Raw genomic sequence first — 144,179 nt, 5'->3', positions numbered from 1 at the left:
AAGAGCCATAAAGTTCCTTTCCCACTGCAGCTCTTAAACGGTAAATTGCCGTTTAAATACCGTTTTTGTCACATTCACATTGTACCCGTTTAAACCACAAAGCAACACGTTTAAACATGGACTGTCATATACTGTAGAATGGATTTTTCTTGCCCACAGGCCAATCATGTTCTTAACCTTTATTATTATTGCTAAATACCGTTTAAGAGCCTTTCCCACTGGCTCTTAAATGGGTAAAACACTTCTTTTTACCCGTTTAACAAATACCAGCAACCTGGAGCTTTACCCTTTCCCAGGGGTATTAGGCTAAGCTTTGAATACCAAATCAATCTCTTATGCTGCTTTCCCACTGCCTACACGGGTAAAGACCCGTTTTTTTTAAACGGGTCTTTAAATGGGTAAGAGCCATAAAGACCCTTTGCCACTGCAGCTTTTAAACAGTAAATTACCGTAAATTACCCCTAGTCATTTTGTCCCCCGTATTTTGGGAACCAGCCCCGGACCTGAAGCCTGGGGCTGGTTTAAAAAAATCAGCGAAGCCCTATTTGTCGGGTTTCCTGATTTTTTTAATACCAGCCCCGGCTCTTTCAGCCTGGTGCTGGTTACGGCAGTGGGGGGGACCCCATGCAGTTTTTTTTTAATGGGTAAAAGGGGTACCCCTTTCCCACTGCAGAAAAAATGGCTTTTAAACGGGTAAAACTCTGCTTTTTACCCGTTTAAAAAAAAAACGGTATTTTCAAGCCACCTGGAGCTTTCCCACTGCAGCTCTACCCATTTAAAAAGCCTAAAAAAACGGCAAATTACCGTTTAAGAGCTGCAGTGGGAAAGGGGTATTAAATTGTTATCACAAAATGACATATTTATAAATACATTCCTGTCTTTTTGTATGACATACTCAGGGCCGGCGCCACCACTAGGCAGCCTTAGGCATTTGCCTAGGGCGCTGGCCACTGGAGGGCGGTAGTGAGCAGTGGCAAAGCTCCGGCTGAGAAGACGAGCAGTAAGAAGGAGCAGGGAGCAGGTAAGTGAGCCGCCCCCTCGCCCCCCATGGAGCATCCCCCCCATGCTTGTCATTGTCTGCATCCCTCTGCGGCAGGGGTAGCGCCCGCACAGACCCTCCTGGAGCCTACTCAGTGGTGCGGCCTATGCCGCATCTCAAACACCCACCCTCCCGCGCTGCATCTCCCGCCGCCAACTTGATCCCCCCCCAGCAGAGCAGTGGTGGCGGCCGCATCCCCCCTCCCGTGCGAAGCGGCGGCCACACACCCCCCATGGAGCAGGTGAGCGCACCGGAGCCCCCCCCCGCCTGGGGCACTCCGATGCCATGCACCGGCACTGGACATACTGTTGTACTGTGATGATGTGATCCATTTGAGAGTTATTTAAATCTACCTAAAAATGAAGCTATGAAGCAGCCCCTTTGGGCATATGTTGTCTCAGAGCCGTTGATCAGCTCATTGGCAGATGAATGAGAACATAATATTTTCGGTACTTGTTTCCTATCTGGGCGCCCAGGTTTTCTACGTACGGCACCGTACTGAAATCGGATCGCATCGCATCGTATACATACACGATATTGAACGATGCGATGCGATGCGATGCGATGCGATCCGATTTCCCATAGGAAACAATGTTAAATGGCTCAATTTAGCCAAATTATCATAGGAACAATAGTAAATGGGCCAAAAACACCCCTGAACATTGAAATGTCCCCCCAAAAGTAGTTGACGCCACCCCGCCATCAACGTGAACCCGAAGCGTGGCGAGCGCAGCGAGCCCGCGAGGGGCGGCGGTACGCGTCCTCCGACCTTTTCATGCCCTACTATCCACTAGGGCGTGGAGTGAGAATAGAATAGTGTGGCGAGCGCAGCGAGCCACCGAGCCCGAAGCGTGGCGAGCGCAGCGAGCCCCGCGAGGGGACGCGGATACCTTCACAGTTATACGCGTCCCCTCGCGGGCTTCCCAGGTGTCCATGGCGACGCGGACACCTGGGAGCCCGCAAAGGGACGCGTTTACCTGTGAAGGTATCCGCGTCCCCTCGCGGGGCTCGCTGCGCTCGCCACGCTTCGGGCTCGGTGGCTCGCTGCGCTCGCCACACTATTCTATTCTCACTCCACGCCCTAGTGGATAGTAGGGCATGAAAAGGTCGGAGGACGCGTACCGCCGCCCCTCGCGGGCTCGCTGCGCTCGCCACGCTTCGGGTTCACGTTGATGGTGGGGTGGCGTCAACTACTTTTGGGGGGACATTTCAATGTTCAGGGGTGTTTTTGGCCCATTTACTATTGTTCCTATGATAATTTGGCTAAATTGAGCCATTTAACATTGTTTCCTATGGGAAATCGAATCGGATCGCATCGCATCGCATCGCATCGTTCAATATCGTGTATGTGTACGATGCGATGCGATCAGATTTCACTACGGAGAATAGCATGGTGCTCAATTAACTTAGTGGGCGCCCAGATAGGAAACAAGTACCATATTTTCTATTAACTCTAGCCACACAACTCTAGTACACAAAGCACAATTTTAAACAGTACAACCTGCATTTAAACTCCTGGCTGAATCACAGGGGACCGAATAAAAATGCATTTATAGAAGTGATAATTGATTCTCAAATAGTGTTGCCGTGTCACTGCAGAATGCACAATTGTACTGTATTTATTTTCCTGTATGTTGTTTATTAACTGTATAAAGATTGTGGTTACATATAAATGTCGCCAGAGGTGGATTGGGAAATTAAAAAGGTCCTGGAAAGGGGGGACCTCTAAACAATACAGATAGGAGATCAATATACAGTAAGAGAAGCATCTGATAGACCAATATACAATATAAGGATCATTCCATAAAACACCAATACTCCAATACAGAGAGCATAGGTGCAGCATCCATCTGAACAATGCTGGACTGAGCACTAGTACATTCTAGCGCTGTGCCACAGTATACTGGGCATGCACAAAATGCAAGGAAAATATCCACAGTGCCATTTAACTTATATTTTTGAGACACTGCTGTTGTTGTAACAGGACTCTGTTAGGGTTAGTATTGAAAAAATGGATGCATCATGTGCACCCATTATAGATATGCCATCGAACGAGCTTATGACAGACCAGCATGCAATACAGACAGCATTCCAGAGACTTCTTAATAATACATGCAGCATCCCAGTGACCACTGTACAAAACTGGGATCATCCCTTTGACCGCAATACATTACATTACCGGAGGGTTGGAAGGGGCAGGCTGTTGGGCTGGGCTGCAGTAACATGCTGCAGTAACACGTCTGAAGAGAACTGAGGGGCTAGAGATTAAAAACTGTATGGGTGTAGATTGCGCTAAATTGATGGCAGAACAAGGTATTTAAAAATAATCACAATTTAATAAGTACATATAGCACGCTAAAATTTGATACAATTACAATGAAAAAAGTTGTAAAAAATAGGATATCAGGTGGATTGAAAGGCTGCATCCAGTTATTATAACAATATCACCTTAGTCCACGATTGGGTGGGGAGAAGGGAGAATGTATTTCCCTTGTATTGCTTCCTTCAATGCAAATTGTGGTGGTGGCAGATGTGTGGCAGGTGGTCAGTCACGGTCTGGTTCTCCACTATTGTTCCCTGCTGGAAATTACTCCAGGGTGGTTGGGTGATATCTGGAGCAGCAGCAAATGGTGGTGGTGGTGGGGGTTTTGGCTGGATGCCTGTGCCAACGCGTTTCGCTGCTGGGTGCAGCTTTTCAAGGTAGCTGGGGCTAGAGATTAGTCTCAATTTGCAGTATTTCTGGCCCATTGTCAGTTGCCTGCTTTGAAGCAATTTCTTTTTTAAACTTCTTACCAGACTACAGATAAGATGGGACACATATGACATTCTGGTGGTCAGAAAGCTGGTGGTCAAAATAAAGACCCAGGCATCCCAATATGAAGGATCCCAACAGGAGCTCTGCAAGGGATCTAACCCTCTCCCCCTACCACCCCTAACCCTACCACTACCTTGTAGCAACCTAACCCAATCCTCCCCTGCAGCTTGACCCTAAAGTTCCCAATAGTGCCTAACCCTAACCCACTGCACCTACCCTCTAAACCTAACCCACCAATGTAAGTGCCTAAACCTACCCCCCTCCCCGCAGCCTATTCTTAACCCCCCCCCCCCCCCAGCCTAAATCTTATTCCCTCCATTAGGGGCCCCATAAAGATATTCTGGTTGCCTAAAACATTCACAGAGGAGCATTGCACAACTACTGTGTGGCATCATGACATCACATGGACCTGCCCACACTCTCAAAGTCCCTTTGATGTACCTTTATAGGATAAAAATGTCTGGAGACACCGAATGTGACACAGGTCTACTTCCAAAGGATCTCGGGCATTATTCAGATTTTTTCACACAGCTGAGCATTTTTGGGTAGACTCTGCATGCGCCAAGCAACTCTATCAATATAGTGCTATGGTTTGTTTGAGGGGGAAGGGCCCCAAACCGATACCTTGCCTAGGACCCCATGAGGTCTAAATCCACCTCTGCCTCCATCCCTGACTGCATGCTACCGCTCCCCACATACTCACCGATTGTGAGTTTGTCTTTATGGTTTCCAGTGTCAGCATCCTGAGCCTTTTGAGGTTCCGGCATCGGTCTTTTGAAGGTAGTTGGGATGCAGGTGCCAATATATTGAACGCTGTCATCCTGACCGCATCCCAATGATATATAAGACCAAGGTTTGCATAACTTAGAGCAGTGGTTCTCAAACTCAGTCCCAAGGACCCCACACAGTTCAGGTTATCCTACAAGTGCACTTATTACTGACTGACACATTTTAAAAGATGCACAGGTGGAGCTAATTATTTCACTTGATTCTGTGATAAAACCTTCAAAAATATGCACTGTGTGAGGACCGACTTTGAGAACCTGTGACTTAGGGGACTAATAAACTATATATTATTTCTTAATGTGTTTTATCCAATATCTTGATTTCAAGGAGAATCACCTGAGCCTACTGCTGCATACAAACGTTCATATCTGCAGGAAAAATAGTGCAAGCAATCAGATGTCTGCATTCCTAATATACCATATATTAAACCGACACACACTAACTGCAGATTGATGCTGCAGTTTTAGCTCAGCATGTCATCTATGAGCAATGTTTGTAAATAGCTCTGTAGATCTATACACACTTATTGATAGCAGTACTACTGTATTTGACTTTAGCTTCCTAATTCTAGAGGGACAATGCCATTAGTTGGAGGTCGGGGCATCAAATTTGGCTCTAAATGCCATGCCTCAGGTGGATTACATATAATTGCCAATTGTACATGTTGAAAATAAAGGTAAAATCTGCTTAAACACAATACAACAGCATGAATAAAATGTCATGTACAGTATAATGCGGATTGCAATACTGTATTCAATTTTCTGGCATTAGACATTAGCTGTTACTCAGCTGAGCTTACTGACATTTGTAGCAGTGACCATGTCAGCTTCAAAGCAGCTGATTATTAGACATTATTTTGAATACTGAAAAGCTGAAACAATTTTAAGGCAACACTAAACCAATAATCCTATGTACAGGAAATGACTCATTCCACCCACCAGCTCTATCCCGATCCCTTTCAAGGTTTAATCACGCTTTAAAAAAATACTCATTGATTTTAGCATCCTAAATGTTGAAGAGATCAGGTTTTTTTTTTCAAGAGTGAATAATATTATTTTAGATCTGATGCACTTAAATGTGGCTGAGTGGCGATTACTACTGCAACTTGTATACGTTTCCACTAACAGATTTGGCACAGACACCGTTTTCTAATCAGAGTTTTTGAAAGATATTAAAGTATTTGGATACATATGAGCTGTACACTGGGTAAACTCATCATATCCTTCAAAACTCATCACACATACCGTGTTGGGACCAGAGGCATATTGTAGAGATATGGCATCCGGAGCAAGCTCATGTCATGGCCTCTGACCTTTTCATACCCCCACTATCCACGTCGGTGTGGAATTGATTTTAAATAGTGTCCGAAGCGTGACTCGCAAGGGGAATGCGGAATACATGTGAAGTAATCCGCTGCGCTCGCCACGCTTCGGGCTCGGTGGCTCGCTGCCCTCGCCACACTATATAAGATCAACCCCCCGCCAACGTGGATTGTGGGGTTATGAAAAGGTCAGAGGACGCGTACCGCCGCCAGTCGCGGGCTCGCTGTGCTCGCCACGCTTCCGGTTGGTGTTGATAGTGGGGTGGCATTAACAATGGGGGGGTGGGGGCATTTAACATAGTCATTACCCATGAAGGTGGGTGTACAATTAAAAATCGGGTCTGGGGGGGGGCATTTAACATAGGAATCAGGCATCTGGGTGCCTATACAATTAAAAATCGGGTCCAATTGCGTCGCATCACATCGCATGCGATATGATCGCATGCAATGCGATGCAACCGATTTTTGGTTGTACAACGCCCTAAGATGAAAAAATCGGGCGCCCAGATAATACACAAGTACCGAAATCATCCAGTTTTACAAGTGGCAATCATTTACACTGCAAAATCAAACTGGTTTTGCAGTGTAAATGATTGCCACTTTAAAAAAAACCTGGAGATTTCTTACCAAATCTCTCACTTTCTGAATTCCTCATCCTATTAAATTCACCCCCATTGTACCTGAAGGGGGGGGGATCATTGATCCACACAAGAAAAAAAATGCACAATAGCCCCCACAAAGGAAACACACACACACACTCTCACCTGGTTGTGACCAGGGCCAGATTAAGGGCCTCATAAGACTGGAGTTGAATATGTTCAAGGGCCTATTATGCATACTTTCTGTAGTGAGCCATGTGAGGAGACACGGTGCACTTTTTTAGTGTCCATGTCGACTGTGTCGACATTTGGGACAATTTTTTTTAAACCAACGTTGACCTTTTGACTGTCGGCCTTCCCCATGTCGACCTAATGACCCTGTCAACCTAACCCCATGTCGACCTAGTGGTGTCGACCTAATGGGTGTTGACCTAGTTGTTGTCTATCCAATGATCCATACCCCCCAGGCAGATGGTGTTAGGCCCATCTTGCTCTTCTGCTTGAGCTGTGCTCTGTTCATCTGCCATCGGAGGGCATAACATATAACTGAAACAGAACTTCATCCCACTATGATGATACCAAAGGCCATTCATGTGGTCATTTAAGGAAAAGCAGCATTCCTGGATGATATTTTATTACATTCATGTCTATTGAGAATGCACCTTTAGTTGCCATATAACTAACACTTCTAATCAACATAGGGATCCAAGTTCATTTTTAGTTTAAGCTATAGTTTATTTTGCTCAATGGCGTTCTTCCAGACATGTCTACATTTATAAGCACCATAATCTGTAGTAAATAAAAATAGCTTGAGGTGAATCAGAGCCATCTTAACGTATGGGCTAAATGGGGGCCCTTAATTCTAGAGCCTTCAAGGTGGGGCAGATTGGGTTGTGGGCATCTGCCTCCTGATCTTTTTAGGAGGCCGTGGAGAATGCAGCCTGGTCACCCTGATTGTGAACCACAGAGAGCAACCAAGCAGTATTATCTTCTGGCTTCCCAGCCCGCAGTCACCAATCACAGTGCTTATTATCATTCCCTGTATGGAAGCAATTGGAGGGATGGTGTGGGACCACAGGAGGGGCAAGTTATGATTTTTACTTGTTTACAGATGGGTGTGAGTGGTCCCCAAATGCATTGCTTTGCCCGGGCCTACAATGTTGTCTCCCTGGCCCTGAGGAGAATATATATTTAAACATACATAGCTGTTGTCATATTTATAGATATTGTGCCCAATGACATACTTTAAAAAAAGAGTGTAACATGGCTGATTATTTGTAGGCCGTAAGGTTCTTATGCAAATATCAAAAGTACACACATACTGTACTTATGACAAAGTCCTTTATCTGGTAGCACCCCAATCACTGCTCCTATACCCCTTTCACACTTGCAAAAATATCCAGAGTTTTTGCACATGAACGCGCATTAACCCGTGATTTAGCACAGTGTGAAAGGGTTTTGAAAGAAAATCCTGGGTGGATTCCGGAATCGACCCGGGATGCGGTCAGTGTGAATGGTCCCCTACCTGGGATTGGGTACACGGGACTTTAAAAAAGCTGCTGATTGGAGCTTCCTTGGGCTCACAAATGCTGATGTCATCTTTCAGAGCCCATGAGTCCATTTCTAATGACATGCATATGTATTTGCAGAGATTTCCCGGGATAAGTGTGAATGGGGCTGTCCCGGGTCGATCCCAGGTCTGAGGGCAGTGTGAAAGGGTACATTCCCGGGTAGAGTCCCGGGAACACATTCCCGGGTATGACCCAGCTCTGCGAGTGTGAAAGGGGTACTACAGAACCAATCAATTTGAAAGCTTATTGAGTGTTAAATAATCACACTCAATTTTATCATGTGACAGAGATGTGCTGGCATGTCATATAACGTGTGATTCCAATACCAGCATACACATATTAAGCCAACAGTATGAGAAAGAGCAGACAGACCTAGAATTATCACGTCACCGTATCCCATCGTATTATCTACACAAGTTAAAGGATTTGTCACTAGCGGGGGAAAATAGCTGCACAGTATCTGGTGCAAAATGATCTTTCCGCACGATACTTCTCCATAACTCTCCTTAGAGATGAGCAGCACTCAGGCTGGGAGAGATCCCAGAACATGTGTATGCAATTAGGACACCAAACTTCTAAACTGCTGGATTTTAAAAGAAGAAATTCCGTACTCAGCAAATCTGTACAGCAGGCAGCAAGTCCTTGAGAAAATAAACCCAACAATTGTTTGTGTACTTTTCATAGATTGCTTGTTACTTCTCCATGAGCAAATGTGGATGTACAGCGATCATTTGTTGTCATTTTAATGCAGGATGAATGGCGCCCTGTTCTAAATTCACAGTGACAAATGTGTTCAGGGAGAGAATAACCAACCAGCCATTTCTGGAAATACTTTACTGCAAGATAAATGTAATGTCTGAGCCATACAGCACTTCAGAGATTGTACAAGGGCTTTTAAGGTAACATTGTGGAAAAGGGGAATATAAAAGAACCCACATGGGTAATTGAGTTAGTCATCAGCTTTTAAATACTCATTGAAGAGCAAGTAGAAAGATTAGGAATTACAATCCATATTAATATGTATAATGTAGCTAAGACAAAGTCTGAAAAATGTAAAATAGGTGCGAATTGCAGCTGGAGCTTCTAGGGATGCAGCCGGTAGAGATGAAGTGGCAAAACCAGGCCAGTTATATATTAATTATTCTCTGGAAGTGAAACAAATAAAATGCCACTGGACCAGATCAATGTTATGTGAAAGGGGAACACGGGGCTTAATTCAGGGCTGATTGCAGGACAAATTTGTTCTCAAAATGGGCAAAACCATATGCTTCCTAGCTGTAGCATTGTGGTGGTGCTTGCCAACTTCAATGACAGCCTCCGCTTTCTCCTACCTGCAGCTCCGGCTGCCCGGTCCCACCAGGAACAGCAGAGATTGTGGCTTTAGTGCTGCACTGTCTCCCAAATGTGCACCTCATGCGTCACCTCTTCCAGGCTGCAGCCCAGCATTCTGGTAGAAGCAGTGTGAGAGAGAGGTGCCCTGTGTTAGAAAGCAGCGCTCCACGTCTGTCTCCATATCACTGGTTAGTGAGCAGCCTACAGACTGCCTTGTCCCTCTGCAGCCACTGTAGTTAGAGTGTCACCCTGAGTGACAGCTTGCGAAGCGAATAGCAGGGCAGAGTCCCCTGACCCTGCTGGCAGCGCGTTTTCCTCTCAGTCAGGAAGTGATAGTGTGTGCCTTTAGCGCGTGTGTCCTATCCTCCATGCCGGTTCACCGCTCCACGTGCATCGGAGCGTGTAATAGCAAGCCCCGCTGTATTCCTTGTTACCAGCGCGTCACTCACACAGGGAGATCCATCCTGTGTAGCAGCAGCATTACTGGGAGAGATACCGCCAGCGTAAACCGGTCATTGCCATTAACCCTGCACAAGCTGAACGGATCAGATAAGTAACACCTGTGACTGTGATTCCTGCATCAGTTATATTGCATGTGAAGTTAACCACTGAAGTACCGTTGTACACTGCAAGCTTATCACTTGAAAAAATCTAAAGCTGGTTATATCTTCTGAGTGTGTCGTCTAACAACCACACAGCACGATTATACAAATACTCTGCCAATAGGTTATGGGCCCAGCACGTCACGTGCGCAAAGATTAACCCCCTAAAGACCAAGTGCTAGCGCAGTACATAAAAGAACACAAAGAAATATTTCTGAATTGACATTTGTGAAAGAGTTAACGAGAATGCACAGCACAGGGCATAGCATGAACTTTCCTAAACTCAAAGGCTCAGAGAATTACACTACATGGAAGTTTGCTATGGAAATGCAGCTAAAAAGGGAGAAGCTATGGAAGGTCACAATAGCCCCAGGAGATAGTCCAAACCCAGAAGAGGTAGACAGAGCTATCGGCACGATAGGCCTGGCTGTGGAGCAGCATGTTTACTCTACAATCTGTGGGAAAGAGTCCGCTAAGGACATGTGGACAACTCTACAAGGTGCTTATGAGAATAAAGGCCTGATGAGAAGGATAAGCCTGAGACGCACACTATATGGAACAAAGTTGAATGCATGCAAGGACATGAACGATTACATCGATAAAATACTATCGATAGCTCAGCAATTGGCATGTGTAGGAGCAAGAGTGGATGAGGAAGAAGTGGCGATGGTAATGCTGCAGAACTTGACAGAAGAATTTGACTTCCTAGTTGTCGCACTATAGTCAAATGAAACCAAGCTTACAACAGAAGTTGTGAGGGCTAAGCTACTTCAGTTCCAAGAAAGAATTCACAAGGACGCCATAGCTGAGGGTTCTGCTTTAGTAGCAAAGGGTGCAAAACCCAAGAAATGCACGTTCAAATGTTATGTGTGCCACAAAGTAGGGCACAAGGCTTCAGAATGCAGGATGAAGAACACTAGTGGTACACACAAGCGACATGACAAGAAGAACGAGTCAGCACTGAATGTAGCAGACAAGCCAAGGAGGGATTGCTGGTATATGGACTCGGGAGCCTCTAGACACTTCAGCTGCAACAAGAAGTGGTTCAATTCTTTAACACAGTGTACACCCACAACAGTTACAGGGATTGGTGAAAAGGTCCTTACTGCATCAAGTGTTCGGACAATCACGGTGAGACTAAGAATTGAGGGACAGACAGTAGTCACAGATATCCAAGACGTCCTGTATGTACCAAAATTGGGAAGTAACCTCATCGCTATCAGCGTACTTGAGGCAAAAGGCTACAGAGTCCAGTTTGCAAAGGGCAGGTGTATGGTGCATAATGAAAGAGGGACTGTAATTGCTTCAGCAACCCGATGCAACCAACTATACGTCCTAGACACAGATGAATGTGTAGCTTTGGCAGCCTCTGGTGAAAATGAGTCGATGGAACTCTGGCACAGACGTTTGGGACACTTAGGATATGACAATGTCCAGAAATTAGCTGATGGGATGGCAACAGGGATCACAGTGAAAGACACCGAAAGACCTGTGTGCGAGAGTTGCATAAAAGGCAAGCAGACCCACAACCCATTTCCCAAGTCAGCAGGCAGAGCAGAATCACAGTTAGCACTGGTGCACACAGATGTATGCGGACCGATGGAAGAGGAGTCAACCAGTGGTTACAAGTACTTCATGACTCTCATCGATGATGCCACAAGGATGACACATGTATACTTCATGAAGAAGAAAAGTGAAGTAGTCAAGAAAATTGTGGAGTACAAGAACCTAGTGGAAACTCAGACGGGCCTAAAGCTAAAAGCCCTGAGATCCGACAATGGGGGAGAGTACGAAAATGAAGCACTAACCGATTTTCTCAAAAGAAATGGCATAAAGCATCAGCTGACGATGGCCTATACGCCTGAACAGAATGGCGTAAGTGAAAGGGCGAACCGAACAATCGTTGAAAGAGCACGAGCAATGGTAAACGATGCTGGCCTGGAGAAGAGTTTTTGGGCAGAAGCTGTATCTACTGCAGTATACCTGAAAAACAGAACACCTACAGTGGCCGTGAAGGGAAAGACCCCCTTAGAGGCCTGGTCTGGGAAGAAGCCAGACATCAGTCACCTCCGTGTCTTTGGGAGCAGAGCTTATGCGCATATACCAAAGGAGAAGAGAAAGAAACTCGACCCAAAATCAAAACAGTGCATACTGCTAGGCTATTGTGAGGAGAGCAAAGGGTACAGGCTCTGGGATGCAGAGAACAGACGTCTTCTGAAATCAAGAGATGTGATATTTCAAGAAACAGCACCACTCACAAAAGCAGAAGAGCAAGAAAAGCAAGCACTAGTAGAGGTGTGCGAGATAGAAAGCATGCCTGAAAAGGAAAATACAGAGGAGGGAAGCGAACCAACAAACAGGGCTTCCGTAAGAAGCAACAAGGGCATACCAGCTAGAAGGTATGATGAAGAGTATGCGAACATTGTTTTCAGTGAACCTCAGAGTATTCGAGAAGCAAAAGCGTGCAGTGATTGGGCAAAATGGAAATCTGCAATAGACACAGAGCTATCAGCACTGAAAGAGAAAAACACTTGGACCATAGTAGATAGGCCAAGCAACCGCAAGACAGTCAAGAACAAGTGGGTCTTCTGCAAGAAGTTAAATTCGGACGGAGAAGGTGCCCGTTACAAAGCCCGTCTTGTTGCTAAGGGATACACACAGAGATCCGGAATTGACTATGGGGAGATATACTCACCAGTTGCAAGGTATAACACTCTTAGATTAGTAATTGCAGTCGCCACCTTACATAACTTACTGCTATACCAACTAGACTTCGATTCAGCATTCCTAAATGGAGAACTGGCTGAAGAAATCTATATGGAATCGCCAGATCATTACAATGAGGATGAGCTTCAGACAGAGAAGGTGTGTCTTCTGAAGAAATCCATATACGGCCTAAAACAGAGTGGTCGTTGCTGGTACATAAAATTGGATGCAGCACTACTTGAAATGAATTTTATTAGATCAGAGACTGACCACTGCCTATATCACAAAACTCTGGGAGAAAAGTTGTTCATCATAGCAGTCTATGTGGATGATATACTTATAGCAGGTCACGAAGATCACATCGCAGGTGTGAAGGATCAACTGAAACAAAGATTCAAGTTGAAAGACCTAGGCCCAGCCAATCATTTATTGGGAATGAGAATTGTTCAAGACTTACAAAAGGGAACAGTCACAGTCGACCAACAAATGTACATCGAGGCAACAATTTTGAAGTATGGGATGGCAGAATCCAAGTCAGTAAATACACCAATTGACAAAAGTATCAAGATGACAAAAGGTATGTCACCAACCACACAAGAAGAGGTAGAGGAAATGCAAGATGTTCCTTACAAAAATATGGTTGGAAGTCTTATGTATGCAAGTATTGCAACCCGTCCAGACATCACTCATGCAGTCAGTTGGGTGAGCCAATTTGCAAAAGCATTTGCGAAGCGAATAGCAGGGCAGAGTCCCCTGACCCTGCTGGCAGCGCGTTTTCCTCTCAGTCAGGAAGTGATAGTGTGTGCCTTTAGCGCGTGTGTCCTATCCTCCATGCCGGTTCACCGCTCCACGTGCATCGGAGCGTGTAATAGCAAGCCCCGCTGTATTCCTTGTTACCAGCGCGTCACTCACACAGGGAGATCCATCCTCTGTAGCAGCAGCGTTACTGGGAGAGATACCGCCAGCGTAAACCGGTCATTGCCATTAACCCTGCACAAGCTGAACGGATCAGATAAGTAACACCTGTGACTGTGATTCCTGCATCAGTTATATTGCATGTGAAGTTAACCACTGAAGTACCGTTGTATACTGCAAGCTTATCACTTGAATAAATCTAAAGCTGGTTATATCTTCTAAGTGTGTCGTCTAACAACCACACAGCACGATTATACAAATACTCTGCCAATACCCTGCACCTTGGCATCCAGCGTCTCCTTCTCAAACGCAGGCACGTCCTGGCATTAGACACAACACAACAGTGCTTTAGAATACAACAGTGTAATTTGAAAGCAATCTGAATCATGAAGGGGAATACAGTGGTATGGGCTCATGTTTAGAGGCTTGGCTGACCATCAGCAGGCACATGGTCTGGGCCCCTTGATAAATATATATATTTGAAATACTGTAAGTGAATGAATGATAATATACAAGATTAATAACAGCAATGCAGTGTAGTTAATTCACCATATTATTTCTATGCAGTATAATGCACAGAAGGGAGCCATACAAAGAGAGGTGGGTGGCAATGCTGCTGTTCAGGTGTCACACAGGAAGTGTTTGGGTACACAAGTTTTTGTAATTACAGGAAGTACTGCTGCTGCCATTGTTCAGTAGGACTCACAGCTAGTAAAGTCACAATTCTGCTGTTCTCCAGAGTCCTTTGAAGATTTTCAGACAGACCACTTTACATGGAGTCAGCTGTCTAGCTTTGATGCCACACGGTCTCCGATGCATAGATCATCTGGTTTTCGCCATCATGGACGTGTGGTTTAAAATGAAAAAGCAATGGCACATATATAGCTCAAAATGTGCAGGCATACAATATATCCTACTCAACCTAGCTGGGGCTGTCGACAAAGCAAACATGTTTAATAGTGAAACATATTATAATGGATAGACATTATTTTAACAATGCTTTGACGGTATCTAGTCATATGCTGTTAGATTGAAAATACTAGCAAAAAAAAATAAAAAAATAGTTTTTGGTGCATTCGCAAGTGAGCTGCAGGTGACAAATGAAGCCCTAATTTATTCCAGGCTTCTTAGCTATCCCCGTCCCAATGCACTGTGGGGGGTAATGGTCTTAAGGTGACTGCCAGATGGCTGTGCCAATGTAACTTACAGCACCAGCCGAGCAGCCTAAAGCCAAAGTCTCCTTCACACACCACAAGCATTAGATCCTACAAGCCAGTTGTATAACCTTTGTTACATGCATATGGGCAGTATGAATGGCGAGTCCATGAGCGCCCATACACATGTGTTTAGCAGCATTACAAGGGGAGCTGCATATGTATTAGCCTAGCCTGCAACTTTTAATCAGGCCCCAGTCAGGGTTGAAAGGGTGAAATATTTACCACCATAATGGATAAGGAGACAAATAATGCTAATGTAGTAAAAACTGACACTGGCTCAAAGTTTAACGTCATGTCGTATGAGCTGTTCCAGCACACAAACTCCAAAATACCTAATGACTGCTCTAACATTGTGTATCTAATTGCTTATGGTGGCCAGGTAATCAAGGCCATGGGCGTGGCCATGCTGATATTCACAAAATGTACTGCTGCAGCTTAATATAGTGTACAGCAGAGGATCCCAAATGTGGTCCTTAGGCACCCCAACGATCCAGGTTTTAGGTATATCCATACGTAGCCATAGGTGACTCAATTAGTACCGCAGTCAGATTTAACCGTCTTTGCTGAGCCACAGAAATACTTAAAACCTATACTGTTGGGGTGCCTTGAGGACTGCATTTGGGAACCTCTGGTGTACAGTAATATACCGCTCCTAGGTGCCAGACAGAGTAAGTCAGGGGTTAATGATAAGTGCTAATGTGCTTGTCATTCAACAGGATGCCCCAGAGTTATAATACTTTTTAATCTGTTTACTTGTAATACCATTCGTAAACTCCAAGTCACCCATGATGTGTTTTTAGATGAGACCACGGGTGACATTCTATGGGATGAGATAAATGCGCATTTTTTTTTATCGCACTACTTCGCCCTTTTTAAAATCGCAAGATTGGCCCGTTTTTCGCATATTTAATGAGATGCGAAAAACGGGCCAAATAGTGCGAATAGGTGCGAGGTGGTGCGATGTCTTTAGTCCTGAAAATGTGCGATTTTCATGTCTGAAAATCGCATGTTTGCAGGAAAGCGCAAATTAAAATAAAAAAAACCAGTGCGGGGTCCCCCGCCAGAGCATAACCAGCCCCGGGCTCATTGAGCCGGTGCTGGTGACATAAAATCAGGGTCCCCGACAAATAGGGGTCCCCTTGATTTAATGAAACCAGCACCAGGCTCAAGGTCCGGCGCTGGTTCCCAAAATACGGGGGACAAAATGACTAGGGGTCCCCCGTATTTTAAGAACCAGCACCAGACCCAACCAGCCAGCAGGGTAATGCCACAGCCGGGGGACACTTATTATATAAGGTCCCGCGGCCAAAGCATTAACCCCCTGGCTGGTCAGCATGGGCAGGGGTCCTGGGGAAGTGGGGACCCCCACAAAGAAGGGGTCCCCCCCTCCAGGACTTACCAGCCCATGCTGAAAGTCCGGGGCTGTCCCCGATGCCCCTGGGCGGTGGGCATCGGGCTGATGTAAAGTGTAAAAAAAAGAATATAAACTATTGTTTTCTACTGTAGAACTATGAGTCCCAGCAAGCCTACCCCGCATGCTGGGACTTGGAGAACCACAAGTCCCAGCATGCGGGGCATTAAAGGGCCCGCTGGCATTTGTAGTTCTACAGTACAAAAAATAGTTAAATAAAACACACTGACACCCTGAAAAATAAAAGTTTAATACACACATAACACACACACTGATACTTACCTACCTTGAGCCCGTAGGTCGGTCCCTGGATCCTGGGCCCGGGCTCCGGGGCTCCAGGGCAGAAGAGTCCGGTTCTGGGGCCTTGGTCCTGGTTCCGGGGCTGGTCCGGGGTTCCGGGGTCCAGGATCCGAAGTAGTCCACAGGGGTACCTGAGGAAGGAAATCCTACTCACCTGGTCCCCGGCGACGACATCGGCATCCTCTCCGGAAGACGCGCTGCTCCCGGCTGGTACCCGCTCTCGGACTGAAGAGGCGCAGAGATTTTCATCTTCCGCGCCTTTCCTCCGGATGATTATATTGGCCGCCTAGCGGCCAATCAGGAGCCGACTTTCTCGGCTCCTGATTGGCCGCTAGGCGGCCAATGGAATCATTCTGAGAAGAGGCGCGGAAGATGAAAATCTCTGCGCCTCTTCAGTCCGAGATTCTCCAGCCCCCGAATTCTTCAGCCCAGGAGCCCCGGACCAGCCCCGGAACCAGGACCAAGGCCCCGGAACCGGACTCTTCTGCCCTGGAGCCCCGGAGCCAGGATCCAGGGACTGACCTACGGGCTCAAGATAGGTAAGTATCAGTGTGAGTGTTATGTGTGTATTAAACTTTTATTTTTCAGGGTGTCAGTGTGTTTTATTTAACTATTTTTTGTACTGTAGAACTACAAGTGCCAGCGGGCCCTTTAATGCCCCGCATGCTGGGACTTGTGGTTCTCCAAGTCCCAGCATGCGGGGTAGGCTTGCTGGGACTCATAGTTATACAGTAGAAAACAATAGTTTATATTCTTTTTTTTACACTTTACATCAGCCCGATGCCCACCGCCCAGGGGCATCGGGGACAGCCCCGGACTTTCAGCATGGGCTGGTAAGTCCTGGAGGGGGGGACCCCTTCTTTGTGGGGGTCCCCACTTCCCCAGGACCCCTGCCCATGCTGACCAGCCAGGGGGTTAATGCTTTGGCCGTGGGACCTTATATAATAAGTGTCCCCCGGCTGTGGCATTACCCTGCTGGCTGGTTGGGTCTGGTGCTGGTTCTTAAAATACGGGGGACCCCTAATCATTTTGTCCCCCATATTTTGGGAACCAGCGCCGGACCTTGAGCCTGGTGCTGGTTTCATTAAATCAAGGGGACCCCTATTTGTCGGGGACCGTGATTTTATGTCACCAGCACTGGCTCAATGAGCCCGGGGCTGGTTATGCTCTGGCGGGGGACCCCGCGCTGTTTTTTTTTTTTAACTGTTTAATTTTTTTTTTACACCAGAACGATGCACAGAACATTGCGATCTGTGCAGGGTTCTGGCTAATTCGCCCATCAGAACCTGGTCTGATTTTTGGGCGAATTATAGACACACTTTATACAAATCGCATACCATTAAATATGCGATTTGTATACTTTTTCATGTGAAAACATCTGGATGCGATGTGCTGCGAAAAGCAGCCATCGCATTTCCAGTGTGTTCAACTTGTTGGCAAAAATCGCACTTTTTTCACATTTTCGCAGCTCATTAAATATGCGAAAATGGAAAAAAATGCGATTTCGGCCGTTTTTGCGAAAAAAATCGCAAAAGTCTATTTATCTCATCCCATAGAATGTCACCCCTTTTCTCCTATAATATATGCTTCCAGACATGTTCCTCTGGCTATGAAGGACAGTGATAGTGGAGATATATCGAATTATAGCCACTATATGACACCTGTAGGCAGGTAAACCATCCTTCGAATGCCCTATGGATATGAATTAGTAGTGAAATATTCCAATGTTGAATATACAGTAGCATCTCTTTTTGACGGGAACCCTTATGAGTTTGTTGTAGATGACCTTGTAATTTGGGCCCCACCATGGAATGATATGCACAACCGCAAAAACTTTCAAAGAATTTGTGAATTCAACATGCAGTTAAAGTCTGAAAAGGGTTGTTTGTAGTATATAAGATACTGTATGTTGGCTATCCACTAATTTGAGAGGGTGTTAAGCTAGACCTTGCCAAGACACAGGCTATCAAACACTGCCCTACCCCCACAGATAAGTTAAATATGCAGTGTTTTTTTAGGGAGGACCAACAACCGTAGAGATTGAATGGCCTCTCATCCAGACAGATGGAGATGCTCCATGATGCCACACTCAGTAATGACCCATGTCAATGTGTTTGTAACTCATACACTTGAAGGCTTCTATGCTCAGCAGATCCATCAGAGGCAAACTTAGTTTAAGGCTACCATATGGCAAGTTAAGAAGGCACTCTATGGCTGCTGAGATTATCCAATTGTTAAGCGCAACGGAATATGCTGCGCTATATAAGAAACTGTAAATAAATAAATAATGGGTTGTCTCTATCTGTGCCCCCTATAATACTTTATGGGCCCATCTTGCCAATGAACAACTCACTCTCCATGAGATTCCTTACCGTCCTTGGTCCATAATTTCTGCAGATTTCTTTGGCTGGAAGGGGAAATAGCACCTTGTTTTAGTTGATTTATACTCCAGTTGGTTCCAGATGGACTGTGGCCCAATTTAGACCTATTTGCTCATCTGCAAATTTGCAGATATCTGCCAATAGTTTGCTGCTGCCAAGAGTAAAAAGAAACCACTGTCCAAATCTGCAAAATGAATTGCTAAAATTTAGCAATTTGCTATCCTATCCGTCATCAATATGAAATTTACACACCATTGAATGATCTCCCCTTTCTGTGAAAATGTGAGAAAGTTCGACCCTTCCACAACTCTGTAACAAAGACACTTTTTTATGAGATCATATTGATAAGCTTGTATGATTCTAAAACATTGACAGTTTAATTATATTTACAATTGAAAATTGCAATTCATCCAGGTAAAATATACTGTGCATTCAATGGACATTTAAATGAGAGTAGTATTCTCTATGTACAGTGCTTGGGTGATATTGGGGCAGATGTATTAAGCCTTAACAAGAGATAACGTATATTTCTTCCTCCATGTTCATATGGTATTTCATTATGTCTGGTAATAAATATAACTCTGCAAAGCCTCCTAATGCCCAGAGGGACAGGCAGTCCATCAGCCATGGGTCCCCAGAGGTTTCCCCCACAGGGGGTTTTGCCTCTCCTGAGTGCTGAAAGATGATTCTTTGTGAGTCCTGAGGCTACCACCAGCTTGGTCCTCTTATAGGATAAGCTTGTATTAAGGACTGACCAATCTTGGTCAAATATTTCCTAATTTATAATGCAGAGTAAAAAAAAAAAAAACGTAATTTATTTAAAAACTCAATAAAGTTATTTTACTTTAAATTTCGATTTTGCTTCATTGTGTCTTTGTTTTATGAATGTATACTATCAGAAGTTGAGGGGGCTGTGAGGCCTATCAAGGTCAGTGAGACCAGAATGGGTAATGGGAAATAATACAGTAGTTCGGGAGCTGAGAAATCTGCACTATATTTACTATAGAGCATGGGGAAAGGCGTACAGTGTGCTGATAATAAAAATGAGCATGTTAATGGGAAAATGATGACAATGGATGGATGCTGCCGATAGGTGGTCAAGAATTAGGTAGAAAAATATTTTATTAGTATGTAATAAGGAGATACAGTACATAAAAGACAATAATAATTATATCATAACTGGGGGATAAATACTTAAGTATATCTGCTGCTACATCATCATGAAGAGGATTCCGTGACATTTTGCAAATAAAGAAAGATAAACAAGAGAGAACAAAATGAAAGAAAAAAACAAAATCAAACCAGAAAATAAGAACAAAATGAAATACTGTAAAACCAAAAATATTATATTAATTCCTAAATACCTATTTCAATTGTTTATATTGGTTGTACTTGGGAATTTATTACTCTACCTATTAGTGTCCCTGTTTTAAATGTATTATGTTTTACTTAGAAACATAGAATATGGTGGAAGATGATAACCATTTGGCCCATCTATTCTGCCCTAACCACATGTACATGCCCACACTTACACACTAGGGTTAATTTGTATCAATAGCGGATTAATCTCCCTCTATTTTATTCTTGGGAGAGGAAACCGTTTTACCCAGTGGAAAGCCATGCAAGCATGGGGAGAATATACAAACCCCACAAAGTTAGGGCCATGTTGGGAATTGAACCCTTGACATTATTGATGTACAGTATCTATCAGGTTGGGTACATCCCAATGGTCAAAATTCCCCATGCCCTCACCCTACCTTATGTATCTATTTATATTTTCATCTATATATATTTAACTTATAAAGTTCAGTGTAATAATATAAGAATAATCACCAGGAAAAAACAAAATAATCTTTAATGCTCTAGAGATGCAGATTCTGGATGCTGGACATCATGGGTGCTTAGTTACCAATAACGGTACTTGTGTATTATCACAGCGCCCAGTTTTGCTACGTATGGCAATGTAGGGAAATCGCATCGCATCGCATGGGCCATTTAAGGGTCATGCGATGCGTTTTTTTTTTTTATTCAATAATTTTTATTGATTTTTTGAATAAACAAGAAAACAAACATGAAAGCGCAGATGGGTTGAATAGGGATTTACAGGCATTATAGATTTGTATAAGCGGCAGAGGCATAGTATCTCGTATTAGCATATACGACTTGTCATAGAGTCAAATCCCGGATATTAGAACATATCACTGCCAGAGTATATACCCGAAGGCGCCATTCGGGCAAGCTAAATCAAAAATAATCTGGGGTGAGGTATAGGATCTGCCCCTTATTTATAGGATATACATTATATCTATATATAGGAAATGTATGATTTACAACTCAAAAAAAAAAAGAAAAAAAGATAATCGAACCATAATGTGCCATAAATAAATGCCCAAAGTTAACCATCCCCAGTACCCCCCACCCTGTATAGCCTATGCCCAACATAGGTATACTTGGATCCCTAAACAATTACCCCTAACCCTCTAGTCCTATCCCCATTAACTAATCTAAATAACAAATACCACCCACCCACAAGGAGGAACAATAAACTAATGACCCAGGACCAGGAGGACACTGGCTCTACCGCCATAACATATATAATAGGCCCAGTATATGTAAATTATTTGGAAGCAGATAACAGAATTATAGGCCTAGAGTAACAATGGTCATCGACATTCAAACAAAAAAGAATAGGAGAAATAAAAAATAAAATAAAAATAATAATAAGTATAACTTTTTCGGCAATTAGCTACAGTATAGCTGCAGTCCGGTCAGCTAGCAATTTTTACAAACAGGACTGCTTCATCAATCAGATGTAAAGTAGCCTCAATCTGGCCAATGTGGAACATCTCGAAAGGGTGCGAGCGTATGACGAGGCTTGTGACATAGCGGTTCAGGAGAATTAACAATAGGCCCTGTGTACATTGATTTTCGGAGTATTCCAACATCCAACAGTAGTAATATAGATGTTATTGGGAGCGAAGAATCCAGGCCGAAGAATTGAAGCAAATAGTAGACAGCAGGTTGCAGGTTGTAAATAGCCAGAAAGCGTATCAGGCCCATAAAATAATCAGTCATATAGTCAATATAAATGGCGGGAGTAGCAAGGGTATTAGGATTCACACAAAGGAGTGTAGTATCCATGTTGCCAGCATCGGATATCTCTTGAGTATCGAATGAGGAAGACGTAAACATTTGAGGGACCGTGGAGTGTACTGGTATATAATCCCGCCAATGCTTCGAAGCGTTCCCAGTCCCTGCCATATTCGTCGCATGAGTGCATGGATAGGGAGATGCAGCCGCCTGCATGTTACCTGTATATTCAATAGTAGCATAGTTATAGTATATAGGCGAAGTAACTTTAACTCCTTCATCTCCATTTGCAGGAGGAAAGGGAACAGAGGTTAAATCAGCATGAAGTTAATTTTATGGAGGAGCCTGTGGCTTGAATCCTGAATGCATTGAAGTATATGTGAGATATCCATTGTAGAGCAAATGATTTATAAAATGCTGGGTCACAATGTAGAAGTCAAAATTAGTCAATTTGATGATGACTAACAGAATATTAAAAGCAAGAACCAACTCACTATACAAACGTGGTCACCGGTATCAGTAGGGAGCCCACTTTGTCAGGCTGTGAGCCGTATAAAGGAAGAAGAGGCAGATGCCTGCAGCAAGTCACCACGCGGCGGTTCCCAGTCAGGATGGTCCAAGATGGCCGCGGGACATCTACAGACAGTGTCAGGGGGATCAGAAGGCAGCCGGAGGAGAGCAGATCCGCATGCACTGCCGCGCAGTCCAGAGAGGATGTCAGCAGCTCCACCAGACGATCACTGTGAGAACACAGCCACCAAACACAGCGCTCACCAGGGAGACAGCGCAGCCCGGAGCATCATGCCGGCGGGCCCCACCGGAGAGAGTGTCAGACGACGGGCACAAAGCAGCCGGTGAGGAACTGTACCTGGTCACTGTGGGAGGTTGAGGAGGTATTCCCCAGATTTTGTATGCCTGTGAAAGGGGGGTGGTGTGGCCCTATAAGGATATTTATGAGGATTTCGGGTGGGAGAGCCAGCAAACACGTCCTTCACCTAGTCAGTCAGGCCACGCCCCTCGCAATGTGATTTTTTAGTGTAATTTATTCACTGCTCTGTCAGCCCAGGGCCATCGCATGTCCTGCAAAATCGCTTGCGATCGCATGCGATTTTATAGGGTGTGCAATGCCATTACATTAGCTATACAATATGATTGTATGCCCCCAAAATAGGTTTAACGCACCCCCCACTATCCACGCCACCCAGAAGCGAGGCAATCGGCGGCGGAATGCGTCCTCCGACCTTTTCATTCCCCCACTATCCACGTCGGCGTGGAGTTGATCTTACATAGTGCGCGAACCGTGGCGAGCGCAGCGAGACCCGCGAGGGGCCGAAGATTACTTTACATCTATTCCGTGTCCCCTTGCGGGGCTCGCCACACTTCGGGGGTGGCCCAGCTCCTCTTCGTCCTCCCACCAACGCAGCCAGCTCTATTCATGCTGCAGCGGCTTTCTCAGTCTCCTCAACCCCGCTATTAGGCCCGGATCCCCTCCTTCCTACTGTTGCTGCCTTAGCCCAGGCTTTGTTAATACTGCAGTCCGCGGTTGTATCCCCTTCGCCAGGTGGTGTATTGCTCCTCCCTCCGTCGCAGCTGGCTGTAATGATCTGAGGTCGGCAGCTGTATTCCCTTCTGGCTCTTCTCCCTCCTCCCACCGCAGCCAGTCCCTCCTACTGCTGCTGCCTTAGCCCGGGCTCTCTTTATGCAGCAGTTGGTGGCTGTTTCCTCTCCGCCAGGTGACCTGCCTCTACTCCCGCTGCAGGCCTGCACATGTTACATCCACCCCACCTGCAGTGCACATGGTTTTGTCCAGCTAAGAAGGAATTTGCCTCTAAGAGTGAACTAGAATAAGGCCCTTAGTCTCTTCATATATACAAGCCAGATTTGTGTGTGTGTGTGTGTGTGTAGATATGTGTGAACCCTGTGTATAACGCTGTGTATAACGCTGGGCGGTGTTCACTCTATGACTCCGCCCAGCATTATACACACACACTCACAGATTGACAATTCTGAGATATATATATATAGATATATATATATATAGAACGATGTGTGGGCGGCACTCGGAAGAAACAAATCACACTCGAAGCGGGTGTATCATCAACGTTTCGAGACTCTTTATTTAATGTCTCGTCATCAGGATATATAAAACAGAATGAAAACACATACATTTATATACATACCCCCACCAGTGATACATCGCGGTGATGGCGGGAAATCAGGTTCGCGCTGCCCAATGACGTCACACGCGTCCCCGTGGCCATGACTACAAGCACGGCATCACGGATCTGTGGATACGTTAAGGCGCCGCTCACCACGCTCACGCATCTCCATGACAACAGAAAACACACAGAAAAAATATACAACAACAGTGTAGCAAAGGTACATGCAGTAGGGCAATAAGATACAAATAATAACAGTATTAATGCAATGAATTCAAGCTACACGGAACATAAGAAACAGTTACACGATGCATATATTCAAAGAAAGCAATGTAGCCCTGGTGCCTCATTCAGGCCACCAGGTGCCAGCATCCCCAAACGCTGAATCCAACTGGCCTCTTTTCTCAGCAGTTTGAGTGCACGGTCCCCGCCCCGTATAGAGACGGGTACGTGGTCAATAATGATACATTTAAGGGATGCCACCGTATGCCTAGCCTGGAGAAAATGGCGAGCGACCGGCTGGTCACTACTCACCAGCCGGTCGCTCGCCATTTTCTCCAGGCTAGGCATACGGTGGCATCCCTTAAATGTATCATTATTGACCACGTACCCGTCTCTATACGGGGCGGGGACCGTGCACTCAAACTGCTGAGAAAAGAGGCCAGTTGGATTCAGCGTTTGGGGACGCTGGCACCTGGTGGCCTGAATGAGGCACCAGGGCTACATTGCTTTCTTTGAATATATGCATCGTGTAACTGTTTCTTATGTTCCGTGTAGCTTGAATTCATTGCATTAATACTGTTATTATTTGTATCTTATTGCCCTACTGCATGTACCTTTGCTACACTGTTGTTGTATATTTTTTCTGTGTGTTTTCTGTTGTCATGGAGATGCGTGAGCGTGGTGAGCGGCGCCTTGACGTATCCACAGATCCGTGATGCCGTGCTTGTAGTCATGGCCACGGGGACGCGTGTGACGTCATTGGGCAGCGCGAACCTGATTTCCCGCCATCACCGCGATGTATCACTGGTGGGGGTATGTATATAAATGTATGTGTTTTCATTCTGTTTTATATATCCTGATGACGAGACATTAAATAAAGAGTCTCGAAACGTTGATGATACACCCGCTTCGAGTGTGATTTGTTTCTTCCGAGTGCCGCCCACACATCGTTCTATATTTGGACTCCACGCCAGGAGTATCCAGGGAAGGCACCGGGCAAGCTGACTGGTGAGAGGAGTGCATTCCCATCCCCGCTTGTATATATATATATATATATATATATATATATATATATATATATATATATATATATATATATATTTTATAGGTCTAGTGTCTGATTGTGTGTCTCTGTATTACTGCCATCTGATGGCAGGGAGGGAAACTACATCTTTCTCTCTCACACAAGAACAAACACAGAGGCAATCACAAGGTAGCAGACTAGCTTTTGAAGCATTGCTTCGAGTGGGCTTATTAGCACCTCTTGAACTACCACTAAGGAAGCAGCTATCACAGATTTAAGATAAAGAAGGATACATGGGGTGAATGAAAATGTTGTTATCACAAACAGGTTAATTAAAAATTAACCCAAATGTACATATACGGAAAACTACTGCACTCAACATTCCTAGAAATGGGATGCACACCTGCATTTACCATTCCAAAGTTGGGCTACAGGGGCTTGTGACCAGATTACTTAAAAAAATAAAGAGCAGAGAACTCCACATTGGTCATATACCAGTTTGCCCACAGAAGGGTAGTGAGCCAGCCCTGTCCCCATTGCCCACCCCCAGCAACTACTCATAAGCACATTTCATGGATTTTAGCCATCTTGATCATCAGTTTCTCCTTCATGTTGGCTGTTCCTGGTTGTGTTATGGGTAATTGCTGGCTAGGTCACCTGACCAGTGTGAAGTATGGTTGAAGGCAAGGTAACCTTTACACTTGAGTCTGGCACTTTTAAATTGTAAAAAAAAAAAACCTGTGAGTACTTTGCAACAAAGAATGATTTATTGAACTGTAACTAATGAATTTACGTAGGGAAAAAGACAATAGCTCAGGTCCGGGCTAACAGAGACAAGAACTGGGAAGATCGCTTTGGCTGTAAACTTTAGACAGAGATGACCATGCTTCCATGAGGGATGATAAAAGGGAAGGTTATTAATACCCAATTTGGAGATATCCAGAGGGAGCAACAGATCTAGCAATGAAGAGAAAAGGGGTAAGAAGGGTGGGAGCTGTTGCAAGGTGGCAATTTTATTCCCTACAACAAATCTAGTTGAATCCTGCAGACTAGAGGTTTCTTCTGCAGGAGGCTTGCCACCTAACAACAGCAGGTGGGCAAGCTACCATATATCTAGCGGTTTCTCTGAGAAACTCGATCATTTGTGGATCGATTGCTTGCCAGTAGAATTGTCAAATGGTATGAGCAGAAGACCATTTTGCGGCTACATTATCAATTGCAATGGTGTGCCTGTAGCTGCTGCTCCCCACATGGAATGGCTTTTGAAGCTGTAAGTATCTAATCTTCTTATTTCTTATTCTTCTAGATCTCTGTGCTACCTTTGACAATGTTGACCACTCTCTTCTCATACAAACACTACAATCCATAGATCTTCAGAACACAGCCCTTTCTTGATTCTCTTCCTACCGATCTAATCGCTTTTTCAGTGTTCGCTTCTCTGATTCTACCGCCTCCTCACTACCTCTGTCCGTTGGAGTACCACAAGGCTCAGTCTTAGGTCCTCTACTTTTCTCAATCTATACCTCCTCACTTGGGAAACTAATCAACTCTTTTGGATTTCAGTATCATCTGTACGCTGATGATGCTCAAATCTATCTATCCTCCCTGGAATTGTCACCATCAGTATTGCTCCGTGTCTCTGAACGTCTTTCTGCCATTTCATCTTGGATGTCATCTCGCCACCTTAAATGTAACATTTCTAAAACAGAATTAATTATATTCCCACAAGCCAAGAGTTACCAACCTGATAGCTAAATCACTGTTGAGAACACAACAATTAATCCTACTCCACAAGCTTGCTGCCTAGGGGTCATCCTCGACTCTGAACTGTCCTTCATTCCTCACATTCAATCTGTCTCTAAATCATGTTACATGCATCTAAAAAACATATCCAAAATTTGTCCATACCTTACACAAGACACTGCAATATCACGCATTGACTATTGCAATAGCCTCCTTACCGGTCTTCCTAAGAAAAGACTATCACCGCTACAATCCATTTTGAATGCAGCTGCGAGGCTGATCTTCCTGGCTAGACGTTCATCGTCTGCTGATCCGCTCTGTCAGCCCCTCCATTGGTTGCCTGTATATTACCAAATTCAATATAAAATACTTCTACTTACATAGAAAGCCATTATGGTTATAATCTTTTATTTATATGGCGCCACAAGGGTTCCGCAGTGCCTGAAAATACATAGATGAGCAAAGAATACAAAAAATATTGTGATTGGATCCCCTGAGCCAGAAAACTGCCTATACAGCTAGTAGCCTCCTCTCCCCAACCCTCTCCAGCCTTGCAGACACCACCTAACCTTCGGGGAGCCCGCTGGGGAACAGCCGCGGAGTCGGGGGTCCCGTTTTCGGGACCTTGCGGATTGCGGCCTAGTACCCCCTGGAGCCGGGACCTCGAGTATAGAGCCAGGCCGCCGCCGAACACCCGTCCAGCCGACCGCCGTTTTACAGCCCTGAAGTGGGCGCCCGGAGTCACCACACCACCCGGGCGACCCCCTGGTGCCTCCGGACCTCTGCCCGCACCAGCGCTGAGTCCCCCAGCAAGGTAGGAGCCGCCGGAGCCCCGCTCCGTCCGAGCGGCGGCCATCTTGGATTTCGGGGCTGCCGCTGCTGCACGCCTGAGCCTCCCCGGGCGCAATATAACAGTGTCACTCCGCCAGGTGCCCCCTCAGAGAGCATACCCCAGCCCTATAAGGTGCCCTGCACTGGTGTGCCAAACGCCCGCTCTCTGGGGCACCATTAACAGTGAAGCGGCGGCCATATTGGTTGGGGCAGCAGCACCATACAGCACATAAGGGAGCACTGGAGCAAGCTCTCCCTGAGTTACAGTTGCCCCACACAGGGCTTGCCCTATATTGTTGCCCTATATTGCTACACAGGGAGCTGGATGTGGTACACAGGTGCCTGCACCTCCCTGTGCTGCAGACACCCTCTTTCTTTAGAACTGTCTGTAGAAATGGGTTTCTGGTGCTAGCTTCTTAATATGCACCACCCTGCAGTGTCTACATAGTATATGATGTGTGCTTAGCGGCTACAACTTGCCCTTCCTTAGAGTGCTCACTTGGATAAAGGTCCTTCTCCTGTATTTGTAAGCGCTGCCTTTGTGGGTATTTACTATACAACTACTTCTGTACACGTCAGCTATTCAGCTATGCCGTCCAAAAGAAATAAAGTGCCCAAAACGGTCCCACAGGTCCCTTTTTTTAAACCGTCGCCACGACGCGCAGATGTTCAGGGGTCCGTACCCGCGGAAACTGCTGCGGATGGCTCTCCATCTGTGAGGACTGGCGACCCCTCCCGTGCCTCTCTCACAGGGGCCCTGGCAACTCCCGGGATAGAGGATACTGCTGCTCTGACTGTTGGGACATTGAAACAGGTACTCCAGCAGTTTAAAGAAGACATGTCAGCTGAATTTCGTGCCTCCTTCCAGTCATGCCAGCGGTCAATTGAGGACCTTGGCGACCGCACAAATTCTCTAGAGAACAAAATGGGCGAAATGGTTGGATCGCACAATACCCTTATAGATTCCCATGCAGCCCTGGAGGGAGAGGTGGCGGCCTTACGTGATAAAATCAGTGACCTGGAGGATAGATCCAGGAGGAACAATCTGAAGCTGAGAGGGGTCCCCGAAAACATTTCCAACAGCAGCCTCCATGACTTCACTCTGAACATCTTCCGGAAGCTTCTCCCCTCAGCGGCTAATTCAGACCTCATCCTTGATCGAATTCACAGAATCCCTAAACCCCGTGGCGCCCCAGAGGGTGCCCCCAGAGACGTCTTGATGCGTGTCCATTTTTTTCACATTAAAGAAGCCCTGTTGAAGGCTGCCAGACCTTCCTCGGACACAGCTGAAGCACTGGGTTCCTTACAACTTTTTGGAGATCTATCCAGGGACACACTAAACAAGAGACGGGCCTTTTACCCAATAACAAGTGTGCTCAGAAAGGCCAATATTATGTATAGGTGGGGATTCCCCACTAAACTGATAATACCCAGAGACGGCTCTACGATTGTTGTCTCTGAGATTGAAGAGGGGATGAAACTGCTCCGCAAATGGAACTTGGCGGACCCTCCGTCATCCTCCTCTCCTGAACACCGTCTTCAGCAAGACTGGTCGGTGGTGGAGAAGTGAGGGGTCCGGAGTCCTCTAGCTACTGCTCCCATTGTTTTGCTTTACTGACTCTGCTTAAAGCCCAAACTCTAGGTGAAGTTGCACTGTTGATACTTGCTATTTACCAAAGATGAGAAAGGGTCCTAAACTACAGAATGGGACCTTTATGTAGCCCTTTTGGGGGATTTATCCTCAGTAAGTTATAATATAATGTGCTTATCTGTCTCTACGTGTTCCCACATTTTTTTTTTTTGAGGTACCTGATCCCCTCCCCCCCCCCCCTCCTCTCCGTATCGCCATCTACAGCGGGACTGGCTGGTGGTGGAGAGACGAGGGGATTATAGTTAATTTACCTGATACCCGCTTTGCCATATAAGACCTGAACTATCGTATAATTTCTAGTTCAGGCTTAGACGCTAACGGTGGTACCCTCTGCCTATTTCTCTTATGTTTAGGAGAATGCCCAGGATAAGCAGCAATTAGCTAGAATTGCCTCATTCGCCCCTTCAACTTCGAAAATTAGGATATGTTGGACTCGCTTGCATATTGTTAACGCCTTTCTTATTTGGTTATATGTTGTTTGTAATGTTGTTCTGTTGACACTGTGGGGTGGGTTGCCACTACCCCCCCCTTAAGTATGATTGGTGCGGCGCCCTGTTTCTGGCGTCTCACTCCGACTCTGTATAGAGCCGTTCTGTTATGTCTATGTGTCCCCTTCCTTCATGTTTGGTGTCCCCCCTTGCAACCCCTCTCCCCACACCCTCACTCCAGGTCAATCAATATATGTTGGGTCAAATCTGCCTTCCGGACTGCCCCATGGTGAATCTTATATCTTTAAATGTTAAGGGGCTAAATTCCCCGCAGAAGCGGAGGTTAGCCTTAAACTCCTTCTTTAAAATGAAAGCCGATATTGTTGCACTGCAGGAAACCCACTTCATTAATTCGGCCCCGCCCAAATTCTTTGACAACAGGTTCCCCCAGTGCTACATGGCAAATGGACCACTAAAAAAAGCGGGAGTCGCTATTTTGGTTTCCTCTAAAAGCTCCCTTACTGTGGAGTCTCAGGTGGCAGACCCGGAGGGCAGATACTTAGTGTTGGTTGGAAAGCTAGAAGACTCCGAAGTAACATTGGTCTCATGTTATGCCCCTAACACCGGGCAACTCAAATTTTGCAGGAAATTATGTGCTATAGTTAAGCAGCACTCCAGAGGTGCTGTAATCGTAATGGGTGATTTTAATATGGTGCTTGACGTCACGGTTGATAAATCTAAGCCTATTGGAGGTCGCCCCCAACCCACATCCCCACATTCCCAATCCTTAGGATTTCGACAGCTATTAGGGGAATATGGATTATTTGATGCTTGGAGGGCCAAAAACCCATCGACAAGAGACTATACTTTTTTCTCTAACCCCCACCGCACGTATTCTAGAATAGATTTAGTCCTAACTGACAAATGGACCTTAAAGTCTGTTATCAAGGCCCGCATTTTACCAATGACGTGGTCAGACCATTCCCCTCTACTGATCAAATATGACCTGAACTCCCGTAAAGTTCCCCCGGGTCCCTGGCGGCTGGGTGCACATACATTGGCTAACCCAGAAGCTTGTAATGCCATCAAGTCCTCTCTGCTGAATTATATTGCATCCAATAGCCCGGACGATACCAGTGTCTTTAATCACTGGTGTGCACTAAAAGCTGTTTTAAGAGGATCGGCCATTCAAGCTGCTTCTAGGATTAAACGAGCGCAATCTGTTGAGGCTAGGCAATGTGAGGCTGAAGTGATTAAATTGGAGGCAGAGCATAAAGCCCACCCGAGGGACTCGCAAATCCTCAACTCTCTGAATAGCGCGCGGGAAAAGCTAAATGCGTTATCCCTTAGAACAGTTACGAAGAACTTGTTTAAATTAAACCAAAGATTTTATGTACTGGGCAATAAGGCAGGGCGCCTTCTAGCTAGAAAACTCAGGGGACGGCAGGCTAAAGCCAGGATACATAGTGTTCATAACGTAGCGGGGCTAAAAATATCTGACCCATTTGAAATAGCGAACACATTCGCTGAATACTATGCTGGGCTCTATAATCTGAAGTCTGACGCTGAGACCCCCCAGCCTACGACATCTGAGATTGAAAATTTCCTGGCAGATGTCTCCCTCCCGAGCTTGGAGCCTGAAATGTCCAATACTCTCTGCTCTCCGTGGAGTTTAGAGGAGCTTGAAGCGGCCATTGACTCTCTGCCTAGAGATAAGGCCCCGGGCCCAGACGGGTACCCCTCTAATTTTTATAAACAGTTTAAATCAATCATAGCCCCAATTCTCCTTAAAGTGTTTAATAAAGCTTCCGAGGCAGGCAACTTCCCTAAAGAGATGCTAGAGGCAAGAATTGTCACTATTCCCAAACCGGGCAAGCCCCCTACGGCAGTACAAAACTATAGGCCAATAGCCCTCCTGAACACCGACCTCAAACTGTATGCTAAACTTATAGCAAATAGACTAGGCCCCCTTTTGCCATCACTTATCGCAGCTGATCAGGTCGGCTTTGTACCGGGCAGGCAGGCCCCGGACAACATCCGTAGAGTACTTAATATTGTTGAGAGTTGTGAATTCAAAAAAACCCCTCTGTTAATCCTGTCTCTAGACGCTGAAAAAGCGTTCGACAGATTACATTGGGGGTACCTAAAATCAGTTCTGCTTAAATATGGATTCTCTGGTAGATTTCTTGATGCCATTTTTGCACTTTATTCATTTCCCTCCGCGAGGGTGTTTAATAACGGTTGTTTATCCAATATGTTTAACATAACAAATGGCACCAGACAAGGCTGCCCCCTTTCTCCACTCATATTCGCCCTAGCTATGGAGCCTCTAGCGGAGAAAATTAGGAACTCTGCCCGCATAGAAGGACCCGAACTGGGAGGCATAAATCATAAAATTAGTTTATTCGCCGACGATGTCTTGCTGTGCTTACTTAATCCGGAGGTCTCGTTATGCGAGCTTCACAAAGTTCTGACCCTCTACTCTAGTGTATCCTACTACAAGTTGAACACCACCAAGACGGAAGCTCTCCCTATTAACATTCCCTTAGAGAGAGTTAAGCGGCTGAAAGATCAATATAGATATGCCTGGCAATTGACATCGATTAAATATCTAGGTGTCCAAATCGCTAGGTCCACTGATATTTTTCGATGCAACTATAAGCCTCTAATAGGAGCGTTAGATAAACTGATAGGGGAATGGGGTTTTCATGAAATCTCATGGCTGGGCCGCATCGCAGCAGCCAAGATGGTACTCCTCCCGAAGATACTATATATGTTTAGAGCAATCCCAAGGATACCCCCTAAATCCTATTTTTTGGAATTTAATAAACTATTCACCAGATATATCTGGAAAGGATCTAGGCCTCGCATAGCTAAGCAGGTCCTTATCCTCTCCAAGCAAATGGGTGGGGTGGCATACCCGGATCTGGGGAGTTACTTCTCAGCCTGTGTACTGAACCAGGCAAGGGACTGGTTCGCCACCGGACAGGTGAAGCCGTGGGTATCTATAGAACAGTCCTTTCTGCCTAAAATCTGCCTGTCAGAGCTGTTCTGGCTGCCCAGGGGGGAAATTCCCTCTTGGGGGGGGTCCAGGAATATCTATTAGAGATACCCTACTAACTTGGCATGACGTAATAGCAAAAGAAGCGGAGGCCTCCCTGCCCGGTCCGGACCTGGCCATCATGACTATAGCTTCCCTCATCCCCAATTTAAAATTAGATAACTGGGTAACAAATGGTATAACCACGCTCAGGGATATTTGCCCAGTAGGTAATCTTATGTCCTTTACAGAAATCTCAGAGAAATTTGGTATCCCACGACAAGATTTTTATAAATATCTGCAACTAAGACACTGGCTGACTGCAGCTGCTGGTAGACCTGTAGTGCCACTCTCTTTTCCAAAAAGACTGGTCCTAGTTCTGACCTCGCAGAACAATAAAGGGGGCATCTCTAGATGGTACAACGTACTAGTAAATAGATTACATTCGGACAAATTACTATCCCAGGTCAGATGGGAGACCGATTTGGGTAGGACCCTTACTAGGGAAGAATGGGATCTTATCGCACTCTCCTGCTTTAGGATCTCAAAATGTTTAAGTCACTCGGAAATGTACTACAAACTATGCCATAGAGCTTATTTCACCCCTCGGCGGATGCATACAATTTGGCCGACAGTCTCTAACCTCTGCTGGAGAGGGTGCGGATCTGTTGGGTCCCTCCTGCACATCTTCTGGGACTGCCCAAAGTTACGGCCGATATGGGGGGAAGTGTTTGCCCTGTTGAGTGAAATTGCAGGGGTTCATCTACCCATGGACCCAGTCACCGCACTGTTCCATCTATCCCCCTCCATCCCAGAACAAGATAGATATCTGACAGGTCAGATCCTAATTGCCACTAAAGCAGCGATTGGCCAGTACTGGAAGTCCCCGGAGACTCCTGATATCCACCTCATTTTGGGTAAAATTCATAAACATTATTTATTTGAAACGATCGACTACAAATTTTCCTCCTCCGCCAACTCTACCCAATCCAAGTGGTCTAAGTGGTGTACCTATAGAGAGAAAAGAAACCTCCCACCAGGAATCTCCCTCCAGATGGACCCTGCCTCGATACTAAATGTCTCTGTTGATGTTTGATTGAGTGCCCTGGATCCCCTTCCCCCTACCTCCCACTTACCCACATGTATATTTCCCTGTGTGTCTGTCCTGTGCGAATTACTACCTATGTTTTCATGTCTTTATATTCTTGTTTCACGTCTAGTCCCCCTCCCCCCCTTTTTGTTTATATTGGCCAGAGTCTTCACCTTCTGGCCTGATAAATACGTCGGTACGTTACAGTTTTAGGTTACATGAACTCATTTGTACCTTTCTTCACTATCCTGCTATGGTTAATTTATGTTGAGGCCCTATGTGAGGTATCTCATGTTCAAAATTTGTACTGTTCAAAATTTGTACTGATTAAATAAAAACTATTTTGGAAAAAAAAAAAAATATTGTGATTTACATGTACAAAATGGTCTACACTGATGACTGATGTATATCTCTTCGCTTATCTCAAAATATATCCCCCCCCCCCCTGTACTCTCCGCTCTGCACAAGATCTGCATCTCTCATCCACACTCATTACTTGCTCCCACTTACACTTGCAGGATTTTTGTCGGGCAGCACCCACCTAATGGAATGCCCTCCCACGCACATTAAGACTTTCCACTAGCCTCCAAACGTTGAAGCATTCCCTGAAAACTCAGCTCTTCAGGCAAGCTTATCATATTCAGGACCCCGGCCCCACACAAACCCCAATAGCATTTATATCTAATTGCATCCCATCAGGACTGTCTTGTAATCTGATGGGACTGCCATGCTATGGAATTCTCTCCTTATGTATCCCTACTATTATCCCTATAGATTGTAAACTTGCGAGGAGGGCCCTCCTACCTCCATGTCGGTTTGTATCTACCCAGTTTGTTTAATCACTGTTTCCAATTGTAAAGCGCGACGGAATATGCTGCGCTATATAAGAAATTGTAAAAAAATAAATTCCAGCTTCTTTCATGAATGTTGCAATCCATCCTCTAATAGCGGAGGATCTTGCCAGGCGAAATGGATTTCTGCAAGTGAGTAAAATCTGGGTGACATTGCTGTCTGAGCCAAGTAGGGAATAAGCATGAAGCTACACATAGTTTGGGGTTTGAAGGAGCGGGTAAGATATAAAATTCCACTTTCAGGTTACTGAATAAAGAGGTTTTAGTGTGACTTTTGAGGATGATGTGGTAACCTCTCAGGGTGTGTGATAAAGATAGATCTGAGATGTGTTCAGTCACTCTATCTGCTGTAGCTAAAAGCTGGAGAAGATGCTAACTTGTGTGATAACAGGGAAATATTGGCATCAGTTTCACAAGAATCTGGAAAAGAGAGGAAAGGTTCAATGTCCCAGGTGTTGGAGATTTTTTAATAATATGGGCCTGGAGATCAAAATAACGCTCAACAGCAGTGGCGCAACCCAAGAGGGTGCAGGGGATGCATTTGATATGGGGGCCGTGGGCTTTGAGGGGGCCCCATAACAAGCACACCTCCTGCCACCACTATAATTACACCACTGGCACACATGAAGCACATTAGTCTAAAACAGAGGCCCCACTGCAGCATGCTATTTTTTTTTTTTTCATTTGGCAGAATATAATGTTTACGTCTAAATTCTAGTGGGCTAACGGGCCTCCTGATGTCACAGGGGAGGAGAGGGGTGCGGACAGAGGAGGAGCAAGGTTGGAAGAAGGGTCCCAAATGGACACTCCCCACGCTTTGGGCACGGTGGATCGCTCTGCTCGCCACCTGGTTACTAAAGGCAACCAGTGGTGGCGTGGATAGTGAAGGTGCAAGCTGTCCGGCCTTGCTCCTCCCCCTTTACCCCACTACAATTTAGCAACTACCATAATATAATGGGGGTGTAGGGGAAAAGCAGAGATGGCAGGCGCTTCCATCCGGCAGCAACAGGAAGCTGACGCTCCACCTATAGCTGCCAGTAGCAGCTCGGAGCTGGCCAGCGGCTGCAGGGAGAAGCTGCCTATCCTTCCAACCCCGCCAGTAGCAGCTCTGAGCTGGCAGGCAGCAACAGAAACGTGAAGTGGTCTCTCAACCCACCCCCGCCAGTAGAAGCTCTGAGCTGGCTGGCGGCTGCAGAAATTAAAAGCTGCCTATCTTCCCACCCCCTGCTGGTAGCAGCTTTGAGCCGGCAGGTGGCAATAGCAACAGGATGTGGGAAGAGAGAGAAAGGGGGGTGGGAGGAGGAGTGTGGTGAGTGAATAACTGACCTTTCACTCAGTTACCAACCCTTGTGCATGCAGCTGACAGCACAGAAAAAAGTGTGATAATGGAGACAAAAGGGGGCGAGATGTACTAAGCCTCGAGAAGTGATACACCACCACCGCTAACTGTCATTTTTCAAACACAGGGCGGGATGCTTTAAAAACCCATTATTGTGTCAGTGCTGTGGAGGGAATCGCCAGCAAAAGCTATGGGCTTCTTACCGCAGCGCTGTGTGAGGGATCAGTCACGGATCCCTCCCATCATGCCCCCTGCTGTCCTCGTCGCTCTGCGCAGTTGGACTTTCAGGTCTCAGACCTGGAAGTCAAACGCTGAAACCGCATCGCAAGGGACAGCTCTTATCGCAAGAGCCATCCCTTGCGTTAATGACCGCATATTAGAGCATATGTGATCATTAACAATGCGGTAGCCGGCTAAGGGGGAGGATAAAGGGCAGCGGATGTTAGAACATCCCGCCCACAGCCTGTAACATGGCCATTAGGAGCTGATTGTTCATATATCTGAACATCGGGATTTGTCTATTTTCAATGTTTGGGAGCCAATAGTTGATTGTCATTTCTTCTTATCCATTACCAGATTTTCATTCCAAACCGTCAGATAATTGTATAGTTATATTTCCAGCTTACAGCACACAAGTAATTAGTCTTGATGACATCTCCGAGTGATATCCCCCCTGTCATGAGACCCAAGCAGAGACACTAAACAATTCAGGCACTTTATTACATTAATACACAAACTTCCCAACATAAACATTTCTATAACAAACAAAAGAAGTCTGAAAATAAAACAAAAACCATGCTTTTGCTAAGGAAAATGCATAATAAATAAGACACCCCAACATAAGGGATGATCTCTCCTTGAAAAATGTGTTTCTTTTAATGTCATTGAGTCTTCTGCTTCGGCAAAAAAAAGGGTTATGGGGAAATTAGCAATTTTCCATCTGAATACTGTCGTTAAAAAACTTTGAAAACCGTAAAAAAAGTTGTGCAGCATTCCACTACCGAAAAATAGGAACTTTATTTTAATCAAGACTATTGTACAGTATCTTCAATGCCGATGCTCACAGTTGCCCAGGAAAGTCAAGCGTCTACACATACAGTAATAAGAGTCTTCATCAAGCTCAGGGAAGTAGTTTATATTCTGGTAGCAGGGTTCCCCCATCCCTGTGGAGAGAAATGACAGTGGAAGACATGGTTAAAATGTTTTTCTATTAGGACACAGTTCTGACATGATGACTCATACACGGTTACAGCCTGTGTCTTCTGTAATAAGGTGTACACACTGAGGGGGGAGCAATGAGTAATACTAACATGACTAATACCAGCATCCCAATGGTACAATGCTGATTAACTCTAACTGCAATCCTTGTATAAATAAGAAATGTGAGTCATAATGAAGAGATCCTCATGCATCGCTCCTAACTGTGGAATAAATTGTACCACCAGTAGGTCTTATAAAATGTATCTATCAATGACAAATACACCAGCGCACTGAGAAAACAGGCATTGTACGGAGAAACCCTGCTCTGTTGTGTCAGAAACCTTCAAATACAGAGTGATCCTGTGTCTAGCAATTGCTGCCATACATCAGTGAGCTCAGGGGTTCAATGTGGAGTTTGTATGGCTTTCCTCAGGTACAGTACTACAGTTTTCTTCCATAATGCAAAACAAAATAACCCTAGTGTGTATGTAGTAGTAGATATGGGATGTAAGATGCACCGGGAAAGAATTACGTATTATCGCTGTATAACATGCCTGCGCTGTAAAAATCACCAATAATAAACATATTCAAATGTAGACGTTTGCCCCTTTGTCGGTATTCATGAATGACGATTTCATTTGCTAAGACCTATCACATGTATGCAGCGACAGACTGGGCCCCCGAATTGGCCCTGGCATTTGTGCACGATTGTTACCTCGGGAATGCGCATGTGGGCGCACACATGTACCAGCGCCCTTTGACAAGTGCATGCAATTCAGGTTGCATGCCCTTCTTTGTTTTCCATGTTCCACGCATGTGTGCGCTGCCTCTCCCGGCTTACAGGAGAGATGGGGATAGCGGCAAGTGATGCCCCCTCTCTCCTGGACCTCAGCGGTGCACAGAGAGAGCCTCCACCTTGCAAAAAAAAATCAGCCCACCTGGCCATCGGCCCCTCTGGCATTTGCCGGAAGTGCCAGATGATCAGTTCCAGCCCTGCATGCATGTATTCTGGCTGTGTAGTATGACCGCTACCCTTGCTAAATACATACACAAAAAGTACATGGAAAAGGTTCTGTCTTCTGGATGATGTATATATTTACATAAATGGTCTAAGTTCCACGTCACACAATTCTACACATCTGCTTGCAACTTTTACTAAATAATGTATATTGCATGCTGCCTTCTGTGCTTTCCAGCCATGCCTTATATAAATCAGGCAGTATTATTATAAGACACAATGCTGTCTCTCCAGCTGTGACTCGTGTTCCCCACAGACAGGAATGAAGAAAAGTGCGATGATTGCTCACTATTAGCTGTGACTTACATGTCCTTCACACAATACATCTACAGTATATCCCCGTGTTTCACTATCATCCATGGAAAAACTTTCTGTACATATGCATACGCCTTTAGGAGGTATGGTATTGTATATATGTGGAATATATTTTACGGGAACTGTAGCTTCCAATAGTCTTATTTGGTATTTGTATAAATATTGATTGGAGATCATACAATTGTTTTCTTGTAAAACAATTGTTTTCTTGTAAAGCAGATTGACAGGGAACATACACTGCAGGTGTCAGACAGCAGCACCATTTAGCCTTTGGACGAGAACCTTGCATTGCTTTATAAAAAAAAAAAAAAGGTGAGAACACAGTGCCATCTACTGGCAGCATATAATATTGGCAGATGGTATTGTCTTCTCAGACAATCAATTCTTATCATTGATATTTATTGCCCTTTATGCAACTTCAAGCTAATATGTGAGAACATCTTCCCTTCATTTGCTGTATTAGTTGCAATCTAATGTAAATTACGGAGATATGAGTGAAGAACTCCACAACCATAAGACATTTATAATGTCTACTATAGTAAAACATTGACAATAATACAGGCAAAATTCAGGCCCATCCAGTGCCTTCCAATCACTGGTGACTATATACTTTCATAACCAGCTAATAATAATATAAGATAAGATGCAGTCAGGGCCTGACTCAATCATGTACGCAAATCCCATCGCATCTTTGTAGGTAGATAGCAGCTGTAACATTTGCATAGTTTTGCACAGTGGGATTTGTGTTGCGATACATAGGCGGCTGTGTAAATCCCAGCATCTACTTAAGGTGCCCATACACGCTGCGAGAATCGCATGCGTTATTGGTTAGATCGCATCGCATTGCACGGCATGCGTTTTGCATGCAATGTGCGTGCAATGTGATTCGAAAGTAGTGCAAAAAGTATGTGCAGCACATACGTTTGTAATGTACGATGCCCGAGGGAGCTGCTATCGCAGCGTCTATGGCCACCTTTACAAAGTCGCAGATCAGTCACAGATCGCACCAGTCGCAGATCAGTTGATGTAAGATGTACACGGTTACAGCAGCTCCAACAGCAGTGGTGTCAAACTCATGGCCCTCCAGCTGTTGTGGAACTACACGTCCCAGCATGCCCTGCCACAGTTTTAGCAATCCATTATATAAAATCTGTGGCAAGGCATGAGTTTGAAACCACTTGTGCACAGGATTGTAGTTGCAGCCTCAAACATATCACCAAAACACACCTACATTTTTTCCCGCCACTCCCCGTCACCTCCCCCAAACATTCCTAGTCAATCACTTTATGAATAAATCCTCTTTGTGGCACATCCACAGCGAGCCTTTGATGCATGTGCAGCGGCAAATTATAAAAATTGCTTCACTGAATAAACCTTTGAATCAGGTTCTAAAGGCCTAATTCTAATTCTGCAAAAAAAAAAGTACCTGTGCACGAGTTAAAACCATGCCGCACTGCAGGTGGGCAGATGTAAAATGTGCAGAAAGCGGTCTAACATTATTGGACTACTTACAAAAGCAGCCAGTACTTATCCTGTACAGAGAAACAATACATGTATTTGCTCCCCTTGCATGGCCACATGGTTTGTTCCAGACACAGCTTTTTTTGCTCTACCACCTCCATTAAAATAAGACATACGGGGCCTACACATGGGTAGATTTTGCTGAAAGATCTGAGCGATGCTAGATTGCCCAGCAAGATTGCTCAGCACACAGCGCTGCACAGTGTTGTGTCTGGCTGTCAGATTTATCCAGCATGCTTTATCTTAATTGCTGAGCAATAGAGATGCGCAGGGCCGCACATCACTATCGCCCCTAAACACGTAGCGATGTAGAGGCATTATCGAAGCGATCTAGTCAAATTAAGTACGATCGCTTCGAAAATGCCAGAAATCGCCGCGTGTGTAACTCCAATTTTTGTCATGTGACCCGCAAACATCTGGCAGTATGTTTGGCAGCACACAGGACTGGTTCCGGTTGATAGGATACCAGTGTGAAAAGGGTCAACACAAGCTAATCATGGGCACGTCAATGGTTTCAGGATTGTTTTTTTTTTACCAACTTGTCCTTACTCCATGAGCCAGATGGGCGAGAATATAATAGTGTGCCGAGCCCCAAGCATGGTGAGCGCAGCAAGCAAGCCACGCAAGGTGACGTCGTACACGAACACGGTGTCCATGTGGACAGTCACCAAAAAATGTGAATAACTTGCGTCCACCTTTTCCTGTTCCGACCATTTTCAAAACCTTTCACTTGCGTCAACATTTTGTAAATGTTGACCTAGACCATGTCAACCTTTCTCATGTGTCGACTAACTGCATGTGGACTAATAGTAATCAAGCTAATAATCCACACCCACACAGGACCCCCTCCTTTCTTATAATATGGACAGGGTGTGGTGGGGGATAGACAACACATGCCACATTGAGCAATGTCATACAGAAATATTTATGCTATGATTCTTTAGTTTGCCTCAACCAGTATGAAGCCAGATCTGTGCAATTTATGACTGTCCTCCTCAATTTGCTCCCGGAACCCTCACAAAAAGAGTCATGACTGATTGCTTCTTCCATGTGGGTACTCACTACATAACAAGCAATTTGACATCACCATTTAGAAATCTTTTTTTTCTTCTCCTATGTAATATCTAGAGACAGGATTATATGCATTTGCATATTTTGCCCATTCTCACTGGTTATTGCATATTTTACCTAAAATCTAGTGATGGTGTATATTTTAGGCCCCGTCCTCTTCCCACCCGCGAGTCACAGCACTGCTTTGCCCTGCTGCTGCTGGCCAGGTAGTGGTAGAGTGTGCAGGCCGGGGAACCTTGGATGTACGCTATATCTGACACTGCTCTAGGCTGCCAATCCGTGTTGATAAAACTCAGTTGGGGCGGTTGCCATTACGAAGCTCCTGAACCTTTGCCTGCCCCTGGCCTGGGACTTTACACCAAGAGACAGACTTCTGCAGCAGAGGAGGTGGGCGGAAGGGTTTTGAACTCACGCGGCGTGGAGAAAATGCTGTGTCACAGTGAGTATGTGGAGCAGGGAGGAAGTCTTCCACTGCGCCGCTCTCACACGCTATGCTGACATTTGATCCATCGGCGCTGTAGATGAGGGTACCTGTAGTTGATGCAAGAAGAGCTTTGGACGCTGCAGTATGCTGTGGGCCTATTTTTGAGGTTTATTTGCAACGAATTGTATGCTGATTTTTAAATAAATAAGTTAAAAATTACTTTTTTTTTATTATTTAATGTAGCATATTTTAACACTTTTCATGTATATTTTAAGTATTTTTCATGCATATTTCAAGCTTTTTTTTGTTGCATATAATCCTGTCTCTAGTAATATGCCATTTTCATCCTACATAATAAAAGGCTAACACTGCTCCTCACCTCTACAGGGGGGAATTCAGGTGATATGCACGCCAGTGGCCACTAGATTGCACCCAACTGAGCACTTCAAGTGTTGCTCCGTTCAGGCGTGCACAGCTGCTGGCGCTAACACGATTGTTATGCTTTCCGTCATTTTTACGGGCTGGTAATTAGTTTACTTATAGGTATGCATTTTTACACTCCATATTTTTGTTGTAAAATTTATGAAACTGCTTTTGTTCCTCACATAGAAGTTGCTCATTGCATTTTTTTCTAGATACCTTTCTATATGGAATAATTAACTGCTACAGCAAACCATACAGATATTAGCAACCACTGTAGCGTTTGTTTATAAAGGTCACAGTATACCTAGGTAACTTGCACATCTGTGAGTAATAATTTGTAGCTTTAATATATATATAACAATAACCGCTCCATACTAGGCACAGAGGTATAAGTTTATATGGGGAGGCAATGGTTCGGCCATGGGACCTTATATATTTAGGGGGGTATTCAATCTGGGGGTCACGGCTGTCCAGCTTACTCGACAGCCATGACCCTGTCCAATTCTCAGTCTGCTTGACCAAGAACACGCAGGCATGATTCAATGTCCCGCCTGCAGTGGGGCGTGGCCGCGGGTTGTGGCCGGGAAGAGGTGAGCTGCAGCCGGCAGCTCGTCCCTTCCCGGCAGAACGAGCCCGACTGCTTGTGCAGTTGGGCTCGTTCTGCCGAGCTTCCCTGTTCAATGCTGTCGGGGAAGATAGCATTGAATAGGGCCCGGCGGCCATGTACCCCTTAGGAGATGGTCGCCGGTGATTGACTACCTCCCTAAGTGTCTTTTTTTCTTTTTGACACACCCTTTATCACTATTAGTTGCTTACACATACCCTACATTCTATGACACTTTACACTTTATTACACTTCACAGCTATATTTTATTTATGTGAATGGATGAACCCCATAGTGCTAGGGACCTGCTCTAATGAGGAGACCTTAACGTGGTGAGCAGGTAGCATACATTTGGCCAAATATATCTAACATCCTCATAAATTAATTATAAAAGGAATATATGTTAGCAGTAATGATTGCATAGTGCACCTGCAAATCCCCTCTGTCTTGCATATAGCTAAAAATCTCAGCAAGGTAGCACCTCTCATTACAGGGTGTGCAGTCTAGGGCCCCCCTCAATCCAGGATTCAACGTCCTGCCTGCAGTGGGACGAGAAGGGGGCGTGGCCGCGAGTTGTGGCCGGGAAGAGGTGAGCTGCAGCCGGCAGCTCGTCCCTTCCCGGCCATTCTTGGCAGAACGAGCCCGACTGCTTGTTCAATGCTGTCGGGGAAGATAGCATGTAATAGGGCCCGGCAGCCATGTCCCCCTCAGGAGATGGTCGCCGGTGATTGACTACCCCCCTAAGTGTCCCCTGGCTGTTCCATTGCCCTGCCAGCTGGTTGGGCCCGGTGCGGTTTCTCAAAATACGGGGGGGACCCCTAGTCATTTTGACCCCCGTATTTTGGGAACCAGGACCGGCCCCTGAGCCTGGCGCTTGTTTTAAAAGTTACAGGGAACCCCTACTTAAATTGTTCCCTGAATTTTTTAAACCAGGACCAGCTCTTTGAACTCAGGGCTGGTTATGGCCATGGGAGTGGGACGACCGCAAGAGGTTTTTCTTAATTTTTTTTTTTTTTTTTTACACTGTAGCCTGCACAGATCTGACTGATCCGAGCAGGCTGACGAATAGAATTTGTATTTAGAGGCTGTATATCTGGCCACCACATATGAAGGCATACGACCACCCATGCCATTGGCCTAATACAAATCCGTAAATAGGGCAGATTAGTAAATCTGACCCATTTATGAATTCTATTTTCCCGAAATGCCGGTCGTATGAATTTGTACCCGGCATCGGTCGTATTTTAGATTCTTAGTAAATTCCCCCAAATGAGTTTACAGGTCACTATAGTTTTATTATATCAATGGAATGGCTTAGGAGTAGTATATTGAAATAATGCTGCTTTCAGACCGCAAAACTGGCTTTGACCAGGTATTTTAAAACGTTTTTAAAAACGGGTCTGCCAGCTAAAACCCCTTTCATGGATGTCTTTACACTGTATTTCAGTGCAGTTTTTGTTCCTTCACAAAACTGAACCTGTTTTAACCCATAGAAAACAGTGTCTGAAACGGGTAGGACCCCGCTTTATTACCGTTTAGAAATACCAGTTCAATAGAACTAGTAAATTCACTCTGCACCTTTCAGACTGCACAAATTACCATTTTAAAAACAGAAAAAAATTGGCAAAATAATGGGTAAAAAGTGTTGTCTGAAAGGGGCATAACTTTAGCTTTAGGAGTTAACGGCTGTAGAGAGACAGATGTTCTTGTCCAATCCAGAGTTTTCCAAGCCGTACCATTCAAGTCCAGGAATAAAGGATAGCCAAGCATAACAGGTGACAAGATTAGTACCTTAGTCAATTTAAGTTAACCAGCTGGACTCAAACATGGATATCCTTAAAACCTGGACTCTAATAGAGTAAAAGTGTAACACGGGGAACTCTTGTCTAGCCCTTGAATATGCACATCCCACAATACTGGCACTGAAGAAATGTCCTATGTGACTTAATGGAAGAACACTCTGATTTAATATGGGATTTATGATAATATGTAGTCACTTAAAGGCTTTATAAAGCATTTTAAACCCAAATTTGTGTAGGCATCCATCTTGAGGATTTGACAAAGCTACAATGACACATCCCCGATAGAGTGTAACTGAGCAGGGACACCCAAATTGCCAAAATCTGTCAACTGTGTTGCCTTTCATTTCTCAGACACTGGAACACCGGATAGTTCCAGGACTGCCAGTGGACACATTTATAGCCCTTTCGTATGCCTAAAACTTTTATTTAGCTTTCATTCCTCTTCACAAGTAACCTTGAAAGATTTTTTTCCTTTCTTTATGGGTTAATTTTGGCCTTTCCTTCCCTTCTTGGCTAGATCTGTGAAAGCCTATACCCGTAAATGTTTTATGAATCACCCCCTCCATGTAAGGCTAGACATATTGTGGACAGCTCGCAGCTAATAAAAATTTACATGTTAAAGGTTATTTTGTTTTTATGTTAAATTGAGCTGAAAGTAAGCTGAAGAAATGTCTAAGCAGGTGAACGTAATGTCTGTGTGGTTACTACTGGGTGTGGATTGTACTCTTGCTAAACAACTACAAGAACCAAAGCTAGTGTTCTATTTGGAAGAAGAAATATCATTAATCTGTATATAGGACCTCTGGAAGTTTCCCCTAGATTGCTATCAAGCACTAATAAGCCACAGCAGATTACACTTGTGTGCCTTCACTTGTTCACTAAACACATTCACATTGTTCATTGTAGTGTGCGGGAAAGCGAATGAAACCTGTATTTTAAGGTTACATGGCTGACTCTTCACGAGACTTGAGTGGAACACTCATCCTTTACTGTATGAAAATATATTACAGAGAAAAGATGACACTATCTTCGTTGGTCACAAGTATGTAAAGCTCAGTTTATCTGGACCCCCAAAAATAGCAGACACAAACATTAGCCACACTACATGGTGAGAGCATAAATGTGTGTTGGTCATAAATAATTTATTTGCGTATGTCTCCAATACATGGCTACCACACCAGGTATAGCACAGGTCTTCAACCTGTGGCCCTCCAGATGTTGTGGAACTACATGTCCCAGCATGCCCTGATGTTTTTTTTACATGCTCTTATAGGAAAAAATGTGGCAATGCATGTTGGAACATGTAGTTTCACAACATCTGGAGGGCCACAGGTTGAAGACCCATGAGGTATAGCTATCGCCTTCCCATGTGATACGTAATTACCAACCAGGATAAAGGTGCAGATTTATCAAAGCTTGGAGAGAGATAATGGGTGAGATTTAATAGGATGAGAGATTCAGAAAGTGAGAGATTTGGGAAGAAATCTCCAGTTTTTTTTAAAGCGGCAATCATTTATACTGCAAGACCAGTTTGATTTTGCAGTGTAAATGATTGCCGCTTTAAAAAAACTAGATTTCTTCCCAAATCTCTCACTTTCTGAATCTCTCATCCTATTAAATCTCACCCAAAGTGTAAACCAATCAGCTCCGGTCATTTTTAAAACACAGTCTGTAATATGACAGATGATTGGTTGGTGCTTTCTCGCTCTTCACTTCATCTCTCTCCAAGCTTTGAAAACCTCCCCCACAGAGATACATAGGACTGTAATCAGTCCAGGCGGAAAATTTTCACCGGGTGAAAAATCTGCAAATTCGATTATCCTATTCAATCCCAGTGCAAATTTTTCACCTGGGTGAGAAAGCCAGTATCGTTGAAAATAGTGTGAATCTGCGAAATTTCTGCGAATTCACAGCAGTTTTCGTTCATGCTGATTCGCCCTCCCCAAAACAAAAAGTGAAATGGCATGGTCGAAAATATACTCAAAAACGGGTTAAAATGCCCGTGATTGAATACTGCAAAGGCATTTCTTTGCCGTTTATTCACCTGGTGATAATTTTGGATGGGATTGTGTCTAGGTCTACAATCAATAAGTCGGCAAAGGTCGACATGAGTTTTTCTTTTTTCATTTATAGTCTATGATGACATAGGTCGGCATGGACACCGTATAAGTATCGCGGACCTTATCAGATACTCGTGGACTGTCTTTGCGCTCACCATGCATCGGGCACTTATGGATGGTAAAGTACGAACAAGTCTTTTTTAAAAAAAATTTTTTTCATGAAAAGCTCATGTGGACATTAAAACACTCGTAACGACCTTTTTTCATGCAAACCTTCTGAACATGTTGGCCAATAGTGGTCGACCTTTTGATTGTCTAACCAGACACTAGACCTAAAGCCTGGATATAGAATGCCCAGTCCCCATCCACTAACAATCTTATCTACTCTTAACCAACAATGGGGGTATTCAATACCCACCGCTATTTACGACAGGGGAAATAGCAGTGGGCGCCTATTCAATGCGGTCTTGACCTTGGCCCTTTTTGTCGATAACGGCTGTGAATTGTCGTGATCACGGCCGAATTTCGACAATCCATGTCTGTTTAAACGTCCTCCTTTTCGGCGCTCGCCAGGCGGGACATTGAATCCAGCCTGGCGATATGCAGTCAAGCAAAACTAAAACAGGACAGGGAGAGATAAACGTCCAGACAATCACATCCGAACTGCCATGTTACAGGCTGTGTTTGAAAAAAGTCAGTAAGAAGCTGATTGGCTGGACGTTTATCTCTCTTTATCACCCTTGCATTTATCTCTGGTTAAGGCTTAATACATCTGCCCCAATGAGTGGTTCCAATGGCAGACACCGTTGGTTCTCTAATTGATGCCTTTCTTCCCCTCCTCCTTAGTATAATACTCTGATACGCAGACGGTGAAGCGCTCTATTACACATGCCTATGTATACCTGATCTCGTACCAGTAGAGAAAAATGTATTTAAAAGTGAAGAATGAACCTGAGCATTACCTTGTAAGGCCTTTTCATCTCATCATGGTTTTCAAAATAGCTCTTTGAAGTGTCAAACTGATTAGTTTTTCCTCCTCTATAAAACGAACCCTGCAATGGTGAAGAATATAAGTAAAGTATAAATATATATGTTTTATATCGCTATGTTTATGTCAAAGAATACAGACATTTCACCATGGTGACTGCTTGTTGTCTGGAGTCAGGGACACTTTTTAGTCAGAATAGATGATTGGTGAACTTCATACTGTAAATTCCAGTTTTGTTTACACAATTTTTTGAGGCTAGTTCCCAGCCCATAAAAAAGACAGAACAATATTAATAGTAGTGTCTGCCCTGGCGGTTGTGTGCATCTGAACGGACTAATACTTGAACTGGGATCTCCCCATAGAGGTGAGGAGCAGCATCAGTCTTTTATTGTATAGGATGTATCGGTCCCAATAGTCAGAGCCAGATACAAAACACAAGAGAAACAGATAAAGGCGCATCTAGACCTCGCTGAAACACATCTAGGTGCTGCCCACCCAAAATTTGGATGACGAATCTTTGGTATTTAGATACAAGGAACACTTACATTGTCTGCGTATTAGACAGAAGTCCTTTCTCAGAGTTGAACGCAGAATGTACATTTCACATGTACTGTAAATAGGAAGATAGCCGGGCATACAGTGCAAATATGTCACAAAAGAAAGGTTCACAGGTGACCGCAGGTCCGGTTTAATAATTTAACAGAAAAGGCTCCAACTTATGGAGGAGTTGTATACGTGATATTTAATTGATATTCTTTCATCATGAAAATCATTCCCCATATGGGGGAATCGGGGGAGGGGACGGCTTTGCTCAGCTTCTCTTCATGTCAATAACCCAGCCAAGCGCCCACTCTTCCACTGCCTGCAGATATGGGATACACTTTGAGGCTCATTCAGATGTGGTTGCAGAGCAGCTAATATATGCACATCAATCTAGGTTTGTGAATTGAGTGAGTGAATTGCGATCGCAAAGAAAAAAGTCGCAAACTGAGGAACAGGAAGACGGCATTTGGGTGTGGAAAATGGGAAGTGATCGGATAAACACAGACATGTCATGGCCATTCAGACGCCATTTTGTAGGCATCCAAAAATTTGCAGTTGCAATCTTACTTGCAATTGGAGAGCTCTCTGCATCCCAGGAAGCAGTTCAGCCGATGCATCTGTGTTAGCAGTTATACACTCTTGGGCAGAAATAATGCGATAGCAGGGGAGCAGCTATGCTCAGATCACCTTGTGCTCATATTAGCATACAGTATAATAGTTATTAGATGCTGCACAGGATAGTGACAGCAGCAGCAAGAACAACCCCATCTGAATGGATCTCATTGTGGTATCACCGTAGGGTAGTAGTAAGTACCATCTAAAAAAGGATCTGAATCTATTGAGCAGGCTAAACAGCACTTCACTGGCCTGCCCAACTAAAATAAAGTCCTACATCAGGCAGACGCCCCCTGACTGTCTTATTCTTTATGTGCCTGTGCCCTTTGGAGACAGGGTAATTGTAGAGGGAACCTGCAGGGAATATATTCAAATTTGTTGTTTGAAATCGCATCGAAAGACTGTTGGCCATTAACCCTTTCAGTGGCATTTATACAGATCTTGTAATCTCGAAATCCAAAAATAAGCAAATGGTTACGTTTTTAGGTTATTCTTTTTTTTTTACCCCTTCAGTTGTGCTTTTTTTTTTTTAGGGAGCGCTCCCCACTGGGCAAGTTTTTTATGGGGAGCACTCCCTAAAAAAAAAACACCACTGCCTCCCCGGGTCCGAGTAGCGCCGCTGAAATGTCAATCAGCTGCTGCCCGGCCCTGCGCCCCAGCAGCCAGCTTGTCATAAGCTGGCGCCGGAGACTTCAATAGAAAAGCCGGAGGGGAGGGGGAGCCGCAGCGTAGGAGAGGGAGCTAGGCAATCCCGAAACAGTGGCAATCCCGAGAATTTTCCAGGCTTGCCAGACTGGGCACTGAGGCACAGCCCGGAAAATTCCCGGGATTGCCACTGAAGGGGATAAACTATTAAAATTCTGCAATGCGCAGAAGGCAACAATCAATTCCTAGACAAACCTTAGATGGATGAAATGAAGAAACCAATAGAAGCCTCACTTGAAGGGAGATAAAGGGGGATATTTAATCCTGGGTCACGACTGTCGGGATGTCCCGGCAGTCGTGACCATGTCCCGTTCTCTGCCTGCTTGACAGCAAATTAGCAGGGCGGGATTCAATGTCCCACCTGCCGAGTGCCAAAAAGGGGACGTGGCTGCGAGAAACGCCTATGGATCGTCGAGATCTGGTTGTGAGCTCGACAATCCACAGTCATTCTCTGTAAAACGAGCCCGACTGCTTGTAAAGTCAGGCTCGTTTTTCCGAGATGCACTCCCCCGTTGGAAATAGCGGCGGGGGATTGAATACCCTCCTATGTAAATCAAGTTTCGGAGAGAGCTAAAGAGGAATAGTTAACTAACCAATCAGCGTTAAATGGTTATTTAACCGTTTGAGTGCCAAGTGAATTTGTCAAAATAGGTGTGAAAATTGCCAAGCAAACCTTTTTATTCATCATTATGACCTGTAATGTTTACTGTATATAGGAAACATTTTTTTTTTCTTTTCACAGCACTTTTTATTTTAATTTATTTAACAAATATGAGTGACGCTGGCATTTCTAGCAGATATTTTGCACAACTCACAGATGTTGGCACTCAAAGGGTTAATGTTAGAAACTGATTGGTTGCTTTGCACCTGAAGGTGCCCATACACTCTACGCTTTGCGGGTGCGATAAGATGCGCGCTCCCGTGCACATCCCATCGCACAGTTCAAAAAGTATGTGCTGCACATACTTTTTGAACTAGGTACCGATCGCATCGCATGCGATCTAGACCAAAATGCAAGTAATTATTGCACCGTGTATGGGCACCTTTAGAATTAGGAGTACTGTAAATCCAGCTAGAAGATGCAATTTTGCGACTTGATATATTCAGCACATCAATGCATTGCAGCGTGGTTTCTCTAAGTGTATAGTTTCATCAATAAACCAAATTTGTTCCGGACTTCAATGCAGCCGGCGAGGGGGTTAAACGCTATTTAACCCCCGCGCCAGCCGCTCACCCTATTCTACGTTCTGGGGGAATACTTGCTGTCATTTAGCCGCGCGCCTCGCTGTTTTAGCAGCCACACACACCGTTTCCCTGTCGCTGCAAAAACCTAGTGACGTGAAAACGGCGTGTGCAGGTGGTCAGTTGAATACTGACCGTGCCAGCAACCAGTCAGCACTGCTCGCTGTTACAGCTCGCAAAAAACATTGAATATGCCCCTATGATGAGAGCGTGATCTTTGGCAGATCTGTTAAAATAAAAAAAAGTTGAGTCCATTAAGCATTCCCCTTTGCTAGCACTAATTAAATCGCTAATACTACAAAAGTATTGAGTTATGTGTGTATGATGTTACAATTATACTGTTCTCCAAATCAGGTACCCTTACAACGTTTGATAAGTTTAATCGCCTTGGGAACTACCTCCATATATCCTGGGCTCATTCTAACAATCACCCCTGTCTGGTCAGAAACGGAAATATCCGCATTTCTTTTTTCTAAATTCCAATGACTAGGTCACATTTTTTTAGGGTGTATATTTAATATATTTCTATGTTGGACAGTGGAGAGGGTACACCTTGAAGGGGGAGCTTACATTATGTATATGGACAATACTAGAATGATTAGCCAGATTCCGGTTTATATAGGTCATCATTTGATCTTGCGGTGAAGATGGGCGGTCTCAGACTGGTGTTGTTCACTACAGACCAGTTACATATTTCCATACCCCCCCCCCCCCCCCTCTGTGACCAGCATATATAATGGTTTCCCTCACGCAACTAAAGCGTTAAAAATGACACAAAAAAGTTAAAAAATAAATGACACAAAAGTGCTGTGACTCATGTAAAGGCGGCATCCAATGTTATTTTAATTCTTCCTCATTCCCTGAAATGAGGTCCTCCATCATAAAACACAGAAAGAGTCAAAACAGTGTAGGAAATGATGAGGACACATAGGTCAGAGCAAGGGATTCGCTGGAACTCCTAATGAAATGAAGTGGTGTAATGTAATGTATATGGGTGTAGCTCACAGGGCTGTCATCAACCGTCTAACAATCAGATTTACACATTCAGCTTTAACTTGCTCAGACATGAACAGTGAAATTAATGCACGATTTCAGCTGTTAATTAGCATTTCCTGACTAAGTCAAAAGGATAAATGTAGAACTTCATTGTTTTAGGCTATAACTTGTACAAAATCACAGGTGAACGTAGGCGATACCCCACAGGCAGGGAAGTTGTCGTCATGAACCACAAAGGAAAACATGATTTACTAGTAAATAGTTTGCTGTTCCAAAGCACACGGGTTTTCTGGAATTGGTAAATGGGACAATCTGTTCAGACTAATCTTGGCTTTACAATACAGGAGACCGTTCACTTTTTAAACTGCTTCATTAAAACCTCTGTGTTATCCACTAAATTGCTCCAATTTCACAAGAATGGTGAACTGTAATTGGCAAAAACAACTCTAGCTTCATCGTGGGATAGCGATTCATAATCCATTGGTTCCCAAACTGGGTGCCTCGACCAATTAAGAACTATTTATGGTGAATGTAATCGGAAAAAACAGTGCTTGTGGCTTCCAAATGTGAAATAAGCCAACAAACAAAAGCAATTGCTATTCCTACACCACATAAATGAACACAAATAACTAGATTTACCCTCAATTTTTTTTGCCTGAAAAGTATGACACTATCAAGCCATGATCCCAAAAACTGTGGCAACCACTGATTTAATCTGTTTCAATGTTTCTTTTTCTGTATGCTTGGGGGGATATTTATTTATTTTTTATCATGCCTGATAATCAATTGTTGCTTTTGATCACCATGCATAGCAGCTAAACCCAACTAAACTAACAGGTTCAACTTGAAAAGTCCCAATTCAATGCTCAAACGGGTCACTTAAATCTCACTTCATCTCGCCAGTAAACTGAAGTGCAGACACCGGCAGCCAATCACACTCCAACAGAGCAACAACTGAATAGCTCCATTGGGTGCCATCTGGTGGCTGTCAGGGATAAAACAGTTTAATTCCCCCCATTATTTGCCCAGAATATAAAATCTTGTAAATAATCTATGAGAGACTCAGGGGAAACTGTATCAAAACCTATAACCTTGTTATACCATGGACAGTTGCTCCTTTCTCGGTCATGAAAAGTCATCTACATGATGAAGCTCATATTTGGAAATGTACCAACTGTGAGACCACTCAGATCTGTACACTATGTAATAGTGTACAGACCATACAGACAATTATCTGACTACTTGACTTTACTACAATCCCCAAAACCACACTCACCGGCGGTCTGTCCGGCCTTTGGAACGGAGGTTTTGTCATCCTAGGCGACTTCTGAAATTCTCCTACTTCATTGCCCTGTGGTCTGTAGTAGCTGCCAGTAGCATCACTGTAAAAAAAAGGTGTGTTTTTTTTGTCAATAGAATTATTTAAACAAGTTTTCATCCTGATGTGTATCCAGCCTCAGCTGTGTGAAGGGAGACCTATTTGTCCTACTTATTTAGCATCCCAATCAGAAAGGGATACCTATGTGTCCTACTTATTCAGCATCCCAAATCAGAAACCTTTTCATATATACAATAATTAATTTGATACGTGACAATTCTACACATATGTGTGATGGAGTCTGTATACGAAGCATAACAGATTTTCATGTGGAAAAAAGTGGTTGCGCTGCATTGGATACAGACTATTGCTGTGTACACACGGGGCGATAATCGCTGGGAATATGGTCGCAGGCGACCATATTGCCAGTGATTGGAGTGCAAACCAGCGATAAATCGCCGGGTGCACGCTCCCGGTTTCTGCCCCATTGTAATCGCTGGTCGCAGGAGCTTGCTCCTGCAACCAGCTGATTACCTCTGCGACTCCCCCAGCAGAGGTTCCTTTTCATCAGCGACCATCTCTGGTCGCTGATGAAAAGGAGACACTGAGCAATATATTGATAGCAATATACCTCCCCCCGTGTGTACGCACCTTTAGAGACTCAGTCGCACACAGTAGACAAGTGTTGCATAGCAAATTAATTTGAAATTAAATCAGCAAAGGCTCCCTGTGCATCCTAACTGCATCACATTGTGAATAAGACATACACCCCCCCCCCCCCCCCAAAAAAAAAGAATCAACTTTAATGTTAATAAAATAATTTTAAAGATAAAAGATATTATGCATCTTTGAGGTCCTCTGACTGCAAACTGCTTTGTTTTTAGCCTTCATACAGTCTACATGATTAAGAACTTGCCTAATCCTTACTGTGCTGGGATTGGCTATGCTACATCAGGGACACTTAAGCCCAGCCACATGTAGTCCTGTAAGACGAGTGGCATCACGCTGAATACAAGAAATGATATCACATGTAGTATCACAATCATTTTAACATCAAAACTGAGCATTACATTCACCCCTTCAATGGGCATTACCTACATTACGAAGCTCCATTACACCCCAATTAGGCCCCCTTAGTTGTGAGTGGAAATACTGAGCCTAAACAAGTATGACTCTGCAGCACCCGTACCTAAATATGCTTGTTTCAAGGGCACGTGGAGTCCACAAACATATACTCTGCGAGCAGACGTACGTTCATCTTCTGCATAAACCTGACAGGGAACCTTACACATAAGGAAACAAAGGGGGCAATGTGTTTGTAGTGGATAACGCTAACCTTTCCTGGAAGTCAACATTAGTAGCATTTCCCTCCTCTGAGTGCAACCTCTGCCTCCTCCGTCTCTCAATATCATGTCGTAAATCATTTGGGTCTTCAATTATTTTCTGGTTGATCTGAGAAAGGAAGGCAGGAAAAATGGCATTTTACATAATGACTTGTAATCTAAGAAACATGTGCAGGGCTGATTTGTGAAAGGTTTTTAAACTTTGATTTCAGGCCCCATATAAGTGTGCAGGGAAGCCGGCCACGTCCTGGGTATGGAACATGACTAATATTTGCTCAGCCGTACATTGCTGTAATCTTCATACACTATAAAACACTATGGGGCTCAATTATGGGTTTTTGTTTTAAGATACAGGTTTCCTTATTACGCATCCTGAATGGCTTACTGATTGATGAGCACTCTAGCAGATAGAACCGCATTGGTTAGTGTTGCAGCTATATTCCATAAAGACCCAGGTATTTATCTGCAGGAAAAATGACCTTAAGAATTTCCAAGGGGAAAATGGGTATGTACAGTATAATTCATTTGTATTGTGTATCTTTATTTGTACTGATATTTTATCATCTAAAAAATGTGACTCATTTATTATGAAGACAAATAACACAATTTTCTCTTGTTCACAACATTTGAATACATTATAAAATTGTGTAATGCTATCATAGGGTCAAGCCTCCTCTCTACCAGCGGCACAGCGAGGGCGGAGCCCAAGCTCCGGGCACCGAAATATCACAGAGCCGTGCACTCTGCGGCCGGCTCCCCCGCCCTGCTCGGCTGCTCCTTGTTCCCAGCTGCAGCCCACCACTATTTTCAATTAAAGTTGCACCGCTAGCCAATAAGTGCTTGCAGTCCAGCAGCCAGTCAGAAGCAGCACTGCGAGCACCTATTGACTAGCAGTCCAGCAGGAGACTTGAGAATTGAAAATAGCAGCTGACACTGGCTCAGCCGGGCACATTGGGGAGCGAGAGAGCTGGGTGGGCGGGCTGCATTACCCCTTGGCAACAAGCTGCTTCAGTCCCCCTTGGCATCGAGCATGAAGCCCCTTGGCATCGAGCATTAAGTTCCTAGCAATGAGCATGTAGGTAAAGTGGCACTTATGTGTCAAATGTGTAATAACAGGCATTACAGTTTGTTATACAGTATGTAGTGGGCATTGCAGTTTGCTATATCATATGTAATGGGAATCATGTGTGACTATGTGCGACTATGTGTAATTGTCATTACGGCATGTGGCTTTATGTGTAATGGGTATTACGGTGTGAGGTATAATGTTAGACCACGCCCCCTTTTTGCCACGCAAGAGCTCAAATCGGGGGGGGGGGGGGGGGGGCGCCCCTTGCTCCGGGCACTGTGGCACCTAGCTACACCACTGCTCTCTACACTATTATGACAAATTATTATTATCATCAGACAAAGATGCTGCCTTGCTGGTGCTCACGATGCGCCTCACACTAGTGTAAATACACTGGCTGTTCCTTGATGGAATGTTTTTATATGTAAGTTTGAAGTGAACTTGCATCCAACTACAAATGAGCCCTCCCATACACAATTTCTCTATAATTATAACGGTTTAATTTCCCATTTTCAAACACAGCTGAAAATGATCAGATCTCTAATTGAGAGACACATGGGGACATTTACAAAATGGGAGTTCGATTTCAGATGGGATGTTGCTATGGGCCAGATCCTATGTATTCTCTTCTAGAAGGTGCCAAAATAAATAATTTGATTCTGTTTGGTTGCCCATAGCAACATGCCATGTGAAATAGAACCCCCATCTTAGTAAGTTTCCCCCACGGACTATGACCTGCCTATTGAAGACCAAAACAATTTATGTAATGTAATGGTACGACACTATTTCCTGATGTGTCATACTTGCAACCAGCTGGAATGGAGAAAACTATTTTTCTAGAACTACACTTGCCTTATTTATGTTGATTAACCTTAGCGGCAATAATCTGTTAATTGCAGGCTGCGGGCAATCCACAGGCAAGCCCAGGTTCATGACAAAAAAAATATTTACAAAAGAGTTTCCTGTAAGTTCACAATTACTGGGGACACTAGTGGGTGCTGATCAAAGTAAAATCACCACAAATGTTGTAAGAGGCTCTCCATTCACATACGGTATACTTAAGCTGGCTGAACAGTATGTTCTCATGTTCTTGTTCTACAAAAGATATACTGTATAAGCAATGCTTTATTTTTGATCACCATAAAAATGCTCAGCATCCTACAAGTGATGTCTCCTGTTACATAGTGCTCTTGATATTTCCCAAACAACTGCACTACTTTTACAGTCACTACATGTGCACCATTTATTTGTGCAAATCATATTTTATAACATTTTCACAGTTCTTATTATATATTTTTTATATGTTCACTAGCAGTTTCATGATAACATATACACGTCTATACACACGCTGACACTTTCCAGCGCTACAGAACAGAACTTCTATTTACCGGAGTGACTTCCGTTGTTTTGTGAAGAGACTTGTTGTGAAGATCTTCCAGTGAGATATCAATTCTCCTGCCATAAAAAAAAAAAAAAAATAAATTAATATTTCCAAGAAAACTCCAGTAAAGCAGAATCATGAACATTCACGTGTCCCGTGTGAGCATATCCAGACTGAGCTAATTTATTGTGGCAAGCGGAACATTAATGTTCCGTTTAGCATGGCAAACGGACAATGGAACATTCCAGAATCTTGCAGATACCAGACTTGTCGTTTTCACATAATCTAAATTGGATTCTGAAACGTATTCCCCCCCCCAATTATAGGTATCTATTGCCTTAGCAGTACATATTATAGATGGATGCGGTGTAAATATCACTAACAATAAACAGGTGCCTAGTCACCTTCTGTAGGGCTGCCTCATTCTGGGGTCAGTATGCTATAACATTATTATACAGTGGGACACTATTACGTAGACGCACAGGCACATAAATCGCTTACAGCTGTAACCCAAGAGGAAGTGCAGAGCTGACCAGCATTGCAGTCATTGCTGGAACAGGGCAATGAAAAAGGATTACAGCATACAGATGTGTCTTCATACATCTAGCCTTAGTACATCATGCAGAGGGAGGTGGCTATTGTGTGAGTGAGCCACCAGGTCCTGTGCAACTCTGCTAGAACCGGGTGTCTTCATTTAGGATTTAGTTGCAAAGCAATGTAACGATGACACACCAGTCACACCAAACCTACAAGCGTTCCCTGAAAACTCACCTCTTCAGGCAAGCTTATCAAAATTCCAGAACCAGCCACTTAACCTTCATATACCTTTCCTATCTAATCACATCCCCACTGTACAGTCCACACATACCCATTATCTTTCTTTTTATACATTTTTCATCCTCCTGACCCCTGGCCAAACTGCTGGGTCACCTTATCATACAGCACACCAGGAACCTTTGCATTCTGGTGGTATTATTGCAATAAAGAATATATATCCTTGTGTATCAATGTCTATTTCTCTATAGATTGTAAGCTGTAAGCTTGCGAGCAGGGCCCTTATACCTTTGACTGTCTGTAAATACCCAGTTTGTTATATCACTGTCTCCTATTGTATAGTGCAACAGAATATACTGCACTATACAAGAAACTGTTAATAAATAAATATGCTGATCAATTTGATATCTGGCACATGTACGGTATATCTCTATATCACAGGTTCTCAAAGTTGGTCCTCAGGACCCCACACAGTACATGTTTTGCAGGTCTCGCAGAATCAAGTGAAATAATTAGCTCCACCTGTGGGTCTTTTAAAATGTGGCCAGTCATGAGCGCACCTGTCGGGTGACCTGAAAAACGCAAACTGTGTGGGGTCCTGAGGACCGAGTTTGAGAACCACTGCTCTATATTATTTATTAACCGTTTCTTATATAGCGCACACATATTCCGCAGCGCTTTACAGAGAATATATGAACATTCACATCAGTCCCTGCCCCAGTGGAGCTTACAATCTATATTCCCTACCACATGTACACACACACACACAAACACATTCTAGGGTTAATTTCGTTGGAAGCCAATTAACCTACCAGTATATTTTTGGAATGTGGGATGAAACCAGAGTACTCAGAGGAAACCCACGCAAGCACGGGGAGAATATAAAAACTCCGCACAGTTAGGACCACAACCTCAGTGCTGTGAGGCAGTAATGCTAACCATTACACTGTCCGTGCTGAACCAAAATTGAGCATATGAAATCAATCAATCAGCAGTCTCCTAAAATCATGACGTTTTTAAGTTTGCAAAAAAACACACCCAACCCTAGCATAGTCCCGTGGGACCTAGCATGCCAAGAGGGGCTGTTTGGCATGACTGCAACAATGATGTATGAGGACTCGTCTGTAGTGCCTGCTAAAAGGGTGTGTGAAGGAATAATATTTACACATATATAATAGGAAGATAAACAATACGCCACTGACAAACAGAGTTATGACAGTCAAACTACTGTCAAGTTCACTCAAAGTCACTTTCAGAGACAGTAAAGGCCAGGTGAAGGCAGTGCGAGCAAACAGGGCCCAGCCTGTGACGACATTAAATAGTTTGGGTCCTGCGTGCTGTGGCTTGTGCTTGTCACATGGACAAATCTGCAGCCAGACCAGTTTACCTGTGAATCTCAGGATTGCTTTGTGGGGCAGGTATGTTAAGGTTCAAATCCTGCTTATTGCTCTCTGCTTGCAGCTTGGAAAAACGTTCATGTAGGGACATTTCAGCTGACTGGAAATGGTTTGCTGTAAATAAAAAGGCACAAAAATATAAACTGTAATTCGTTCATTTGAAATAAATGTCAATATTGTATTGACAAATCTATATGGAGTAGGGAACTGAAGGACATAACAATTTTTAATATTTAGAGCATGTGAAATGGCTAAATGCCTAACTTCTACAAAGTGTATTTTGTATTATCCTGGGATCTATATTCAGCAGTGGGCACTATTGAAATAAATCCTGTATAAGTTATCAGGGAGTTTGTATGTGTCAAAATAATTCCAGAGAAACAGTCTGAAGTTTTAGTAGCCACAGGCTACCCCAGGAGGCAATGTAAGAAATGCAGACATCTAAACCAGTAGTTCCCAAACCTGGTCCTCAAGTACCCCCAACAGTGCACGTTTTCCAGGTCTCCACACATAATCACAAGTGAAGTAATTCGCTCCACCTGTGGATCTTTTAAAATGTGTCTGAATAATCTGTGCACCTGCTGGGTGACCTGGAAACCCTGCACTGTTGGGGGTACCTGAGGAGCAGGGTTGGGAACCACTGATCTAAACAACCAAAGCTGTGCATAGTGGAAGAGCCCTTTCATTCCAAATCTATTTGTGATGCGCATACTGTATCTATTTATTTACAGTATATGAGTAAATTTACTAACACTAAATTAAGAGTTGATGTTGCCCATGGCAACTGAACAGATTCTTCACTAAGGGGTGGATTTATTATCTGGCGTTGTGGGGCATCTGCGCTATCTATCTGCTCTAAAGCAGGGGATAGCGCTTCACTGCATCTATCAACCCCACTGTGTGGGTACATTAACGGCGGCGATGTGTGGGCGGCGACGTAGTGCATTTACAATTTGAAGTACAGCGCTTAACTGTCATACCTAATTTATGAACGGTCAGCGTCGCTGACCGTTCTGCCGCCTGCAGCTATCGACTTCAACAGCTGCAGGCGGCAATGCCCTATGCCCACAGCAGGGACAGCGCTGTCCCTGCTGCTGGCTCTGAGCTGCGCTGGAGATCTCGCGCATGCGCAGTCCTGCCGGCCGGGGAGAAGCAGACAGCGCGACAGTGTTAACTGATGCGCTGTCAGCTGGAGGAGGCATCGCTGGAGGGGGGAGTTAGCGCTCCCCCGCTTCGGCGGCCAAGATCTTAGTAGATCTTGTCGCTCTCCACTCCTGCTTCGCCTCGCTACTGAGGTAAAGCAGGAAGTGTTATAGCGGCGCTTTTAGCACTGCTGTAATTAATCTACCCCTAACTTCTCTATTGCATCCTAGAAGATGACAGAGAGAGAGTCTGATTGGTTGTTATGGGCAACATCACCTCTACATTTTTAGTAAAAATGTACTGCTTTATTCTTCTCAAAGTGCTATCTAAAAAAATGTATGCAGAAATATAATTGGTTGCTATGTAATACTGCACATTTGCTGCACATCACTTTCCATAATTATCTCATAACTTTAAATAAGTTAAGCATAGTTTACAAACACCCCCCCCCCCCTTTGCAGACCATGCAATGTAAAACATCTTACCTTTCACTTCATGGATGATGGTAATAATTTCCTGAGTAAACTCATTGTTTGGAGCATTAATCTCACTTTGCTTTGAAAATTCGAGGTGTTCAAACACCGGGCGAAAATCCTCCTTTCCACCTATGGCTACTAAGTCCTGAGACGTCTGTCTATCATTGGAAGTTACAGTGTTCCTGAAATGGTCAGAGTATCTCTTTTATTAGAAGACAATATTGGCTCCCTCTCCAAACACCCCAAAAAATAAAATAGCTAAACTGATTTCAGTAAAATAATTAAATATTAATTCAAACAGTTAAAATTATGAATCATCATCTTCCAGTCGTATATGATCTGCGTAGCTACCAGTTCTACTAAATTCATTTCAGTTCTCTGGTATTATTAAAAACGGTCTCCTTGTTTCCGTTTTGTTACTTAATAGGGGATATATAGTAGTATTCAAGTGGGCCCATCAATCACCCTAAAGGAATTTAGAACAAATTAATCTTGTGCACCCAATATCAAAAGCATTACTTAATAAAGTTGGCAAATTATTCCTTCAATCGAAAAATGGAAACGCAAGTAAAGTTTGGCGTACACTATGGCGACATCTCCCCTTGGATCCTCCCGAGGGACAGGATCGCATGTAATAGATCACATGGGGTTCTTTTGCATGCGATAATATCGCATGTGATCCCAGCCATGTGCGATCCAACAGATTACTTCTGTAGCCGTTGCAACGTGCAAATCGTTCAGCGTGTATGCCCCATAGCGATGTGCTGCCCCACGCGTCGCTATCACCGGACTAGATCATTCATGCATGCAGTATATATCTAGTCAGATCACTTATAGAGAAACTGAAAATTGCACATGCCTTAAGTGATCTGATCGATCTACACCTCCCTCACTCCTCTAATACTCATCCATTCTTTCATTTATTTTTTTTCGCACAAATCTCTCAGCACAAATCTCTCAATGTGTATGGGAGATCTGGACTGTGGGAAATCTCCCACACTAAATTGCTCAGAACACATCTCTTGTTTAAATCTCCCTGTGTGTATGCCCCCATAACTGTATGGAATTATAATCAGGGGGACTAAAACCCCATACACAAGAGGCGATGGGGTGCCACGCTGAAACACAGATTGCTCAGAACACATCGCTGGCACCAGTGGCGTAGCTACAGGGGTCGCAGCGGTCGCACCTGCGACCGGGCCCCTGAGCCAGGGGGGCCCAACCCCCGCCACTGTCCGGCCGTCCTGGATGAGGGTCAGAGGCGTAGGGAGGGCGGAGCCACTGGAGCACACGCTCCGGGCGCAGATTCGACACCTGGCGCCGCCGGCCCGCCCCCCCCTCCCTTTTTAGCATACGATGGCCATCGTGGGAGCCGTGATACTCCACAAGTACACCATATACAGACTTCCCACAACCCATGTCAATCATAAATGAATTTAAATAGAGGGTAAAAAAAATCTAGTCAAAATTGCTAGCAATTTTCATGGAAAATTGCTGGTCCCTCTGAAAAACTGGACACTGAGCAATATATTGCTGAGAAATATATTGCGGAGATATATTGCAAGTACACCGAGCAATATATTGCTCAGCAATATATTGCAAGCAATATATTGCAAGCAATATATCTCCCCTGTGTGTACACAGCATTAGCTACGCCCCTGGCTGGCACATATGCGGTGCACCAGCAAAGTGTACTGAGCGATCTGTGTGGGCCAGTGTTCTCTGGTGAGAGAACACTGGCGATGACTAAATTTAAACTGCATGCAGTATCTTAGCTACAGCTGATGCTGGGGCCTACACATGGAGCAATCTGTGCTTCATTTCAAAGTGATCTAGTCAGATTGCGTAGAAATAGGGCTACAATCGCCCCGTATGTATGCCGCACCCGGCATTCCTATTAATTTTAGCCCCAAATATTTTCTTTTACCATTATGTGTGTCTAATACAAACATAAATGCAGCCGCAGCATGACCGTCATAACCCTCCCCCCCGCACCGGCAAGTGTGTATTCACTAGCACTAGTATTCACTATGCCGGGTCCCCGCCTCCAACAATATCGGTGTTGGTGGGGACTTGTTTAGTGTGTATGGGGCTTTAATGTTCATGGCACACAACCAACTTATTAGTGTTAATTTAAATGCCTGTTCAAATTGTTATGTAGGTAATGCTAAATAGTTCACTTGACCGATACGCAAAAACTCTAATGGGATGAAAAGAAAATACCTTTTTTGAATGTCATTCCCCAGACTCTGCTTTCCTTCAGAATTCCGCTCACCTTCAACTGCTTCTGGCTTTGTTGGCATTTCTTTATAGGTGTTCCACGGTTCATGGGACAACCTAGAAAACAAGGGGCAGGGAATATGACTTCTGAAACTTCTTCAGGAACGTGTAAACAAAGTACAGCTTAACCTAGTGGGTTAGGAAGGCATAGTGAGAGAATATAATAGGGGCACCATCAGGAGCTGGAGAGCTGTTACGTTACAGACACAGAGATTATGGTTTGGCGGGAAGATGGCCAACAATTTTATTTTTTTAACCCTTTGAGAATTGCAACAAAGAAATAAGGGAACAATCTGACATCTCAACAATAACATTTCATGATACAGTAGGTTTTAAAACAAATAATATAGGAGTAAAGAAAATGGTGTATAGCATAGAAGCATCCCCTTACCTTCTTGGCAATTCTTTTGATCTTTCAGGTCATAAACAGGATCCAAATTGTTGCTGTAAATCTACATAGCAATATATGAAGCCACCCAATCAAATACTATATTATGCTTTTCGTCTTGAAATATACATTTCAGTAGTTAGGTTAGATTACTTTGTGCTACCACAAATGTGTGAGGCGAGAAAAATTTCATGCGACTTTCCACAGAAGGGCCGTTTTAGAAAGCAGTTGACGTCAGCTTCATCAAGTAGATGAATCTTACTGCAAAGTTGACCTCTTGTAACTTTCTTTATACACTTCTTTAAAACGCCTTTGTTATTTCTATACAATATTCTAACTTGATTATCAGTTGGTTTTCTGTATCCTCTCCAATTTAGAAGATGGACTTCCATATAAACAGGGAAGGGATCATCAACATTGAGGTGAAACATTGGCTTAACTGATCCAACATTAATATTTGGTGACACACCAAAAGGCGAGGAACACTCGTTGTCCAATCCTGCTGCATCTCCATACACATTACAGGCTCCACCCTCTTGTGTGGTCTCATTCTTTTCAACTGTGTTTTGTGAAGGATTGTATAGCAAACCTGCTGACATTCAAAACGCTCATGACTAATCACTCAGATAGAAGGAAACCAACTTGAAGTCAATTAGGTAAAGTTTAAACAGATGTAGGAGCCTGAATCTCACATTTCCTCTTCTCAAACATGGTTAGTGCCCGCAACGCAGAATCTGATTTGACATGGCTAAGAATAAACAACATAATTAACGTAGAAACTGTATAGTAGTTAAAATTCGGTTTCTCAAATAATATGTCCATGGTATTTGCAGCACATCACTAGTTTCCACAGAACAGCAACTATTTTGATTGACAGAGGCAACAATTTCTGTTCCAGTAACATCGGTCACATGGAAAGTTTTGTAAATTTTCCCCTTGCTTTCTGTGAGGAGTAAAAACATTTATTCAATCATCAAAATCATCTAATTAGTTTCCACAGATTAATTGAAGTGTTTAGTCACTCGACGCACTAACGATTACCAACGATGATTTCTGCGAAAAATATTAGGCTTGGAAGAACAGTGTTCATATGATCCATATGTCTCTCACGTATGATAGGAGCATGACCTTTTAAGCAAATATTTTGGTGATGCGGTTTTCAGTTGTTTTTCTTTTTACTTGAAGGACTAATTTTTTTTTCCAAATTTTCTCAAATCTGGTTATTATTTTGTTCATACAAAAGCTACAATGATCAAATATCTATTAATAGCAATTATTTTTGCTTCTCCAATTCCACAAATACTGAATTTATTTTCCACATGTGAACAATTCTGTGTCTTTCAAACACTTCAGAACCTGTGACTTTTCTCCCGCTTCCACAGATGAAAGAAGCATGAACATTTACCCCTGCCTCAAAGAACCCCCCCAAAATATATTTAAAAAAAAATATTAAGTAAACACAATACCTAGAATTATCTTTCGGATTCTTCAAAGCCAAATTAACCATGATAGTTTCTTTTTCAGGACTGATCTTCAATGTGACTTTTTGGTTTCCAGATTTGGGGCTTTGGTTTCTCAGTTGACGTGGAGAATTTGGTTCCTTCTGGAAGTCCTCTCCTTTCCTCATTCTTTCCTTGTGCTTATGATTTGGGTGCCTTATATCAAAATCATTTTTGAAACTGGCCCGATCGTGACCCTTTCTTTCATTGTATTTACTGAATGTCTCGCTTGATCGTTCAGAGTATTTTTCCCTTTCTTTGTTTAGATCTAGTAATTTGCTTTGCTGGGAAGTTCTAGTAGGAATGTTTTTTCTTTCTTCATGCCAGCTGCGTTTCTCACTGTGGTCACTTGACAGAATCGGTTCAGCTTTTACAAAGGATGGGGACCTGTGACTATAGTCATATTCTATTTTTGTAAATTCTCCAGATGGTGCCTGGTACACAACAGGACTAGGAGCTCTCAAATCAGTGTCCTCTGACCAAGTCTTGTCAGGATATGGTGTTAATGAGTTGTCATCTTTCCAAGTCTTATCAGGGTATGGTGTTAATGAATTATCATCCTTCCACTTCTTGTCAGGGTATGGTGTTAATGAATTATCATCTTTCCAAGTCTTATCAGGGTATGGTGTTAATGAATTATCATCCTTCCACTTCTTGTCAGGGTATGGTGTTAATGAATTATCATCCTTCCAAGTCTTGTCAGGATATGGTGTTAATGAATGGTTATCCTTCCAAGTCTTTTCAGGGTATGCTGTTAATGAATGGTCATCCTTCCAAGTCTTTTCAGGGTATGCTGTTAATGAATGGTCATCCTTCCAAGTCTTTTCAGGGTATGCTGTTAATGAATGGTCATCCTTCCAATTCTTGTCAGGGTATGCTGTTAATGAATGGTCATCCTTCCAAGTCTTGTCAGGGTATGGTGTTAATGAATGGTCATCCTTCCAGGTCTTGTCAGGGTATGGTGTTAATGAATGGTCATCCTTCCAGTGAGAATTTCTCAGTGGTGGCCGGCGATCAAGTCTCTCTGTGTCTCTGGATCTCTTAGGAGGTTGCTCCTCTTCTCGAAGATCATGATCATTAGGATGCCTGCTGATATAAATTAATATTACAATTATGTTTGGAAATAATGTACACCAAACTCGAAATTGGACATAATGTCCCTATTACTTTAAAATACTAGATTGATTTATTAACCCCTTCACTGGTAATCCCAAGAATTTTCCGGGCTATGCCTTAATGCCCAGACTGGCAAGCCCGGAAAATAATCAGGATTCGCAGTGTTTAGCGCCGGGCAGTGCTACTGAGGTCATCGCTGAACTCAGCTTGTTTCAGCGCTGCCCGTCTCCCTTTCCCCCGCTGCGTCTCTAGCTCACCCCGCCCCCACGCCCGGCTGTTCTATTGCAGCCAGCGGCGCCGGCTTATGACAAGCCGGGTTGACGCAGGCAGGACGGGGCGCAGGGCCATGCAGTGGCTGATTGACTTTTCAGCTGAGCTGCCCGGACCCGGAGACTCAGCAGGGTTTTTTTTTTTAGGGAGCGCTCCTCAGAAAAAAACTCGCCCAGTGGGGAGCGCTTCCAAAAAAAACCCCCACCACTGAGAGGGTTAACTTCGTAATATGCATGTCCAACATGAACAAAGGATATTTATAACAACCAGGGGAGTAACTATACCTAATGGGGCCCCATAGCAAACTTTCAGGCCCAAACCACAGTGTAACCCCCCCGCCCCTCCCTCTCATAAGCCCTGTGGATACTCCTATCAATGTCTAGGCCGACTCATCCTTACTGATGCTGACGCAGTGAGGACAGAGAGACAGAGTTGGCTGAGACACTGACAGCAGATGAGCCTGCAGCAGCACAATGCTAAAAAACAATAAGTCATAGGGCTCACATGGTGAATGCAACTTAATCAGTGCAGGTTTTCGAGTAAGTGGGTGAGTGCTGGAGGCTGGCCTTATACCAGTGGTACCCACTGCACCTACTATACCGACGTCTGTGGAAACAAAACATATTTATGAAAATATATAAAAAAAAAGGTCTACCTCTTCTGAAAGGAGTTGCGATCAACAATCTCTTTGGATCTTCTTCTGGGTGGAGGCAAATAACGTTGGGTGTGATCTTGATGATTCCACTGATTTTCAGATTCATGCCAGTCCCTATCATGTTCTCTATGGTATGGACTGTGAAAATTCTCCTCTCGCCTTGCCGATTTAAAACCATTTGCATCATTATGTGTGTTTCTTTCATGATTTCTATGGTTATAAAGATTTTTGCTGTGGTCTCTATGAGGAGGATCCTCGGGATACTTTGCTGGGAATCTCCTACTACCATCTCCTCGCCTTTCTGGTGAGTGCGGTCTCTTTGAACGATTGGATGCTTCAAAGGGAGATTTTCTTAAATCTGAGGCAAATGAATCAAGTTTATGTGACTTATCATTGAAGCGATTATATGGAGCTGTTTTAGACTGGTTTTGTCCATGTCGGTCTTCTTCCCAATGTATCGGTCTTCTTGGATCTCTATGGAATCCATCATGATCTGGGTAATTATCTTGGAAGTGTCTATGTCTCTTGTGGTCTGGACTTCTGTATGGCAGCGGCCTATTAATAAAAGAATAACAGTTGGACACATTCTATATGTTCCATAAGCATGAATGCACGTAATAATCCATGTAAGATTGATTTTGCGGAATAACAATTTGTGTTAAATTAATTAGGCTGGAGGACTGTAGATGCCAGCACTGAGTTATGATATGCGAGATCTATAAATCCTGAATCTTGTGCAATGGTTTTGTAAGTAAATTGTGTAATACCTAACATTCAATCTGTTAGGCTTTTACATAGAATAAAATAGCAATATAAAACCACTTCATTTAACCCTTTGCAGTGGCAAAATATCCACTAAAAATGCCAGAATTGCTTTCATTTGTTATATAAATAATAATAAAAAACAAACAAACGATGTGTATATATATATATATATATATATATATATATATATATATATATATATATATATATATATATATATATATATATATATATATATCTCCTCTATAAAACGGGTAAACATTACAGGTCATTATGATGAATACACATGTTTGCTTGCCAATTTTGTCACCTATTTTCAAAAATTCATGTGGCACTCGAAGGGTTAATATAGTAATAGAAAATAGTCCTTTAAAATTATTGCAAATCAATAGATGCCAAAACCTGGGAATAACAGATTACTCATATATAAAAAAAAATATAGAATATCTTTGTTGAAAAATGAATCCACCCAGCTTGTTGTCTCATTCACTTATGGAAGGGAAATAGTGACTATTGTGCAGGCAGTTCAGCTTTCCTACGTTATTTACATCAGTCTGGAAGTGAGGAATGGAGGGTGCAATCACAGATTTCAGTGTATACTCAAATGCGCACACAAAGGGCAATGGTTAGAGTAGGGAGTCTGAATGTGAATAACAGTAAATGAACATTTAGGGGCTTATGGAACAGTCTCTAAAATGCAGGCTGGCTGGCGTATTCCAATACTTTCAAAGTGGCAATTATTTAAAAGGCAAACGCAAGCTGGTTTTGGTTTGTAAATAACGGCTTTAAAAATACTTAACTTTTTAACAAAGCAATGATAAAAACTCGATGTCAGAACACCTTTAAATAGCCCTAGAACACAGATACTATTCCACCTAGAATATCTGCGATTGTCTGCCACGATACATTAAATGGTAATAGTTTGCAGACCAAGATATGAGGGAGCAGATTTTTGTTTGATCACTATCTCGGGTAACACCAAGTGACGACTGACATCAGCTATGGCCGAGCAAGCAGAATTAACTTTTTTGCTTTACAGCAAGTGGTAAATTGATGACATAGGGATATTACACATTTACACCTTGAATAAGCACAACTAATACATATTAATATATTTACCTGGGTTTCCACCTGGGTGACCTTGACCGGGATTTTGCCATACTTTATCTGTGACCTACAAAAGACGCAGGTAAATTGATTAATTCATTCATTTAAGGCCAGCTAAACATCCTTTTACTTTTTTACATGCAATTCTCATATTTTCTGCATAAAATTGGTTTCAATTTACTTAACAAAAATGTGATCTGGTGTTCATGAACAGCTGTATAATAATAAGTAGGAGGAGTTTGTGCAGGTACTGCAGTGATTCCTCATTGGTGTGCAATGTCAGATCTGTGCGCACCATACTGAATGTATGTGTATATGTATGAATCTATGTATTACATAACGTAATTGTGTCTTCTTACTTTTATTGACAATTTGTGTTCGGGTGTCCAAGCAGGCCAGATATACTGAGAATAGTTTGCTTCCTTCACCCGAATACTGCACAATGTATCATTCTTCACGTTTACAATGTCAGGAACAGGATAACCACATGGGCCTTATGGTCTTCTAGCACAGCCTATGTAAAAGAGCAGAAACTTAATTTCAAGCACCATTCTCTGTACAGACAAGTGCAGTGTTTCTCAAATTTAGGGGTAGATGTATAAAACAGTGACAAGGGAGGAGAAGTGGCCCATCGCAACCAATCACCACTGAAGTAACATCTATAATTTGCATATTATTAAATTATACAGAGCAGCTGATTGGTTGCCATGGGCCACTTCTCCTCCTTTATCATTGCTTCATACATCTACCCCTCAGGGCCTCAAAAAGGTCATATTTTCCAAGTCACATAGCAGGCGTATTCAATATTCACCGACACATGTGGAACTAATTATTTCACTTGTGATTCTTTGAAAAGACAATGGTTTGGGGTCCGGATTACCAAGTTTGACAACCAGGCACTAGTGTATTAGCCTGGTTTCCAATTGATATAAGCTGTGCACACCCAACTGTGCACCCCACGGGACAGCAGGACAGTCCCTTCCCACCCAAAAATGAGTCTATCATACAAAAATAAGGACTGTTGGGAGGTATGTGATATGGACGTACACATGGAGAAAGTATAAAAACTCCACACAGACTGTGCAGAGACCATGCCTCTAGGATTGTAAGGGCACACCCATGGTACCCCTAGACAGGCTTAGGGTGGCCATACCCTAGAGACCAACTTTCCTCCAGCCATCCGACTAGTTGGTTGGTTGGACTAAAAAATCTGGTACTGTATATGAGCCAAAGACAAATCAGCAATTTGTCACAAACCCAGGAAAATGGACAAAAACATTCAAATCGTTTAGATCAAATAGATATAACTACAGTAATGTGTCTGAGCGAGAGTTTTTGTCCATTTCCAGATTTTGGGAGCAAATGACTGTATTACAGTTTACATTTGCTCCCATCCAGTACTAGATATTTATTCCCTCCAACCAACTAATTAATGAGAGTTGGTGAAGTGTATGGCCTGCACTATAGTGATCACCTTCCAACCACATTTACCAACTTGCTTTGATATCGTCCTATAAATCAAACACTCTATTAGCAGACATTAGTATTCTTCGGAATATGGGATGCGATCACTAGGTCTACAAGCATTAGACCGACAGTTACTAGGTCCACCACTATCGGTCGACACATGAAATATGTCAACATGCATTATTAGGTCGATTTGGTCATTAGGTCAAAATGAAACCGGTCAACATGACCTAATCAAAAAAAAAATTCGGAATATACTATCCATGTGGGCATAATAGGAGAACATAATAGTATGCCGAGCATATTGAGGTATAGTGCCCCGAAGCATGTCGCCACGTGAGGGGATGTGGTACACTTATACGGTGTCCATGTTGACCAAAGTCGACATAGACGCCTAAAAAACTCATACCGACCCGTTCCTTGTTGACCTAATGCATGGCAACATATTTCATGTGTTGACCTAGTGACTGTCGACCTTATGATCCATACCCTGGGATATAAAGACGGTTGCATCTAATGAAATAACCAAGAGGGACAGACATCGGACCACTGGAGGCCACTCAACAGACCAAACAATTCCTTTGTGTGCCATGATATGTCATAAGTGAAAGTGAAAACATGTTTTGCAGGGACACTGATCTGTTTTTGCAATCTTGCTGGATATGGAGGGAGGGAGCTGTGAAGACAGAGACTGGGGGCAGGAGCATATAGGGACTGTGGGTGGGGTCCATCAAAGTAAAAGTTTGGTGTGCTTATGACAACATTTATGAAATAAGAACTAAAATTAGAAAACAACACAGTATGCAATCAACAGCAAACCAAACTAAATGGTTTATCCAGATACACCTGTTTATCAAGTAATTACCATACCAGCAGGGGTTTAAGGTAAAAGAAACAGGTTACATTCTTTCTGCACTGAATCATTAAACTGGAAGACCCACCTAACCTGTCATTTTTCTAATAAGGCATTAGGTTTGCAGTTAGATGGTTTTGCCTTATGGCCTGCAGTGGGATTGCCCATACACATGCCCAAGTGCCGGCCTGGCCAACCTGTGGCTCTCCAGCTGTAAAACTACACATCCCAGCATGCCCTGACACAGTTTTAGAATTCCCTAATAGCAAAACTGTGGCAAGGCATGATTGGAATGGGTGTGGATCGTATTGTCGACCCCACTTAGGTCGACAGTCATTAGGTCAACACCGTTGGCTTGACAGGTGTGCAGGTCGACGTGGGTGAAGGTCGACAGGTGACAAGGTTGACATGGGACAAGGTCGACATGGGTTTAGATTGACACAGCGCTAGGTCGACATGGTTTTTTTTACCGAATGTCGACAGAGTCGACATATACACAGTTGGAAGTTAACGGCAACCCCTCACGATGCCTCGCCGCGCTCGGCACACTATTTTATTCTCCCACCACACCCTAGTGGATGGTAGGGCATGAGATACCGCCTGTCGGCACACGTCGACTCGAAAACAGTAATAAAAAAAAAATAAAAAAACATGTCGGCCTTCCGACCTAACGCTGTGTCAACCTTCAACCATGTCGACCTAGACACCTGTCGACCCAAAGGTGTCGACCTAATGACTGTCAACCTAAGTGGGGTCGACAATACGACCGTATCCCATTGGAATTATAGTTTCACAACAGCTGGAGAGCCAGTTTGCCCTGGCCTGCCCTAGAGGAAGTAATGCATATTATCCAGTACATTATGAAACAAACATTTTAGTGTAATCTGCTATTTTATAAGTATATTGTAAAATGAAAGTTAATGTTGAACAAAATCTCTGATTAAACGCATTATGCAAATACACCATAAAACCCTCAGTCACCTCTTACAACTTGTGTCTGCTGTAGGAACACACCTTTCGTCATCACTGTAGGTCTCAAAATTACTATAATTTCACTAATTACAGTTCACAATTTGTCAGAAGTAAAAAATGTGTTTCTTTCCTGGTTCCTTGATAAAAAGGTCAAAACAACTCTATTGATAGGTATGATTACTTCCCAAGCAGTAGGGAAATTACAATTTCTCTCGTCAATTTTTTTTTACTATTAGGGTAGTTTTTAAAATAAGGTATGCATTTTGTAATTTATATAGGTTGAGTATCCCTTATCCGAAATGCTCGGGACCATTATTCCGGAATATATACAGGTTGAGTATCCCGTATCCAAAATGCTCGGGACCAGGAGAATTTTGGATAACGGATTATTCCGTATTTCGGAATATTTTAATATTTCAATGATGTATTTTGAAGTTTCTTGCATTTATGCTGTATAAACACATAAAATAAACACAAATATATTTTATTACCACATAAAATACACACAAATATATTTTATTTGTTCAAAAAACAAGGTTTCAAAACATGAAACAAAATTTGTGTACTCAGATATTGAATTTGAATGCCAAGCAGTCATTTTCTTGTACATATATAGTGATAGTTACATATCATGTCCTCAGTAGTGCTGTTACAAATGTCCCCAGTAAGTTTTTAGCAAAAAAAAAAAAATTTTCATTTTCTGGAAAGTATGGTTTTCGGAATAATTCGGATAATGGATATTCGGATACGGGATACTCAACCTGTATATATATCTTTTTTTTTTTTTTTTCAGCCACCGACGGTCCCCCGATATCCACAGCGACCATCAGATTCATCTTCAGCAGCATTCCCAGTCCCAAGGATGTATTGCACATGTTTTCCAGTGACATCACTGGCACAAAGATTCCTTGGGACTAGGGACGTTGCTGAAGATGAATCCAATAGTTGCCTTGGACGCCAGGTGAGTATGAAAATGAAAAAAAATGGGACACACACAATAACTTGTTTCCTAGCACGGCGCCCACGATATTCAGTTGTATGGCATCTTATGCATTGTATCGCATGTCATATACCCGCATGCAATGCAATTTTAAATTGTATAAGCACCCTAATGGGTTTTTTCAATGTTAAATGGCCCCCCTACACGATTTTTTATTGTATAAGCACCCTAATGGGTGCTTACAATGTTAAATGCACCCCCACTATCAACGCCAACCCGAAGCATGGTGAGCGCAGCAAGCCCGCGAGGGGTGGCGGTACGCGTCCTCCGACCTTTTCATACCCCCACTTATCCACATCGGTGCGGAATTGATTTTACATAGTGTGGCGAGCGCAGTGAGCCACAGAGCCCGAAGCGTGGCGGGGACGCGTATTACACTTTGGGTTGGCGTTGATAGTGGGGGTGGCGTGGGGGTGCTTTTAACATTGTAAGCACCCATTACAGTGCTTATACAATTAATAATCTTATAAGGGGACCATTTAACATTGAAAAAACCCATTAGGGTGCTTATACAATTTGAAATCGTATACCATTGTATATGGCATACAATGCGATGGTATACAATTTAAAATTGTATAACATGGGCTGACATCGCATCGCATACCATTGTATGCCTTATGGTATACGATGCGATGGGCGCCGTGCTAGGAAACAAGTACCCACACCCCTATAAATGCTCTATAAATAGGAGTTGAGGATGATGGTGCCAATTAATTGATCCCTATGTTATGGCTAGGATATAAAGGAGAATAAAGTCTTGGTGGAACAAAAATTATAGGGATTATTCCATGTGGAATCTTACAAATGTGAAGGGATATTAAGCACAACCAAAATGGCATCTAGCTCTGAAAGCAATTTCTATATACTTCATTTTTAAATGGTGTTTAATTACCAAGAAGAAACTGATAAATCAGAAACCTTTTCTGCATGTGTTATTTTATTACTCAACTCAATGGCAGTCAAGGTAATTGGCGTTCACTGCAACTTGCCCCCTGGGCTAGTGAACATTTATTTTGATTTATTGAAACTACCGGTTTAACATCGCTATAAATCACAGGAAATATTATAGAGGTCAGCTGTGGTGAATATAAATGTTAAATATCTCTTAAGATTTGCTTCTATCATGGCCCCAAACCAGCAGGCTCTCTCTGTATTTACAGTAACAAATAAAATGACTTCTATAGAAAAATATGAAACAGTCTCTCATTATTCTGTTAAGTTTATGCAATATAATGATGGTTTTGGATTCCAACCAAATGTTTTTTTTTCCTTGACTACTCCCTGAAAAGTTTAAATTTAAGCGTCAAAGGTGTAGAAGTAAATAGCTGCGGCATTTCCACTGCATACACCGAAATGCGGACTTTGCCTCCCCTGGCCCAGTAGTGGCCTGCTATATCTGTGGTGGTTACCATAACTGTTGAGACACATATTGTCCTGATTAGAGCGCTAGGAAAATTTTATCAGGACAAAAGTATTTGACCACCCTTAGTTATCGAACTCAAGCACTTATCTGTGCAGTCACCATTTGAAAACGGATACCTTGGATACTCTTTGAAAAAGCCCTTTGGTGGGGCGAAACGCACTAGGGAGGTACACCCAGCCTGTGACACCTTGGATTACCAGTGGAGAAACTCTCAGCACCCACCGTTACAGCAGGTGAAGAGGTGATTGCACCTGCAGCCAACCACCCTGACGCCCCACCGCCAGACCTTATCCGGCAGCATCTAGAGAACTCCGGCGAAAGAGCAGGCAAGCTGCAGCGTCAGTGAGAGAGACGCTAGCCGCAAGACTCCAACAGCGGCTCAGGCAAGGAGGGTGAGAGCAGGGTCCAGCCATGACATCTACAGGTCCGCTCCCCACCTGCCGCCTTACTGGAGGGACACTAGTGTATACCACCAGCCACACAAACAGCGCACGGAGGCGCAGGTGAGAGACGCAGTGACTGCGCCTCTATAAACACCTCCCCAATATACATTGTATCAAAAACAGTGAAATAGCATATATTTTTTTCTAAGGTGGAGATTGCCATTTAATACCAGCAAATACAAGACTGCAATAACTAAACTGCTGACGGCTATAGTGAACTCCTTATAAAACACATCAGTTTCTGAGTACTGGACACGGTGCATTAAAACATTTTTTTTAAAGTGGAACACATAATGCTACATTCCGCATGTATTCTTAATTTTTTGCTTATATTATATTGATTAATTGTATTGTTGTTACTTATTCTTTAGGTGGCCATCTAGAATGTTTTTATAAAATTAATTTGTTACAATAAATATGATGATACATACTGATCATTATAAAAAAAAAGGTATCTGTAAATGTGTTTATCCGTGGTGCCTTGAATTCTTAAAACAAACAAAATTAGTGCAGCTTTCCAATTCTTTTTGGTTTTAGAATCCCATACAATACATTGTATGCAGTCCTTTTGCCATTTGCGATCCCAGCCAAGGCTGCGGGATCCGATAAAACTATAGAGCATCCCTTGCAACCTAAAAGGTGCCCACGCACTAGAAAGATCTGCGATCATAAGCCTAAATTAGCCTTCAAATCTTTAGACTCCTGATCAGATGCTCATGGGACTGCAAATCGGATCGAAATAGGCGGTAAATCACATGCGATTTGAGAGTTTTCATCCGATTTCTCGGCCCAATGCATCGGAATTCAGACTAGTGTATGGCCACCTGTATACAGCCCCTGTTGAGATTATGATAAGTGGGTTGCCGCTGTATGTTTTCTTACCACTGGCAGCCCGTCTGACAGATCAGGTGTACAAATGTTTTTCATTAAATGAAATAACAACGTATCAGTGTATACCTAGCCTTAGGCCACTTTTAAAAGATTTTTAAATATCTGATCTTTTGTACTGCCAATATATGCCTCTTTTAGAGTTACATTATCAGGTTACTCACACACAAGACATAACTCAGCCCTAGGTCTAATACCTTCAAAGTAAATGGAGCGCCTTGCCACAGATGTACAGTATTGACAAATTTCTTCTACATGTGACACTGGTGATCAATTAAAAATGGTGACAAGTTCACACATATCATAAATGGATTCATATTTAATGAAACATATAAGCAAATGTGCTTATGTTATTATGGTGCTTAGGCACCAATAATGCCCCTTTCAGACCGCAATTTTTACCTGTTATTTTGCCGTTTTTTTTACCATTTTAAAACGGTAATTTGTGCAGTCTGAAAGGTGCAGAGTGAATTTACTGGTTCTATTGAACTGGTATTTCTAAACTGTAATAAAGCATGGTCCTACCCGTTTCAGACCCGTTTTTTTTCTTCCACTGTTTTCTACGGGTTAAAACGGGTTCAGCGTTGTGAAGGAACAAAAACTGCATTCAAATACTGTTTAAGGACAAAAACTGCACTGAAATATTGTTTAAAGACATCCAGTGTGAAAGGGGTTTAGCTGGCAGACCCGTTTTTAGAAACGTTTTAAAATACCTGGTCAAAACCAGCATAATGCTGCTTTCAGATCGCAAAACTGGCTTTGACCCTGTATAATGGTATATTACCGTTTAAATGGCGTTTTTTTTGTACATAATCCCATTTCAGGAAAACCGTGCAGGAGCGTATGTATATGGGGTTCCCCACACAGTGTTCCCTGTCGGTGTTCTCTGTGACAGTTTGCAGGGAAAGTAGATTAGCCATGTTACGCCAGGTGATGGGGCTGAGCCGGCAGGGGGGGGGGGGACGACGACTCCGGAGCTCGGTATGCTCAGTGAGCAGCACTGTTGCGCCCAGGTGTCTGTTCCCCATCCATCCCAGCGGACCGCTCCACTCCTTACCTGCCACTAGGTGCTCGCCTCCTTTCCGCAGAGACTTGTTGCTTGCACCGCCCCCAGCTGCCGTCCTCAGGAGGCTGCTGCTGGCTGGAGCACGCCCGGGAGAGGGGGAGAGGTGGAGCGGCGGTGGTAGTGCAGGGCTCCAGCTGTGTGCATTGATAGAGGGTTTGGCGCATCTCCCTGCCCGGCATGACGTGTTGGAATAGTGGCTCCTCTGTGCCCGCACCCCCAGTGACCTGATCCCAGGCCCATGAGTGTATGCAGGCAGCGGTGCCCGAGCGCAGGTGACGCTGCCCGGGGACATAGACTGCAAAGTTTCCGAGGGAGCTGGGGCAGCAGCTGCGACACCTCCACCTCATCACTCACCTCATCGTCTCACAGACTCTGTCGGAGGGGGGCATGAAGGCGAATTCTGGGGGGGGGGGGAGCAGTGGACTTTGACTCGGAGGGGGCTGGAGGGATGCGCCAAGGGGGAGAGCAGGAGAGAGGACAACAGTGCAGAGGGGAATCGGAGAGAGGACAGCGGTGCAGAGGGGAGAGCAGGACAAGGAAGAAGACGAGGAGGTGAGAGAAGTACTTTTACCGTTTCAGACCCGTTGAGACACCAAAAAAAAAAAAAAAAAACCGGGTCTGAAACGGGTAGGATCCTGCTTTTTTACCGTTTCCAAAAACCGTTTTTTTGGAAAAGGTAAAATCACTCTGGACCTTTCAGACCGCACAGATTACCGTTTTAAAACGGTTAAAAAAAAAATCAGCAAAATACCGTTTTTTTTAGTGCGGTGTGAAAGGGGCATAAGTACACCAAATATACAGCATGTACGTGTTTAGTTAGGATTCCTCATAAATGTAAAAAAACAACTCCACTACTTGTTTTCTTTAGATATAATTATATGTGCACAGTAAAAAAAACACACTGCTCCTAATTAAATGAGAACATATATTACATAACGTAGGTTCAGAGCTGGTTCATACATACCTGTATAATTATATTATTTTTCTAAATGAATGAATCATAAGAAGACACTAGAGCGATGTACTACGAGAACAGTACTCATAGCAGAGCAAAACATACTGAAGAGCAAAGGCCAATAAAATTGCTATGGTATGAGGATTATTTAATAACATACTTTCCTGGAAATGCCCAAATTGTACGGTGTCGTCCTGGATGAGCAGGCCACAGGCACTTCCTTAGTGAAGTGGATACACTAGGGAATCACATCAACATTGCCCACCTTCCCAAGGCATAATACAGTAAATTGCACCTTTACACACCACACTAGCACCTCTCTGATCTCTTGAGCAGAGGTCCATAAATTGGATGTGAGTACAGATCACTAATGCATACTAGCCTGCAAGTTTGGTCCCCCTCCCAGCCCCCCCCCAGGAAGGTGGGCATGTCTTCCGTATAACTGCCGCAGCCCCTGCTTCCCTGCGATGTAAAACCTTGAATTTCACAGGTCTGTGGGGAGGAGATGGGGCTAAAAGAATTGTGTCATTTTAGCCCCTCCCCCAATCTACGGACCCTGTCATGGGGGCAGGACTTCGTGAGGTCAGCCTCGACCCACCCCCCTTTCAATCCTCTCCGGGCTTTTCCTAGGGAGGAGTTATAAGGAGTAGGCAGGTATGCACTAATGGCTTCCAACAGTCACTGTAAACAGCATTACTAAATACACCAGGAAAACATATATACATTTCTAGGACCCTCTCCACCAGCCTGACTAATTCATTTAATAGTCAAGTAACATATTTGTGGAAAAACAGACCCTGCCCGCGGCCAATATAGTTAGCCATATCGGCTGCGGTAGGCAGATAGAGTGTGCACACTAAACAAGTTCGAGAAAGAATATTGTTTAGTGATGTCACCCAACTAGTGTTCATTCTAGCACCCGCCAAACTTGAAAACCCATGCAGTTCCTCTTCCCTGCCTGGGGTGTCGCTGTCTGCTGCAGTGCTTCTACCACAGTGTGGTCTATATATCAACACTGATATGCAAACCAGACCTGTGCTAGAAACAGCACAGCAGACAGCGACACCCCAGGCAGGTAAGAGGAACTGTATGGGTTTTCAAGGTTGGCAGGTGCTAGAATGAACACTACTCAACTATTTAGCCAAATTGACCTGCAGGTCAGAGAGGGTGTAAACAATGCGCGGGAGTATACCGAGTGTACACACTAGATGATTTAAAAAAATTTTTTTTGCAGAAGGCCTTTTCTGAACGATATATTTCATAATATCCTCTAGTGTGTATGGGGCTATAGAATCAGATCATCTGCATGAGCATCAGACATCTTGGGGTTACATTATTGTAGCAGTTATGTAACACTTTTCAGTACTTTAACTGTTTTTTTATTAATGGCACTTTAATTGTTACCTATATAACACTTGACACCTATGCTGCTACTTTCCTGGTAATAGAACACGTACTAATGTTTACACTACTACTTCTCACTTGTATGTCATCCTGGGGCAGGGACTCACCTGATGAGGTCACCTGGTTGCGATAGACAGGCTCACATTTTTGGGCCAAAAATTATGCCAAGAACCTCAATTTTACTCTATGTTAAATTTTATTATAATTCTTATTGCCAGTGCTCTTCATGTTTGGAGTGTGCACGTGCACCTACAAGCTTGGCAGCACTACTTATTAGGTTTAGAGGTAGGGTGTGCACATAACCTTAAGGTTGCCAGCGAAGTCATAGAACTGGCTTCAGGATGCCCAGACAATGGCTTTTCGGGACCCTCGGACACTATGATGTTCCTATAGCTATCAGTTTACATTGTATTGTAATGTACTTATGCTATGTCAAGTTACATTGGGCCTGATTCAAAGTTGGAGAAATTTAAATCATTGGTGGAAAGTGCACAATGTTTTAAATGTGAGTATTAGAGGCACATTGCATACACCCCAATGGTTACAGCCAGAGGATCCATGTAGTACCTATAGGCATTTCTAGGCAGTGAATGGGGTGTAACTTTCACAGCAGGCATATGAGTGACGGTGTCATGGATGGTGCTAACAGCAACCGGCAACCAAAGGGAAGAACACCTGATGGTGTGGCCAATGGCATAACTATCTGCATACTGCAGTGGTTTAGAATCGCAGCCAATGGGTGTCTCGGTGGACAGCCCATTGGCTGCTGCATTTGCTTACATGTCCAAAAGCAGCTGTAACAGAACAACAAACTCACAGATCCATCCTGTATGGAAATAGCTCACGGTTGGGGTATGTTGAGGGGAATTCTTTGTAGGCTCACAAGAGGCCTCTTCATGCCAATCGGGCAATGTTTAATGTTTAAAAGCCCCGTTCTACCAGAGTATTGCTGCTGGCCATGTGCATCTCTTTATGAACACAGCCCATTTTAAACAGTACTGGGCAGCGTCGTGTCATAAAGCACGTGATCTCCAACTGTATCCAAATACATAATAATCTCAGTGTACGGTACTCTTTACCTAGAACGGCGCCCGCGATTAGCATCGCGGGTACATAAAAAACGGGTGCGACGCGATGCCCGCGATTTTCCCATAGGGATCAATGTTAAAAGTCAGATTGGACGCGATTTTAGTGTTAAATGCCTCAATGCCCACGATTTTTACATAGGAAACAATGTTAAATGGGCCACAGAGCCCTAATAGTCCCCCTGAAGTCTTAAATGGCCCCCACGATTTTTAACGGCACCCCACGATCAACGTGAACCCGAAGCGTGGCGAGCGCAGCGAGCCCGTGAGGGGCGGCGGTACGCGTCCTCCGACCTTTTCATACCCCCACTATCCACATCGGCGTGGAGTTGAGAATAGAATAGTGTGGCGAGCGCAGCGAGCCCGAAGCGTGGCGAGCGCAGCGAGCCCCGCGAGGGGACGTGGATACCTTCACAGTTATACGCGTCCCCTCGCGGGCTTCACAGGTGTCCGTGGCGACGCGGACACCTGTGAAGCCCGCGAGGGGACGCGTTTACCTGTGAAGGTATCCGCTGCGCTCGCCACGCTTCGGGCTCGGTGGCTCGCTGCGCTCGCCACACTATTCTATTCTCAACTCCACGCCGACGTGGATAGTGGGGGTATGAAAAGGTCGGAGGACGCGTACCACCGCCGCCCCTCGCGGGCTCGCTCGCCACGCTTCGGGTTGACGTTGATCGTGGGGTGCCGTTAAAAATTGTGGGGGCCATTTCAGACTTCAGGGGGACTATTAGGGCTCTGTGGCCCATTTAACATTGTTTCCTATGGAAAAATCGCGGGCATTGAGGCATTGAACACTAAAATCGCGTCCAATCTCACTTTTAACATTGGTCCCTATGGGAAATCGCGGCCATCGCGGGCATCGCATCGCACCCGTTTTTTAGTGCATTCGATGGTCGCGATGGGCGCCGTTCTAGGTAAAGAGTACCCAGTGTACTCCAGTAGGTTTAACAGCCACCAGATCTCAATCCAATAGAGCACCTATGGGATGTGGTGGAATAGGAGACTGGTAACATGGAACTGCAGCAGATATATATGTGCAGCATCCTGTTGTTGCTACCATGTCACATAGAACCGGAAAGTCAGTGATGTTTCCAGTTCAGTGAGGAAACCATGCCACATAGTGTACTACAGGGAGAAAATGAGGTGGGGGGTTTCAGTACTAGAAAGGCCTACCTAATAAATTGGGTACAGAAAGTGTGTGCACAGTTATTGGTCTAATGGTAAAGCTGTGGACAAACAAAGCGATCTGCACTATCGATTTTGGCTATATAGTCAAAATCGCATAGCCCATAGTGCAAATCACACCATGCTGTGCAGCACCCAATTCGATCCCAATGCACGGCTCCACTGCATTGGAACCTAATGTAGAAATAGACTGTGCAGCACAGTCTATTTCTACTATCTCGGAATGAGGGATATGCAGCATGGCTATCCACCACGCCATCCCTCCCTCTCTGCCAGTCGATGATGGCACCCCGCCGATATTGAAACTATATCTGCGGCTGCCGGATCAGCCCGTTTGGCCGCAGCATAATGCATACAGGTACTTTAAACAGGTCTCTTGGATGCATCTTAAAATAGCACAAAAAATTAATCTTCAGGCTACTCCTAATATAACAAAGACACTCACCAGGATTGGAAAAGGAAATGAAAGATGTAGAACCATAAAGGCCATAATGCTTCCATTGTTTTATGCAAGGTTTCAAAAAGGCGGAATACAAGTGGATTCTCCTCTTCCAAGCCTGGCGAGTGTCCTCATTTTACGGACACAGATTTACAGGAATATACTGTAGATTATTATGGCAGCTCCTATGTTATAACAATTCTAAAAACAGTCGGTCCTATAGTTTAATGGGGCCTGTTTCCCAGCTTCAGGTTGTACTTTGCAAAACCAAAAGTCAGCAATGTAATCGATTAATACAATAAAGAGACAGTAATAAAGAATGACAGGACCCATGTACTCACACTTATAAGAAACTAAACAAATTATAATTTAGTACGTGTGAAGAGTTTATGAGATTGAAAGAGAGATTATCTATGTTCAAAGTCCAGCGAATTGTGGGTGAAACGGCTACATTAAATACAGCATTGAGACATGCCAAATAAAATGTACGTCAGAGAACTTCACATAAAAAAGGGAAAGAATCACTCAGAAAAAATAAGCTCATAGGGGTCAATCTAATTCCAGGCCATGATCTTGCATTCGTCCGCACTTGACATCAGCCCAGATGCGCACTTATTGCCTCATAGGGCTCCAAACACTTTTCTGTAAATTCCCAGCTGATTTCAGCATCGGGATGGGTGCGAGCACAGGTGCTGTTGCCGGCTTTAAAGTGCAGCATATACAGCCCATCACAATCTTTGCGTAGACTAGGATAAACCTCATTTATTAATTATCAAATACATTTTGGAAACACATAAAAAGGCGGAGGATGGTCAGCAGCATATAAAAATTCTATGAAATGACCTCTAATATTACATAACTATATAAAATGACCATTATGACAAACACTTTCAAATATAAATAAAACGTAATACAATCAGATTACTAAATTGGTCCGTTTAAATTTTAAACTGACCAATTAAGTAATTTAATTGTATCAAGTTTTATTATTGTGTTAAACTAAAACATCTATTGATATATGTGGAACAATAATTCCCTGTTATTAGTACAGCATGCAGCCTGAAGTACTAGAATAGCATTACTAATGTCTTCGTGACTGTAGTGGATCAATAGGTTTTAGAGCATGATCTTTTTGAGACAAACCGCATTGAGGATCAACAAACAATCTGATATTCTGCATGGGAGTCCTGGCATCCAGCATTCAGCCAAGGCTTTTATTCCAGGTAGGAAGTGTGTGTGTGTTTGTGTGTGTGCGTGTGTGTGTGTGTGTGGGGGGGGGGGGGGGGGGGGGGAGACGGGACAGACCACCACAGTTCCTTGGGTCAAAGAGCGGCTTTGGCAAATTGTAAAACTTTTTCATGCATCACAATGTTTTTTTGTTACCATAAACCTCGGGATAAAATATTCATGAACAGAAAACGTGTGCTTTTACATTAATACCCTTGAAGAGGTATCTCGTAATTTCATAGTTTTCAGCAGTTGCGAAACAACGGATAGGTATCACCCGTGACCTAGGTCTGTTCTGTTTTCCCACACGTGAACAGTACTAGCTGGCCAAATGCACATTGCCCTTGGAAATATTTTCCAATGTTGGCAACAAACTTGGCACACACAGTACGGAGAGCCCAATTACAGCCTCTGCTGTTCTCACCAGTAATCCTATATCCTTGAGTCTACAAAACAGATCATTGCAACTCAGCAATCTGCAGCAAGGGTTTGCACATCTGCTATCATACAACAATTTTTGTGTATATCCACTGGCGAGTTTACAAATATATAACACTTACACAATGTGCTAAGGTATATTCATAAAGAGTCTCTGTGATCTAAAAAGAAACTCAAAGAGAAAAAAAGACCATAGTGCAATATTGTCTGAAATCAGATGCTTGTTTGATGCTGTATTTGTTGCACTCACATTTCAGATAGATATTGTAGGCATATCACAAGGTCTTTTCCATCCTCTCCGATAGGGCACATGCAAAATGTCCCTGTGGACTTGATTAGAGGTATATATAGTGCAGAGACGTTTTCAAAATTAAAACATTACACTTTATTAGATACACTCACATGTGGTAGATAAAAATCAAGCAGACAAACCCCTCAGGGTAACAGGATCCCGGAACTGTGCCCTGGAACTTGCAGGTCCTTCAAACAGCCGGCCAGCGGTGGATGTTGGAAAATGCAGTCCCCTTCTTGTGGCCTCAGGAACAGGATCCGTTCGGTGGTGTTCACCACCGAACGGATCCTGTTCCTGAGGCCACAAGAAGGGGACTGCATTTTCCAACATCCACCGCTGGCCGGCTGTTTGAAGGACCTGCAAGTTCCAGGGCACAGTTCCGGGATCCTGTTACCCTGAGGGGTTTGTCTGCTTGATTTTTATCTACCACATGTGAGTGTATCTAATAAAGTGTAATGTTTTAATTTTGAAAACGTCTCTGCACTATATATACCTCTAATCAAGTCCACAGGGACATTTTGCATGTGCCCTATCGGAGAGGATGGAAAAGACCTTGTGATATGCCTACAATATCTATCTGAAATGTGAGTGCAACAAATACAGCATCAAACAAGCATCCGATTTCAGACAATATTGCACTATGGTCTTTTTTTCTCTTTGAGTTTCTTTTTAGATCACAGAGACTCTTTATGAATATACCTTAGCACATTGTGTAAGTGTTATATATTTGTAAACTCGCCAGTGGATATACACAAAAATTGTTGTATGGTCTATGTTTTAAAGCCACGGTGAAGGCTTCTGTTGTATTTCCTGGGCTGAGTTTGTTTGCGCTGTGGGTTATTTGGTAAAATTCTTTTTTCACATCTGCTATCATGTTCGTAGTTGAATGACTAAAATTGCTGACAATGTCTACTGTGTACATCAGTGACTTAAAACGTCATACACTTCAAGCATGAGCATCCCTCTAACCTTCAAAAGCGCTGCATGTTACCCTTAAGAGCAGGGCTGGGCAACACCGGCCCTCCAGATGTTAATGAACTACACATCCCAGGATGCTTTACATTAGTTTTGCTATGTGGCCATGCTGAAACTGATGCAAGGCATGCTGGGATGTGTAGTTAGTCAACATCTGGAGGGCCGGTGTTGCCCAGCCCTGCTTAAGAGCAATCATTTAAAAATTAAAAACCCCAAAATAACCACCCCACTCAACTTGCCACAATATCCCCCAAATGAGCATTAAATCGGTCTGCATTTTTTGGGCAAGTCATGGAATGCAACTGTTACAACTGCTTATGGGGTGGGTGGGGGGGGGGGGGGGTGATTTGAGTGTTCTGTGTGCCCCCTCCTGGGAATCTATACAAATGGGCCTCTATCAGAGCAATTCAATTGCTGCTCTGTTAAGATAGCAATTAGTAGTTAACATGTATGGCTGCTCACAGCTTAACTGTGCAAAGCGGAAAACCCGTTTAAAGATAATGAAGTACTGGTTTGGGAACATTGGGTGTCCAAACCATGGACTTTTTCACACTTCTTTTCCTCACACCTCCAGAGGCTGTAAGAATATATGAAACTGCTGTGGATAATGGCATCTGATCAGAGCAACAATGGAACTGCTCTGATTGATGCCCAGCACCTGCTGAATAAGAGTTGGGGCCAAAGGTGATGCTCAGGGATTCAGTATTGAATCCCGGCGGTCGGGATCCCGGCGTTTAGAATCCCGACGCCGGAATCCCGACAGCCGAAATGCCGACAAGGGGGGGACGTGGATCGCCCCCCCTTGCGGGCTCGCTGCACTCGCCACGCAGCGGGCCCGGTGCCTCGCTACGCTCGGCACACTAATTTATTCTCCCTCCAGGGGTGTCGTGGACACTCCAGGAGGGAGAATGTGTCGGCATTTCGGCGGTCGGGATTCTGAACGCCGGGATCCCGACCGCCGGGATTTTAACTGCATCCCATGCTCAGTGGGGCATAATGTGCAGTAAAAGTCAGAATAGGGTTACTATAAGGCTGAGCCAGTTAGCATAGAGGCTACTATGACACAGGTTATCCATTCAAGAGGACCATGCTTGTTTTTGATCAGAGACCATAGAAGAGTGAGGAATATTAGTAATGCATTCCTTTCTTTAATTACGTGCACTGGGCCTACCAGACATGATCATAGTGTACTTATGCAAAAAAATGCTGCTCTTAACACAATGCAACTGGTGAGAGTAGAAAACAAAAAATGTCTGCATACCCATATAATTATATACACCAATTCCTGCTCTCGGAGGCTTATGGGGCATACACACTGGGCAATATGATGGATATTATAAGCGTTCTGACTAGATTGCTTAGAAATGAAGTACGGATCGCTACGTGTATACCCCCGGTGACGGCGATGCATTGTCCTGCGCGTCGCAATCGCCTGACTAGATTTATACTGCATGCAGCATAAATCTAGTCATTGCCAGTGTTCTCTCAGCAGATAATACTGGCCGTGACAGATCGCTCAGGGCACATCACTGGTGCATGGCTGTGTGCTGAGCGATCTGTGCGTAACTGCATCACTAAGCACAGAGGCTCACTCGCCCTGTGTGTATGGGGCATTACAGGAAACTTCCTTGTGGAGTTTAGCAAACACTAGTGTGAGCAATGAGAGGTGACTTTATAGGTGTTGCTTGCACAACAACAGATTAGGAACAAACCTTTATCTGACATTTACAACAAGTCATTGACATTAATCACCGACATCATTACAGGTGTATAACGGTGTGTTGCATGCAATGACAAAGCGAGGACGTCAGAGCATGAAGGAAACACAAGGAAGTTGTTGACATTTTGTTTGTGTCATCGGTATGTAACTCTCCTTTGACCTGACAATATGACAACGTGTGATTACGAAAACAGGCCCATGTCTGATCTGTGGCTTCATGGCAACATATACAATTTAAGCATACTTTAGGCTGAATAGCCAGTTTATTTGCATAAAATACAAAGTAACCTAACCCTTCAATAAGTATTCATGAAAAGGCCTGAAGCCAATGTCTGGACTGTTGGGGGGGGGGGGGGGTTAGTGTTAAATATGCCTCAAACCAAACTGTGTTCTTGTGAGTGGGATACCATAATACCATACCCTCCAACATGACCCATTCAATTAGGTACAAAATGCTCTGTTCCTGGACTTCCCTGTCAGTGGCAGTTACAGAGGTTGGACTCCAGCACGGTCCAAAATTGAAACAGGGGGGGGGGGGGGTGTCACATCAACTGCCAGTGAGTCCAGGACAGTGATGTTTAGAGTGGCATTAGGTATGGCTCCCCTTTTTGAATATTGGACTGTGTTGCATCTGCAACTGCCACTGGCAGGGAAGTCCAGAACAGGAGCATTTTGTACCTAATGGAATGGGCCATGTTGGAGGTATGTAATACCTTGCATAAATAAGTGTTGTTGAAGCTGTATTATACTATGGGATACATTTTTAATATATACTCAGATAACAAAAACATACATTTCAATTTAGTACGGAAATATCAAATTAACTCCATATGGTAGACAGGCACAAAAAAAGTTAACATTGAGGAAGGTCACATTGGTCGATAAGTGTGTTTTGGGTGTCCTTATGTATGTTTCATCATGTGACCACAAATCAATGGAAACGTTTGCCCTCGCAGTCTTGATTTGCTCACCGTACTTTGCAGCACTCACCACGTTACTATTCCAAAAACGTTGTCCATGCAGAGTGTAAAAAGTTATGAAACTCGAAATGTGCTCTCTGCCCTTTCCCTTCTATTTCCAACAAATCTTACATCACATCTCTCTGCAAAATTAGTCACCAGTACACTGTATGAAGGAGCAAAATACACTCCTCCGGCCTCCCACCAATCTTCTGCTCCTCTGCACCGTGTTCTGTAAACCAGTGTATTCTGGTAGTAATACAGGTGCGTGGCAGGGATCGGGTTTTGTGGCGTGCTTCTGCCGATTTGTGCTTATTCAATAATAATAATAAATCATCATCATCATCATCATCATCATGCGGAAGAGCAGGTTCCCCAGATGTGTGTGTGTAATAATGCATTATAAGGGCACTAATGCACAGGAAATTGCTATGTGCTTTACATTACATGTTTAAGATGAATAAATTAAAACTTGCCTAAAAAGTCTTATGGTAGTGGGCAGTTCTAGTTTACAGCTATAAGCCAGTGAGCCAGATAGTATAATATACATAATAAAACAGAGGGTCCGGCGGCTAGTGTGAAAGCACTTGCAAGCCAGGTCCAAAATCCCATATCATAGTTATACAGAAGTGAGTATTTGGGGTTATTAAATCCCGTCTGAATTTTTTTCCAAGTGAAAAATGATCACCTTTCATCCGTCAGCAAAAAGTTCAGCCTGGTTTGAAAACCCCCTTTTATTTTCAAATAAAAAGAGCTAAGGAAGAGAACAGATTACAACAAAGTGATATACCATGGCAAATAAGTGTGTAACAAAACACAACTACTAGATATTTGCAGATTGTGCGAGAATATTCTGTTATTTAATACGTCGCCTCTAACTATTCTTTGTTATTTGATCCAGCTGCCACGTGGCCCAGGTTAAACAGAAATACTCATAACTAAAGCAAACAAGAGGAAAAAAAAAAAGAATTTGTTCACTAAAGGAAATGCAACCGGTAAAATCCCAGGTTAAATATTTAGCAAGTGACAACAATCCTTTCTGTCACCAATAAGCATACATAAGTACAGCTAGACAAGTCAGCAAAGGCTATAATTCATGTAGGTATTGTCCATTCAAGAAGTGTCATCCAAACAGGCTATAAATTACAATAAGCTATAGATCTCTATGATACAGTAGGTCATGTTTGCGGTCCACAGCTGACAGTAATGAGATGCATAATGGACAGGAGCATAGGAAAGTGATGCTTGTCTGTAGAAGTCTTTACAGAGTTGAAGAAACACATGCTTCATACTATGCATGTAACCTGCGTGAAGAGCTGAGATACCCAGAGGGAGCCTGCCCCAAGGCACCTATGTGGCTGCCGGGTCCTACAATAGAACGTGCAGTAGGACAGGACAACTGCATTTCAAGAACATTAGAACGTGTGTACCCACAGGGCGTTTTTCTGATTCACTCAGAAAGGCACAATCACTCTCTAAAGGACAAAACCATACGCACTGCAGGTGGGGTTGATGTAACATGTGCAGAGAGTTAGATTTGCACAGAAACAATAAAACACCCAAATCTTACTCTCTCTGCACATGTTACATCCCTTGAACTCCGGTCAGCCATGGCCAGATCATGTTCTGTAGATTTCAGCCACAACGATGTGTGTGACTCCACACAGCCCCATTTATGGACAAGCAGGCCCTTCTGAACGGGACCTGTTTGACCGCTATGTGTGGCCCAAGCCTACAAAAGATGTTACACAAGTTGTGTTCTAAACAAAATCATACAATTGCAAATGTGAATAGAACCTAAGCGTGTAGATCAGTTAATCTGTAAGCCTAATAAGATCATATTCGGTTATGGGACCTGCGCTCACATCTGATAAACAATACAGTAGGTGACATGTTATTTTTACAAGCCAGAATTTTATGACGCATCCATAAAACAACTTACGTGGGAAACAATGTAAATAGCGTTGTGAGGTAGGAGCGGACTAGCCCAATTCAAAAATGCACTGTACACATACATCTGGCGAGGATTTGTGTGCAGCAGTTGCATATTCCCCTACGCAAATACAATGCTGACATTTTGCATACCATAATGAGTAATGGTCGTGCCTAACTCGAAATCCGTTCCTTTATTCATAGAACCCCCATTTACAAATACAATTATTACAATTAAAAAAAAAAAGTATATAAAGGAGGGGCAAAAATGTTCACCGTTTTAATACCATTACATAAAAAGTACTATTGTAATTAAATGAAACGTGGTCTGCATGGCAACTTTAAAATAAAAACATGCTACTAAACAGAAAAGTGGCTATACTGATAACACAGTAACAGCCCGGAATCTACCTTCATTTCTATAATGTCACGTACACAATGAAACACATAGCATAAGACGACTTAAGAGTGGATTTTATCAATGTATGCAAAGTCTTCAACTGGCACTACCTACAAGGTAAACAGACATGCAGAATGTAGGGTGTGATCTACAGTGGTGAACATGCTCAAATACCTTTACAATATTAGGCTAAACTTAGAATGCTTGACCAAATGAGAAAAACAGAGAAAAGACTCAGCTTGTTGGAACGTTTTAGATGAGAACACATTGGACGGTAGTCATTGCCTGTTTTTGTAGAAAGGATGGCTTGTTATCGGTGAGGATCGCCGAAAACTAACCATCCTTCGCCGCACATTTTTTTAGAGAGAGGGGGTTGTGACCTTTCCTGCGCAGTTCGAGTAGCTGCACTTCTATGTACCTCACTGTTAACAAAAGGTACGAAATAGAAATAAAGAAAAGGTATGGAGGTGCGCTAGTAGATGTTTCACCAGAAGCATATAAACATTGGTAAAAAATATAAAAGTTTATTTTGTAAAACAGTATAAAAACAATTGGTTTTCATAGAATAATTCACATCAAATTGTCCTGTGCTTGGTACCACTTTTAGCTAGTGTTTTCTTGAAATGACCCTACGTGTTTCGTCCCTAAGGGACTTCTTCAGGGGTGACAAGGTATCTAGATGGTGAAACAATGCTGTGTGAACATAATTCGTGATAATTCATAAGATAAATCTAAAAGCAGGAGATATTTATAGGAGGGGACATAGATGAAAATGGTAGAGGATTTTTTTATACAGAATAAAAACTTATATTTTTTACCAATGTTTATATGCTTCTGGTGAAAAATCTACCAGCGCACCTTTATACATACATACACATATATTTATTTATATTGCCACATGCCGTAATGTCCATTACATATTATTCCACATTGATACCAGGCAGGGGCAGATTCAGAAAAATGACAGGGGGGGGGGGGGGGGGGGGGGCTCGGGGGGAGCACCATTACAGGATAGTGGATGAGAAGACAGAGGTGGACAGGGAGAGGCAGGGGTGTTGCAGAGAAAAAAGGATAACAAACAGGAGGTGACTGACAGGAACAATCAGTGGGTAACAGGGAGAGGGTGACCAAGAGTGGGTGAAAGGGATAGATAGAGTGTGACAGAGAGGATAAGCAGTGAGTGACAGGGAGACTGATGGAAAATTGGTGAAATGGAGAGGTAGTGAGTGGCAGTGTGAGAGAAGCAGAGGGTGACACAGGCATCACTGTTGTCATCATCATCATCATCATCATCAACAGGACTTTGTCATCATCTCTGGTTTTTGTATCACTGTTTATACCCCCCAGTGCACCTATGTACCCAGTACCCCCTCTCCCTTTCCCCATCCCCTCATTCCCAATATAAGCAGTGCTGTTTACTGTACCTAGAGCAGCGAGTTCTGGCAGAGTTTATTCCGTCAAGAGTGCTGGCAGCAGCCTCTGGTGTCTTTGCCATCAGACATGTAAGCATCAGGTCCCCGTGGTGGGTAAACATATCAGGACTCCAGGAGCATTTGCAGCAGCCTCTGGTGCCCCGGTCATCCAACGCGTGAGCAGCGGCCCCGCGGTGAGTTATACTGTTAGCTGTAACATCCAGCGCCGCAGCAGCCAGCAGAGCCGCACACAACTCACCCGGCTGCCGCTGTATCAGAGCACAGAGCAGGTCCGCAGCGCGACAATGTAAAAAAAGTCAAGACGGCTCCCGAGCCAATCAGAAGCTACCACTGTAGCTCTGTGCTCAAGTTTTAAATAGCCGCGCTGCAGACCTGCTCTAAAACAGCAGCAGCCGGGTGAGTTGTGCACTGGTCTGCTGGCTGCTGCGGCGCTGGATGTTATAGTATAGTTACAGTATAATCCTCCATGGGGCTTGCTACTGTCACTAATTCAAGTCACTCTTGCCAGGAAGCAGTACTCCCTGGGCAATCTGGTCGCCATGGCGCAAAATCTGGTCGCCCAGGTTTTGTAGAGCCCTGGTCTAACCCCCATTGCCGGCCACTCGCCCTAGTCTATGTTCCGGGGAAATCCTTGCCGTCAGAGGGAAAAAGGGATGATAATCATCTTTCAGGCTAATGGTGACAATAGTTCTGAAACAGAGCAGTTTGTGAACTCTTCACGTGCTCCTATGGTGAATGTGTATTGTGAACAAATGGCACCACTGAGAACAACCAATGTGGAGACTGTGGAGAACCGTTGATGTGAGAGGTGAACACGCTACTGTGGAGCAGCTCACTGTCAAAATGAGCATGGGGGCTACCAGACGTGCATCTAAAATGACAATTCAGTGAACCCTGCTGCGCATGGGGATTCTAAGCAAATGAATGGCCTATGCTAATGAAGGTGCATCAGCAGAAAGGGATTCACTTTGCACAGCAGAGATGTGAGAAAAGACAAGGAGGAAAGGGAGGAATCATGTTATATACCACCAGGTGGACGGTCCCTAGAAAAACATCCTGTCTAAACTAGAGTAGAGGGAGGATATCCCAGTGTTATGCTGCCATAGGGATCATAGAACAAATATTATTCACAATATGAACAATAACGATTTCATTAATGACAGATTGTTCATATCATCTAGTCTAGTGTGTATGATCAAACCGTTAGCGATGTGTGCTCCCATAGGAAGGTAATAATGTCCTCCATTGTCTGAACATGCAGCTCAACTTTTACTATATCATCTATATAACTGGTTCTCAACCTCAAGTACCCCAACAGTCTCCACACAGAATTGCAAGTGAAATAATTAGCTTCACCTGTGGATGTTTTAAAAATGTGTCAGTGAGTAATGAGTGCACCTGCTGAGTAACCTGGAAAACATGAACTGTTGGGGGTACTGGAGGACTGAAGTTGAGAACCACTGGTCTAGATCACTGAATGATATCGTTTAATTTGCCCAAGAACTGGCTGGAATAACGGATTCTGAATTCTGATAGAACAATTTAAACATGCTTGGAATAAGGATAACCAAAGAACTAAAGCTGTATACACACAATGCAATTTGCCAGGAAATTCTGATTAGATACTCAAAATCACCTGGAAGGTTAGCCAAAATCACACTGTGTGTACACTGCGGGCGATAGGGATGCCCTGCGGTGTCGCTATCAGCGGGTAGAATAGACCATGGGTCTTCAAACTGCGGCCCTCTAGATGTTGTGAAACTACAAATCCCAGCATGCCTTGCCCCAGTTTTGCTATAAGGGTGTGTTAAAACTGTGGCAAGGCATGCTGGGATTTGTAGTTTAACAACATCTGGAGGGCCGCAGTTTGAAGACCCATGGAATAGACTGTGCAGGCAAGTAAATTTTGACTTAGCCACATGTCTGTGCGTATTTGGCCTAAGGCAGGTGTGGCCAAACTATGGCCCTCCAGCTGTGGTTAAACTACACATCTCAGCATGCTTTGCCACAGTTTTACTATACCCTAATAGCAAAACTGTGGCAGGGCATGATGGGACTTGTAGTTTAACAACAGCTGGAGGGCCATAGTTCAGCCATGCCTGGCCTAAGGCCAACTCACACAGTCAAAATCGCTTAGTGCACAGATAAGCCACAGTTTGCTCAAAATCATCAGCAGCCTGCCCGTGTGTACACCCCTTAAGTATCAAACAGGGCTTGTGTTTATTTAACGGTTAAAATAAATGGCCAAATCATATAGGGCCAAGTGGTTCTTTTCTGCAGTCAAATTCTACGTTTCTATGAAAGTTGTCAAACACATCATTAGGAGGTGCTGCTGAAACAGAAATATTGTCGGCAGACACAAAATAAATTGGGTTATCCATTTTGAATTTACTAAACAAAAGTTCATAAATAAAGAAACTAGGCAAATATTCAGATCTTCATAAAAAAAAAAAAATAAACTGGATGACATGGGAGAAGTAGGAATCCAATTAAAACACTGCTGCGTATAATTAATGACTACCTCTCAATCCGATACATATATTTTTCCTGAAGAAGTCTTCAGACTTCCTGATGAAATGCATCGGCTCCAATCTGCAGACACTGGGTCAATAGTTTGTTTACAGCTACGTGGCAACTTGCCTGGCAGCAAAACGCATCCAACACTAAAAAGTGCCCACACACTAGAAAGATCTTAAGATGTGCACATGAATTAGCCTTGAAATCTGTCCTGGACAAAAGAATAGACTTCTCTTAAGATCTCATGTGCGTTCCTATGGATCTTTTGCTAAATCTTCTGATCTTTCATGCAGCGCATAAGATCAGAAGATTTAGCAAAAGATCCAGGGAAGCGCGCATCTGATAGAGCGGCAAAAATCGGACGATCGGTCAGAAATCGGCAAAAAAACAATCATTATAGTGTGTGGGCACCTTAAGATACGAATTTGATCTAGGGAAATTCTACGCCATTTGATGGTGCAAAACAGGTTTATCTCATGAGAACCAATTTGCACAGATTGATAGTAGCTAACTGGTAGTCCAAGTAACACTATCTATAAATATACAAGCTTAGAAGATAAAAGGGATACACTGATGCAAATCCTGACCTTTCACACTGTCTAGACAACAAAACAGTGTGCAAACAACTGAATATAACAATCCAATCTCATTCTAAACTAATACTCCTTTCTCATCACAAATGCCGAGTTTACTGCTCACAGCAACCGGCTTATTGGCGGGTCGCTGACATCAACCCGGGGGCGGAGCATTAGGCGGCAGCGGGGAAGGAGGCAGTACTGAGGTGATGCTGCTGCCTTCTACATAGAAGTGAATGGGACCCGAGTCGCTCGACCCGGGTTACCTGTTCACACTGCCCTGGAAACACGGGTGCCACCTGGTAATAACACTACTTTAATCCCTGCTCGGATTGTAGGGTTGCTGGACCCAGGATATTCGACATGGCCCTCTCACATCCCACGCAGTGTTCCCTCTAAGCTGTGCGCATGTGCGCGCGCACACAACTCTACGAGCGTGCGCACAGACATTACAACAGAGCGCACAAAGCAGCAGTGGTCCCTTTTTGCAGTTGTGGACTCAATTAATGTGTGTTTTACCCATTAACTACATTGTGTACAGTGTTTTGAATGTTTAAATGTTTAATATCATTTTGAAGTAAAGTTAACACAAATGCTGAACGTCATTTTCCAGTTATATATAAGTGACGCACAAAAAATTTAAATTTCTTCCAAAGTTGCACAGCCAAAATCTTTTGCCGCACACAGCCTTCGTAAAATTAGAGGGAACATTGATTTCCCACGCTGACCCGATTTGACCCAGCTACAACAATGTTGTCTAGTGTGTATAGAGCTTTAAAGGCAAATTTCAGATTTAAAAAAAAAACGCATGTAAACATTGCATATGGTTTTAGCAAAATCGCCCAGTGTGTATGGACCTTAAAAGCCAAGGCGAACAAGGTTTATTATTATTATTGTTGCAGTTAAACAGTATAAAATAATTGCGTAATACAGATATTAACTACTTATAATATTATAAAATAATTGCGTAATACAGATATTAACTACTTATAATATTATTTAAATATTTAAACTTGTGCAAAAGACAAGAAAAGGTAGCATTATTACATTGCTATGCTGAAGATACAGTACACGACACAGGCAGTTAGGAGAACCCGGAACTGCTTCCTACAGCACCGGACTGTAGCTATAATTTTCTAGTACATTTTATAGTAAAACTAGTAAGCCTGCTCAAAGCAAAAGCTTCGAAAGCAAGTCTGCTACCTTCTGTGTTTGTGCATGTGTGAGAAAGAGATGTTAATGAAGGTGCAATCAGCAGAAAAGGATTATTAACCGTTAAAAATATATATTTTATGGCCATCTTCTAGGTTTTGCATGCCTCTTAAAGGGTAAAATACAAAGTGCTTTACACACTAACTACTCAGTCATAATGGGTGATGTGACTGAAATGTGTATGTACTATTGGTCATGGACCTGTGAAGTGCAAAAAAAAATCAGTCTAGTAATTTTTCAGAAGTTTAATACTTATAGCCGCTTTTATTTTGCAATGTAGTATACAAGAGGTTGTGAGAAATCCCATCTGACAGCTGTTTGAACAAGACTGCTATGTAAGGAATGAACCAAAATAGTGCAAGGACTATAATGGTGCACTGTATATAACCTGCCATGCCATATAATCAAACCCTCATTTTTGGACAGAAGTGATTCCCGTCACTGTAGTGGAAACATCTTTGGAGAATTAGTCCCATTGGTGATGTGTGAGAAGGCTAATACAGCACAACACATTGATGACAGAAGCCAAAGGCTGCCATTTAGAACAAACTTGTTATCTTACAACAAGTTCTCTCATGAAGTGACTTCAGTGTGAGTGATGATGATTATACTTTCTGTCAGTCTTTTCAAGTCTGGCATCCCTGTACTTTCATTTTTCACTTTTGGGTGTGTCAAACGCAGAAACTACATAAGCAACTAAATTAGTCAATGAACTTCCTCTGGTACAAACACATTGTATTTTACTAAGAAGTATTACAAAATGGGTTACGTACAGGTTCCCAATGGGCAGTATGCCAGTGCCAATTTTTCAAGTATTCTAAGGCAAACAGTAATTTCGCCTTCGGCTGCCTAACCATAACCCCTACCCCACAGCATAACTGAACCTATTGTTCTCAGCTGCAATACAATAGAGAGAAGGATACAGCAAGGGGAGTAACAGGGGATTAGTGTGACTGGTCTTTCTCAGTTAATCCTATTAATGGCCAAGAAGAAAGAGGCTCCATCTGTATGAATATTGCGATCACATTAGATGGAAGAAAACAATTGAACAGAACTGAATGCATATAGTCATCCACATGCAGAGGCTGTATGCCATGTTGGGAGCGGACGAGCCCCATCTTTGATGGAAAATAAACTTTTGAAAATATGTGTAGTGACACTACAGTGCAAATCAGCACAGTCCTCCACTCTACCTACACAACAAAGTATCAACAGTGATAAATTTATGCATTTACAGCAAACTGCATAAGCAAAGCGTACTATTATTTAAGATATGCCAAAATAAAAAGCATGCCTTTACAGATTACAAGGCATCAAGGCATCGCACCCGGGATTTGGACAGGGGTCTGTCCCGGGAGCGACCCGGCATTTGTGAGATGAATAAGCCGGGCCGCTTACGCTGGGGTCGGGGGGGGGGGGGGGGGGGGGGAGACAGCACTTGGATATGACGCTGCCTCCTCCCTATAGTGGCACGGGTCACTCAATCTGGATTACCCATTCACACTGCCCAGCAACCTTGGTCCGACCAGGGTAAAACCCTTCTTTTGACCTGGGTCGTGTTGCCGGGATGCTGGACCAGGATTTTTCAAAAGGCCCTTTCACATGGCACAGTGGCCCAGCCTGGACCGGGGTTATTTGTGCGGTGTGTGTGTGTGTAGGAGGGGGGGGGGGGATTCAATCCCCAGGCACTATTTCCAAAGGAGGAAATAGCAACGGGTGCCTATTCAATACTGTCTTTCCTGACAACATTGAATAGGCATCCCGGCAGAACGGACCCGACTTTACAAGCAGTCGGGCCAATTCTGAACAGAAGAGAAGTGAGAGAAACCTACACAAAATCGTAATAAAGCAGAGACCTAAGTTCATTGCAGTGTTCAAGTGTGGATTGCAGCGGTGATTCACTATGAGGACACGGAAAACAAAGGCAACAATTGTATCCACTTCACTTGGTATAAATAACAACTGTTGCAAGCTAAACAGATACACTAACCACTTTAAGTCAAGTGCAGGGCTTATTAATGTGTAGAGCAGTAATTCCCAAACATTCCTGAACAGACAAAAACAGATATAACAGGAGAAATGTAATAGGATGAGAGAATCAGAAATTGAGAGATAATGTGGCAATCATTTACACTGCAAAACCACTTTGACTTTGCAGTGTAAAAAACAAACAAACAAAAAAACTGGGGAATTCTTAACAAATCTCTGCTTACTGATTCTCTCACCCTATTGCATGTCACCCATTGTATCTCGGGTTGATTATAACATTTCTACAGAGAATAGTTTCTTATATATGGGGGATCCCTTGCTGCTCTTTCCATCTGGGGTTTCTGAACTTGACCTACTGTAAGTTGTTACATTGTATCTCTTTAGCTTGCACAAAACTTCTGTCACCCTACTATGTGCAAAAATCATACAGGATCTAAAGAATAACTAGAATATAAAGCCGAGTACACATAAGACGATGTGTACCCAGCACAACATTGCATACACACTTGCTGATGCCAGTAGCATCAAGTGTGACACTTGGGGCCATTCAGCAGCATGGCTCTCAACTTGCAAAGCCTCCTGTCGACCTTGCATGCAGGGCCAATGGAGATGTCACGGATGATGATCAGGAGCATGCAGGTACATACTGGACAGTTTGAGCATTCTGTAGAGTATACTCAGCTTAAAGGGTACACACTTTAAAATACAGTGGAGGTCACTCTAGTTGATTCACCCCATTGCGTAATTGCAACGGGGACCGATGTTGTAGATCTACATATGTGAATATATGCAGGTCATCACTGCGGGTACCCTCGGACTTGCATAGTCTCCGTGGCGCTCATAGTGGGAGGGGGGTGTCCGCATGCCTTCTGTGGGCGGGCAGCTGACTTCCCCGGATGTCAGCTGCCCACCCTGTTCACGTAGCAGGGTGCCGCAAATTTGACTTAGATTTGCGAGCGCCACAGAAATAATTTGATGGTCGGCGACCATTGAATGATTTCCGCACACAAGGCTGTGAATGGATGTTATGCAAAACAGCCATTCACAGGCCTCTGGGTACATTCACTGTCCAGCGGGTGTGGGCGTTCGTGTGGGCAGCGGCCGGTGTTGTCTCCTAAAGCTACAAAATTTGCTGCTTTGCCAGCTTTAGAGAATTGCATTGATATGGCCCTAAAGGAGGACGGCAGCACTGGCGGACCTCATAAAGAACTAAGGGGTAGATTTATTAAGCTCAGTGATGTGATAAAGTGTCTGGTTTTTATCACTGGCCAATCAGCTCCTAACTGTGAAGTTACAGGCTTGGTTTAAAAAATTACAGGTAGGAGTTAATTGGCCGGTGATAAAAACCAGACACTTTATCACTTCACCCAGCTTAATAAATCTACCCCTTAGGCACCTACAGACCAGACGCATAATGGAACTGCACAGGACCTTTTAGCTCTAGTGCGCTAATTCTTTTCACCTACTCTGAGCAGATGAAAAGTTGAGGAAAAACCCTATATTTGGGTAAAAATTACGGTACCTGGTTCAGAATCCCTTGGACGTTACCTTAGTAACTATTTAGGCACTTTAAAGTTCATTATTTTTAATTAGACAATAACGAGGTTTCAGGGTGCAAAAGTGAAGGAAATGGGGGTACAAGGTTTGGGACAGGTTTAATGGGTTGCTTTATGAGTGGGACAGTGTTTTTAGGCTTGAAGGTGAGATCAATTTGTAGATTTTTTTTCAAGGTTTTTAAAAAAGTGCCTTTATTTTACCCAAATGTTTACTTATACCCAAAATTTAGGAGAACATTTACACAAAAGCTTGCTTTTATCAGCATTGTTAAAAAAAATACATATGGCATACATATAAACACATTTTAAGTCCCAAAATAGTATTATTGTGCCATCTAACATACTTCTATACAGTTATCTCATGTTACTTTGCCATTTTAATGGGGTACAGGCTGATTACCCCATTTTAACCTGCACTTTGCTGCTGGTTACCACTACGTCACCATTTTTGCAATTTTGTAATAGGATACACCACTGTGTTCTGCATTGTATGCTCCTTATTTATCTTGTGCAATGGTATTAAACATTCTTCATTCAATTTCCAAACACACTTTGATGCACTGGATACGATAAAAGTTGACAACAAAATAAATAACTTTCTATATAAAATTGATTTGTGCAGGATAAAAAAAAAAAAAAAAAAAAAAAAAAAAAAAGGAGAACTGATATGTACATCCGGAGGAATGAATCCAGAATGATAGTGGTGCAGACACTCTAGAAAAAGGGATCTTGCAACTGTGACAATCACATATACAGTACCAAGGGAAAACTATCACCATCTCTATATATTAAAGGAAAATGTTATTTTCAGACATCATTACAGAGCAATAAAGCCCTATACAGAACACGTTTTCTGATACACTATCCAGGACAGATAACTGCAGCTATAATACTGACAGCAGTGGCTACTGTGCACCACATAGGAAAGCGATTCCTGCTGACACTTTACAAATTGTGTCCACAAACAATAAACCAATTAGTGAGCAGGGGACATATCTATATATATCAGGTTGGAGAACAAAGGGGAACTGAGCAATAATGGGAAAAGAGAAGCACATAGTGAAATCTTCCTGATCTATTAGTGGAAGAGGAGGGGATTACAAAGGAAATACTAATAGTCTGGGCACCCAGCATACCAACACTGTGCCTAATGAGATTAGGAGGGGAGGCCTTGCTCAGCAGCAGCAGCACAAGGTGCTTTACCCTCACTCACCCCCTCGGCTCTCACTGCTGCTGGCGGACACACACTGCAGGCGAGAGCAGCACCATCCTGCCCATCTGCTGCAATGCTCATCTGCCCCACTAGCACCACCACCTGGGCCCATAAATATACAATGTCACATGTCGTCTGCTATTGCCATGGGTGGTCTCCCGCTATCATCTCTTTCCTCCACAAAGTGCACGGTGAGCCCTCCCCATCTCAGGGCTCACTTACCTGAGCGGCAGCGGCAGTGTGTGCTCCCTGCGAGGGTTGCTGCGGCAGTGGTGGGGTGCGGGGGGGGGAGAGGTGTGCTGCGGTCACCCCATCCGAGCTGCTGCCAGTGGCAGTGGCACTAGTGCTGCTGCTGCTATCGGCTGCTGCTCAGTCCGTGTCCTCCCCCGGAAGTGAAAGCTGAGCTCAGCCCCGTACTCACACCAGCAGCATGCTGCAGCCTGACTGGGCTCAGCTCCTCACAGTCACTAGTACATTCACCCTGATGCTGCAGCCTGTCCGGGCTTAGCTCGCACTACACTCACTCTGATGCAGCACCTGCTTGCAACACTCATCCTCCCTTGCTCACTGACAGCATCTGCTGCCCTAATCACTGCTCTTGTGTGTCCCTGGGAATCCCCCATGACGCTGCCTTCAGCGGTGTAGCTAGGTGCCATGGTGCCCGGAGCAAGGGCATATTCCCCCCCCCGTAATGATTTGGGGGCGTGGCTAACATGTGTTGGCATGTTACATTTGAAAATAAAAAAATAAAAAACTAAGACAATATATAAGACACTGTAACGGGATCTGCTGCGCTATATAAGACACTGTAACGGAATCTGCTGCTCTATATAAGACACTGTAATGGGATCTGCTGCGCTATATAAGACGCTGTAACGGGATCTGCTGCGCTATATAAGACGCTGTAACGGGATCTGCTGCGCTATATAAGAAACTGTAACGGAATCTACTGCGCTATATAAGACACTGTAACGTAATCTGCTGCGCTATATAAGACACTGTTACGGAACCTGCTGCGCTATATAAGACACTGTAACAGAATCTGCTGCGCTATATAAGACACTGTAACAGAATCTGCTGCACTATATAAGACAGTGACGGAATTTTCTGCGTTATATAAGACGCTGTAAAGGAATCTGCTGCACTACATAAGACACTAACGCAATCTGCTGCGCTATATAAGACACTGACGGAATCTGCTGCACTATATAAGACACTGTAACGGAATATGCTGCGCTATATATGACGCTGTAACGGAATCTGCTGTGCTATATAAGATGCTGACAGCTGTAAATAAATATATATACAGATAAAGATATATCCCCCAAACCCCAAGTTTATTACTATGTTTATTATGAACAACATTCATTAGCTGTATAAAAAAAATCCACCTTGAATAATTGGATAACAGGGTGGCACGGGCCGCAGCAGAACAACTTCTCCTCCAGGCTACAGCCAGCGCTTGGGAAGGATGATGACGCTGCTGTAGCCAGGGGGGAGGGCGTGAGTCACTCTGCGTAGCAGAGGCAGGTGACTCTGGGAGGAGTCTTTAGTGCTGCTACGCTGCGCTGCCCGGAAGCCGAACCGAGCAGCAGCAGCAATTGAGGACAGAGAGGAGTGTCAGCCCGCCTTCCGGCCTCACCGTCCGTGACGCTTGGCGGCAGGGACCGGGGCGAGCAGGGCAGGAGGCAGACGCCGGGCAGGGCAGCCGCCGGAGCATGCTGCCCATTAGATAGTATTATACTTGAACTTGTGTCAGTGGCGTAACTAGAAATTTTGTGCCCCTATGCCAAAAATAGTTTTGGGGCCCCAATACATTAATTAGAATTTTTTTCATACATATCCTTCCTTTTCACCTATCACTACTTCCCCTCCTATAACAATTATCCCTCCTCCTGTCCCTCCCATCAAAGTTATCCCTCCTGTTCCCCCACTGAACATATAATCATAGAAGTTTCAGACCTGGTCCTGGGGTGGCAGGCAGGCAGGCTCCAGGTGCAGCTGTCCGGACTCCGGACACAGACAAGTTCATGTGATTGTTTCAGCTCACTCAGACTGTGGCAGCCTTTATAATCAATCTAAAGCCTCACTGTAATATGCTTTACTGTGAGGATTTAGGTTGATTGTAAAGCCTGCCACAGTCTATAAATCAAGTGAAGTGTGGCAATCAGGACTGGAGTGAGAGCGAGATCGGAAGTCACAGAGACAGGCGCAGGCTGCTATGGGCAGTGACAGCACTGAGCGCACCTCATCTCAGCAAGGGAGCAGAGCAGGGAGAATTCCTCCTTGCTTCGCATACCTTGCTGAGCAGCTATCGCCGCCAAGGACTGAGCCCCGGCATTCTCCTCCTGCCTCTAGAGGTACTGCTGCTGCACTGACACTGCGCCCACGTATGGCTGGCTCCCCCCCCGCAAATGCTTGGGCTACGGAGTACAGAGCCTTATTTACGCCACCACTGACATGTGTGTGCAGGCAGGGATCATTTGCGGAGAGGGGGGGGGGGGCGGGCCGGCAGCGCCATTTGACCAATCGCCGCCCGGAGCATGAGCTCCGGTGGCTCCGCCCTCCCTACGCCTCTGGCTGCCTTTGGGGATACATATAAAGGGGAGATGTTTCCCAAACTGTTATGTTTGAAGGCTGCAGTAAAGCTGGCCATACACTTATTCAATTTTGCCCGATTTAACGGCCCAATGCGTTGGAATCGCATATTTTTTTGATCTGTTGCAACTTCCAGTGCGCGGTCCCGTGCACATCGAATTGGAGCCCCTATTTTGCAAGTGCTGCAAGTAGGATCTGTTGGATCAGACAGCTTCCGGCAGCACTTCCTTGGATCACATGCGATATATCACGTGCAAAAGGAACGCATGCGACATGTTGCTTACAATCCTGCCAACCAGGAGCAATGGGCATTTCAAGGGCAATTTTACTGCGACTGCTCACTCGTAGAAGTTGCATAAGTGTATGGGGGCCTTTAGGGTTAAGGTTCATACACACTGGGCGCCTATGCCCAGCGTGTATGGACAGCGATGATGTCAATCACCGCTGCGGGGAAAGCCGCTCAGTGCATACACACTGAGCGGCTTTCCCCCTGCCCGGCACCGACGGAGGGGAGGAGGGGGAGGATGGCGTTGCATAGCGCAGAGCTATGCAAAGCCGTCCTCAACGCTGCTCATCTGCTGGTATTACCAGCAGATGAGCGGCTTTCCCGGTGATGATGCGGGCATACACACTGGGTGGCTTTGAGCTGAAATCCGCTCAAACAGGCTGTTTTGAGCGGCTTTCAGCTCAAAGTCGCCCAGTGTGTATGGGCCTTTAGAGTGTGTGTGTCTTTTTGTGATGTCATGAATGATAACATAAATGTTGCATTCTCAGCACAACATGACAGAAGCATAATCAGATTATCTATATATCAAATCATCTACATTCTGAGCGAAGGGCAGATGTATTAAGCCTAGAGAAGTGATAACGCACCAGTCACTAAGCTCCTGTCCAGTTACAGGCTGGGTTTGAAAATGGGGTATGGGTCATTGAGTCAAAATGGCAGTGGTCAATACCTGAAATAGGTCGAAATAGCTAAGGTTCACAGGGTTGGATGGTCGACACATTTTTGTGGTTTTTCACATTTTTTTTGTCCCAATTGTTGACATGGACACCATCAAAGTGCTTCTCCCTTGGTGCCCTAGTGAAGGCATTCCCATCCACGGTCCTCAAGGCACACGGGGGAGATATATATATATTGCTAGCAATATATGGCTGAGCAATATATTGCTCAGTTACTCCTTTTCATCAGCGACCAGATGATGGTCGCTGATGAAAGGGAACCTCTGCCAGCGGTCCCGCAGAGGTAATTAGCTGGTCGGACCAGCGATTAGAACGGGGCTGACAACGGGAGCGCGCACCCGGCGATTTATTGCCGGGGCACACTCCCATCACTGGCAATATGGTCGCCTGCGACCGTATTTCCAGCGATTTCAGCCCCTATCTGACCTGTGTGTACACAGTTTAACAGTGCAGGTGTTAGTGATATCCAGGCTTCAGCACAGATGGTTTAATAATCAGAATTACTCAGGTACTAATTAAGTCACCTGTGCTCAAGCCTGGATATAACTAAAACCTGCACTGTTGGTGTGCCTTGAGGACCGTGGTTGGGAATGCCTGGTATAGTGGATGGTAGGGCATGAAATACCACCTGTAGCTAATGGCAGCTAATTTTTTTTTTTACCATGTCGACCTTTTGACTGTTGACCCTTACAACCCTATCAACCTATTTCATGTGTCAACCTAAGCCATATTGACCTTCAGTGGTCAACCCAATGAATGTTGACCTTATATGTCTCGACCTATATACCAGAAAATGACAGTAATAGGAGCTGATTGGCTCATCCCTTCACCAGGCTTAATACATCTGCCCCTGAATTTATCATCTTATTCGCATCAGCGTCATGTACAATATCACTTACAGTGTACCAGGCGCGCTAGATCCCTACTTGTGTCACAAAGACGCAGATTAAGCATAACGATATGTGGTGCAAGGCGTGGCGCAGTCACCTGTCAGAACTCTGTCATTTGTCTGTTTACCCAGATTATCGAGCTGCACACAGAAGCTGCATGAAATGCCAGCGTCAGTAATAAATATCCTTGCATTTTAAATTTGTCATGTGAATAAAAGGGGTGTGGCATGGCGATCCGACAGGGGGAATCTCGACTGTCAGTATCCTGACGGAATCCCGACTGCCAGTGCTCCGACGGGGGGCGAGCGCAAAAAAGCCCCTTGGGGGGCTCACCACAGGTTCTATTCTCCCACTATGGGGGTCGTGGATCCCCACAAGGGAGAATAGCTCCTGTCAGTCGGGATCCCCCCTGTCGGCGCACCGGCAGTCAGGATTCTGACCATTGGGATGCCCCATCGAGCAGTCATCCGGCAACTGAATAAAACATATGTTAAGAAAAAGTTTGCAATACATATATGGCTGTTTCCACATGTTTAACGCAGAAATAATTAGAATACTAATGTTGGGACTATTTAACAATCACTGTATGGCTTAGCCTTTCTGAGCTTTGATGAATGCAGGCAATACCATCCATACCTGCCAACTGGTTGATTGGTTGGAATAATAATCTGGCAGTGCATGAGAAATAATGATAATTACTTGTTTGCTTCCACACACTGAAAAACTGGGAAAAAAATAGTTGTTCGAACTACTTGGAAAATTAACTTTGTATGATCGGACCAATAATAGTATATGCTGGAGCGCAAATGGTTGGATAAGGTTGTCCCATATTATGTCCTGCACTGCCTATCACATACTGTAGAAGAAAGTGGACACTGAGCTAAAAATAGCAGTGTGTACAGGCATCACCCACACCAGATAATCCCTCTGAGGATCCAAGCGTCTGATCTGCAGAATTGTTCTTCTAGTGCAGTCATTCCCAACTGGGGGTATTCTGCAGAATGGTTGGGGGTACTTGAAAATAATATTGGTTATATGGCAAAAGAAGAAGTCTCCCATTGCCATGGAGATGAACCACGTTGGGTCGCGACTAGTTACGTATGCAGTGTCATCAGCGCCTCCTCGTGCTTCTGCCTGACCGGCAGTGGCGTAACTATAAATTTTGCTCCCCACAGCCAAAATATTTTCAGGCGCCCCCCCACTTACTGTCCCTTATACATTAGGCAATCCATCTTAATGTCACTTATACTATATGATGCACACTGTAATTACACTCACACTATACACCCCACACCATAATGTACAGTACCTTACATTATACACTCTATGGTTAGGGTTATAGGATGTGGTGTGCATGTATGGTTAAGGTTATAGGCTGCGGTGTGTGTGTATGGTTAGGGTTATAAGCTGCGGTGTGTGAGTGTATGGTTAGGGTTATAGGCTGCGGTGTGTGAGTGTATGGTTAGGGTTATAGGCTGCGGTGTGTGGTTAGGGTTATAGGCTGCGGTGTGTTTGTATGGTTATGGTTATAGGCTGCGGTGTGTGTGTATGGTTAGGGTTATAGGCTGCCGTGTGGGTGTATGGTTAGGGTTATAGGCTGCGGTGTGTGTGTGTATGGTTAGGGTTATAGACTGCGGTGTGTATGGTTAGGGTTATAGGCCGCGGTGTGTGTGTGTGTATGGTTAGGGTTATAGGCTGCGGTGTGTGTGTGTGTGTGTGTATGGTTAGGGTTATAGGCTGCGGTGTGTGTGTGTGTGTATGGTTAGGGTTATAGGCTGCGGTGTGTGTGTGTGTATGGTTAGGGTTATAGGCTGCGGTGTGTGTGTGTATGGTTAGGGTTATAGACTGCGGTGTGTATGGTTAGGGTTATAGGCCGCGGTGTGTGTGTGTGTGTATGGTTAGGGTTATAGGCTGCGGTGTGTGTGTGTGTGTGTGTATGGTTAGGGTTATAGGCTGCGGTGTGTGTGTGTGGTTAGTGTTATAGGCTGCGGTGTGTGTGTGTGTAAGGGTTGTGGGATGCGTGGTGTGCATGTATGGTTAGTGTTATAGGCTGTGGTGTGTGTGTATGGTTGGTGTTATAGGCTGTGGTGTGTGTGTATGGTTAGGGTTATAGGCTGCGTTGTGTGGGTGTATGGTTAGGGTTATAGGCTGCAGTGTGTGAGTGTATGGTTAGGGTTATAGGCTGCGTTGTGTGGGTGTATGGTTAGGGTTATAGGCTGCGGTGTGTGTGTGTATGGTTAGGGTTATAGGCTGTGGTGTGTGAGTGTATGGTTAGGGTTATAGGCTGCAGTGTGTGAGTGTATGGTTAGGGTTATAGGCTGCAGTGTGTGAGTGTATGGTTAGGGTTATAGGCTGCGGTGTGTGTGTATGGTTAGTGTTATAGGCTGCGGTGTGTGTGTGTATAAGGTTAGGGTTGTGGGATGAGTGGTGTGCATGTATGGTTAGGGTTATAGGCTGTGGTGTGTGAGTGTATGGTTAGGGTTATAGGCTGCGGTGTGTGTGTGTATGGTTAGGGTTATAGGCTGCGGTGTGTGTGTGTGTATGGTTAGGGTTATAGGCTGCGGTGTGTGTGTATGGTTAGGGTTATAGGCTGCGGTGTGTGTGTGTGTATGGTTAGGGTTATAGGCTGCGGTGTGTGTGTGTATGGTTAGGGTTATAGGCTGCAGGGTGTGTGTGTGTATGGTTAGGGTTATAGGCTGCAGGGTGTGTGTGTTGTTGGGGATATAGGCCGCGGGGTGTGTGTGTGTATGGTTAGGGTTATAGGCTGCGGTGTGTGTGTGTGTGTGTGTATGGTTAGGGTTATAGGCTGCGGTGTGTGTGTGTGTGTGTGTGTGTAAGTGTATGGTTAGGGTTATAGGCTGCAGGGGGGGGGGGGTAGGTGTACACACTCACACGTTATTGTACTTATCTTCTCCTGCAGAGGTCTCTCTGCTGGCTTGAAGTCTGCACAGCCGTGCAGCCTGGAGCAGGAGGGTTCTATAAGGCACTGGCAGGCAATGAAACAGCGCTGCAGGCGCTATGTGGAGACACCATTGGGCGGTGAGTGACAGCTCCCCTGCATAATTTCACAGCAGGCTCCGTGTCCTCAGCTCCCCCGGCATATGACACAGCGCCAACTCCGTCTCCATATATATATAGCGCCGGGGCTCTCCTCACTCACTACAGGAGGGACGCTGGTACAGAGCGCGGGCACAGCACACTACAGCACTCGGCACCCCCCACAAGCAGCGCTACAATTGGCTGGTAACGGAGCGCTGAGGGGCTAACTGCGCTGTCACTCAGAGATGTGACAGCGCAGGACGACGCTGGTACAGAGCGCGGGCACAGCACACTACAGCGCTGGGCACCCCCCACAAGCAGCGCTAAAATTAGCTGGTAACGGAGCGCTGAGGGGCTAACTGCGCTGTCACTCAGAGATGTGACAGCGCAGGACCGCCTATACCTGGGGATGGTGGCTGCAGGGGTCAAACAGCCTGTGGGCTGCTGCTGGGGTTGCTATGGAGAAGGTTGCCGAGCGCACCTCTCCAACACCTGCGCCCCTGTGGCCCCGGCTCCCCCCCCCGCCACCGCTGGGGCTGCCTACCGCTAGTTACGCCACTGCGTGACCGGCAATCCACTGGGAGCTACCCACACTGCCTACAGAGATCAGCGATCATCTGCCCTGCACTGACAAGTGGAGGAAGCAGTAGCAGTAATCCTACAGGCGTTTGCAGGAACCCCGGAGACACAGCAAGCGGCCAGACACAGTGGGACCAGATTCCTGACTGCACACTACCCCAGTACTCCGATACAAATAAGGCTCACTTTCACTGGTAAATATTGAGGATATTTTAAATTGAGTGGAGGGGGTACTCATTGCTGGAGAGAAAAATGGTTGGGAACTGCTGTTCTAGTGTGTCTTTACTTATACTTTTTCTCCATCTAGTGGCCAGGGATGGTAAGAGAAAATAAGCTGCAAAACGTTACACCTGTGGTTCCCAAACTTTTTTGAATAACGGCACCCCGGAGTATCATTTTTTTTTCACGGCTCCCCTAGAATAAAAAGGTTCTTATTGAGAAATTTTGAAAAAAATATAAAATTAAATAAATTGTGTTTACAGTATACAGTATGTCATCCTTAGGTTTAATTATGAGGTGAGGGACAAGATTCACTTATGTTTGTTCACATAGTTTATGATTTACAGCCACCAGCACTAGTTTTGACTATTGCAATGACTATAAATAATTTGCATTGCTCCTGAACCACCACCCTGAGGCACCCCTGCAAGGGTCCCGAGGCACCCCAGGGTGCCTAGGCACACAGTTTGGGAACCACTGCGTTACACAAAGGGCCTGATGTATGTACTTCTGATGTCGGGCATAGTGAAGCCATTTGTTTGCAACTGTGCATGTGTCCCGAACGTCTGTCCAGAAAATGTAGTGAATGTATCTGGGAGGTGACATGGGGGCATATAACCACATCAGTGGCATAACTACTTATTATGCGCCCCCCCCCCCCCCCCAAAAAAAAAAAAATCACCCCCCACTCCCCCTCCCCTCGGCGCCCCCCCCATGCCCATACCTGCCCAGCCGCTGCTGTCTGCGATAGGTACCTGCCTGCCGTGCCTTCACGGTCCCGTAGCGCTGGCTCCTGCTGCTAATAATGAAAAGTGACTCTTAGAAAATGGCTGCCCCCATACTGCAGACAGAAAACTGTCTGCAGTATGGGGGCAGCCATATTCTATGTGTCCGTTTTCATTATAGAAGCAGGAGCCAGCGCTAACAGAAACGGGACTGTGACAGCAGTCACGGCACAGCAGGCAGGTACCGCAGACAGCAGCGGGTAACTATAGCTCCGCAGACCCCCGGCGCCCAAACTTTCTCTGCGCCTCCCCGCCACCGCGGGGGCTGCGGAGCTATAGTTACGACACTGAACCACATGCACGGAGAACTTATTATGGGAGTCTCAGTCTGGACTGTATCTGTCAAGGTAGTTGCTTACACAGATGCGGCACTGTGTTCGGGTCTGTCTCGTGGATTGCTGCTGCTGCGGGAGGTGCTTGTGAATAGCGTATATTTTTCTTTTTGTTTGTATGTGTGTGTCAATGTCTAAAACGTCTGTCTAGTACTTATTTTAAACGACTTATTAAAAGTTAAATTTCATACCTGTCAAACTCAGGGAATTCTTTTCCCCACAACATTGTCCAGCATACACTGCTGCTTCCCTTGGCTCTGACGCATCCCAGGCCGACCTAGCACCCCCATCCGCCCGCCCATCCTGTACAAGTAGCCAATAGCCTGCTCTGTGTACAGTCAATTGAATCAGTGGGGGAATTTGACATCTCTGCCATGGCCCCACCTGCGCTGTGGCTGACTCACCTCCAGTGCTTAATCAGTGGGCAGCGGCAGACAGCAGCATGTCAGTGCGTCGAGCGGGTGCTGGCACCCACACAGACCCTGCTGCTGCTTGCTTACCCATGCGGCTGCTGGGGCTGCCTTACAGTAGTTAAGCCACTGGGAGAGGCCTTAATCAAGTTTGCTCTTTATTGTTCCCCACCTAAGATTCTCATTACACCATATCTCACTACATTATGATTTACTGATTACAAAATGTAATTTTCATCAAAGAGTGCCCCAACAAAAAGCGAGTCTTTCTTTCCTTCCTGTTAAACACTGATTTTACACTCAAGGGTGCACCTCCACTTCTTGTTTAGAGAGGCCACATCTCCTCTCTTGTGATAGACTAATTCAGGGCCGTCTTAACAGCAGTGTGGGCCCCTGGGCAAAGCAATGCACTGGGGCCCTTAACATTCTCCCCTCCTAGGGGTGGGGGGTGCTATCAGCAGCAGCTTTGATGTCCCACGGGTGGTAGGGGTGCTCTATATTCTATTCAACATGTAGGACCTGGAGCAGTAACTTCTGCTAATTACTCCTTTACTGCACAGGTGGTGGGAGGGTGAACACTAACGTGTGGAAGGGGGCACTGAGCTGTATGAAGGGTCCCTTGTAAATTACTTCCAGGGAGGTAGGGGGTGTTTTATATGCAGGGGAGGTTTGGATAATGGAGTGGGCTTAATATTCGTCATTTTCCGGTGGAAGGGCAGCTTGTTTGACTGCAGATATCGCCATCATCTGGAAATAGATTTCTTAGCCTTCAATAGTATAAAAACCTAGAGTCCCAACTTTCAGAAGGGGCTGGGAACTTGGGGATCAGAGATCAGGAGCCAGAGCAATCCATTGACAAAAATATAAAACTGTACACCAGACGTTTGGAGCTGGAGCAGGGACCGGCTGCTGGAAGGCTGATATCTCTGGTTCTGGGCATGATAGAGACAAGCTGCTAGTGTCGACAGAAAGGGAAGAGTCCCAGCGTTTGGAATATACTCTCAAAAAAAAGTCAGAGAGAACCTGAGAAATATGATTGGGAATTGCATTTAACAGGTTGGATATCTCCAGTTCCCCAGGGTCGATTTTCAAAATTCTGGTATCACTGGAAAAAGGGGATTCTCAGCTATCAGAATAGAGCCCTTATACACCTGGGGCCCCTGGGTAAATGCCCATTAAGCCCATACGAAAAGACGGCCCTGGACTAATTGTGGAATTAACATAAACTGCTTTTGGAAAATTACTACTCCAATTTAAACCTGTGCACTGGTCTACCTCCACCCCCCCCCCCCCCCCCCCTTCCCTTCAAACACTTACACATAGAAGGCGTGGATGGAGAAACAGCACCTGGGTCTGAGCTGGTGTAAGTTTTGATGATGCATCCGATGGTGGGGTCTAAGAATGCACCAATTAGTATTAATGCGTGCACACATAGAAAGTGGGCGTTCTAGTACTTGCACATCAGGACACACACGTACACAAGGATATGACATTGCAGCGGCATGTGCACATTGTAAATAGACTGAAAAAAATAATAATTTAATTGAATTAAATAATAAAAGCATATAAGCCTGGGATGTCCATTTCTTCACTCCCAGGAACTAATAGTATACAATGATTATATAGCAGGTTATACTTAGGTATTAGTCCCATTTGCAGTTCATAAATGAATAAATAACACAGAATGCAATTAGTTTAAAAATGCTTCTGCACCAATACAATGAGGTAGAACTAGTTCAACCTTCAACTTGGCCACACACAGTAATTCTAACAGCAAAACTTTATCGTATGCAGAGAGAGTGACAAAAACCCTACCACTTGTCATGAATCTGCCGAATGGGGGTGGGGAGAATTGGGTGGCAGAGGTAAAAAATTACACCACCTCTCCAGAACCACATGAAGTCCTGGGTGTATTTGATCTGGAAGGATGGATTCATAACCAAATCAGTTGAGTGTGCCTTCCACATTCCCTAGACCATAACACTGGTGATTGCAGGGTGTTTGTTCAATGTTTCTTATCTGACACACCAACGTCCATCCGTTTGATGAAGCAGAAAACGGGACTCATGGGAAAGGCAATCCTTCACCAATCAGTGGAGGTCCAATTCCGATACTGACGCACAACTTGAAGCCTTTTCAGCCGATGCTTCTTCCTAAGCAGTAGTAACCATCCATTTGCTTTGGAACCCCGTATGCAGTAGGGTTCGCTGAACTTTCTTTTTCGGCACATGTGTGGTAAACCCCAAGTTAATTTTAATGGTAAGCTTCTGTACTCTAGCATAACAGTCAGTTCTCATGCATCTTCGTAGCTGATGTTCACCTCTGACATTAATGGCATGTAGTGCTCCACAGTTTCCAAGTCGGTTATTCACAATGGTGCCATTTGTCAACTTTCACCACAGCAACAAACAGTTCAGAAACTGCACTGTTTTAGAAATACTTCCACCCTTGGCCCAAAAGCCATTAATCGTCCTCAATAAATTGCCCGTTTTACCCATGACTTCATGGGGTGCACTCTGCCAATGTCAAATGTAGGAGATAGTCATAATAATGGGCCTTATTTTGGTTCATTCTTTCTGAAAAAAATCCTTCTTAGATGGACAAAACCACGTGCACTGCAGGGGGGGCAGATGTAACATGTGCAGAGAGAATTAGATTTGGGTGAGTAATTTTGTTTCTGTGCAGGGAAAATACTGACTGCTTTATTTTTACACTGCAATATAGATCTCACTTTGAAGTAAAACCCCACCCAAATCTAATTCTCTCTGCACATGTTACATCTGCCCCACCTGCAGTGCACATGGTTTTGCCCATCTAAGAAGGATTTTGTCAGAAAGAATGAACCAAAATAAGGCCCAATGTGACTAGACTGTGTATATACAGAATGTTTATAAACTAGTGTAGTTTATAACAGAAGAGATAGGCAAAGAGATGTACATTTGTGTAGTTTGGTTAATGGCCTTGTGTGTGAGTTAAAGTATTTTATATTGCAAATCGTAGAATGCAAGTCATCAATCAGTCCCTGACAGAGTGGATCCGCATAGGATGTCTGTTTACTATGATTAGCCTTACAGTTGCATTCAGAATGGATTGGATTGGTGAGTGTTTTTTGGTGAAACCAGAAAAAAGACCATTGCAATAATCCACAGGTTCTCAAAGTCGGTCATCAGGACCCCACATGGTGCATGTTTTGCAGGACTCCTCACACAATCACGTGAAATAATTAGTTTCACCTGTGGATCTTTTAAAATGTGTCAGTCAGTAGTGAGTACACCTGTTGGGTGACCTGGAAAAATGCAAATTGTGTTGGGTCCTGAAGACTGAGTTTGAAAACCACTGCATAATCAGTGCAGGAAATAATGAGAGCACAGATTAGAGTTTATTTTTTTATTAACTTTTTATTGAAATATCGCATTGCATGTATACAGTTATCTCACCATACTTGTTTCATTCAAGACACTGCACATTGTCAACAATAAACATTACTAAGATATGTTTGAACAATAGTACATTTTTTGTTACACAATCAAAGAGAAGATCTACAATCATATTTTCAATTGAAATAATAATGCATGAAAGCTTGAAAAACGAATCTAAGTACTTATGTATTATCTGGGCTCCCATGTTAAATGCACCCCATTTTTTCATACCCCTACTATCCAACTACGTATGGAGTTGATTTTATATAGTGTGGCGAGCGCAGCGAGCCACCGTGCCCGAAGCGTGGCGAGCGCAGCGAGCCCCGCGAGGGGATGCGGTCTCTTAAGAAAAACGGGAGCCCAGATATTACATAAGTACCCGAATCTATTGTTTGATCCTTATAAGGAACATCCAACAACAGAAATAGTATTATGGTAATTACAGTAATAAACAATAATGACAACGACAGTGACGGCGACAGCTGAGAGTCCGGAGTCTCAAAAGTCCAACCGAAACTAACCATTCAAAATGATAAGGAGGTCACCAAGTAATCTCCTCTCCTCATACCATACTGTGTTGCTAAGTGTGGCTTCAATCCTTCTTCAAAACTCTGTCTCCGGTTCTGTCCTCCAACACGCCGTTTCTAGTTGCAAATATGCCGATTTCTCATAGAACACTTAGTACATTACATACCCTTCAACGCAGAATGGGCTATATTTGGGATCATTCCCACGACTCAAAGTGGCCAGGGGCTGTAAAAAATAATCATTGGCAGTACATGCTGCCACCTGTAAAACTATATTACAGGGATGGATTTCTCCTCAACCCCCTTATATTACGCTCTTCAAAACTAAGCTTCAGCACATCTTCCAGATGGATTGGCTTGAAACGACCTTAGACAAAGCCCTAGATTCTTTGAAACCTGGGAGAGTTATATAGCCACTCTGCCCATAGAGTTTAGATTAGAGCTTTTGCAGTGTCTTGTGTAAGGTATATTCATATATTGGATATGTATTTTTAGAAGCATGTAACATGCATTTGAGGCAGATTGAATGTGGGGAACAAAGGACAGTTCACATCCAAGAATGACACCTAGGTGGCAAGCTTGTGGGGTAGGAAATGATTGCCTCAACGGTGATAGAAATATCACAGGATAAAACGGCAGAAATGAATTCAATAACATGGAACAATATAGATGGTGACAAATCTGGGAATGATACTGAAATCCAAAAAGAGCAGATTAGTTTGCCAAGAGATGTGGTATAAATTAATGAAAGTAGAGGAACGAAGACTGAGCCATGCAGTACTTTAACTGATAGAGGTAGTAAAGAGGAGGTGAATTCAGAGAAGCGAACACTGAAAAAATGATTAGTGTGGCAGATACAGCATATTACAACGAGGATAATATGGAAAATCCAGACCAGGTTTTAGATCAGCAGCAGGAGAATTAGATGCAGTCCAGTTTTCCTTACTGATATGATCAAAGTTGGGCTGATTAAGCAGCACCTGTGGCTTCCTGATAAAAGTGTTTCCAGGGCAGGCGGTCATAGCTAACCAAGTGATAGGCTGGGGTGTGGGCTATGGTAGGGACCACTGAAGTTTTTTTAAAGAGTTTGTACTATGCTATGACACCATTATCCTGCAACGCTGTAAAAGTACTTGCTGATGCTGATTTCCTGAAAAGCTGTTTTGCTTGCTGCAAAATAAAAGACCAAGACTTCATCTTTATCAAGTGTATACAATTCCTTGTTATATTTGGTTTCCATACAGGGACACCCAGCTGGATATTGCAAACTGCAGGGACCCTGGTAAGACAGTTACCTGTTGTCACAACATTCAAGTTTGTGTGGTGTTTTACCTGATTTGTGATCTCTCCTGTTAGTTCAGCTCTGCTCCATGCGGCTAGGCAGGTCTGTGTAAACTGAGCATCACTGACTGATTACAACACCTGAGTGAAACATGCTCAGCTCTCAATGATTGCGGCACCTGTGAGAATCCATTTCCTTGTGCTTCCTATAAAAGGCAGTCTCTGGCAGACATACTCTGCCAGAGTATAGGTTCTCATCAGCTCCAGCGTTTCTTGTGTCTTATCTTGTGATTCCTGATTACCTGCGGCTTGCTTCCTGACTACTCTCCTGCCTGATCTTTGTGTACCGTTACCCAGTGACTACCAGTAGTGTATGACCTCAGCTTGTCTTCTGACTACTCTCCTGCCTGATCCTCATGTACCACCGTACCCAGTGACTACCAGTGTATGACCTCAGCTTGCCTTCAAGTTCTGACTACTCTCCTGCCTGATCCTCGTGTAACATACCCAGTGACTACCAGTGTATGACCTCAGCTTGCCTTCTGACTACTCTCCTGCCTGATCCTTGTGTACGGCCAAACCCAGTGACTACCAGTGTATGACCTCAGCCTGCCTTCTGACTACTCTCCTGCCTGATCCTCGTGTAACATGCCCAGTGACTACCAGTGTATGACCTCAGCTTGCCTTCTGACTACTCTCCTGTCTGATCCTTGTGTTCCGTGCCCTGTGACTACCAGTGCCCACAACCCAGATAAGATAACTAGGAGTAATCCTGAGTCCACGCTACCTGTTTCTAGTGCCACATAGAGAACCTGGCAGGCAGGTGTTGGCTTAGTCTGTTACATAATATTAAGCCTCCTAAGTTTGTCCTTACAAGAGGAAGTGCAGGGTACTATGGAGCCGCTAATGAAAATGTTTGCTGAATTGGCTGCAGGGCAAGGGGGTCTGGCTGCTAAACAGCAAACTCAGATGTTGCATGAGAGGCAACAAACCCAGATTCACATGTTGCATGTCAGACAGCAGCATCTGGCTGAAAGACAGCAAGCTCAGATGCAGATATTTCATGAGGAATTGAAGGAGCTGAGAAAAGGTGGTAAGGAGAGGGAGAGGCTACTGAAGCTCACCCAAGCTGATGACCTAGAAGCATTCCTTTGTATGTTTGAGTGCACAGACTGCTGGCTAGGTCTGTGGCTGAGCCATGCTCCGACCCTGTCCTGAAGGTGGCTATACTTGACAGGATTGGAGTGATGAGCCCCAGCAAAACTCAAGTATTCCATGACTGGCAGCTGGAGGGCTCCGAGCCTCCCAGGATTCACCTGGCCAAACTAGTCCGGCTGGTAAAAGACTGGTTGCAGCGGTACAAAAATTCTGCAATGAAAATTGTGAAGATAGTCACACTGGACAAGGCTATGCAGGTGAAAGACCACTTGGTCCAATAGTGGGCTCTTCAGGCTGACCCCCAGACATTTGAGGAGCTGGCAGTGGTGAATGAGCGGCACCAGGCCCTGGGAAAATTGAGTAAAGCCAGGTCAGGATTTGTTCTGGTACCAAAGCCCAGAACTCAGGTCCCGGCGGTTAAGCTGAAACCTCTGCCACCCATGGTATGCTTTGAGTGCAGTAACCTTGGTGATGTGCGGTGGGATTGCCCAAAACTTGGAGGATGGTGGGTACTGAAAAGAAGGATGGTTGATTGATGGCGCTGAGCATAGTTCTCGTATAGCAGACTCCTTGATACCCTTGAGGAAGGATTATCCAATGAGGTCGAGTGTGCATAAAAGTAAACAAAGAAATACACCTGGGGAGCAGACTCTTGTTTCGCGCCACTACTTAATATGTAGTTAATACTCAGCTGCCGGACTTACAAGAACCCCTGTTGGACGGGGGAAAAAAGAAATACACCTGTCTAGTATTGTCGCATAAATGGTTTATATACAATTCAGCAGATACAGTATGGCCAAAATGTGTCCAATTTGAAAGACACGAAGGATGTCCTTAATAAACTGAATGACGTTCCATGGAGAGATGGGTATTTTTTAGTGACAGCGGATGTCACATCGCTATATACTATAATAAGACAGAGATGGTGTGAAAGCCATTAGAGACACATTGTTAACCACATCAATGGATACCAACCTCTAGTCCTTGATTGTGAAAGGGATCAAATTTATTTGATATAATAATTATTTCAACTTTTATGGAATTGTTTTTAACCAGGAGGTCAGGACCGCCATGGGGACTATATTTTCGCCCAGTTATGCTAATATTTTTATGGCAAGATGGGAAGACCAAATGATCTGGGGAGACCATGACTGAAGGGCAAACCTGGTCCATTGGTGGCGGTACATAGACTAATTCCTGTTTCTTTTGTGCAGGGATGAATCCTTGTATGGAGATTTCTGCAAATTTTTAAATACCAATGAGTTAAACATCAAGTGAACTTCGATCGAGAGAGAGAGACCTGAAAGTTCAGGTTATATAAAACCCCCTGACTCAGTTATATAGACCAAGGAGCAATCATCTAGACATATGGTTAATGTCCCGAAAGGACAATATATTAATCTCAAATGGAACTGTTCTAAGATTAGCTCTTTTGAGGACGAAACAGAAATCTCAAAGAAAAAATCCTTGATTATAGAAATGGACACCGGCAGTGAATGGCCCACCAGTACCCCTTACAATTAATGCACCAGTGGACTCACTGCTCCAGGTCGGCCTCCTCTGTTGCTGCTGACCATCTGTGTGGGCGCTGACTAGCAGGGTTGACGGGGGTGAAGCCCGCACCCATGTGTCACACTTTAGAGGGTTGACATCATTCCAAGACTCTGCAGCGTGAGCTTTAGTTACCGCACCTCCATCAGCCCTCAGCCATTTTAAATGCGGCGCCAGCTCATGAGCCAATCAGAGCTTATTGCCCAGCAGCCATTCAGCGCGGCTGCCAGGCCACAAGCTCAGCCGCTTCTCAATTGAAATGATCGCAGGCCGCCGGAGGTGCGGTAGCTAAAGTGCATTAGCTGTGGGGAGTCCTGGCATGATGTCACCCATCTGAAGGGTGACACACAGGAGCGGGGAGAACTATTGGAGGGAGCCACACTTTGGGCAGGGGGACACAATGGTAGAGTCTGACTGACAGGCCGTTGGGGTGGCTGCTGCAGCAGGTGACACGGGTGTGGATGGGGGAGTGCATTGTGGGGAGAACCAGGTGCAAGTATCCCCCATCCCCCAGCTAATTCCACAGAAAATCCAGCAAAATTAGTTATTTGGCACAGTGTTAGAACACAGATATTTCAGCGCCCTGGGATCCACCTGTAATTGATACTTCAGCCAGAGTGGTGGTGGGGGACCATAGACTAGGCTTTGATCTCCTCTACCATCGTGGGGCATGGGTGGTTCAGTATCTCACAAGCAGCATGACCAAAAAAACACACTTTTTAGAAAACCTTAAGGATAGGAATCACCCATCACTGCTGCCTGGGAGATGATGAGAAAGGAAAGGTGAAGCCTTTAGAGGAGGAGCTAAATGAGCATCAATGTGTACAGAGCATGGCGATTGCCAGGTTTCTGTCAAATTACATTGTGACAAATTGGGCATTATTAAATAGTATGCCTGCAGTTTACAATTTCACCACATCCAGACTCTAAGATCTAAAGTGTAATAACAGAGACCTCATTTGTTTAAAATACATTAATTGCTATGAATATTGGTCTTTACATCTAACCAAAGGCAGATCAGGGGTGGTGGGGGTGACTACTTTGACTCAGGCCTGTGTCCTCTCTTTTTCAGACTTTTTGTTTTTAAAAACAGACCAGCAGTACTACTGCGGTCTGTCAGATTGTAGAGAGCTAGCGGTCACTAGGACTCACAGCAGCTCTAGCAAGTATGCGAATTGCAGGGGGCAGACATTCATTAGAATAAAACTAAATAAAGTAACTATACACTAACTACACAAATCGGCTGCCTCAGGGGCGGTAAGTAGAGCAGACAGGCAGTGGTGCAGCAGCATGCTTCTTCTATTTCCTGCAGCCAGGTTGCACTGCAAACATGGTCTCCCCTCCTGCTCTTTGATGGCTGCACCAGCAGCCAGTAGAGCCGGTGGCGCACAGAGTCGCATATAATGACACCGTGATAGCACCATCATATATAACATAGTGCATGCATGACGCATCGCACATGACAGAGGGTCGATAGGGAGGAGGTTGCTGTGGGTGTGGAGGAGTGTCCTTATGGGGAGATTGTTTTGGTTGGCTATCTTCATTGTTTGTTTAGTTGGGGCTAGTTGTGTAGTATTGGCCGGGCCAGAATGTAGGTCAAATTTAGGCACCGATGCCACATTTTGTGCATCTCTGCAAGACAGGCCAGTGCATAGTTTTTTGGTAAGCAAATACATAATTTTGCAGGAATTAATGGATTATATATAAGAGCATGGCTACACAAGCATATGGCCAAAGAATAGTACCAATTCACATTCCACCACACACTAGTGGCTTTTTTACACGTTACCCACAGTAAAGCCCCATATACACATTATGCCATGGTAGAAGCGGTGATATAAGTTTCCTACCAAACTAATGTGAGAACAGTTTAGTCTTCAAATGTGTTCTAGTGCAGATTAGAAATGGTTTATCACATTATACCACACTGTAATGCCCACACACATTGTGCCACAGTGCGGTCACCACATATTGCGTCAACTAGTCCAAACACATTATAACACGCTGTAGTCCACACATTTTTCCACACTGCAACATTCTTCCCCCATTCTAGTGCCCCCACATAATGCCACAGCCGGTAGCGCATATGAGGCTACTGCTGCTGATCACCATGGGTGACCTCCTTCAATCAGAGCTCAGCACATGCCCTACTGACCCCTCAGCACAGCCTTATGGGCGTTATTATCCAGTAGTGCATTGCCTCAGCTGGACCCCATTGCCTGCCTGCAGCTGTTTTTTTCCCTCTGGGACTCTGTAATGTGCTCCGATGTGACTAGCAGCGCCCTCTTCAGTCCGGTGCTCAATGCAGCAGTGTACCTGGCAGCAGGACATCTTGGGGGGCCCCCTGGATGGCTTGTCACTTTATCCCCCTGTTGTCGGGGCATGTTCCCAATGGCCACAGAAACATTGGCTTGGTTGCACTTGATACAGCCATTGGAGGAACTGAGGTTAACTGGTACAATTTACAAGTGATCATGTAGAATTTGGAGATTTACCACTGAAAAATGTTTAGTTATGCATCTAAAGCGGGAATAAAATTGCTGGCAAAAAGAGGTGAATATCCCAATTCACACCCCCTTTGCTCAAAAATTCTCACTACCTTATAAGGTAGCAAACAGTTTTAAGTGAGATCCCGCAGTTTTAAAGTGTGGTGGCTGTCCTGGAAATTTGAGTGGACGTACAAGTCATCGCCAATTGAAGTATTGTTTTTTTTGTTTGTTACTCTTTAAATTAAATAAGGACTTAGGAATTCAAGTAAACAGTAAGATAAATAACAATAATAAAGGCCAGGTAGACAGATTTGTGATGCAAAGTTAGTTACATAAATGAAAAAGAAACAAAGTTTGATGGGAATGTGGCGACTACGAGGTAGCTGTGGTGAGTAGAATAAAGCTTGAAATTGTAACTGATATTGGACAGTTGTGTCATCTTTATTTTGTACACAGCTTATTGTGAGCATTGGACTGTGCAGCGTATTAGACATTTATGCCAAGCACGGTCTATATGTGGTGGGTATTAGGCAGGTATGTTGAGAAGATATGCAGCATTGTCTGTATACAGTGATCAATTGATATCAATTTCTGACATAAAGGGGGTTATTCTAGTCCATTCTTTCTGACAAAATCCTTCTTAGATGGACAAAACCATGTGCACTGCGGGTGGGGCAGATGTAACTTGTGCAGAGAGAATTAGATTTGGGTGGGGTTTTTCTTCAAAGTGAGATCTATATTGAAGTGTAAAATCATGCAGTCAGTATTTTCCCTGCACAGAAACAAAATAACTCACCCACATCTAATTCTCTCTGCAAATATTACATCTGCCCCCCTGCAGTGCACATGGTTTTGTCCATCTAAGAAGGATTTTGTCAGAAAGAATGAACTAGAATAAACCCCAAAGTACTGTGCACACAATGGGTAGTATTTAATGCGGCTCGTCGCGGCCGGCGAGGGGGTTAAACAGTGAGGATCACAGAAAACCAGCGATCCTCACTGTTTTACCCCCTCGCCGGCTGCTCCCCTATTCAGCGTTCCGGGGGAATCCTTGCCATCAAAGGACGGTGAGGATTCCCCCCAAACAGCGAGACCCGCCGGTAATGCAGCGAAACCACTGTATTTAGCCGTGAGTCTCGCTCAAAAGACGGAGTGAGGGGGAATTGGCGTATGAGGGGGGGGGGGGGGGGGTGCGAGTTGAATACTGACAGGGTGAGCGGTGACAGCGAGCAGTAAGCCCTGCTCGCTGTCACCGCTAGCCCACGGCATTGAATAGACCCCTTTGATTTAGCATGCCTGTGCTTCCTATAGTACATGGCTCTCATGCAAGTCCAAAACAGTGCCCCTCTTTCTGAAGAAGCTGGACAGCACTGATGTAGTAATTGTGTACAGTATACTAGCAAAGTACACAATGAAGAAGAAAAAAGAAAAACACTGAAAGCATATCGGTTTCAAAACAAAATTGTATTTCACTTTGATCTATACATGCTATACATGACATGCCAACTATGATCTGCAATTTATAATAAAATAGGATGTCTTTTAAAGTACAGTATAACACATATGAACATCACTGGTTTTATTTTTGATGGCCGGTCACAGGAACATGCTTAAGCTTTATTGCACATTCAGTAAGATGGATACCAACAGTATGCATAGTACAGGCACTGTGCAGTGTTAGATAAACACACACCCACACATAGATCCTTGGTACAGAACCATGACATAGTACTCGATCTGTTGCAGTCCTACAACTACTTATCGCTTACGTGATGCATATTTTGGGGAGAAAACTTAATTGATTTCTCATTACTTTGCCTCATAATTTCTAAATATTTCATACTATATTAGTGTTCATTCTAGCACCCGCCATTTTTGAAAACCCATGCAGTTCCTCTTCCCTGCCTGGGGTGTTGCTGTGTGCTGTGGTGTTTCTAGCACAGGTCTGGTTTGCATATCAGTGTTGATTTACAGACCACACTGTGCTAAAAGCACCAGAGCAGACAGCGACACCACAGGCAGGGAAGAGGAACTGCATGGGTTTTCAAACATGGCGGGTGCTAGAATGAACACTACTATATTGTTTATTGAACATGGAAATTGTGTTGACAGCCATTATCTGGTAAACTGATTCAATGTTTATGAGAGTGCAGCCTATTGTTTTATTTGGACCTATGATTTGAGTTCCTAGTAAACAGATACACTGTATTCTCATACAGTACAGTATGTATTAGTATCGCTCACAATATGGCTGCCCTCGCTGTATGTCTGTAAATGGTACAGGGTGGTATTTTGATAAATATTTGCACTGTCTTACTTTCAACACACAAACCACTTGTCCACAACACTAAGTTGTTTTTTCTTTACATACTGTGGCATTTTACGTATATTGACGATAAAAACAAATTGTAACATAATATGTACACCCTAATAGCAATGAAGTAATCCACTTATAGAAACAATTACATTTACAACGTATGGCACTTCATCTTTATACAGATTACATTCTTATGATTAGTCCTATACATATGTTTACTGGGCAGTGACATCATTATCTGTCATGTGCCTCTTAATAAGCAGTAAAGTTACTGTAGTGCTTTACTAGTGACACCGGGCAGCCGTCACTTTGCACACATCCATATTTACAACCCACTACTAACTATGTGTCATAACCAAGTTTGATTGATTATTGGTAGTGAGTAATGGTTATTTGGGAGGGGGGAGGGCTTCATGGCCAAACTGTTTTTTAGGGTTATAAGATGCCCTGTTCACTTTTCACTGCCTATTTTGTGACTGAATATCAGCAGCCTACTTTGCTTATGTACTTGAATATTAATCAGGTATATTACAAAAAAGACATTTAATATAAAAGACAAAAGCAGAATGGACTCCTGATGTAATTGCAGAGAACTTTCTTATTTTGTAGAACAAATTCTGTAATGTTGAGGTCTTTAGTAATACAATCGGAATAAGAGAATATAGGTTAAAACTACTGTTCTAGACTATTACGTAATAAAGGTCTTTGCCACAAATGTTTTAGTGGTTCCTGAATATATGCTTTACTACAGGAAGAATAGCAGAAATGTGGACAGCATATGGTGTAGATTAAAGTACTGTAGATACCTGTGGAGTTCAACTACGGGTCGTCTTAATCATTTGTAAGACACAGAATAAAGTAATTCGGTGATAATTGCTCTGTCTTTATTAAGCCTGGAGCACCAAGCAATGAATCCTATATTTTGGGATGAGAACCATTGGCAGCAGCCAAGTAGACTATTGTATGTCAGTCCCTGTAGGTTACGTACAGCATGTGCCGCTGATTTGTACAAATTCAGTCCTGAGCACAGAACCTTTAACATGACCATGTTATTTATGCTGATATTTAATGCTTGCCACTCACTTCATTTTATGTAGAAAGACTTGGCACAACATCCAAAAAGCAGAACTAAATTGTTTAAAACAATCTTAGTTTTAACAATGGCAATAACGTAAAAAGAGTAATGACAAATCCATTTCTCTAAATTGTTGGATTACAATTCTAATCATCCACTGGTTGGATGTAGGGTAATGAGATGCTTGATGTCCAACGTTGATTGAAGGAGAAGATTCTACATGCCTTGACTGTGCCATATTGAGATAGAGACGGAATGCCGGTATCCGTTTTCACACGTACAGTATACAATCTATTATTTGAGAGTTCTGCAGTAAGACACTCAGTCTGATCCAAATAAATAGTAAAGTGACACTTCCTGTTCAGAACATCAAACCAAGCAGAACATCCCAAATATAGGAGACAATCAGACTGGCATGATGAGCTGTCCCCAACACAGACTTGGTAGTTACCCCAGAGTTGATACTAAGCACACAATCTATGCAGCTGCAGCCGTGTCTTTGCTGATGCGAAACACTTTTATAACAGCATAAAGATTTGCAGGATATAGTCAGCTCTAACAATAAAGTCCAGGTTAGGCTCTAGCTTGGTGTCGTACTGCCAGCAGTTATCATTGGCCCAAAGCGACGTCCCTTCAGTAGTTACTCTGCTACGTCTGTCAAATAAAGTTACAGGTATCATGTTAATGGTGTGTAAATAAAAATAGTCTGATGATATTGTATGATGCTATTGAAGGTCCTATAAATTTAACAAGCAGTATGTTAGTAGCAGTGAACAATTAAAAATATACACATCCCACACTTATTAGTGACAGAACGGTATTATCAGAGCTGTGTGTGAACTGGGCTCCCAGAGCTGTTAGAGGGGAAACAAGTTCTCTGGCACCCACTTCGCATGTATATTGAAGTATGGCATAGACCAATGGTTCTCAAACTCGGACCTCAGGACCCCACACAGTTTACGTTTTCCAGATCATCGGACAGGTGCACTCATTACTGACTGACACATTTGAAAAGACCCACAGGTGGAGCTAATTATTTCACTTAATTCTGTGATGAGACCTGCAAAACATGCACTGTGTGGGGTCCTGAGGACTGACTTTGAGAACCTGCGACAAAGACCATGGAGAATCTGTATTATATATATTATGTATACTATTATAGTTGCTATATATTAAGTTTCTCTATGTATATATTATGATACATATTATTAATAATTCATATATATATATATCTTCTATAATGTAATTATTCTACTGAATATATGTTATGTTTGGAATTTAATTGTAAAACACTGGCTTATACTATGGCAAGTGTTATTCATTCAATGTAAATGACTACTAATGATAGGCATACTAACATTCCGACAGAAACTGTTAAAACTTACAGAATTTATCCCGGATTTGACTATTTTTACTGACATCAAGATACATAAGTAAAATACATTAGGACTTTTTTGGTATACTACAAAGATGGGTTTTAAAACCAAAATGTGAAGGTCCAAGCGCATCTAATAACAATCAGAATTTGCTCTTAGGATGATTACAAAAAAATAAAAGTATAATTTACAGATGTATAGAGATAATTGCATTATATAAAATGTTTGCATACATTATTATAATATGATCAACTTGAAAATGCACAAACAAAAAATACATTACCCATATTATACTGTGCCATGTAAATCAACAGATTGTGTTCAATTTAGGTTCTTGGCCGGGACTAATAAATCCATCTATAAGGTTTCTATTACAGTCATCAATGTGTATGCTCTCGCTGGCTATCTTAGAATAAGTGGCCTGGCCTGTAAAGTCCAGGAGATCCTCTAAGGCTCTTGATTTATTAGTTCCATTTTGCTCCAGTGACACGCTGGGAATGAGGTCATTCAATGGGGAAAACTCAGGGATGGAAATGAGCTCTTCCTTAGATGCTGGACTGTGAAAAAAGAATAATAGATAAATTATACATTTAAATACTGACTAAAAAAACATCCTTGTAGTTTATATAGGACACATAAGGATAGATACATTGTTTTCATACAACCCGCATGCACTACAAAGATAGCCCTAGCTGTACTCACAAAAAAAACATGTACTGGGTAACTGTATGCTCTCTGTAATGTGCACACTCTGGGCCTAATTCAGATCCGATCGCAGTACATATTTGTTCTCAAAGTGGGCAAAACCATGCTGCACTGCAGGTGGACTGGTTTGAAGGAGAAAGAGAAGAAAATTGCACGGTGGATGCACACCAGAAAGGATAATTTATTTCATCATTTAAAACTTAGCCTTTATTATTTGGTTTATTTAAAATATTTTAGAGAGGAACCAGATATCTGTGTTCTTGTATATGGAACTACAGGTCTGGGTCCACTCCGCTTTTTGTGAAATTGATAAGAAGTTAAAATTGAACATACAGGTCACACATACATATAAGGTGAAGTGCTTGTGCACTCTTGAAAGAAGAAAGTGTGTTGTTATAGTTTAAAAGTGTTCGCTAGACGTGTTACTATGTTCTATTGTTGCTGAATAGATAGTGTCTTCTATTAGATTTGGCAGTTCATGTGCCTTTGCTCTCGGACACTAGGGTTAGGGTATAGGACAGTATATTGAATTAAATGTTGGCATCAGGTGTACCGGTGTTGGTTGTTCACTTTATTGTGTCTCTCTTATTGACAGTTATATGGTGGTGGTGTCACTTGGTATCTTAATGTGACACTATAACCCGGTACAAGGTGCTTTCTTAGTGATGGTTGTGTTGGCACCGTGTGCGTTTTGACACCTTTTTCCTCTCCGACCTTGGGTAGGGTCGGTGTTAGGTGGGTGGTTGGATGCAGTAATTTATTGGTGGGGAGGCATATTGGTAGCCGTTTTATTATTGGCAGGTTGTATCCTGCTTCTGGCTAAACTTTGTTCCACCACCCTCTCTGCATGTGCCTTTTATTAGTATACTGTCTTATTAAGTCCTTAAGTTGGTGTTAATTCCAGTTAAGGGATTAGATACAGTTTGGGTTCAGTGATCAGTTTTTAATATTCCACTGCCATCTAGTGGTTTTAAGTGGGAGATATTTAGAATCAGTTCCCCTTTGTTGTGGATTGCTACAACCTTATTTTACACAGCACTGAGTTATTCTTTTGCATTTATTAATCATGCAGGTTAGGTCCCACTCTAGTTGGTAATTGTATATGGATTGTATTATCCTATGTGGTGGGTGGTCAGACCTCAGTGCTTAGGTGCTCAGTCTCTGCACTTATTAGTCTTGGCAGGCTGAGTCCCACTCTCGCTGGGCTGGCTTCTACAATCCCCTCCACATATATGCTGGAGTCACAAACTATACAGTAGTTATTGTCTGGTATAGTCCTTAAATTGGTGTTAATTCCAGCTGGAGGATTAAATGCAATTTTTGGGTTCAGTGATCAATTTTTAGTATCCCACTGCCATCTAGTGGTTTTAAGTGGAAAATATTCTGATCAGTTCCCCTTTGTTGTGGATTACTGCCACCTTATTTTACACCACACTGAGTCACTGACATGTATTTCCAAATGGGTTATGTTACCTTATTTGATTGGTAGTCAAACTTCAGTATTTGAGTGGGTTGCAGGTGGGGCAGATGTAACATGTGCAGAGAGATTTGGGTTTGGTGTGTTGAAACTGAAATCTATATTGTAGTGTAAAAATACAGCAGCCAGTATTTACTCTGCACAGAAACAAAATAACCCGCCCAAAATCTAACTCTCTCTGCACATGTTACAAATATGTCCTGCAATCAGGTCTGAATTAGGCCTGCTACTCTAAATGATAGGGATATTAGAAGTGCCTGGGGAGTCATGTGAACATTTAAAGCAGGTCAACGGCCAAGTGCGGTTACGTGGGTTACAGGAGCCTATGGTGACTTCGAAGAGCCATAATAATTTATTGGGAGCATTTTTTCATTTTACAGTACTGAAATTTTCTTTTTTTTTATATCAAGGCATCATTGGTAATACATTAAAATCACATAAGATAGTGCGGTAAGGTATCACAGGTGGTCATAAACAACAGTCAAATGTATAATGGTACAAATCAGGAACAGTATATTTGTTTCTATGACACAAATAAAGATATCTTATCAACAGTATTGAATCTAATCTCAGTTATAAACGTCTGAAGAAATAAGAACAATAAACAACATTTTGGAAGCTATCGGTGTGGAGGCCTTGTCATTTAGCAAACATTTCAAATGTGAGTGTTTTAAGTCATGATAGTCTCGGAGCCCAGAGAAAGCATCACCCAGAGAAATATAATCAATGTAGATCTATCGGGGGACTATTTGTGGCCAATTGAGTGAGGTACCAGGTAGTGTCTTTGAGACTGCCATGCAATTGTTTCCTTATAGAAAGTGCTAGGTTATCTATATAGGGTTCCCAAAGGGTCAAGAAACCCGCTACCTTCTTTTCCTTGGACAGCAATGTTCCCATCCAATCCATTCTAAAAATAAAATTAAGTTTTTGTAAAAATAATGGTATTTGTTGAGGTGTGCGGTCTAGCCATCCTTGTAGAATAGTCTTACGACCAGCAGCACTTACAGCCAATAACAGCTTCCTACTATTCAAAGTCATACGTTGATTGGTAGGAAATATCCCCAAGATCGCCCATTCAGGTGTGAATGGAACCCGATTAATTAATTTGGCTTCCGCATATCTACGAACTAGGAGCCAAGAGTATTGAACAAAAGGGCAAGGCCACAGGCAATGGAAAATATCATCATTTGTCTGGTGGCATTGCAAGTATGCAGAGTCATTAATGCTTCCCATCTGACAACGTCTTAATGGGGAAAGGTACAGTATGTATAATGAAATGTATTTAAAAAACATCTCTTCATACATGCAGGAAGACAATGTCCTTCTGGAAAAAAACAACGCTTTTTCCAAATCTGGCATTGTGAAAGCAAGAAAATGCCTCAGCCAACTGGACAATCCCCCCCCCCCCCCCCCATATTTTCGCATTATCTATTGCAGTACTGAAATTTTCTTAATTCACCTTAAGTGATGGAAATAGATATCAATGTGCAAACAGATAGTATTTAGAGGAGTTCAGATATAAAATCATCAACTGGGAGAAAAGTCCAGAAACAGAGCATTTTGTCGCTCCTGGAATAAGTCATGTTGGGAGCAATGTGTGTATATATGGGATCTGCTGAATGACCCATATGCCGGCTGTATGTATTGCCGGCAATGATGTCACTCCCAGTTACTGTGGACTGGCATGTTGGGAGGCAGATTGGTAAGTGTGTATGCACAATTCATTTGTGCAGAACACTTACCAAATCATTGGATGGCTGGCCCCGCTGATCCATTGTTCAGGTATGTCCCCATCATATGTCTAGTAAGAGACAGGGTCACAGGATTTTGAATATTTTGGTGTTTGGTGCTGTACAAGCATGCTGTCTGTTCTGCCAGCCTGATGAATAAACAGAGGACTTGGTTCAGTATATCAGTGTGAGGTGTAGTCATCTAGGACTATCTTTATCACAATATACAGTATAAACAAGCACACACAGACAACATTTATTTTGTGCATTGTAGGCTGATTAAGAAGTACATAGTGCACTTTAATTGAATTACATTTTCTTTGCTTCCATGTGCTTTGATATAATGGCTGAATATGATCATTGTTCTAGAAGAAGCTTAAATTTAAACCAACTTTATATATAAACACACGCTTTTTCAAAAGTTATCCGTTAGATAGATCTACAGTAAAAAGATAGACAGTCAAAAGGTCAACCTCATATGACTTGACATGCAAAAGGTTGCCAGGGTCAAAATGTCAAAGGTAGAACATGCTTAAGGTTGTCATGTTCAAAAGGTCGTCATGACATCAACCGACAACTTTTTTTTCCCATTTTTTTTTCACTTTTAGCATGTGCGTAGTAGACTATGATTGGGAATAGTATCCATGTCAAATGCAGTGATGGCAGAGCAAGATTCGCATGAAGCACGTTGAGCAGAGCAAGCCCATAAGGGTACATGTTTACACTAATTTGGCTCAAATATGGTAAAAAAAAAATACAAAAATTACCCAAACCCAACAAAAAGTGTGTCAACCATTTTTCATGTTGACCTTTGTACCGGTCAACCTTTTCAACTGTTTACTTATATCAGGTTGATCTTTTGCATGTCGACCATTTAGGATTGACCTAGTGACTGTATCTTTTTACTGTAGATCTATTGAACCACGACCCTTAGATGCCCTAATGGTTTAAAAAAAAAAAAAGGCTTTTGTGCTTGCCTAAATGCATACATGATCCAACCGTACATATGAGACATACTGTATAGGAGGGTGTTCAATGTGCCGCCACTATTTCCGCAGTGAGAAATAGTGTCGGCTCCCTATTCAATGCTGCCTTTAGAGACAGCATTGAAGCGGGATCACGGCAGACTTTAGAACAGGCCTGTCCAACGTTGGCCCCCCAGATGTTGTGAAACTACACATCCCAGCATGCTTTGCAATAGTTTTAGCATTCTCTAATAGCAAAACTGTGGCAAAGCATGCTGGGATGTGTAGTTTCAAAACATCTGGGGGGCCAACGTTGGACATGCCTGCTTTAGAAGCTGACGGGCCCGTTCTTTCGATAACGCCCGTGGATTGTTACGATCCCGGCCGCGGATCACCAACCCACAGCCATTTTTGTGGCCATGCCCCCTTTGCGCCAATCAGCAGACGGGACATTGAATCCTGTCTGTTGTTCAGCTGTCGGGCTGACCGCCAATGGGCCGGGATCACGGCTGTTGGCAGGGATCGACAGCCGTGATCCTAGATTGAATACCCCCCAATAAAATGGTAAAATATCAAACACCCAATAAATTATTATTATCAGAATTACTATACTAGAAAATGGGGGAAGAAGGGAATCTTCAGTTTGTATACCTCACATCCATTGACTGAACCTCATCAGTAGAATCATCCAAGCTGTTGCATTTGCCTTCAAACGGATCGAGTTGAATGATACTTGCACTTGTCTTTATGCCATTGGAGAAGAGTTCCTGAGGCTTTGACTCAATGATTGCTATAGCGGGTGTTTTATTTTCCAGATGAGTAGACAACCCATTTAGTTGCACTAAAACAGAATGAATACAAATATATAAATGATATATGTAATCAATAGTTATATGTTTAAAATCAGTGTAATTACACACTTTTCAGTAATAAGTGAAGGAAAGGGTTATACCCCTTTTAAGCCCTCATAACCTGGGTTTTGCACAGGAGCGTGCAAAAATCTGGGTTTGTAGGTGGAGGGGACACAGTGTGAAGGGGTAAAAACCTGGGTCGCACATGGGTCCAAAAACTTTGTAAAATAGGTAATCACCCCCCTCTCCCCCAAAATCTTTAATTTAAAACGAATGAAAACTGCTATGAATGTACAAACGTGTAGGCCCATCTAGTTCAAATAGGGAAAGTTTTAACACAATGAAATGAACAAAGATGATAAAATAGGTTTGAAAACCTCCATGTAAAGGAGTTTTCAAAACAGTGAGATTTGTAAACCATAGAAGAGTTCTGAGATTAGCTCCAAATAATCCTGAATTTCTTATTTCAGTTCTCTGTTTTTCCAAATCAATACACGTTCATGATCATTTACAACAAACCTTCCAGCGCAGTGTCAGTGAGTTAGAGCATAGTACAGGTTGAGTATCCCTTATCCGAAATGCTCGGGACCACGAGCATTCCGGATAAGGGAATATTCCGGTTTTTGGAATATTTTTTTTTTCCACATACTTTCCACATACTTACCTCGGCGTCCATGGAGTCCTCCGGCGTCCACGGCAGGCCACCAGCACCGTCTCCGGCGTCTCCAGCGGTCCCAGGAGTGCTTTGCGCAAAGCACTCCTGGGACCGCTGGAAACGCCGGAGAGGATGCTGAAGGCCTGCCGTGGACGCCGGAGGACTTGGTAAGTAATAAAAGAGGGTTGGGGGGGGGGGGGGGGGGGGAAACAAACCATGGTTTTTGGAATAATTCGGATACGGGATGCCCGACCTGTATTGCCGATCTGTTTAGTCAGTAAACGTTCTTTCATTTGAATGTTGGTTTCACTTCCAACATATACTATAGCACAGAAGCTAGAAACTCCACTCAGGGTCGCATTAACAATGGGCCTGATGGAGCTGTGACAGAGATACCTCCTGGCAAAGCTAGAACATTTTCCCCATAGGATAACATGGGACCCGCTAATTCTGACCCCCAACCTGGTTCCAATGGCTGTCAGTTCCCCCTCTGGTTTCACAGAAGCTCGACATTGAGTCGACATCAAATCGCTGGGCCTTCAATCTGATTCCAGGCTGGTCCATATAGGTTAATTGGTTCCAGAGATATTGTGGTTTTTCATTTCTGAAATGTAATTTCATGGCTGCTCATGTTGTTTAAGGGCAGATTTCTCTGGAACCAAACGGCCCAGTTTCACAGGACCAAGATCATTCGAAGACCACTCAAAAGTTATTCAATATGATACTGGTCTCATGTAAATGGGTCAGCTGGTGCCGCAGATATAGCTGGTTGGTTAAAGGGGGGGGTGTTTCTTTCCCCCTCACACCAGAAAATGCAGGGACTAGGCTGCTGTGAAAGGAGCCATCCAAGTAATGTCCCTGCATGATCCTGGGACCATATTCCTGGGTAAGTCCCTGCATTTTCTGGTGTGAAAGGGGTATTATTTCGAATAGCCGGGACCTGCAGCGCTCTGAATACAGCTGGGCAGCCCCCTGCTCTCTGCCCGGCGGCAGCTGTCCCCAAGTTACTGCAAGCTTGTAATCCCCCTTGGCAATGATCATGTAATCCCACATGGCAATGAGCATGGCGATACATGGTCGGCACTGCAGCCCAAAGTCTGGAAGGTAAGTATATCTGCAGCTTCTATTTCCCCTCTTTTCTGTGCCAGGCCCTTGCATATGCCAACCTCTTTGCCATTTTCCACCCTATACTAAACCCTGGCCACAACCCCTATTATTGCGCATAATAGGCCCTTGATAATTTTCAGCTCCAGGCCCATTTAGACCTTAATCAGTCACTGACCCCACTGAACTTAATGGATAATTGGGACGAGCTGGACATTTTTTAACACGGCTAGTGAATTCTTTTTTAGAATTTAGCAGCTACACCATGCTTGATACATTTAGGTCTTTTGCCATTATTTTAGGAAATATTGAAGAAGCCTTTCTTTCTTCAGTATAATCATGACCTTACCTAATCCTATGAATATTACTGGTCAGTGGGTCACATTATGTACAGAAGATTTAAAAAGTAACTGGGCACCGCCATCCACTGAGTGCCAGCTCACCTCTAAAAATACAAATGGGTACTCCAAATCCAAATAAGACCTTTAGAAAAATCTCAATATTGAAGAAGAGAAGAGGAAAATTTGTAAATAGAAAAAGGATTTAGACCATAAATTCTGATGTTGTTCTTGAATGTTTAAAATATATACCATATTCACACAAATGAAACACTATTGATATGGTAACCATGTACTTAGTGATGTCTGCCAGATGAATATTGACTCAAATTTTAATTTTATGATCATTTTTTTTAAATTAACCTGCTTTAAAAAAAAAAAAATCAATTAAATTAACCGTGATAAATTACCTAGGGGAATACAAGAGGAAAAGCTATTCAATTGTGCACCTGATTTTCCCCAATAACCCACGTTCTTGCCCATTACTAAGCAATTACCAGCTTTAATAGGTGTTAACAAGGCATTCACGCACAGAATCCATGAAAAAGTTTACACAGATTGGTGCATTAACAGGGTCAAGGCACCCGCGATCATCCAAGTTATCTGGGATTTTATTTTCAACTCACTGAGGCAGGGGAAAAATAATCCCTGAAAACTCCTGGCATGGATAGTCCCGGAGGAATCAATTAGCTCATGGCAATGTATTGAATTACGCCGCAAGAATAATCAATGTACCACCTTTCCTTAACCTAATATATAGAAGTGGTACGACTGAATGAAATCTAATGAGCTGAAGTTGATCCTAACACTGTACAGGGCAAATTTCTGGCAGAAATATAGGCTGATGAAAAAATCCCCCTGCAAGTATATATAGGTGCCACGGACCAGAGATCATGAACCCCACCCCCATCGAAACCCCCCCCCCCCATCCATAGCAGCACTGCTTGCACCCCTTTAGTTATGGCCATGAACTAATCCAATCATATTTTGCTTACCTGTTTCATCATCCTTTGCTACATTGAGAGTCTGTATATGTGTCTTGCCATCTTGTTTAGGCTCTTCCTTCTGTAACAAAGCAACAATAACTTTTTGTATGTAGTCCTTGTATTAAAATTATGGATCCTGGGCTATGTGGGAGGCTGAGAGTAGTTTTGGTCCATGGAGAGTTCACTCTCCTGGCAGCTATACAAAGGCATTTACATGTATAGTATGAAAAGTGAATAAGCCACATACAACGTTGCTAATGATGGGGTAACACCAGCAGCAATAGCGAGTTGTATTTGTTAAAACATAATGGGGCAGATGTAGGATTATGGCTTTAATGTTTTAGAAATAACGGGCCCGCTTCTCCATAACAAGGAGAAGCGGGCACCCTTAAAAGCCAAATGTATTAACCCCCTGTAGCCGATAAGGAGAGACATTATTTCCTTTCTCCACGGCTCTTCTTATCGGCGCCCCTCGGCAGCACTGCACATTTATAAAAACCCTTCTCTCCCCCCTGCTGGGACAATGCTAGCCCTGAGCTGGTGAAGCGGCTGGGGCAGATTAGCAGCTAGGTGGCTATCAATACATTGGCCCGGCTGCTAATTATGGGGGGGATTAAAGGGGACAGCTGCACCAAGCGTTACTCGGCAGGCTGTCCCTAGCACACGTTGAGTGCGCTGATCATACATTTAAAAAAAAAAAAACGTAATCCCCTGCCATTTAACTAATGATAAATGCAGCATGTGCGCGGTAGCTCATACATCTGCCCAGGTATCTCTTACATATTTGTCATCTGTTATTTGTTTGTTTGTCCGATATGCATTAGGACACACTTTGGACTGATTTGGATAAAACCAATGGTAGATGCTTGATTGGGTCCAGATTAGGTTCACAGCCGCTAAAACCCCAATCCCGACCCTGTGAGGTCCCAGGGGCCCAAAAAGGGGTCTGGCCAATACTTAAAGTGGGTCAGGGAAGAAAGGTACAAAACAAGCAACACTAAGGAGGGGAATGGAGGCAGCAGACTGGGAGTTATATAGTGGGAGGAGCAGAGTCCCTAGCAGCACAGAGTATATTAGGAGATGCATGATGTGCCAGTGAGGACAGGGCTGTATGAGACAGGGGCAGTGACATGATGGGAGGAGGTGAATGAAGGCAGCAGAAAGCCACAGAGGTTGAGAGTTATATAGTGGGAGAAGTAGGGTCCCCAGCAGCACAGATTATAACAGGCAATGAGGATTGTGTCAGTGAGGACAGGGCGGCATGTGACAGAGGCAGTGACATGTTAGGAGGTGAATGGAGGCAGCAGGAAGCCACAGACTGAGAGTTATACCCCTTTTACACCAAAATCCCTGGTCGGACCCTGGTCTTTGAACACAGGAGTTTCCAGGGTTAGACCCAGCTTCATACCCCATTTACACAGCACTGTGACCCAGGTCTGCGCCGTTTACACTGAACCTGGGTCAGCCCTGCTTTTCCCTATGGATTACATTAAAAATGTCCATTTTAGGACTGATAAACTGCCATCCAACCTTCCCTCAATGATTTAAAATAAAAATTAGAAGACATGACAAGTTAGCATTGAAAAATGTTGGTTTGTTTATTTTGTAAAATATTTTTCAAAAAGTTATATTCAGTGCTCAAGCACACATAGCAGTATAAAAGTGCAGCATCACCCATGTGCTCCCCCCAGTCCCCTTCCCCTGCAGCAGCAGACCGAAACTCCCATGTGCTCCCCCCAGCCCCCCCCCCCCCCCAAAAAAAATAATAATATAAATGATACTGCATCCAATTATGATAACTGTGTGCACTGCCCGCATCCTTCCTGGCTGCTGTCTTTTGCCACTGCAGCGCACTGTAGAAAGGCGTCCAGCACTTCTGGTACCCTTTCAGCACTACCCGGATGTCCCAACCTGGGTTGGGACCATTTACACCGCCCACGACCCAGGTCCAACCAGTGTTCAACCCTGGTCAGGACCTGGATAGGAGACCAGTGTTACTGGTTGGCCCCTTTTACACCAACGCTGACCTGGGTCCAACCTGGGTTATTCCTTGGTGTAAAAGGGGTATTATATAGTGGAAGGAGAAGGGTCCCCAGCAGCACAGAGTATATCAGGAGATGGCTTATGTTTCAGTGAGGACAGGGCCGTGTTTGACAGGGACAGTGATATGATGTGAGGAGGGGAATGGAGGCAGTAGGAAGCCACAGAGAGATATACAATGGGATGCACAAGGTCCCCCAGCAGCACAGAGTATATCAGGAGATGCATGATGTGTCAATGAGGACAGGGCTGCATGGAGGCAGCAGGAAGCCACAGGCTAAAGGCCCCCTTACACTTGTCAACTTATTGTCTCAACAAATTGAACCTGATTGACTCGAGATTTATCCTATGTGCAGGAGGTTCAATCTCTTCCAATCTCTTGGTTATACTCAATGGCACAGGATTGTAGATTGTGTCCTACACATCAGGCACATAAGATTTTGTCAGACGGCACATCAGATCTCGTCAGATAAATTGACTCAAATTGGATGAAATCTCACAAAATCTCACAAGTGTAAGGGGCCCTTAAGAGTTATATAGTGGGAGGAGCAGGGTTCCCAGCAGCACAGAGTATAAAAGGAGATGAGGGTTGTGTCTGTGAGGACAGGGCTGCATGTGACAGGAGCAGTGACTGTTATTGTCTGCTTCTGTGTCTGGTATGCATGCAGACACTGTTGGACTGATTTGGATGAAACCAAAGGGAGGTGGCTTGATTGGGTCCACGCCCACTAAGACCCCCAATCCCGATTCTGTGCATTACATAAAGATCTGGGAGCCGACCACAGAGAGGTGTATTCCGGGCACACTATGGGCATGGGGATCATGTTAAGGGCCTTCAGCTGGATGGATCTGGATGAGCACTACAGAGAGGGATAGCAAATGGTCTGGGATGCCTATTGGAGTGCCCAGGACCTCTGATGTCAAGTTGGTATACGCCGGGTAGACCTTTGACCCGGGAGAATGTTCTGAACCTGAGCAACGCTGGGTACCTCAGTTAGTGCTAGTTGTTACATATTTCAAAATTGCATGTAATGTTCACCCAGAAATAATCATTCTATTTAATTAAATTAATTACTATTTCATTAGAATTTCAAAGGACAATTTTTAGATATGTTCTTGCATGTTGCTTCATATTATTACTGTATATTATCTTATCTTTAGGTAGTACGTAAATATTACTGTTGCCATTAACAATATTGCACTAGTCCCTGATTCTTTGTAAGCAGTGATATGTACATAGCTTCTGCGTGCAGCAGGCTAATTTAAATGGTCACACATGAATCTCAGAGGTACAATGCTAGAGATCACTGAATGTACTGTAAGAGCGTTTTCCAAATTCACACAGGATGCATCAGGAATGGCGCATGTACTATTATTGCTGTGTCCAGTGCTTTAGTAACAATAGAAAGCAGAATAAGCCACTTTTATCATTCAGTAGATAACTGCATTGCAGGTAAATGGTAATCAGTGCTGTAACTGCACATTTTGGTGCCCTGTGCCAGAAAGGGAATTGGTGCCCCTCCCTCATACTGAGAATAGGGACAATGCACGCCAAAGGCACATGCCAAAAACTTAGGGCATGGCTTAGTGGGGAAGGGGTAATAGTGCTGTAAGGGTTAAACCCTCTAAGGTTTTGTAAACTTATTTGTATGTACATGATGTTTTATGTTTTTGTATTAATAAATAATGTAAATGCCAAGTGTTGTATATTATTTATACACATTGCTGACAGTGGGAAGAAAGAGTGTTGTATGTGCCCCACATACATTGGTGACAGTGGTAGAAAGTACTAGAAGCCTCACCACACACAGCTGTAAGTGTGGGAGAGGCGCGGGCAGCTAGCAGGGAGGAGTATAAATAGTGCATGCATTGGGGTATGGGTCACTGGGTCGACCAAATTAAAGTCAACATACATAGAGTTGACCACTGAATGTCGACAGAGCAAAAGGTTGACATACCTAAGGTTGACAGGGTCAAACTGTCGACACAAGCAGAAGTTTGACATTGGGAAGGTCGACAGTCAAAATGTTGACATGGGTTTCTAACATTTCTGTTGTCCCAAAGGTCGACAAGGCATGGGTACACTGTGCCAGCTCGCCATGATCAAAACATGGTGCCTCACTGCGCTCGGCACACTATTCTATTCTCTCTCCACGCTTTAGTGGATGGTAGGGCATGAAATGCCGCCTGTCGGCACATATCGTCTCAAGAAAAAAAAAAAAACACCTGGAAAAACCCATGTTGACCTTTTGACCGTCGACCTACCCAATGTTGACCTTTTGACCCTATCAACCGTTTTCCTTAATAGTGTTGACCATCGACCATATACCCATGCATTGAGCCAGTCAGACTGCTGTTCGCCAGAAAAGTGCTGCATCCCGTCTGTCTTCACCGCATTGCAGAAGAGCTGGCAGTGAACAAAGCAGCAGCTGAAGACAGCTGGATGGGACAGAGCAGGTGTCAGGCAGAGGGTATGGCGCTGTACTGAGTGAGTGCTCAACGACGGTGGACGGCTGTTTGGCAGCATTGTGTAGAGAGTGGATTACCGCTGAGCGGTAGTCAGCAGCAGCGGGCAGCTGTGTTGGCGGCGGTGAGTGGCCCTGTGGTTGGTGCTGCTAGATGGCGCACCCACAGTGCAAATGAGCTGTGGGCAAGGCACCACTGGCACACACGTAGTTACGGCCCTGATGGTGATTGACACTGATCAGTAGAAGGAGCCAGCATGCTTCATTTTATAACACTAATACATAGCCATTTACCTGTAAACATCCCCAAAAACCTACCTTGGTTTCTATGACATCGCCTCTCCTTGTCCTTTTCATGATTTCATCAATCCTCTGCAGAAACAGAAAACATATGTGTAGCTTACACACGGATTTACCATGCTTCCATTTACTTCTATTCATACACTAAATATTTGCAGATAGTCTACATTGTAATTAAACAAACATGTGAAGGTCTTGTAAGATGACTGTGTGCCCGATTATATTAATAAGCTCTGTTTTCACTAAAAAGGATGGATAGCATCGGTATTGTAAATGTCTTTTATACACATCAATTTTGTCATCTCTTTAATCTCACCATTTCAAGAATACTGGCGATGACTGCACCTCAGATGGAAGACAATCTATGTATTGAGGAAAGGTATCAGATGGGGAAACATTCCTGAGCACGCTCTGAACAGATTAGTTTATGCAGTAGGGTCTGAGCAGTGGGGGATTTGTGCAATGCAGTCTGAGCAGTGGTTGTAGTAATAGTGGGTTTATCCAGTAGGATCAGAACAGTGGTGGTTTATGCAGAGGGTCGGAGAAGTAGGTTACATATGAGGTGGGCCAGTGGGTGATTTGTGCGATGGGGTCTGAGCAGTTGGGGGTTGTGCAGTGGGGTCTGAGCAGTAGCGGGTTGTGCAGTGGGGTCTGAGCAGTTGGGGGTTGTGCAGTGGGGTCTGAGCAGTAGCGGGTTGTGCAGTGGGGTCTGAGCAGTAGCGGGTTGTGCAGTGGGGTCTGAGCAGTAGGGGGTTGTGCAGTGGGGTCTGAGCAGTAGGGGGTTGTGCAGTGGGGTCTGAGCAGTAGCGGGTTGTGCAGTGGGGTCTGAGCAGTAGGGGGTTGTGCAGTGGGGTCTGAGCAGTAGCGGGTTGTGCAGTGGGGTCTGAGCAGTAGCGGGTTGTGCAGTGGGGTCTGAGCAGTAGCGGGTTGTGCAGTGGGGTCTGAGCAGTAGGGGGTTGTGCAGTGGGGTCTGAGCAGTAGCGGGTTGTGCAGTGGGGTCTGAGCAGTAGCGGGTTGTGCAGTGGGGTCTGAGCAGTAGCGGGTTGTGCAGTGGGGTCTGAGCAGTAGCGGGTTGTGCAGTAGGGGGTTGTGCAGTGGGGTCTGAGCAGTAGGGGGTTGTGCAGTGGGGTCTGAGCAGTAGCGGGTTGTGCAGTGGGGTCTGAGCAGTAGGGGGTTGTGCAGTGGGTCTGAGCAGTAGCGGGTTGTGCAGTGGGGTCTGAGCAGTAGGGTTTTTATTTTTGAAACTGATCATGGCTTTATGGAGTGAAGGTTTATGCAGGGGGTCCGAGCAGTGTGTGTGTGTGTGTGTGTGTGTGTGTGTGTGTGTATGCATGCATGTGTCTGTGCATCTAAGGGGGTTTATGATGTGGGGTTTGTGCATTGCAGCTGCCGTTGAGGCACATTAGACAAGGTTCTCAGTGGTATATGTGAGATTAGATGCAACACTGATCCACCAATCACCATAGAGGATTCCTTACCCCGATTCCTGTTATATGGCCCTGTTTATCAAAAACAACCAAATCACTTTTGCTGGCATACACATTATAATAATATATGTAGATTGAGTTTAAGCTACTAATACATCACCTGAATATCACGCATCAACATTTTATTGCATATGCTATGCCTATTCAATATGCACTTGTAACCCCGTCAGATACAGTAGACTGCAATCTATATAAGACCGGCAAGCGTTACCTTTTTCCGTTCTAGACGTTCCTGCTCAATCTGCTGCATAATCTGTTCTTTCTCTACTCTCATGGCTTCCGCTGCTTCTCGGGCCTTCAGGTCAGCCTCTTCCTTCTGCAGAAGCCAAAATGTGACATACAGAGGAGTTCACATACAAGGAGTCTGTAGGATAGCATTTTATTCATAATAACAAATGGTCAGAATGGTGAGAGAATTCGTACATTCTCTGCTTTTAATGACACAACTCCTTGAGAAATCGGTTTCAAGACCTGCAGCGATATGGCTGGGATGTACCTCCTCCAGTTAGTACGGGATACATATGGATGACCGGTGGTCGGGATGCCAGTGGTCAGAATACAGAGTGAATCCCAACAGGGGTCACGTAAATATATTTACCCTCCTCAACACTCCCTTGCAGTAGCTTTACCCCCCTTCCCCACAGCCTGACCATAACCCTCCCCCAATAATACCTAAACCTAACCCGCCACCTAACATTAACCCCCCTTTCAGGTGCCTAAACCTAAATCCACCTTCCCTAACCTTACAATTGGTATTCCAGCAGTCAATATTCCGGCACAGGTCTTCTGAAGGCAGTCAGGATGCCAGCGTCGGTGTGTTTCCATGAAAATGCTGGGTGTTGCCATGGGAATGCGGGTGGGACGACGTCACATGACGTCAACCGCCCACCCTTTTTTTCGTCCCGGCACCCGCAAATAAGTCAGTCTTCAATTACTTATATTTGCGAAGGAAGGAGAAATCATTTGATCCATCAAATGATTTCTCCTGCAGCGGGCACATGCGAGGGGGGGGGGGGGGGGGGGGATGTGCCTTCGTAACAAATCCCCTCACATGGTTGCAAGGGGAAATGACGGCGGGGGTGTCGGTAAGGACATAAGTCATGCAAGGACTCGGTAGATTCGCAGCTTACTAAGTCAATTAGAATCACCCCCATAATGTGCTTATTTTATGCTGACGTTATTACTAAGTGATGATTTACCTGTTTTTCCTGGAAGGCCTGCATTTCCCTTTCTTGCTTTTCCTTCAGCAGTCTCTCTTCCTCTGCTTTTGCCTTTGCTGCTTCTTCTGATTTTCTCTTAGCTTCCTCAGCTTCTTGCTTTCTCTTCTCAGCCAGCAGTCGGGCTTCCTCTTGTAAACGTTTTCGCTCTTCTTCTGCCTTCCTTCTGTCCTCCTCCATCTTCAGTCTGGAAAGACAGATTAATTAGTACAAATGTACCAAAAAAGTGTACACAAACAGCAGTCTATGCAGTCCCTAGTAGCTATTTTATTGCTGCTGCACACATGTAAAAACTGATGGGTATCTCAGCAGTGACCAAAATCCTTTGCAGCCTTAATCAAGTCTAAAGGTAAGATCTTTACCACCAAACATTGTAATCGCAGCCATGCTGGCGCGGCAAGCAATCCTGAGGACTAGAACTTGTGCATGCACGTGCCACGACAGGAAATAGTGTGATGCAGGCTTGTCGCAGCCCTGTGCATTAAGTCGCACCACGGTACGCCACATGTGTCCAAAAATGATTATAGTAAACAGATTAAATTGACCCACCTCTCCGCTTCCTCCCTCTCACGTCTCTCCTGCTCATCTTGCTCTTTCTGCAGGCGAGCCTGACGTCTCTTCTCCGCCAAAGACCGTGCAGCCTCCTCAGCATCAGTCGTGCCTGCTATAATCTTTCCATGGCCTGAATTAAGAAAAGAGCATTGCTGGTAAGAGTAGTTAATTACTGTATACCTGATAAATTGAGTTTAGACATAGAATTGTTTTCTTAATATCCTCTTTGTATATGTGATTATTTCATTCTTGGGTGTATTTAATTAAATTTTCCCATCTCTCCTTTTGTACTTCCCTTACCCCCTCCTATTTGCTAATGCTGTTTGAAAAATCTCAATAAAATATAAAATACAGTTTAAAAAAACAAAACAGCAAATCTCGTGCTTGTTCCATGACAATATGTTTAGCTCTCCAAAAGGGATGACGCATATTCTTTATTAAATGGTTTCATAAAATAATTTAATTGAGAAATTAGCCTACTGTACATTTCATGAATCTTTGATTGAGATATATATATATATATATATATATATATATATATATATATATATATATATATATATATATATATATATATATATATATATATATATATATATATATATATATATATATATATATATATATATATATATATATATATATATATATATATATATATATATATATATCTGTGCGAGCCGGCACTCCTCAGTAATGTGACAAAGGGACCCCGGGTGCCATCCACAGATCAATAATAGTAGGTAAGGATTGGCGTCACTCCGGGGAAATTTTCAAATGCACAAATTTATTTGTAGAGAAGTCGATATGTCAGTGCAGTCGACGTTTCAATGGCGTGTAGCCATTTTCCTCAGGACATAACATGCGAGACAACAAGTGTACAATACAAACAACACAATTATATATAGCGCGCTTACCTGACAGGGTCCGCCCGGCGGCTGGGTGCACGCCGTCCTGCCCCCATTGCTGGGTGTTCCGGTATGCTGACGTCAGCTTCCGGCTCCCGTTGTCCGGGAAACGCACCAAGCTAACGTCCCCAGCCGCCGGACGTCATCCAGCTGGTCTCAGCACCGCTGTGAATTACACACAAATAATGAATGTACAGAATATTGCCAACATCACAATGTAACCTATATGCGGCAGAGCAATGAACTAATAAAATGACAACCTAACGGATACAATATCAATATAATATACTCCAATTGAACCTCTCATTGAGCCCCAATGGTTTACTGGTCTGCAGCCTGAATATCCATCGGGCTTCCAATTTGAGGAGTGCTCCATCCCGATCTCCCCCTCTACGCGGTGGGGGGACATGGTCGATCAAAATAAATTTCAAATCTCCAATGGAGTGACCAGCCTCCAAAAAGTGTCTGGCCACCGGCTGCTCCGCGGATTTAGACTTGATGGCATTTGCAATGGCCGAGCGGTGTAAGGCCATCCTGTCACGAATAGTACGTATGGTCTTACCCACATAATGTAGACGGCAAGGGCAAAATAAAAGGTATATGACATGAGTCATGAGACAAGTGAGCACATGCTTGATGGGGATGGAACTATGATTAATGGGGTGACTGAATGACTTACACACCACCATGTTCTTACAGGTGGTGCAGCTGAGGCACCTATAACATCCCGGGGCCTTCGTCAAAAAGTTGGAAGGGGGCTGAGGTGTGTCAAAACCCGTTATATCTGTCTTGACCACTCTGT

The 144,179-nt window shown here is 43.9% G+C and overlaps 2 protein-coding genes across 10 annotated transcripts in view; both read right to left on the bottom strand.

The window, feature by feature from the left end:
* Window positions 1-37,478: 37,478 nt before the first annotated feature.
* On the bottom strand, window positions 37,479-101,006 carry BCLAF3 (BCLAF1 and THRAP3 family member 3). Of its 2 annotated transcripts, none has more exons than XM_083172485.1 (13): window positions 100,812-101,006; window positions 69,331-69,485; window positions 68,984-69,038; window positions 67,100-67,654; window positions 65,026-66,144; window positions 63,115-63,228; window positions 60,901-61,073; window positions 59,263-59,386; window positions 57,109-57,175; window positions 54,645-54,760; window positions 53,267-53,372; window positions 47,864-47,953; window positions 37,479-37,626 (listed from the first exon to the last, which is right to left on the bottom strand). In XM_083172485.1, exons 3-13 carry the CDS (start codon window positions 69,022-69,024, stop codon window positions 37,597-37,599), a joined length of 2,535 nt encoding a protein of 844 aa, XP_083028611.1. In that variant the 5' UTR covers window positions 69,025-69,038; window positions 69,331-69,485; window positions 100,812-101,006; the 3' UTR covers window positions 37,479-37,596. The 2 variants fall into 2 exon arrangements, with proteins under 2 accessions (XP_083028611.1, XP_083028610.1); XM_083172484.1 differs by having other exon boundaries at window positions 65,026-66,147; window positions 100,812-101,002.
* A 21,803-nt stretch (window positions 101,007-122,809) lies between these two features.
* MAP7D2 (MAP7 domain containing 2) overlaps window positions 122,810-144,179 on the bottom strand; it is a 137,309-nt gene continuing 115,939 nt past the window's right edge. For 5 of the 8 annotated variants that reach the window (XM_083172478.1, XM_083172481.1, XM_083172480.1 and 2 more), the window contains 8 exons: window positions 142,467-142,599; window positions 141,900-142,104; window positions 140,912-141,016; window positions 139,232-139,285; window positions 134,418-134,487; window positions 131,126-131,315; window positions 125,881-126,154; window positions 122,811-124,875 (listed from right to left, as the gene is read on the bottom strand). In XM_083172478.1, the coding sequence (XP_083028604.1) occupies window positions 125,905-126,154; window positions 131,126-131,315; window positions 134,418-134,487; window positions 139,232-139,285; window positions 140,912-141,016; window positions 141,900-142,104; window positions 142,467-142,599 (1,007 nt within the window). In that variant the 3' untranslated portion in view covers window positions 122,811-124,875; window positions 125,881-125,904. Of the gene's footprint in view, window positions 124,876-125,880; window positions 126,155-129,521; window positions 129,659-131,125; window positions 131,316-134,417; window positions 134,488-139,231; window positions 139,286-140,911; window positions 141,017-141,899; window positions 142,105-142,466; window positions 142,600-144,179 lie in introns of those variants that run through there. The other 3 variants (XM_083172475.1, XM_083172476.1, XM_083172477.1) reach the window with 2 other exon arrangements.

The sequence above is a fragment of the Crinia signifera genome, chromosome 2 (assembly GCF_055691185.1).
Source record: "Crinia signifera chromosome 2, ASM5569118v1, whole genome shotgun sequence".
Lineage (NCBI taxonomy): Eukaryota > Metazoa > Chordata > Amphibia > Anura > Myobatrachidae > Crinia > Crinia signifera.
Note: the sequence above shows the minus strand (reverse complement) of the source record. Positions and strands in the feature narration are given on the sequence as shown.

Excerpts from the sequence above, each read along its gene's own strand:
- BCLAF3 (XM_083172484.1), bottom strand. The coding sequence starts at position 69,024 with ATGGCAAAATCCCGGTCAAGGTCACCCAGGTGGAAACCCAG. Across the intron at positions 67,655-68,983 it reads TCACCCAGGTGGAAACCCAG|GCCGCTGCCATACAGAAGTC; the intron begins GTAAATATATTA and ends TTTTATTAATAG. Across the intron at positions 54,761-57,108 it reads AAACAACGGAAGTCACTCCG|ATCAACCAGAAAATAATTGA; the intron begins GTAAATAGAAGT and ends TTCCTTTCTCAG.